Here is a 144,179-nt window from a genome sequence, read left to right as displayed (position 1 = left end):
GGAACGGAGTTGATCAGCTGGTGGCTCTGCTGAGGTTCAGCTCATCTGTATTTTGGGGTTTTTGGGAGTTTTTCTCATCATTCTATTGATAATACGTCACAGATTGCTTGTGAGGTTCAGATTAAGTAAGTTCACTGTGAGCAGGTGGAAACACTTAAGCTGCGAAAATAAATCTCTAATCTCTGGGACCTTGATTTCCAAATGAAATGCACAAAAAATGACTTCCATCAGAAAAGAGCAACAATCCAGCTCTCTTTCTTCTTAGCCCATGCAAGATCTCTGGCTTATGACTGACTCGATATTAGTAACGCTACAGTTGTAGCTTCTTTCCTGAACATGTCTGAGCGTGGTTGGTGCACTGACACCAGCCTCAGTTCCCTCATCCATTTGTTGAACCAACTTTTCCGCATTTCCAAAGTTTGAATAATCATTCAACTTTAAAAAAAAAGACTTGAAATGTTCACTAAATGTCGAATGAATATGGAGTACATTTAAATCACGAAGAAAAACGTATTTCTCGCGTGTTCTTTTTGATCAGCCGTGATACTTGCTGTTCATCATTGCTAGCCAAGGATCAGGCTGCTTAGGCTAACTCCACTTATAATGCTTAACAAATTTATTTATACCACCATCCAATATAAGCTTTATGCTTAAGGTTTAAGCTCCACTGATTTTCATACTGACTGTTTTACAAAAAAGGAGAAAATAATAAAATGTGTTATTGTTTTTGATTAAGATGCCAAATTACAGTTATTTATTTGTATTGCTGAGCAGAAAAATTAATTTTAGTGGTTAAATGTTATGCTTGATTAATTTCTGTGGAGTTGTGTCAGCTCAAATTTGGCTATAAAAACATTCATTCAAGTTCTCATTTGCCAAATAAATACTACTTTTAGTTTTAAACAAGGTTTTGATGGATTTCTAAAATATGTTGTGGACTAATAAATTTATTAAGCACTGTATATGACCTGCAGCTTCAGATGATGTGCCTGCATCAAATGCTGCCATCATGTCACCTTAGTATTTAAGTATGTATAAATAAATAAACACAAAAGGTAATTTCCTTGAACCTGTGATGGTTCATGCATGTCTATACATGTTGTGCGGGTGGAAGCCATAGGTAAATTTTTTTTAAATAAATAGTAATTAAATATTTAAGGTTCCTTTTGATGAAGATTTCTTTTTGATGAAGCATGCCTCTTGAATTCAAGTTTTATATGGTTACCGTCTTAGCACTTTAACGTAAAAGTATTGTTAGTGCTCCTTTGAGGAGGAGAATTCAATTAATCATTACCTCCAGGAGCTCACTTGGAAGAACGTTTTGTTTTTTTTAATTAGCAGAAACAATAGTGTGAAATGCAATAATTGATCAGTGGCTTTCTTCCTCCAAAAGACACGCTTTTTGGTCCCACAGGGAAGAGCAACCAGGTGCTTCAGAAAATTAATATTGGATTTCGAAGTGCAGCATGTACCTGTCAAAGCAACGATCTGACCGTGCACATCAGCCAAGCTGCAGTTTGGAGGAAACATGCACAGAAAAAGGGGGGAGATTAAAAACGTTGTGATTTTTAAATTTTTTTTTTTTTAAATCACACTTTTATATACTTTGACAACATAGTTGTTGTTCCCCAAATGCATTTTTCGCACCTTTTTTTTTATTGTTTCAAAAAGGTGACAAAATATCGATCCTAATAATAGATCAAGTGCTAGCCGGCTCAACAAGCTGCTACACTGCCCACAAACACCAACACATACACAGACTCACACCTCCACAGTCTCTTTTGCTTCCTGTTCCTCTCACAGGCTGTCACCCTCACAAGTTTTGGTGCAGAGAGAGGAGGTGACATGGACAAGCGAACACACACACACACACACACACACACACACACACACACACACACACACACACACACACACACACACACAAAATTCATTTCTCACCACTCTTTTGCAGTTATCCCACACGACCACCTCCTCTTCTTCGCTCCTTTCTGTCTCTCGCCCTCTCTGTTACACACAAGGTTCAGTTGTGGGTTATCTGCCACTGGCCCTGCTCATTAAATTTCATGGCGAATATCCAACATACATCCACTTTTGTCTTCATCATTTCTTTAGGGTTTTGCATCATGTAAAAAACATTATGTGCAAATAAATCTGCATTCATTCCCAGCTCTTTCCAAACACAAAATGATGAAGACTTTCTGCCAGTGAGGCGGTAATAGCACCCAATTTCTGCCTTTTTGTTAATTTCGTGACATCTCTACTGGCAAATATGAGCACAGAGGACATTCGAGAGGACTGAAGGTACCAATTAGAGTCATTTTGGCATGAATACCACCTTTACTCCTCTCACTGTTCCAACCCAGTATCAGCACACAGACATACAGTCTTTAGTTTGCAAAGGCGCTTCCACATACTTTAAGTGATTAAGTCCCTAATGGCAACAAGGCCAGACCGGTACAGTGGTATCTGGCATCCACAGCCGCTTGGATGCTGTGTGAGAACTATCACTTCCAGTGATTAAATCCCAGCACTCATCTTATCTGAAGGCAGCAGGGCAGGTAAAGTGCACTGCAGTGGCAACGGTTAATCTGAGGGAAGTGCTGCGCATTCTCAAAGAGCAACCCGGTTTATAAACACCACTTCCTGTGTGGGTGCCTTGTTGACTGAACCACACTTCACTTTGTTTCTCTCTACACTAAACTGGCTCTGTGGATTTCACAAGGCAAAACATGTTTAGTAAGTTGTAAAGGCTGTACGAGGACAAAGTGTTCACGTGGATGCCAGATACGGTTGGTTTCGTCCCAGTACGTGCAATTGCAATCTACAGCACTTGAGCACAATGTCACATAGCCAGATAGAAAAAAAACGCATCCCACGCAGTGCACTCAGCCAACACTCATCCTAATAAGATATTCACAGCTGTATCCTACAATTTACCATGGTTTATGGCAGCACACTAGTCCAGCTACTGGGGGTAGTGCACCTGCTGGTTTCAGGACAAACAACAATCAGCAGACTCAAAAATTAGAGGACATAGAAGACTGAAGCTTCTTATGGTGCATTCGCACATTCTTTGTGTAAATACATGCGTGTTGAAAAAACTACAAATGTTCGCCCCTGACAGCCAATGAGGACTACGAGTGATAGCTGGAATCACGTTACGCTAACCGTTGATTTCACTCACGTTTCTTCCTGTGCATTAGTTGAGAATGACCGAGCTAAAATCCTGTGTGACTTCCATATACAGACAGAAAAACTGGTGATAGCTAACCAACCAGATATAGCAGTGGTAGCCAAGTAAAGGAAGACGGCCAAGCTAGGCGAATGGCTTCAGCATCAACATCTAAGATCTCTGTCCAGAAGAGCCCAATCCTACGAACAGCAAAGATACTGCACAGGCCTCTGGTGAAGGACCCAAGCTTGAAGGATAAAGACCAGTTTATTCCAGAAGAAGAAGAAGATCCAAAAGTTTTTCACTGAAGCAGAAACATTTTAACCTTCACAATTAGAATAATATTGCATTTATGACACTTGGACTGATGTTAAATATGTTTTGTTTTTTTAAAACAGTGAACTTATTTGATCCGCTCCGATCTTCCTGTAATATTACACTTAGTGTTTTTTGTAATGCATGCTACATATGTGTCGTACTATGATTTAATCATGAGGTGGCCTGTTTTCTGGCTTAAACATCATAATTATCATAGATTGTTAGTATGACTCAAGTAAACACGTGAGAGGAAAAATGTCATTGGGAAATGGTGGAGCCACATTTATGAGTTATTCATAGTAAGAGTCATTTAAGTCTTAAGTCTTAGAGAGTGATGTATAAAACCTAAATGACAGAAAATGTTTAAATTAGGGGAATAATGAAAACACTATTTCAAAAGTCTTTTATGTACACTGCTCAAAAAAAGGCCCACTTTAATTAGAGTATAGCATCGAGTCAGGTAAACTTCCAGGACACTGATGAGTTCGGTTAAGCAGCAGAGGAGGTTGTTAACCAATTTCAGCTGATTTAGTGTTCATGAAATTAACCGGTGCACTAGAGAGGCAACGTGGAGGAAACTGACAGTTTCTCCATCCTCATCTTTTCTGTCAGTTTTTTCACTAGCTTTGCATTTGGCTAGGGTCAGTATCAATACTGGACACAGAGGTTGCACAGGTAGTCCAACTCCTGCAAGACGGCACACCAATACGTGCTATTGCCAGGATTGCTGTCCATCCAGCGCAGTCTTGAGAGCATGGAGCAGATTCCAGGAGACAGGCTGTTACTGTAGGAGAGCTCGATGGGGCGGTGCAAGGTCCTTAACTCATCAGCAGGGCAGGTATTTGTTCTTTTGTGCAAGAAGGAACAGGATAAGCACTGCTCGAGCTACAAAATGACCTCCAGCAAGCCACTGGTGTGAATGTCTCTGACCACACGATGAGACAAAGACTTCATAAGGGTGGCCTGAGGGCCTGACATCCTTCACTGTGCCTTGTGCTCACTGCCCAGCACTGTGAAGCCACACTGACATTTACCAGAAAGTACCAGAATTGGCGAGTTGTGCAATCGCCTTGTGATTGAAACCGATCGCTAAAATTACTTGAGGTCAGTCGCTAAATGTTAAAAAATTCAGTCTAATTGTTCCATTAAATTTGTTTTTGTTTGTTTATGTTACGGCCGCTGGCCTCAGGTGGCCCCGCCTTCCTCCATGGAAGCTACAGTGCTCCAGGACTCACGGATTGGCTGGCCCGGACATATGCCCGCCCCAACTTCATGCGGATCCGAGCCTGTCTGACTACGCACACCATTGGCTGCCGCAGGAGCCTGGAGTACGACGGACAAGTGACACAGCTGTCTGCAGTTATGACAAGTGACACAGCTGACTGCAGTTAACTGATAGTATAAAAGGCTGAGGAGTCTTCATTCGTCGAGGGACTTGTTGATTTGAACAGACTGTACAGAGAGTCCCTCCCTTTTGCCTCCTGCGAGACGTTTAGTAGAGCAGTGCTCTACTGGTGTTATTAATCGAGGTGTTTGTTTAAAGTTTCTCTGCTGCCTAGTGAGTTGTTTCACTAACGGATTTCAGTTGTGTTAATAAACCTTATGTTTGTCTTCCTATCTAACTCCTTGGTCTCTGGGCTCGTTTATGTTACGTCCGCTGCCGCCTAGCAGAGCCGGGCCGTAACAGTTTACAACACATTAGCTAGTCAAATAGTTCACTTCATATTTTTATTTTTTTTAAATCTCCAAGAACAAATGTAATCAATTAAAATATGAACTACTTCAATGCTTATGCACTGACAGAAACGCTGTCTATGAGTTTGCTCGTGTTAGAATCTGCGATCTCATTTAAGAACCAGCTGTATTGTTGTAAAGTGGAGCCTACTTATTTGTTTATTATGCTGATTTTATTAAATTAACTAAATCATGGAACCATCTGAGCCCAACTTGGCGGTGTAGAGGTACGCTCCTTATCAAATTTCCAATTTCATTGTACTACTGTATGTATGACTGTGCAATGACAAAAAAAAAAAGAGTTATCTTATCTTAAATAAGTATGTCTAAATGCTTTCTGGAATCTTAACACATGCATCTGTGATTTCCCAATCGTACCCCACATACGACAAGACGTTTTGCCACCTTGTCTCCTGAAATCAACAGTTACTGTCATCTATTAAGGTGTGTTGAACTCACAACATCCACAAACAGAAACAGCGAAGGAGTAAATTGATCTCAACGCCCAAAAAAGACAAAAGCCCAGAGAGCTGCTCTGTTTTCGATAAAGGATGACACACCCTTAAAGCTAAACCTTTAATCGCAGCAAAAGCACTACTAGTGACATGCTTTATGCTTTGTAATACCACACCTTTATTAACCTGTACCACAACATAGCTAATCAGGGAAACCTAGGCCTTTGAACTGCTGAAAACAACATACTGTAAGCTGCAGTGCTGGCAAGATGAAAGTCTCAGCAGCATGAATAATTAGGCCAGCAACACCCAGCTACTCTCTTTTCACAATTTAACACAAGTAGATAGGAGGTCATTGTAAAAGAGGCACAGGACAGTCTGCAGAACTGGAGAGGTGATGACGTCATGGCGACACAAACCAGGAATAGTTCATATCATTGAAGAGCAAGGCAGTGAAGAGCAGGTAAGAGAAGACCTAGATATCGCCGCCAGGCCCTGCAGCCATGTTTTTCAATGTCTGAACCACTTAGCGAATGAGAGAGACACAGAGAGAGAAAGGGCAGAGAGAGAGTGACACACCAGATATTTCATAGCCTAATGCAGCCTGGAAAGTGGCAGTTCTGTTGAAAAGCACACGAAGCCTCCAGGCAGCTTTCTGGACCTTGGTAATCTTCTTCAAATCGCATGCCTAATGCTCACTCACACCCAAACACCCATCTGAAATGTTCCCAAAAAAGAAAAAGAAAAAAAGGCTGACCGGCCGCCTGGATGGCTGGATGGCCGGATAATTGACTGGGTGAGTGAAATCAATGCTGTGAACTGGATGTGCTTTTCAGCTCCACTAACAGCACGCTGGTTCAGTAAGAGTTCAGCATGCCACAGTAAATGGTCTGGGGGGTTTGTGTGGCTCAGCTGGGAGGACACTGAATCACCGCTCTTCACATGAATCCGCTACAAAGGCTGCTCTGCTGGCGCATGTCACCGAAAAGGACTTTAGAGACGAAGAGGCGGAGTTCATGTTACACCGTCCATCATTTTGACTCAAATGAAACGTGAATAATCACTAACCATAAGGTTATTTTTCATTGTTATCATTCGCTGGAAGCAGCAGCCACTAACACACAGCTGTCACTGTGCCCGAACAGGCAAACTTATATAATGAAATTATACAATTAATTAAGACAGTACAATTAAAATATGAGTAAACCATTTACAAGCAATTACCTCAACAATAACAGTGCAAGTAGAAGTGCATTAAACTGTAGCTGCATAAGCCAGTAACACAGACAGAGACACACACACACAGCAAAAATGCACAATTAATAAAGTGCAAAATACAAAAACAACCAAAATCTCTGAATTTATGCACCAATAAAACCTAAAACATCAGTAAAATTTGTTTGGGCAAAACATGTGCAGCCTGAAGAAACTGCCTCCAGGTCATTTAAAAATCACCTTAAATGTATTCACCCAAACCAGCTTCTTAACTTTCAGTTGATTTTGCAGCTGATTCCAGGAGCTGCAAATGTGAATGCTCTTTTGCCAAATTTAGTGCAAACCTTCGGGCCAGACAGAAGGAACGAGTCGCAGGACCAGAGAAAATTATTTCCTACACTTAATAAGGGTATTCTGATAATGTCAAACGCATCCTTGTAAATAAATACATCGACTTCTCATTAACTGTTTTATTTAACTGAAGATTAAAAGCTGAAAAGCACACGATCTGAGAGAGGTATCTTAGTATGATTTTTTTCTAGAGCAATTTCTTTGCTTAAAAAGCTTTTCATCTGAATGGAAACTGTTGCATGTCAATGGCATACAATGAAGCTGTAGTTGGAAAAGAAAAAACATGCACAGCTAAAAAAAAATAATGCCCCTCCAGATTTCTGCTGCATTTAGGAATAACTTGTTTTTTACCTGATACATGGCTTCCTGTGAGTTCCACCTTCATGCGTCATTTTCTTCTCTGAGATAATGAAATGAATTAATATATTAAGGGGGATTTATAATGAATATTGTTTAATACATAGGGATATTAATAACTGTATGCCTATATGTGACAATGTGATTAGCCCACATATTAAGGAGGAATGAAAGTACATGCAGGTATATATGCACATATAGGAAGATATCACCATCTGTTGCTTTGGCTTGCTCTTAGCAGCACTTGAGATTTTTTTTTTTTTAAATCATTCAAATAAACCTAAAATAATAAATAATATAAAAAATATCCAAGTAACAGACAGTTTAAAAGATGGAGGTAAGCTTCAAAAATAGTGTTTTGGTTGATGCCATATTGGGGGTTTTTGGCATCGGAAGTAGCCTTATGAGCTAGAACTAGCTAGCCTGGTTTGCAAAACTCACAGGCACATATTGGCTAATTAGCAAGCTAATAAATTACTAGAACTTCACTCACCAAAGCTGAAGCACAGACTTCTTGAATAGTCTGTACCACATAGCAGGTCATGATATTAGCCATATAATCTAGATAACGGCTAGAAAGAGACTCTGATTGGAAAACATGTCAGTGAAAGTGGCCACACCCCTAACTCAATTATCCAAGTGGATGATTTTTATTTTTTTTAAAGAAAAAAGAAATCCCCACACTCACAGCTGCAATGAGAGAGGGGTAATAGCCATATAAGCTTAACGTGTTTTTGAACCAGGGTGTAAATATGCTGTAAAGTTGGCCATTTTAATATTTTAATATAGTGTAAGGGGTCTGACTCGCTTTTGGGTCCAACGTGAAGTGGCACCTAGGGGAGCTGCAGTTGGCTTAATTTTCCATCCCTTCACTTGGAACTCAGTGTCTCCTTGCTTTTAGGCAGCACCGATGACCACCAGTTATAGGAAAAGTCATACTAAATATAGCGATAATGAGGTGATGATCACTGCTGTGGGTGAGTGGGATGTGAAGCACTCAACCTGTGTTGACATGCATTTCCACATTTATGTATATATGATCTTTCCTTGTTGATGAAGCTTATAGTTAGTGTGAGAACAGGTGACCCTGAGCCCTCTCTTAGTTGTGCTTAAATAGCCTTAGGCTGCTGGAGAGTTTCCCATGCACTGAGCATCAGCCATTTTCACTTTCTATGTGTTTATACAGCACTACTGCATTTAACCATTAGTAATTATTAAACTCTGGAACTTTCTCCCACAGTGTGTCTTTTGTTCTGTCTCATTCCCCTCACCTCCACCTGGTCACAGCGGATGGCCACCCTAACAGAACCAGGCTTTCCTGAGCCTGGTTCTGTTAAAAGAGAGTTTTTTCCTTCCCGCCATTACACTGAAAAAAATAATCAGTGGTATAAACGTAAAAAAATTATTGTAATCGGTTGCACGAAATTAAGTTATGTTTGGTTAACCTTAGTTTTTTATGTTATACCTGCACACATTTTTCTGGTAACACAAACATGACTTTTTTATGTTGTTGTTATGTTTTTCATTCCGGTCAAATATTTATAGAAACCACTTGTTTATCAGACATGAACTTTTTGTGTTAATTGTATTGGACTACTATGTGTTATATTGACAAGATTATTTTATGGTAAGCTTATTTTATTTTATAACAAATTTCTAATATATAATATATAATATAATATAGTATATAATTGAGTGTTCAATAAATAAAACTAAATTAAGGCTGATCTTACTGTATGTACTGTACACTTTCTCTTCAATCAAAGAAATAAGCAAAACATTTTTGAACAATGACCTGTATTTTTGAAAATACTACACAGTTGTAACAATGGACTTTCAATTCAGGCTTCCAAAATATACATGAGTCATATTTGTACAATGCATCTCTTGAAAAACATTCCACAACATTCCTCAAAGTTATCTGCTGGAACCTGAATTCAACATTGTGGGGCCTTGTGACATCGCACTTATGTAAAAAATAGTTTTTTAAATGTAAGAGCCATAAGGTAATATGGCAACAGGGGTGTAATTATTAAAATGACACAAAGAAGAGACTTAAAATAACATTATAACCCACAGGCACACAACCAAGAGACCTAAACTGATTAGTATTGGCTTGCTTCTATCACTAAACATCACAATCACTAATACTAGACGATGCAATCTGTTTGTAGTGGTGCACCTTGGGAAAAAAATTGCAAACTGGTGAAATTGGTGCAAGGCACCATTTCCATTGAGAAAAATGGACATTCAAAGTTTGAATTTTTTTTTTAAAAGAGTCATGGCTTGAAAAGTGAAAACTGCAGTAATAAAGGCCCCAAGTTGAAAAGTGCCAGAAAAATAAGTTTCACTATGTCCTGCAACTTTACCAGTGCTGGCTTAAAAGAAAGGATGGTACATATTTGAAGAGGTAAACATGTTGTTCCCACATCATAACTGGAAAACTGTTCAATCGTACAGTCTGGTCCTGAAAACCTGGGCCTTCTTTGAAAGGCTGTTCCTTTTGAGCTCCATAACCAGTTTCTATAATACCTCGAAGGTATACTTTTCCAGTGGGTAGGTGAGGTTCAAAGTGTACATTAGTCCAAACAGCATTGCAGCTGCTAGGGTATAGTTATCCAAATCCTGCCAGACTCTCTGGCCTTCAAGGACTATCCCGATGTCCTCAGGGCTGCCATTGGCATCTCTTGACTTTATGATGTAAATTCCCATGGTTGTTTCCTTATTAGATCGTTGGATAATGGCTTCATCTGTGGCCTAGAAAATGCAGAATTCCAAAATTTAATTAAACAGAACACTGGTCAAAGAACATTATACCAAATCTTATTTTAATCTGTGTCACTATTCCAAAAAATGTTAACATTAACACATTAGGTGAACAAAAATGGATTCATTACAGCATGTGATTTGAGTCCTCAGAATGCTTAAAAAGGTAATGAAGTGAAATCTCCATGCAAAGAAGCAGAATACGGTCAGAGCACAGAGAGGTGTTCAACTATCAACTCCACACATAGAAAAATGCAGGTAAAAGAAAAAGAAAAAAAACGCACCCATGGTAAATTGTGAAAATCCCAGGTGATTTTCAACATACTCCTGGCATAGAGTGACAAGCAGCATTTTGTTAAAATTATTATTTTCCCTAAAGTGTATACACAAATTAATTTTTTTCTTACCTGGGCTGTGGGCTCCAGAATGTTCTGAAGTCTTCTTCCTATTTGTCCTCCTCGCCTTTTGAAGACCTTTATTAGTTTGTCAGATAGCACATCTATCTGCGAGAGTAATCTGGACTGCAGTGGCATGGTGGTAATGCGCTTAAACTCTGCATTTATCTAAAAAGACAAGTTGTCACATAAAAATGCTGTCAAAATCTCAAATCTCACAAGGTTACATCCACACAAAGTTATATTACTATTTATTAGCTATGGGTCCCATGTTGCTGAGCAGTTCCATAGTTGCCCTTACTTCCAAACCACCCAAAGCCTGTTTGCAACCACAGCAGTTGCCTCCTTCTGGCCATTTTGCAGTTCTGCCAAATGACCCAGAAACTACATCTATTATTGTCATATACACATCAAGGTCTTTCATTAATACTTAGTTAAATTAGTTAATTTGACCTTTCCAGAAAATTTACCTTACAGAATGTGAGATAACATATGCAAATCTTCACTAGTAAATAAAATAATGTTATTAAAACCTTAACAGTAACACCTCTACGTAACAGCGCTAGAGAATTGTTCTGAAGCAACACCAATCTGCCCTTCAGCAGGGATAAGCACCATATATCGATACAGAAAAAATAAATTTAACATATTTATATTGTCATTATTTTTTATCTCTTTAAGCCCTCCTCTCAGTCTCTCTATAAATCAGTTAAAATAATTTGTTGGGTTTTTGTGTGTCTTTAACATGTTATCAGTAGATTACATTCACTGCCCCAGAACATGAAATAAAGCCCCACGTCATGCACTTCCTCTCCTAATGAGTACTGCATAGGTGTCATGCCCTAAATAAACCGACTTTAGTGAAGACACCCCCCCCCCAACACACACAGAGCCCACCCCATGGCAAACTAGCTTATTTAACTGTATAACTAAAACATTTTAGGTACAACCAGTTAACTAAATGGACACGAGTTTGTTAGTCTGTATTCAATGAGAAAAAACAAGCGGATGTGACTGGGCACACAATGAAAAAAAGCTAATGCACATAATATTGTCCCGCAGCTTAAGCTAGCATTATCGTTAGTTAACTTAAGGAATGACTTGTTTTTTCCATTATGTTGCTCAACAGCAATTCATGAGAAAAACTTCCCCATATAATGGATGTTCTCTTCGTTTCCTCTCAAACATGTAGTTTTCAGTTTACCTTGACAAAGTAAAGCTCAGCACCAAACGTAAACGAAGCGAAGACAAAAAATGGCGGACCGCCACAGTGAATTTTCCCTCGCAAAACACACCCTGGGGGGTGGAGTTTCAACAGAAAACATAACTATTTTCTGTTATTTTGATATGACTGGTTTTAAAAGACTGAACATCCTTCTAAAACAAGTGAAAGGCGTGAGACTTAATTATGTTTAGACCAAAAATATAAATGATTCATGTTGGATATATTTACTGTATTTTTACTAATTTAACAACCTCATCATTGCATTAGTCGCTTTATGCTATAGCATTACGCTTACATTAGCTTGAAGCTCAAGGTCGTCATTTTATTTAATTTCTTTTTCTGGGCTTACAAACAGGACACACAACATTTAGATAACCGTTACACTGAATCTTGGGTCTGTGTTGAGTCTTCCAGCTGCTGACTACAGAAGCTAGATTGACCTTTCAGCATGTTTATAGCGGCTGTGGCTATGTGCTGGTAATGTTACCGTGTGTGAGCAGTCACATTGGCAGCAGACATGTTTCAACAAACTAGTCATATCCCGGCCCTACATTAGCTTGTTTAATGGTTAAGACACTGCAGGTACCACCACTTACTACAGACACCGATGCAAGTTTGTAATAGTCTGTTAATTTAGACTGAAAGAATATAGAAACAATATTAACTCACATTATATATGTTAATTACTAATTTGCTTATCGCATAATTTCGGTTACCATTAGCTAACTGGAGCCTAACATTGGCCTCTCATGGTTTTCGATAAACAGCCCACATACCTGTAAAATAACAACACCCCAGTAAAAGTCCACATATATAAAGGGTCTACACTCGTTCTCACTGGTGTGTTAGCTTTAAAATCTTATTTACCTTCAAGTGTAAAACTCCAGATGGTAGTAGATTTTCCAAAGCGAGAGACAAAAATGGCGGACAGTGCAGCCGATTTTTCCTTTCCAGGGGGCGGAGCTTGAGGATAAAACACGACTAACTTGTTTCTTTTCAACATGATTTGTTCTAAAAGAATCAATATTCTTAAAGAATATGTGAAAATTAAAAGACAAAAATATGTTTAGATGTGAAATTTAAATTAGTCATGCTGGATATATGAAGTAATTCTATGCAAATTCAACAACCACCCTATTGCATTTTTTTCAGTGTACCAAGTGCTTTCTCATTGGGTGCCGTTTGTTTATTGGGGTTTCTTTCTAATATTGTAGAGTTTTCAGCTTACAATATAAAACTCCTTGAGGCGACTATTGTTGTGAATTGATGCTGTATGAATAAAACTGAAATGACTTTAATATATTTATGCCTCTGTGTTCAAAAATTCCTACCCAACAAATAAAGATCCAAACAGTTGCATGTCTGGGTGCTGAGTGGGAACACCGGCTCAGTCATGTATAAAATATGACCATGTTGAGCACTGCAATGTTCTCCCTGCACTTGGCCTCCTCTTCACATGTCAGGGCCTTTCCTCTCCGTCACATGGGCTCACTCATCATCTGCAACTATCACCGAGCGGGCAGGCTTCCACTCTTGCGCCCAGGGTACCTCCAAGACAGGCGCAATGTTTAAATCAGTCCCCAGGAAAAACTGGATCTCTTCCACTGTTTAATTCCACAGACTTTGAGGCATGCAGTTGCTAGGCAACAGTAGAAATGTGTGCCCTTCTCTGATATCCATGTTGGTTTCATTTCTGCATATGCCAGCTTTGACTCAGATCTAAGTTAAGGAGATAATTGTCATTTATAAAAATACACCCCCAAAGCATTAGGCGAGATTTCGCAAACAAACCGCTTCAAATGAAACTGTGTGTAGTTTTGATTTTCCATGTTTTTATTTATTGTACAAAGGGAGAACGCTTACACTAAAGTGTTTGAGTTGTGGCTGAAAAAGGGAGTTTTAATGAGTTCTGACTCAGAATACTGAGTTATTCAAATATACTCAACAAACACACTCAGCTTCTTGGTATGCTAACATGCGAAGAGCAAACAAAGTTTCACTGTGTCACGGCATCTGGAACAGCGAGAAATATTTAGCTTCAGAAAAGAAACAGCATATTTTGGCATCTCTTTAAACTAGTACATAGACACATAAAAAAAAAAATCAATATTTTGTTGTGTAGCTTGTCCTTATCTTTACTGAACGAACCTTTGCTTGTAACAGACACACATCACAGAAAGCGTGTTTCAGTTCCGATGAAACAATCAGTGCACGTCTTTGTGTTTTTGTGACTGTGAAGCTAAAGAAAAACTGCATGGGATTGTGTGGCTTTTGTGTCTGCTGCTATAAAACCCTCTACTGAACATCTCCATCCCCGGGGTGTTATGTTTGTGCATGAGAGGCCATTAGAGGTGGAAACTGGAATTGAAATGACTGTGTGTGTCTGCTTTTCTTTGTTGTGTGCATTTTTCCATCTCTCTATACACTAGTATGGTATCCAATACAAAGTAAATATGGGGCTGGTATTGCTGATACTGATATTGACTCGGACGATCGAAACAAAGTATCGATCCCATCACACTACTATCAATGCTATCGATTTTTGGATCAATCTGCTCACCTCTACTACACACATGCTACACACAGACCTTCGGCACAAATGCTTGGTGGGACATAGTCAACTTGTTTTGATTAGCAGGCTTTTTTATTAGTTATGTCTTCAGTAATCCGACTTATCCAGGAATGTAGAAGTACTGATCTTCTTCCAGGTTGGACTCTTTAATGACATTTAGGCTTTTCTCTAATCCACACAGGCTCAAATATATACAAACGCTTATCATAACAAGTGCTGAAGGTCTACGGTGCATTAGTGATCACGACTGTTTAAGGGTTTTTTTCTTCCTTTTAGGTCTCCGTCCACTTCAAAAAGAATCAAAGAATGTCTCTCTGTTGTCTTTCCAAATATTTGATAAAGCTTCACACACACAGGTAGACCTTGGACCCTTGGAGAAATTCCTCGGCCAACAGAGGCGATTTCATTACATGAACAGGATTTGCTGTGTGTTTGTGCGTGTTCATTCTGCTTTGAGGGAGAGACTGCACCAAGCCGAGGAAATACAGTGCCTTCTCATCAGTGCTGCTTTGCTAATCTCACCATGTCTGCCTTTGCTATTTAAGTTTTCATGCGCTGTGTTTGAGACATCAGTGGTTTCAGATGGTTGTTTGCAGCCAGCTGCGCTCTGTACACTCTGCTCCCACTATCTCAGTGTTTCCTTCTCAAACAGATTTCATCTGTTTGGGCTCTTGCTCGCTTTGTGCTCTCTGTCAGCGAGACCCCAAGCAGAGAGCATCTTCTGCGTCTCCCTTTTTCTTTTTTCTTTCTGGTCCCCACAGGTAACAATGAAAATGTTTATGTACAATTATAAACTCGCAGGCCACTTTGTTAGGTACACTTTGCTAGTACTTGGTTGGACCTGCTTTTGCCTTCAGAACTGCCTTCATTCTTTGTGGCATAGACTCAAAATTACAAAGGAAATAAGCAGCCTAAAGAACAACTCCCACAGAGGGACAAAAAAAAAATCCTGAACATGAAACAGGAGAAGGAGAGTCTCTCTGTCAAGCTCACTGAAAACGGTCAGAAAGATGAGGCCTTCACAAACACATGCAGCTCTCTGGAGGACACCTTAAGGTACTAGGAGAGAGAAGGTGGAGCAAGACAAGAGAGTTTTGGAGGACGAAAACAGCTCAACAGCTCCTGGAAGTCAAGGAAGACACCAAAGTAGCCAAGGGAAGAAAAGAAAAAAGTAGAAAAGAAAGATCTGTATGGAGAGCATAAGGAGTCAAGGATAAATGCAAAGATAAAGAAAGTCGGGCAAAGAGAAGTGCAAAAAGCACTGGAAGAAGAGAAAAAGTGAATAGAAGAGGCAAATAAAGCAGCTGAAGCTGCACAGAAAGACACGGGAGTGAGAAAAAAAAGCATTAGAACAGACGAAAACAGAAATAGGAAAAACAAAAATGTCGGAGCGACCCAGGACCCTGAGCAGTTATGAATTATTTTGTTATATGTATAGGTGATACTGTGCTGCTGTTCTGTGTCCACATTTCTGTATAGGCAGGTATGTGTGTGTGTGTGTGTGTGTGTGTGTGTGTGTGTGTGTGTTTGGCTGTAGGATGGATGTCAAGCACCTGCAGGCCTGGTGGGTGTGTCCCTGCTAGGGGACTGGCCACACCCAAAGCTCCTGCCACACACATGCTGCTGGTCAGGGCTCGTCGGGGGAGCTACTTAGGAGAGTCTTGGAGCTCCCACCGGCGCGGGACCACTGTGTGAGACTCCACGTTAGTCATCCAGTTGAGCTTAGTGTGTGTGTATGCCCGCGGTTGTATGTGTCCTGACGGCTGCTTCTATTGTATCCCCAGGAGAAGTGTGGAGCGCCAGACAGCAGCCAGCACGAGGAGTGCTGAGACACGGACTTTTCATGGAGAGACACGACACGGGAGTCAGGGGAGAGCACGGGGATTTATTGTTGTTTTTTCCATACACTGTAAATAAATGCACTGTTTACATACAGAGCTCCACGCCTGGGTCCTCCTTCTCTACATCCAAACCGTGACGAAAAAAGAAACTGAAAGAGACAAAATTAGGATTCAACAGTCAGAACTGGAAACATTTTGGTAAAAAACAAAACAAACAAAAAACGATACTACTGAAAAAGAAAGAAGAAATAGACATGAAACTGCTGAGAATGAAAGAAGCAAAGAAACATCTGAAAAAAGAAAAAGAGGCAAAGAAACTGAAAGAGCAGATGAGAAGGAGAAGAACTGGAGTGGCATCTGGAGGTGCTTCTGGTGCAGCTCAACTTCCTCTTCCTCCTCCTTCACCTTACCTCTTTATATCCCCTCCACTCCCATTCTCTCTAGCTTAATTATCACCTTTTCATGTCCGTTCATTATCTTAATCAGTCTTCCACACCCTTTCCCTCTTTCACCCTCCTATGACCCTTTGGTAATTGGGATTTCTCTCTAACACTGTAGGGTCTTTTACCATCCCATTCCCTCTACCCATACTCTGCTACACCCTCTTTCAAAGAGCATTATAATAATTGCCCATCCATGCATCCACAGATGAACATAAACAGACCTCAGCTTGTAGGTGGATTTAAACCAAACACCTTTTAACTTTTAGGTGACAAAGCCAACCACTGCAACTCCACGTTGGCCTCTGTTAATAATAATAATAATCATCATTATTATAAATCATTCAAGAAAACCAAATCATATTCCTGCCTGGTTGCTGCATCTATGATTAAAGAACATTTTCTTTCACATGGTTATCAGACTCTTTTAGGATTCTTAGAATACCTCCACAACTCCAGTAAGTGTTGTTAAATGAGATATAAAAATGTTTTAGGAGACCCTGAACTTCCTTTTACTGTTAAAACATCAATAACAGTAACTGAAAATGGAAACCAAAAATGTTCCCAGTAAATATTCCCATTGCTCCATGTCTGCTACACTGGAAATTCTTTGCTTTGTTAGAGTCCAGGAAGAAGTCCATAAAGTCCATAAATCGTAATTATCCAACATCCCCAGATCTTTTTTCTTACAGTTAAGTGGAAGTTTGCACAGTGTTTGGTAAGTAATCAAATTCTCAGTGCTATATTAGAAACCGGGCTGTACTGAAAGAACATAAAACCATAAACATGAAGGGATGCATCACATGACAGAAACACCCATCAAGATAAAGACTTGTTTTTCAAAGCTTTAAAGTTTTATTTATTAATGGTTTCTATAAGAGAGATAATCAGGCAGATTCCTGTTATGGAGTCACAAAATAACTGAGTGACTTTATTGCCTGATCCAAGGTTAAACTTTCTGTAGACGAAACAGGAATTTAATCTTTAACAGTCACAATCGTCAAATGGGATGACGAGAAGCCACACGGGTAATTGCAGATGTTTGAAAATCTGACATATTCTTCTAAAATAATAATAGCTGTTATCTAATTGAAAATGTGGCATGAATTACTTTTTTCCAGTTGATCAGAAGGCCTTAATAACTTAATATGGGGATTCATCTATTAAAGCTGGTAAAACATCAACGAAATATCTTATAAAAGTATGCATGACTACCGTATGGCAAGTTGCAGAAGATTCGATTATTTTTCAGTCGTTCTAGAGCCTAATCTTTAGAGAAAAATTAGACTTGAATACAATTTATTGGGATGATAAAATAAAACAAAATGCTATTTGAGCAGTGACAGCTTCTGGAGCTATCAATTTCACAATATTTGTTTTTTTAAAATCAATGAAATAGAATTCTAAGAACCACACGAGTGTTTATACCCATAGTGGGTATAGCAGAGCAAGGGCTGTATGTTTAGGGCAAAATTCTGTCACACATACAAATGTTGGTGAGGCGATGTATGTTGAATGTGACACGTGAAAGAAACGCAACATTGCACTGGTGTCACTGGTGCTACCGTGTGAGAAAACCTTCCTTTAGCCAATTTCCTGAAGATCTATTAAGAATTACTCACAGTCAGTACAATGTCTCAGGCAATTTATCACAATTATTTTCTCTTTTATTTCATAATTTCATAGGAAGCCTCTTTTTCGGTCACTGCTTCCTTATGATGATGATCAGTCAGTAAGATGGAGAGTAAGGATCTTTGGTCGTACGTATGCTACCATGTGTGGCTTTGTTTCTGTCACATCAAATAAAATGTGTTTCGTTTGGCATGATAATAATTTTACATCCACTGAATGTTGCTACATTAGAATAAAGCAGCAGAAACTCATCTTTCAGACACTTTAACATCTTTAGCTCTAAAGATGAACAATTATTGGCCACAGGCAGTATCAGGCATCAGACCCAAAAATCACAGTCAATAATACAAGGACATCCAAAAAGTCTTCAAAATTAAAATAGGTTATGTCATAACATCTTATATAAAGTTTCACATGTATGGGAATAAAGGAGGTTTTGTCTGCCTTTTCATAGCCAAGTAAACTTGCTGGCCATGATGGTAACAGCTGAAAGGACTGATGGAGGGTGCGAGAGCTGTATGACCAGCAGAGTCAGACAGTGGTGCTTAAACTGTATCTGTTTTGTCTTGTGTATAACAGTGAGGCTATTATGCCAGGATTAAATACTGAAGGTCCAGACAGATTCAATGAGTGACTCGTAAACCAGGCTTGAAACTTCTTTACTGATATTAAGACTTCTGACCTTCCTCGGCAGAGTTTGAATCGTGGCTGTTGAGTTATCTTGTCATATGCTGTGGGAGTGTCTGGTTGGGCGTGGTCCAGGTTCCTGTCATTTGTCCCTGGGAGTGGAGTTGGCCAGCTCATCACCTGTTGTCAATCTCCGGGGCTCCACAGATTCTCCACCCATCGCACTCACCAGTAGTGCTGTTTTTGGTCTCCATCCTGTCCTCCCATCTGCTCGGAACCCGAGGATTATATACTCCACTTCTCCTCAGCCTGCCCTTCAGTCTGTATTCTCCATCTCTTCGAAATCTGGACCGGACTCTCCACTCTTGACCCTCTTTGGAATACACCCCTGGCAGCCTTTTCCCCGTTAAATGACTAGGGTCGCCAAGTAAGCCCAAGACTATTCACTGGCACTCCGTACCTTTGTCCCTTACTCGTTTGTTTCCCATTCAGTAACATTTCTCCCCTGTGTTTACAGAAGTTCCCGTTAGAAGTCTCCCCGTGCTCTACGCCGGTTTCTCCGCCCACGGATTTCCTTTAGTTTTCTGCGTATGGTTTTTGTTAAACCCAGTTCCGTTCACGTTTTGTTCTTTTCAATAAATTATACACAGTTCTAAGCAAATTGAGTCTGCTCTTGAGTCCACCGCATTCTCGTCCGTGACAGAACGAACTGGCCACTAATGGACTCAGCGGACCCAATTCGCGCCGCCATTAACAAACAGGGCGCGGTGTTAGGACGGCATGAACAGACTTTGACGTCCTTAATGGACCAGTGTAATGCTATCAGTGAAAAACAGGAGGAGTTACTTACCCGGTTGTCAGAAATCAGGGAGCCTAATCCACCCGTTTTTCCTAGTCAGCCGGGACCGTTGCCTGCACCCGCCGTTGCGCGTCCTGAATCGGCTTATCGGGGCATCTCTTCTCCTCCACCGGAGCCTTTTCATGGAGAGCTGGGGCTGTGTGGGGGGTTCCTGTTTCAGTGGTCGTTGTTCGTCAATCGCACGCCGCACGCGTTTCCTAATGAGGCTGCCAAGATTTCCCATTTTGTTGGGTTGCTTAGGGGTAAGGCGCTTGCGTGGGCTGAGGCGTTTTTGTTTTCTCATCCTATTGCCTCGTGTTCCTATGAGGACTTCCTCAAGGAATTCAAGGCTACGTTCGCTCACCCGATCTCTGAGGGTACTGCAGCTAAGAGGCTGTTGGGACTCCGCCAGGGAAAACGCAGCATTGCGGAATATGCGATCGAGTTCCGCACCGCTGCTGTTGAAGCGGGTTGGCCGGATGCTGCGCTGCGGGGTATTTTCCTAGCGTCCCTTTCCGAACAACTGAAGGATCAGCTGGCTGTGCACGACGAGCCGGCCACGTTTGAAGCGCTTGCCTCTCTTGCTCTCAGGATCGATAGTCGACTGAGGGAGAGAGACGCTGAGAGGCGGTCCAAACCCTCTCCGTCTCTGTTTCGACCCGCGGCCGTTTCGGCGTTACCCCCGTCGCTTCCGGTGACATCATCCGTCCGTTCTCGATCTCCTTCCCCTGAGCCTAAGCAGATTGGCTGCGCTCGGCTCACTCCTGAGGAGCGGGAGCGGCGTTTCTGAGCCGGAGAGTGCTTCTACTGCGGGGGAAGCGGCCATCGCATCGCTGTTTGCCCAGTCCGGCCAAAAGGCGTGGCCCGCCGGTAAGTCCGGGGTTACGGGTGGGCAGTGTTTTTAAGAGTGATAAACCCCGTTTTTTGCTTTCGGTTTCGTTGATGTCCGGTACTAAGGCTCATTCTCTCCGTGCTCTCGTTGACTCCGGGTCGGAGCAGAATTTGATAGATGCTGCGGTGGCTAAATCGTTCGATTTGCCCCTCATTCCGCTCGAGCCTCCGATCCCGGCCGCCGCTCTGAATAATGAGGTGTTCGCGATGATCACTCACCGGACCGCGCCTGTCAAGTTAGTCACGTCAGGTAATCATCAGGAAGACATAACTCTCTTTGCCACCTCTTCCCTTGACGTGCCAGTGATCCTTGGTTTTCCGTGGTTGCAGAAGCACAATCCGCACATTGACTGGGCAGGGAAGAAAGTAGCGAGTTGGAGTTTGTTTTGTCTCGCCAACTGTTTAAAGTCAGCTCTGCCCTCGGGGGCTTTTGTTTCTCCTCCAGTGGTTGTCTCCCCCCCTGACCTTTCCTCTGTCCCTCCTGAATATCATGATCTACAAGAAGTGTTCAGTAAAGACAGGGCTCTGTCGCTGCCTCCTCATCGGCCCTATGATTGTGCTATTGATCTCCTCCCCGGTGCCCCTCTGCCCTCCAGCCGTCTCTATAACCTGTCCCGTTCGGAGAGGGGGACTATGGAGACGTACGTCCGGGATTCGCTGGCGGCCGGTCTCATTCGTCCTTCTTCTTCACCGGTGGCCGCTGGTTTCTTTTTTGTTTCTAAAAAGGATGCGTCGCTCCGGCCGTGCATTGATTATAGGGGCCTTAATGCGATCACGATTAGGAACAGGTATCCCCTGCCTTTGATCAGTTCAGCTTTCGAACCCCTCCACGGGGCCACTGTCTTCTCTAAGTTGGACTTGAGGAATGCATACCACCTTGTCCGCATAAGGGAGGGTGACGAGTGGAAGACTGCTTTTAACACTCCTCTGGGGCATTTTGAATACCTGGTGATGCCGTTTGGCCTCACCAATGCCCCTGCAGTCTTCCAGGCACTGGTGAATGACGTGCTCCGGGATTTTTTGAATGTTTTTGTGTTTGTTTATCTGGACGACATTCTGATTTTTTCTCAGTCCCTTGAGGAACATCGGGTGCATGTCCGGAGTGTGCTGCAGCGACTGTTGGAGAACCGCCTTTATGTGAAGGCCGAGAAGTGTGACTTTCATGTCTCGTCTATCTCGTTTCTGGGCTACTTACTGGCGGAAGGGCAGGTGAAGACGGACCCTGTAAAAGTTAAGGCAGTGGTGGAGTGGCCCGTTCCTGGTTCGCGTAGACAGCTGCAGCAGTTCCTTGGCTTCGCAAATTTCTACAGGCGTTTTGTCAGGGACTACAGTCGGGTGGCTGCGCCTCTCACTCACCTTACTTCCTCCCGGGTCCCCTTCGTTTGGTCCCCCGAGGCTCACTCGGCCTTTGCCACACTCAAGCGACTTTTCACTTCGGCTCCTGTTTTAGTCCATCCTGACACGAGTAGGCAGTTTGTGGTGGAGGTGGGGGCTGTGCTGTCTCAGCGTTCTGGTCCTTGTGGCAAGCTCCAGCCCTGCGCCTATTTTTCTCGACGCCTTTCTCCTGCCGAACAGAACTATGACGTTGGGGATAGGGAGCTCCTGGCCATTAAGTTGGCTTTGGAGGAGTGGCGCCACTGGCTGGAGGGGTCGGAACATCCATTTATCATCTGGACAGATCACAAGAATCTGACTTATCTCAGAACGGCTAAAAGACTGAACTCCCGCCAGGCTTGGTGGTCCCTTTTCTTTGCTCGATTTAACTTTGATATTTCCTATCGCCCTGGTTCCAGGAATCTTAAACCCGATGCTCTGTCTCGCCAGTACTCCTCGGACTCGGACTCCCGGGACCCGGAGCTCATTCTCCCTTCCACCTGCAGGATTGGCTCCCTCACCTGGGATGTGGAGGAGGCTATACGCCAAGGACTACGGGACGACGTTGATCCGGGAACCGGCCCGCCCGGTCGGCGTTTTGTGCCCTCTGCCGCCCGGTCGGCTGTTATCCATTGGATCCATACAGCCCGGTTTACTTGCCATCCGGGAGTGAGTAGGACCACGGCTTTGTTGAAGAGGTATTTCTGGTGGCGTTCTATGGACAAGGATGTGAAGGCTTATGTAGCTGCCTGTTCCGTTTGTGCCCGTAACAAGACCTCTAATCGGCCCCCGTCTGGCTTACTCCGACCGCTGAGTACCCCGCATAGGCCTTGGTCTCATATCGCCTTGGATTTTGTTACCGGCCTCCCAGCCTCTTCGGGGAAGACGGTGGTTCTGTCCATAGTTGATCGGTTTTCCAAGGCGGCTCACTTCGTGGCCCTGGACAAGCTGCCGACGGCTGCAGAGACCACCCAGCTCCTTACAGACCATGTGTTCCGTCTTCATGGCATACCCTCGGAGATTGTGTCTGACAGGGGGCCTCAGTTTGTCTCCCGAGTGTGGAAGGCCTTCTGTACGGCCCTGGGTGCCAAGGTCAACTTGAGTTCTGGTTTCCATCCGCAGACCAATGGCCAGACTGAGCGTTTGAACCAGGAGTTGGAATCCGCTCTTCGCTGCGTCTCGTCACTGAACCCGGCGGCCTGGTCGTCTCAGTTGCCTTGGGTGGAGTATGCCCATAATTCTCTCACGTCTTCGGCGACGGGTTTGTCGCCCTTTGAGGCCTCGCTGGGATATCAGCCACCGTTGTTCCCAGAGGATGGGGCGGATTTGGCTGTTCCTTCGGTCCAGCATCACCTTCAACGCTGCCGGCGGGTGTGGCGGAGGGTCCGGCGGGCTCTCCTTGCAACTGTCGACCGGCAACGGGATTATGCGGATCGTCGCCGCTCTGTCGCTCCGGCGTATCGGCCTGGACAACGGGTGTGGCTTTGTGCTAAGGACATTCCCTTGCGGTCGCTTTCTCGAAAGTTGGCTCCCCGCTATGTTGGCCCCTATGAGATCACTGCTGTCGTCGGCCCCTCGGCGGTCCGTCTCAGGCTCCCGGCTTCCTGGCGTGTCCATCCGACGTTTCACGTCTCTCAGGTCAAGCCGGTCCGTAGCAGTCCTCTGTGTCCACCGCCTGTTCCCCCGCCTCCCGCCTGGCTCGTGGACGGTCATCCGGCCTATTCGGTCCGGCGGATCGTTGACGTGCGCCGCCGTGGTCGTGGTGTCCAGTACCTGGTGGACTGGGAGGGGTATGGGCCTGAGGAGCGTTCTTGGGTTCCCCGGTCGCTCGTTCTGGACCCGTCTCTGATCGCTGCGTTTCGTTCCTCCCCTCGCAGGGCCCAGTCTGGGGGGTCGCCGGGTGGCGGCCCTTGAGGGGGAGGTACTGTCATATGCTGTGGGAGTGTCTGGTTGGGCGTGGTCCAGGTTCCTGTCATTTGTCCCTGGGAGTGGAGTTGGCCAGCTCATCACCTGTTGTCAATCTCCGGGGCTCCACCTAGAGGGTTTTTAAGCCAGCACGGCCTGCCACTCCTCGCCAGTTCGTCCTGCTACCATCTGTGGTAAACTCGGCCTCCTCTGAGCTCTGACTCTGTATATCTGGACCTTGGGTTAATATGTTTTTGTTTCCTGTATTCTTCAGATTCTCCACCCATCGCACTCACCAGTAGTGCTGTTTTTGGTCTCCATCCTGTCCTCCCATCTGCTCGGAACCCGAGGATTATATACTCCACTTCTCCTCAGCCTGCCCTTCAGTCTGTATTCTCCATCTCTTCGAAATCTGGACCGGACTCTCCACTCTTGACCCTCTTTGGAATACACCCCTGGCAGCCTTTTCCCCGTTAAATGACTAGGGTCGCCAAGTAAGCCCAAGACTATTCACTGGCACTCCGTACCTTTGTCCCTTACTCGTTTGTTTCCCATTCAGTAACATTTCTCCCCTGTGTTTACAGAAGTTCCCGTTAGAAGTCTCCCCGTGCTCTACGCCGGTTTCTCCGCCCACGGATTTCCTTTAGTTTTCTGCGTATGGTTTTTGTTAAACCCAGTTCCGTTCACGTTTTGTTCTTTTCAATAAATTATACACAGTTCTAAGCAAATTGAGTCTGCTCTTGAGTCCACCGCATTCTCGTCCGTGACATATCTTGTATATTGAGTCAGAATATACAAGAAGAGAGAGAAAGAGGTACCTACCTCTGTTCCCAGATATTTGAAAGACTCCCCTGCTCTACCAGCTGTCCTTGGGGTTATGCATGTCGCAATTTGCCCCTACAACACTGCTCCTCTGTCTTGCCTATTACAAGCTTTAAGGTGTTTTCCATCAGTGACCTCATGTCACCAGGGCCATATCATCTGCACATTTTAAAAGAGTCATTGTCATTGAACAAATCATGCAATCACACTTCCAAACCCGTTAGAATAAATATAATTATTCTTCTCTGATTCTGACAAAGTGTGCTGAAGAGACAGAGAAATAATATTTCATCAAAGTACCAAAGGAGTACGATAATATCTGCCACAAAGAGACGGCACATGTGGTCTTTAATTAAATGCACAAAAAAAGATTTAAAATAATTTTTTTTTTTAGTTGCAGTAGTGTGACCAAAGTTCAAATGTTAGAAAAAGAAATTAATTTTAAGACATCTGTGGAAGGACTCATGTGATGAATGTGTATGAATGTGAGAGTGAATGAATAGTGGCATTGTAAAGCGCTTTGGGTGCCTTGAAAAGCGCTATATAAATCCAATCCATTATTATTATTATTATTATGAAACCAGAAACAGCGCTCACTCATATCGGTAACATTACTCTTCTTTAAAAAAGTCTGACATCACCGTGTTTGTTTTCCTTGTTCACCAGGAATTAGACCAGAAGGTCAACATCAGTTTAATCTGTGTGCTCAGTTTAGTAATAGGTTGGAGACATGGTCAGTCTAGGTTAGCTGTGGATGCAGTTTTCAATGCTGACTTTCTTCTTTTCTACTCAGTGCAAAGGCTGCAAAGTAAAAACATCAAGCCAGTCAGGCCCCTGTTGCTTCTCTACTTGCCTCTGCTGCTGCCACACTGCTGTAAAGCATTTCTTGCTTCATACCATAGAATTATTTATCTTATCTAGCTTTACAAAAACGTCGGCTTCCCTGTAACAATGGCAGAAAGGGCGGAATGAAAAACATTTTCTCAGGCTCTTTGCAGAAGGAGCCATACACATCATCACACATATAAAGCCTGTCAGCACACTTCTCTCTCTCCATCTGCGATTGTTCTCAATAACCCCTGTTGCCCAGATGAATGATGGCAGGTTACTGGATGAAAGCCAGCATCTACTCCACTCCAACTAAAAAGTCTCTCTCCAGCATTTCATTCAGTACTATTCAATATCAGGCATCGCTGCACAACCCAAAGAGTGATGTGTAAAAGAGGTGGGGAGGGTGAGATGAAAGAGCAGCGGGTTGCTCACGAATGATGAGCTCCGTTGGGTGTGACTGTGGCGATTTGGAGCGAGGTGTTTGTCGGTATGCTGTTTGAAACACAATAAAAAATGTGAAGGTTCAGAATTACCTTGTTTGATTATTTTTTTAAAAAGTAAGTTTTAAAAAATCTATAAGTAGAGGATTTGTACAAAGCAACTTCAAAGATCACTCTAAGAAATAACAATGACGTTGCAACCTTGTGATTTAATCTAAGAAACTTTGGGGAGGAACAAAAATATTTATTCTGTTGATAAAAACTATATTTATATATATATAATCCTTGATATTTACCACACAGTGCACACAGCACAACAAACCCACCAGGATTTTCTTCTCTCTCTGGTATCTTTTTATCTTGCTTAAAAAAAACAGACCCTCCCTGGCGGTATTTTTGTTTTTTTCCCTTTATCTTGATCTTCTTTTTGCCAGAGTGTCTCTCCGTCTCTCTCTGCTCCAGTGTGTTTGTTTGGAGAGTACAGCTCGCCCAGTACAACATGGAAGTACGTCAACGTTGCTGGCTCCTTCGTAGATAAGGGCAACAGGAAAAGACCTCTCATAGAGAGCAGAGACAGGAGGGGAGGAGGACGACAAAGGGCCAAAACCACTACGTTGGTGAGGAAGAAAATATAAATGGAGGGAATAGAGGAGGGATCAAGAGGTCATGCACAGTGCAATAGATCAATGACTTATTACATCATAAAGATTTTTTCTTATGTCTCCATTTACTGAATCCTGTCTTTATCATGTCTGGATGTTAAATTGTTGTAAAGTTTTATAATCTCATTAAGTCTCTTTATCAAGGAACTGCTGCTTTATAAAGATACGAGTGGATGCTGTCATGTCACGTGAGTGTTTTGTCTTCAGTTATTTCCCGTTGTGTTGTTGATTTAGGTTCTTCAATTAAGGCTTCAGATGGGTTCGTATTGGAATTCTGGGAATGTTATTGTATGCTGATGACATTATTTAACTTGCTCTAAACAAAAAAGGAACGCCGATTCTGAAGTCTCAAATTTTAATGTGGTACGTGGTTCACGTATGCACACTGGCCACTTTATTAGTTACAACTTGCTGGTACTGGTTTGGACCAACATTTGCCTATAGAACTTGATTCTTCATCGCATAGATTTAACAAACTTGCTCAGAAATTTTGGGCCATCTTGACATGACAGCATCACACAGTTCCTGCAGACCTTTTGGCTGTACATCTATGATGAAAATATCACCATTCAGTACCTTTCAGCATTGCTATATTGGACCAAGACCCGGTGACTATGGAGGCCCTTTGATTACAATACGATTTAAATGCAGATCAACTGATATTAAGGGGTGCAAAGGAATTATCCGCCACACCATTACACCACCCCCATCCTGCACAGTTGATAGAAGGCAGGAAGGATACATGCTGTCATGTTGTTTACACAAAATACTGAACCTACCACCCACGTTGAAACTCATCAGACCATGCAACATTTTTCAAACTTCTTTTGCTCAGTTTTGGTGAAACCATGCGAACCGTAGCCACAGTTTCCCGTTCTTAGCTGACAAAGTGGCGTCCGCTGTGGTCTTCAGCTGCTGTAGCCCATCTACTTCCAGGTTTGATGTGTTGCACATTCATGTCGTGCATTCTGCATACCTCGGTTGAAACAAGTTGTTATTTAAGTTACTGTTGACCTCCCCTCAGTTCAAAGTAGTCTGTCCATTCTTCTCTGACCTCTGGCATCAACATGACACTTTTACCCAGAGAGTGTGTTACTTCTCTTCAAGGTGATTGTGAATCGAGAGTATCAAAAACATGATCTCTGAGAAATGTTTTCACAATGTTAGCTCTCACTACTGTGAATGTTGCAAAAGAAAATCTATTTAAATCTGTTATAGTAAGGTGGAGACAGACAGGTCAAACTATAGAAGCAAGGACGTTTTTTGGCACTCCGAGGCCAATGCAAAGTAGACGGCAAATGTGTCAGTGTAGCACAAAAGAAACCAGATTTCCAACAAGTCTGTAATCAAGCATGCTTGAATAGACAAGCCTTTATCTGCAACACGTATTGTTATGGCATTGAGCGAGGAGATAAAAGCAGAAGGTGTAGCATTCATCCCGATACATTCAGTGTTTCCCTCCCTTTATACGTCTTTATCTCTTCTTCCTGCTTGATTCAGGACTAACGCTTTGATCTGGTTCTTCACATAACAAGGCCCCAGGGTGGACTAACACAGCAGACACAGAACAAATTTAAATATGTGCTTGCGTATACATTTGAGTACATATATCTATTCTTAAACTATGTGTACTTTCTGTGATAAACCTATCCAGTAGGTATAGTGTAACCACAAAGCCATCTGAAACCCTGCCCCATGACTTAAGCTATAATTTGATGGTACCACCATTTTCTATTGTTCATTCAAGCTACTGCTTATTCTGCCAACTTTATTTTAACCAAATAGAAGAGGAGTGTACAACTTGAAGAGAGGGAATCCCACCAACAACTAGTGATTTGGTTATACTACTGATCTCAGTTGTGTGTCCTAGTCCACAATAAAGTTTTTGACCGGTATATGTAAACCATCCAGGCACTTTTAGTATATCCCTGCATGTATATATTCCATTGTTAGTTGGACCTCACAAATACCTTATCTAAGCATGAAGTTGACCGATTTAAGATATAGCTTGTGGGATCATTTTAAGAAAACAGACAATCCCAAGCCGGTGATCTCAAACATACCTAATCATTTGAGACATGCCAGACCCAATCAGTCTAATGCAGGGGTGTCAAACTCCAGGCCTTGAGGGCTGGTGTCCTGCAGGTTTTAGATGTGTCCTTGATCCAACACAGCTGATTCAAATGGCTAAATGACCTCCTCAACATGTCTTGAAGTTCTCCAGAAGCCTGGTAATAAACTAATAATTTGATTCAGGTGTGTTGACCCAGGGTGATATTTAAAACCTGCAGGACACCGGCCCTCGAGGCCTGGAGTTCAACACCTCTGGTCTAATGTTAGCTACTTAGCATTGCTAGTTTTAAGCTCTGTTCGATCACTCTTCATTAATGACTAAACGTACCTGTTCATTATGCTCTCAAGCACTCTGGACCGTAACTGGGCCATCGCAACATTCAAGATTCAAAGCGTTTATTGTCATGTGTACCAAGAAAAAGCATATTTCTGTACAATGACATTCTTTCTCTGCTGTCCACACACAGATGCCGGTTAAAATGTACAATAGATAAAATACAAATAGCATGAATAAATAAATGGAGACAAAAATGAAAAATTGAAGTATTAAATAGATTTATGTGCAAAAGCGGTATGAGCTTAATATGCTGGTTGATATGTGAGATGACCTGATGTGCAAAAATTATTGTTACTGTTAAAATAGGTCAGCTGTTTAATAACATGGCGATCTTTTTTAGTTATTCCATTAAATTTTTGCTGCTCTGCTTGGGTTCATTGTCCTGTTGCATGACTCAGTTTCACCCAAATTTGAGGATGGCCTCACATTGGGCACTCTCAATGACTGCAGACTGCCCAAATCCTGTGCCTTCAAAACAAGCCCAGATCATCACCCTTCCACCAGCACGAGGTGTTTAGACTGATATGCAAACCCATGCCATGCTGCCATGTTCTTTTTAGAGAGAAGAGGCTTTCTCCTGCCAAACCTTCCAAAGCCATACTTGTTCTGTCTTTTTCTAGCTGTACTGTCATGAACTTTCACATTTAATATGCTAACTGAGGCCCGTGGAGACTGAGATGTGGTTTCTGGGGTTTTGCACAGTCTGACCTTGGAGTGATTTGCTTGGAAGTCCACTCCTAGGAAGATTGGCATCTGTCTTGAATACTTTCCTCTCCATGGTCTTCCTCACTGTAGGATGATGGGCTTCAAATTGTTTGGAAATGGCCTTATAACCCTTGCCAGATTGATGGGCAGCAACAATCGCTTCTCTAACGTCACTGCTGATGTCTTTCCTCCTTGGCACATGTGTCAACACACACCTGAATGCTCCAGACCAGCAAACTACTACAACTTGTGTTTTCATAGAAGGGCTCACACTTGCTGATGATCAATTGCAATTGATTAGCCGCACTTGGCAGCTACTTAACCTCTTAAGTCCTATGTGTGTACTTCATTTTTCATGTACTATTTCTATAACTAGAACTTCTGCTAAACAAGTGACAATACAATGTAGCATACTATGTGTTGTTGTTCATATGGGGTGTATTTAGCTAATTCTAAGACCTGGTAACAATCAGCTTATTTTTATTATGTTTCTATACAGAAAACATTCCTTAGAATTGAAAGACAAGAGGTGTGCTTTATTTTTACACTGAAAAAATAAAATAAAAAGTCAAGAGTGTGCAATTCTCCAGAAAGGATCACTATAATTTCTCTGCTGAAGCCACTTTATCATAATGTGCTGTTTAGTTACAGTATTTGTGTTTAAATACTGCCTAAAGGTCAGGTCAATTCTGGGTGTTGAGGTTATGGAAATATCATTATCTTGATTTAACACCCAAAACATCTGCAGGGGATTAAAGAGAAATTGCTTTTTAACCTTGATAAAAGTTCTTCTATTTCCTGAATCTAACCACATGCAGCCACCACAGCATCTGCAGTAAAAGTAATCTAATTTATGCAGATTAATATCGTCTGCAACCAGTTTCTCAGAAAGTCCAGTGTGTTGAATAAATGCTGCGATTCACTGTCATAATTCACACTTGATTCTTTAAAAGTATTCCAGGAAGTATTTAAGATACTTCATGTCTCTGTTTACGGTATAGCTGTAAACAGAGACTTTTTATACGTGAATTTTAGAGGCACACAAAAAAAGGAGATACTGAATGTGGGGGGAAGGAGACTGGACGGCTTGTTCTGGCCCAGCCAATATGTCTCTTGCAGAAGGCGGTGTGTTGGTGTGGAGGGATTCCCATTCCTCTGAAGTCTGGCACTCGGTATCTGGTTACTCCTGCAGGTCTGATGATTACCCTCCACTCAAATTCCACAGCCCTCATTTACTCCAATCCACACAGGAATCTTGCAAAGTCAGCTTTACACACAGAACAAAGACACACATAAACACAAGGACCAACAACCCCGACGGCTCTCCAGTCCAATTTTAAACCAACTTTTAACTCAAAACATTCAAATATAATTACTTTTATGACCCCTTCTCTCATCCCCGTTTCCCCTTCCAGTTGTCTCCGTCACAAATTCTCTCAAGAAATGCAACACACAACACAAGAACGCAACAGTCTGGATAATGACTTCGACTGTGGGTGAGGTTTGTGTTGCCACTGCAGTGCTAACCTGGTTGTAAAATGCCATAATACTGCAATCCACATGTAGCCGTTTGTCACCTCGCACCAAACTGTAAGCAGAGCAGCAGCAATGTGGCGGTTTAGCCCTCGACCTTGTCTGCTCCCCTCCTGCTGCAAGGAATGCGGTCGCAGACAGCCGACGAGACACCGACTCAGCTGCGCGTATACCCACAGTTCCGTGTTGCTGCCACAGGACTTGGTGTTCTTTCAGAGAGACCACTTGATTTAAGACATCAGTGTTTGTGTGTTAGTGTGTGAAAAGGTCACACACTCCCTGCAGGACGTGCCTTCACCTTTGTATTTGGCAGTCATCTTGTCGCCAAACACTGCTTCCTTCCTTTTGAAAATAAATTTCCCATTGCTTTATTAAAGTCAGGTCTCTGTCAGGTAGTGTGACATCACAGTGTTGGCCTGTGGGAGAAAGGTCCAAATGGAAAGAGGACAGTGCAATTCATAATCAAGAGGCAAGCTTAGGGAATGTCTCTGCTTGGTTAACGTAATTGAAAAAGGAAAGGAATACGATATTGTAGTGATCTCAAGCTTGTCCCACGGTGATATTGCGCAGATGAATTATTTCTCATAGGTTATGTTTCGAGTGTTCACTGGCATTTCTCTTGATTTATCTTGGTAATAATAAGCGCACAGCATTCAATACAAATGGGAGAGAAAGGGCATCAGAGAGAGGGATGTATGTGATGATTTAATGTTATGGCCATGTAGAGGGTATAATGTATAAAACAGGGGAATCTATGGAAGAATACAGAAATCCAAACAATCTTTATTTCGCAAAACCATCGCTAAAAGCAGACCTGCTGAGCATTTTGTACTCAAAAGGCAGATTCTGGGCGGAGTGTCACTTAGAAAGATATTAAGACGATGATTCACACAGCTGGGGAAAACAATTTAAATTGTGTTATCATTTTTGTTGTTTGCCAGTTTGATCTCTGGCAATTGCATGGCTTTTGCAGGTCTGCACTTTAAAGTCAATTTCATTTAGCGCTCTGCTCTGCCAGAAAGACGTTGCAGCTGCTTAAGTAAATGAAATCAGATACGGTGTGAGGCTTGCAATATTTGTGAAAAGCCAACAGACAGTTGAAGACGAGTCATCCTGTTTCTTTCGTCATTAAGCCTGTGATGCCTAAATCTGAAACGGCACCGGTTTTCACAGTATACCAGCTGGTTTTTGTTTTAGTTGTTCTCCATAATGTAGTACTTTGTGTTTAAGTTTTACAATGTATGCCCTAGAACACAAATCCCTATTTTTTGGTGCTTCTTTTCTCCATTTTCCAGTCATTAAAAGAATAGTTAGAACAGAAACATATTAATTAATTGAGAAAATAATATGTTAACTGCAAATCAAGGTAACAGCTAGCTACAGCCCTGTCTCAATGCAAATCTGGTGCTAATAACTTCCTAAAAATGATTGATTTTTATCTGCAATAACTGTGCAGTGATACAGAAAGAACATTTCTACTTGTGTGTGGTACAAATGTTTAACCTCCTAGGACCTGGCGTCCACATATGTGGACATCACATTTTGGGTTATTTAGACCAAAATACTCAATTTTGCTCTACAAGGGCCTGATATCCACTTACATTATACTGGTACTGTTCTATCAAAATTTTAAACGCATATCCTCATATGTGGCTCTTATTTTTCTTAAAAACAAAAATAAGGTAAAAAAATAAATAAATCTGGTAATTCTTTGTTTTTACATTCATCGGGCCCCAATCAGCCCAAATATCAAAGAGAAATTAAAAATGCATACTGTGGAAGAGTTCGGGTCTTAGGAAGTTAAAAATGAAAATGTGCTTACTGTTATCATTTTGAGGTATAACTCAGTTCCGTCTTTATTAGGTACACATGCTTGACTCCTTCTGACTCCGTCTGAGCTGGTCTGAATAGTTCAGAAACTGCCGATACTGGGATTTTCCCACAAAACCGTCTCTAGGGTTTACAGAGAATTGTATGAAAAAGAGGAACTATCTAGTAAGTGGCAGTTATCCTGGCGAAAATGTCTTGTTGATGTCAGACAGTTTCAAATGAAAGACAACAGCAACTCAGATAATCACTTATTATACCCAAGGTATGCAGAAGAGCATCTCTGAATGCACAACACAGTGGGCAACAGCAGAAGACCACATCAGGCGCCACTCCATTCAGCAAAGAACAGGAAACTGAGGCTATGATTCACACGACTCACCCAAACTGAACAACAGAAGGCGGTTTTGTCCGGTGGTCTTGATTTCTGCTGCAACATTCAGTTGTTTGGGTGAGAATTTGGGATAAACGATATCAAAGCACAGATCAACAGTTTTGGGCTGCTGGTTGTGGTGTAATGGATCTTTGCACACTTTAGGCCCCGTAATACCAACTGACTATCTTTTAAATGTCACATCCTACCCTGGTATTGTTGCTGACAACCTGTAAGAACAACCACAGTGTACAAATCTTCTTATGGCTATTTACAGCAGGATAATGGAGCATGTCACAAAGCTCAAAATTTGTTTCTTGAATGAAAATAAGTTCAGCTGTGAAGACAAATGAGGATCCAACTTGAGAACTTACGATGTTTAATAGTCTACATTGTGTACATTGTGCTTTTCTCTCAGCTACATTGGTGTGAGGTGAGGTGATTTCTGTGCTGTCCTTTGTCGTAACTGCGTTTTGCCATTTAAAAGACAGAGTTTCAAAACCTTCCCTCAGAAACCTTCAAGAGATCCTGCTTTTGTGTATTCCTGTGCTCTACATGCAGGCATATGTGACTGCACAGTCAAACAGAGGACGCAAGTAAGCACTGGTTTAGAAACTCACAAATTCCAATTACAGCCAGTTTGTCTGTAAGAACCAGATCAATGTTGGCTCAAAATTCATCACACTAAAGTGCTGTGCTCAAAACATTTTTCTAATTACAATCGGGGAGCTGTGTTCCTGCTAATGTCAGCTAATTTTAGTTACAGTAATAGCGAAGTCTTTTAATTTACTGCACTTCAGTGTTCACTGACCACCCAGAAAGATTTCATAGCGAGAGAGCATGCTATTTACATGTAACAGGGCTTCAGTGTGCATGTGTGTTTGCATGCCTTTCAGCCCATCTGTACTTGTGTTTGTTTTTTGTGTTTTCTTTAGTACGTGCAGGTCAGGAAAGACAAGAGGGCGGCCATACTGGGGTTAAAGCAGCATATGAAAGCCAGAACTGACTGTCATCTTCTTTAAACCCCCTATTGAACTCCCAGCATGTAAACATGGCTAAACTGTGCACGCCCCACCACCTCCGTCACCCCCAATCCCAAGCCCTGGGCCCCCCTTGGGGCACAGGCCGTCTTATCTCCCCACCAGGGAAGATAAGACTGGCACTGGGCTTTGTGCTTCTCCCCCACAAGCAGGCACATGTGCACAAATATATGACAGCATATACACACGAGCACAAACACAGGCAGAGGTGAGCAAATAGCATGCGACACACGCCAGGCAAATGCAAGGACAAAGCATGCAGGAACTATTCATCCATAAATACTGCACACCAGCATTTATACGGTGTCACATGACTCATATTCAAGAAATAATTGGCTTAACAATCCAGAGGATGTCTGCATATGATTGAGTGCTAGATTCTGATTTGAAAAATAATCCTTGACACAAAAAGGTCAGGGTATAGTCACACACCTGCAACAGAACAATGCAGCCACCCCTAACCCCACCTATGGAAGCGCCAACCAGGGGCGCATTATTTTCAGCGTGTTGGAAGTGCTCCTTTCAGATTGTCCTCCATGGTGACACAAATGCACCATGTAATTTCAGGGTTTTATTGATTTCTCTTCCTGAGGTCTTCTCCTAATCGCTACACCTTGACCTCAGCAGGAAATGTCATGAGGTCAAGGAAAGATGCAACAAAGAATGTATAAGGGAAAAGATAAATGTGGTGCTCGGTTTACTTTATAATGTAACAGTGGATTTTGTTGACTTGGCTCACATGAAACAGAACGACTGGCGATCCAGTGTAACTGCCAATTAATTAAAGCTTTGTGGCAAAAATGAACAGAATTTATATTAATCCTAAACACTAGCAAAATAGCAATAGTTAAACTGAGGGCACAACTAATGCAAACTGAACCATGATAAACAACGTTGATATAGGTATATATATATATATATATATATATATATATATATATATATATATATATATATATATATATATATATATATATATATATGTTAGGTAAGGTAATTGCTTCATAATAAACTAATTTTATTACAGCAGCATACAGTTCATAGTTCACTCGTGGGTTTTACAAGCCTGTAGATGAAGGTTTAAAACATATGAAGGGATTGTGGCAAGAAATAGAAACATTACCATGCAAGTGATTATCACCACCTGTCAGTTATGTTGATTTTCTTTAAATGGCAGTTGTGAAATACAGAGCGGTATTATCTCACCTCCTTTTACAAGGAGTATCCATTGCGTGTCCTACACTAAAGGAGGTTATAAAGGAAGCACTTGGTATTTTAATTTGAATTGGCCAGCTGTCATTATGAAGCTACTTCCAGGTCAGTTAGGAACCTTCTTAAGCAATAAACAACTATTGGACCTGCAACCCTGGTGAGTGAGGAGGCAGCTTCAATTAAAAAAAAACAAAAACTAATTTACAATTTACTTCAGCTTGCAACAACTATCGCCTTTGTGACAGAGCAGAACTTCAAGCTATAAATCACCCAGATCAATGGGATTCACTCAGCTGTTGAGAAGCAGGTAGACGAAGTAATACATGCACAAGGACAGAAAAAAACTGAAGGACAGGAGGCCCACATATAGCACATGTCACAAATATGGATACTGACTGAATTAGCTGCTAACCCAGTGGTTCAATAGCAATAGAAGAAAGACACTGCCAAAGGTGGCGAGAATCCAGAAGAATAGAGGTACTATTGGTTGAGATAGTGAAGTGACCCTGATAGAAAAATATTATAACTTGCCACCATGGCTGTAACCAAGGTCACCAATGTCTGAACTTTGTTTTTCTAATACAACACTGTATAAATTGTCCCAACACCACTTGTGACGCTCTGGATGGTTTTTACTTTACTCTATGGGAATTGGCCTGCAGTACGTGTGTTTAAGAGATTTGGTTGATGCATGACTATTGGTTTGTTTAGGTATGAGCAGTGAATCAGGGGCACAGCAGGGCCAGAGCCATTCAGTAAGTACCTTTTTTCCTTGTGACATTTTAATTTCATGTGAAAGAATTATTTTGTATTTTTAGATTTCGTTTTATTTCATTTTTTTATACTCACAGTTCACCATCACACAGGTGCTCCTGCAAAATAGGGAATCTCTGCAGGTGCTACACCTTTAAAATATGATGCATTAAGTGAAAAAATTCTGGATTTCACTCATTTCTAGAAATGAGTGAAGAGAAGAAAGACAGAAAGCCTTCTTTCTCTCCTTTTCTTTTCATCCTGCCAGCAAGCCTTAAATGCAAAATTCCCCCAGCAGAGTTTACAAGATGTTCAAAAAGCAGAATAAAGCACCAATAAAGCCATTTGGGGGGGGGGGGACGAGAGACTATGTTTTTTACTCACCTGCGGTGTTACGTTGTTACACAAAATACTGCATTAATTGTTGATTGTTGATACATTATGTTACTTAAGAGTACTCTCTGGACAAACTAATTTGTTACCCTAGTCATTACATTACTGTTGTTTTATTCAGAAGCTTTGTAAGTTAATTACTTGTTAACAATAAAAACCCACAGTCCATTCAGTCCCACACAGTGACACCAATGCCCATCCTAATGAACACACACACACACACACACACACACACACACACACACACACACACACAAGTTTCCTTTTAGTGTTTAAATATAAACACAAAGCTAAATTGAAAAACCAGTCCAAAGAAACTTCAGAGTTACTGCCACTGTAATTCTACTGTGCAAACATGTACGGATAGAAATGGAGGCTACGTTACTACAGGCTACCTGTGTTACCTATTGAAGTTCAGTGTCTGGCTCCTGGGCTGGGGTTGGCATACACTCAGGGTTCTTTGCTGTGTGTGCAGGCACTTGCAAAGCACAGACATTGTGCTAGGAGTATTGTTTCTGTCCTAATGCAGTTTGCACTTTAACACTAGGCTCTTGTTCTTTGGTGCAATGGAAATAAAAGCAAAGTCCATATCGACACTCCTCAAAAGTTATAGACCACTCTACCAACTTCCTCCTTCCTGAAATTAGCTCATTGTAGTGGAAGTGCACAGGAAGAAATAGACATGCTTGACTTTTTAAATTTTTATCATTATTATTATTATTTCTATCCACCCATCTGGCAGATATCTGAAGAACTTAAGTAACATAAGAAATGCCATAACTGCAATGGGATTACTGAACTCAGTATAATAATGTGGTACATTTCTGCATTACCAAAATATTTAATGGCAGTAACATGCCATTCCCAACGCTGCTTACCTGATGCTGATAGCCACTTCTTCTTGTGGCTGGAGCTTAAGTGGTCAGTATCCAGGTGATAGTCTTGTCCCATGGTGACTTTGGGGAACTTTGTTTACAGAAGTATCCAGCCATAGCAAACAGTTAGTCTAGCTAAAACATGATATTTGATGTTATTCATACCATTGGAAGTCTAAGGAGCTTAACCCTGGAAATTTGGCTAATGGCAAACTAGTAAGCTAACACAACGGGCGGTTTTTTAAAACGTTTGCTACACCACATTTTGATGTGCTAAAGGTAAATAAATTGGTACAAGGCGTGACCGGCTGTTTCTTAGTTCACTTCGGACTTACTTCAGCTAGCATTAACCACTGACAGTTTCACAGTAGCATAACTGTCATTTGACAGTCAAAAGGTATATTGTATATTAACGCCAAATTTTTATCAATAAATGCTACTCGTTTGCTCAACTGGGATTAGCTGCCATTTACTGCATCATACCACTAGGGGCACCGCTTCACCAATTCCACTAATTTATAATACAACACCTCATTCTCAAAAAGAGCTAGAAAAAAGTCTTTATTATTGTATTTATTTGGCTGAATATTCTTTCCTTAGAAGATGTTGAAGGCAGCGTTTTTGCTGTTTTTTCCTAAAACAGACTCATTTAAACATACTGAGTCAAATACTGTGGAACTAAAGCACTCGTGTTTTTCCTAGAAGCGATTCACACAAACAGCTTACTTTAGCTGTGTACGTGTACATGCTGACGAGAGATTCTGGAGAAAACTGCAATACTTTTAATGGAATTATTGAATCGGGGTCACCCTGTCTGGAGAAGTCATGGGTCATGGATATAAGGACACACAACCACACACAGCTCCGAGCCGCTTTAGCTGTATTAGCAGGGTTGGGGATTATTGTTTCGAAGGACACACACAACACACACACAGATAGCCATGAGATTTAAGGGTCCCATCATGTGGAAATAGATTTTGATTTAAGTGATTGTCTCTGTGTGAAGGTTTCTTTGTGGGTTTTGAAGGAGATACAAAGATATAAAGTTGTGTAGGTGTTGAGCACAGTCTTTAATAAGAAAGAATATAAATATGCATCCATCCTTGTGTTTCAGCCACAATCACTTGCTGATATATCTTTTTCAATGTGGCTTTATGTTTGTGATTCTTAGTCTTATGGTGTAGTATATCACTAGCAAAAAATTTGCATTTTTCAGTCTTTTTCTTTTTTAAAGGTTCAAATAGACAAGCAAAATGCAGCAATAAGAAACATATAAGCACATAAATTCCCCACTAATTATGCTGGACAAGATCTATTTGAAAGGTCTGATATTTCAGACACTTCTAAAGGGTTTCATCAAATAAGGAGGACATGAAGAAAAACATACAGACATCTTTCTGTCTCCACTGCAAAGTTGCTATCAGTAAATATGATTTTTGTCTCTGGTATTCTCTATGAAATGCCATGTGTTCTTTAGCAGAGTGCAGGATGGGGTGGTTAGAGGGGATTGGATGGCGTGGAAAGTGGGTCTTGTGAATGTAGGTCTTTGAAACAGTGTGTGTGTGGGTAAAGCAGGCTTACAGTAGTAATCCTCTTCACAGACACCCATCTGACTAGCAACAGGACGGGACCCAGACAGACACACACTCATGCCTCACGCATATACGTGTTTGTTAGAAGGAAATCTGTTTTGGTTTGCCCTGTTTTGAGAAATAGGCTGTTAATGTGCCAACATCTCCAAGTGCATGCTCGATACACCCCTCTGATATCTGGAGATGTCTAAGTGAAGTTGTAATCTTCCAGTAAAGTTTTAATTTCCTTAGGTGTGGCACCAAATTCTTCTGCGATTGTTTTAATGCTGCATTCTTTTTGTTTTTATCAGCCCTTTAAATAAAGTTGCGCCTCCAGGAAACCGGACCCTCTGTTGACTTTATTGGTTCCTGAAGTTTGTCATTAGGGCTTCCTGGCTGTGATGTCATCAGTTTCTTAATGACAGAGAGGAAGAGGGACATTCATCCCCCAAATAACGCAGGAAAAACAGACAATTTTAAAAGGCATAATGAGCCCGTTGGAGCACGGACAGTGAGCTATGGCTCTGTCACTGTCTGACTCATTTCGTCTGGGGAGGGAAATGCTTTTAAGATCCGTGGCACAACATCAAAGTCCCTCAGTAATATAAAGTTAAGCCACTGTTGACTTTGGGTGTAATGAAGACCGAATCAAATTAGATGGGTTTTAAAGAATTGACATGTGGATCCATTCAAATAATCTTATTTGAATTATGCACTGAAAGGAAACATGGATGAATGAATGAGACCACCACAACTCCAAAGTAAGACCGGACAAGAAATATTATTTGTATTTGTTTTTTTATTATTATTTTGGCATTTCTTTGTTTTGCATTTATATTAAGCAAAGTGCATCTTATTTTTTTTCTCATCAACACATTGCACAATACATAAATAATGATGCATATAAAACGTCTTCATATTTACAATTAATAATATATTTATATATAACATAAAATACATTTTTTTCGCTTCTTTAATTAAATCCTAGTCATTTATTAAACAAAAGTCCCGTCAGAATTTTAGACTTTCTTCTTCTTTTAAATCCTTTTTTTTTTCCCGTGGAGAGAAGGGAAAAAAAAAAAAAAACAAGGAACGTGGGTGTAGTCCGTTTGTGAGGGCTGTTGAAGAAGAGGGGGAAGGCTGCTGCTGCTGGTGCTATCGGGTGTTAAAGATGACTTCCAGCCAGCATGGGCAACTACTGATGAACTGTCTGGTGTAGCACTGTCCCCAGCCTTTCACAAAGCTTATCTGCACTGTGAAGCCTGTGCGAGGCTGCTGCGTGAACTCGTGATCGTTGGGCCTCTGCAAGCTGCCGGCCTTGTCATAGTCAAAAGCTTTAATGGAAAATCCAGGGAACACCTTGTGCACCAGTAGCGTGCGCGAGTCCGGGTTATCCAGTGTGGCCGACTTAATGAAGATGGGATAGCAGCTGCGGTTGTAGACCCACACCCCGTCCGGCTCGCGCGTCAGCTGGATACCATAGCCGATCTTGGCCCGCACCATCTGCACCAGCGGGGACTTGTTTTCGGAGCAGAGCTGGCCCAGGCAGAAGCCGTTCCCCTGAGGTAGATCATAGAAGATGTCCAGAGAGGGTTCCTGGACCGAGTAGAGGCGCCCGACACGAGTCTTCTCCTCCCAGTATGCCACCACGCACCAGTGGGCCCGCTCGCCAGACTCCTGCAATGCCAGGGAATCTGAAAGGAGAAAAGAGTCAAGAGAAGGAGAGGGTTAGATTCGAGAAAACACAATGACACTGAAACATTAGGCAATAAAATACTCGAAAGGAGAGGAGAGTAAAGAGACATAAAACCAGAAAAGAACAGTGTTTTATAAACATGCCAGCTAGTAAAAGTAGATCAAGAGGTGAAGAAAAAGTCAACTATGTCGAGGAAAAACACTCCCAAAACGTATTAAAACGTTACTACTTCAGAACAGTTTCTTCCTCATTCCTTGTTTGGGAAATGGGGAATTTGCTTTTGTCAAGAGCCAAAGCTAAACTGTCATCCTCGATTTCTGCCACACAGGAAAACCATGTTGGAATTCCTGGACTTCAGACAAGAAAAGCAACTCTGAGACACTGGCAGGCAAGCGTCCACACGCAGTACAATATTTATCTAGGCATTAAATGCTTATCTTCTGTCTGGCTCGCTGTATTTTTGTTGCGGCGTGGCCAACAATGTGCTGACGTCAACCGACTGTCCGATCGTCTCCCCGTCTCTCTCTCGATGGCAACGAGCTTCCCCCCACTGGAGGAAATGATAGGAAACCGTCTTCGAATTTATGCGTGACGGAGATTAACCTGAGCTAAAACCGTGTTTAGCTGACGAGCAAGGCGGGCTGTTAACTCTCAAAAACCTCCCAGTTGTCTGAATCGTTGACAAGCTAGGCCTCTGCAGTCTAAAGTTTCTCTTGAGCGTAAAAAAAAGTGTAGCGTTGGCCACGCTCCAGTTTCCAAACTCCCCCCCTCCACCACCCTTTAGAGTGCCTCCTGCGCCATGCCTCGCGCCCCCTCGCCACCCTCCCAACCCTTCATATCTCTATTCCACAGAAATCTGGCTCCCAGCTACTCCCAGAGAGAAGAGTGGGAGCCAGTCAGGCGCAAGGGAAATAGAGGGAGACAGAGAAGAGAGGGCGAGAGGAAAAGAAAGAGGGGGTGGGCAGGGGAGGGAAGGCTTTTCACATATTTTGACTGTTACTTTTGCAACTTTGCTTCCTCTTGTGGTTTTTTTAGGAGCCTCCTGCGCCTTTTGGGGGGGGGGGTCATCGTATAATCGCCTCAACTTCTATCTAATTGTTCGGCCATCTTTTATACTTTCCGTCTTCCTCACACACACACACACACACACACACACACACACACACACACACACACACACACACATTTACAAAATGAGACATGCAAAGGTTAAAAAACTGTTTGCAAAGGGAAACAGATATGAAAAAAATGGACAGAGCCCCTCTCAGTGGCAACCATCCTTCCCATTCAACTCCACAGCCACCCCCCCTCTTTCTTTAATCTGGCAGCGGCTGTGAATGTAACCGGTAATTTGGAAGGTCCCGTCTGAGAAAAACTGCAACATTAATGTGGCAGGATCTGTGCTGGCCCAAGCCGACTTACCCCAGCCTGTCATTAGCCTTCATTAGAGGAGAAAAAAAAAAAAAGGGGGAGACAAAGACAACACCGGGGGAAGAGACAGAAACAGGAGGAGAGAGAAGGGAGCACCAAAAAAAAAAGGAGCATGCCTTCCATAAAACAAGAGCGGCTGAGCTCTTTGAAGTTGGTCTGAGCCGAGCCTCGGGGAGTTTATCGTAAATCCATCCTCGTGGGGTGCTGGGGGAAACTAAGTACCTAGCTCTCTACCTCAGGCCAAACTGGAGGAAACGAAAGGTTCATCTTTGAGATAAGAGACAGAAAGTGTCATCTGTATCTCAGGCCGGTGTCACACAGTCTTGCACGTACAGGGGCTGATGGGCAAAGAGGACCGAGTGGACTGGACTTTCTTAACAGCTGACAGCGGGCCTGCTGGCAGAGCTCACCTGTGGGGCCCTTGTGTGTTTGTTATTGCTGAGAGAGACAGGGCCTGGCGTCAGAGGTCATTAGAGCGGCTGCCTGTCTGAGCCTGTCATTGCAGCCTGAAAACACCCTGCTATTCAGGACTACATTAACTGCTTTTCACCCCCACCCTCTCCTTCCCCCATCTCCCTAGTCATCCTCCCCTCTCAGAAGCTCGCTCAGACTGCAGGTAAGCGAGAACCGCAGAGGAGAAAAGAGATGAAAGGATAAAACGTACGCAAGGCAGACAAACGGAAAGGGAACTTATAATAGACAGGCCAGGTAGCAAAGCAGCACGGAAAGTAGGATTCAAATCCTTTTATAGCTTAAAGCTGCACCACTGTATTTTTAAAAGAACACTACAAGTGCCGTCGTGCTGGACAGTTAAGTTAAGGCCTGATCCAAGCTCTAATAAACAGTGCATGCCACTCATAATCCAGCTCAAATGGCCCTCGCAGGTAAACAAACACCAACTTTCACTGTTCACCAAAGCAGCAGAGCCGAAACCAGCCAAGATCCTTAGGGTGCCGCCTCAGGAAGAGTATGTTCGCAGGTTGTCCTGACAGCAGATGAGCTTACACCTCATACTGATGAACATTAAATGAACAGACACATACACATATATTAATAGAGGTGAAAGACACACTCTTTATCTGTGGGCCCCCATATCGATGCGCTTTGAGCGTGAGGTGAGACTCAATTTAAACTGATTTCAATTTTTAACACATTTTTTGCGAGGTGTCTGCCAGTCTGCCTCCTCGCGTTACCGTCTGACACTATTTCAGGTGCGTCTGGTGTAGGTGCGTGCGAAGCTGTGCTGTCAGAGCGCCTGTCCTAGCGTGTTTCCATCAGATACGGTCTCTGAAATGCTCCGAAGGCTGTCTTATTCTCTCGTCTGTGCATCCGTCTGCCCGTCCAAGTCTTAGCCCCGGCCTACCCCCACCTGCTCGTCTGCACCCTGTCCTTTCAGGCTACTCCATCACTGGAGATAAGCTGGCTAGCTAGCAACCCTCAGGCCATCTGTCACCCCAGCCCTTTATGTTCTGCCCCTGTCTGCTGCTCTGTCCCATGGGGTCCACATGTAACCCCCCACCCCTCTATCCCCAAATAGAAAAACAGTTTTCATGCTAGTTTACTAAGAAGAATGCCAAAATGATGCTGCAGGATGTATGGGCTAACGTGACTACTGGTTATGAGCAAATCAGCATATTTCTAGCTGTATTTTTTTTCTTCATTTTTGGTATTTAATGCACCATCAGCTTGGAGATAAGTCCGCTGCAGCATATGAGGAAATTATAAATACATGTTGTTAAATAAACATCCCATGCAGAGCAGCATTTTTAGCACATAATAGCAGATTTGGCAAATGGTCAGGGTGTTAGCTCCCCTGTGGCTTTTAATGGTCCCCAGGCTTAAAGAGCGGACGCCACGCTAGCTGAGACAATTGGACTGAGTTTGAAGGGAGGAGGGGTGGAGTGGGGGTGGCAGACTAGGTGCTTCTCTTACACAGTCTGCAAAGGTTAATCATTACCTCTGTCTGACTCCACACACACACACACACACACACACACACACACACACACACACACACACACACACACACACACACACACACACACAAAAAGTTGTTTCTATTCATAGAAGTCAGCACTGTCACAGAATTACACATTAACGCCATCATGGACACACACACAAAAAACCCTCCAACCTTCTGTTCTGAACTATACTTTCAACATCTGCAAATAGTGAGGAGGCTCCTGAGAACCGTCTCGCATCGATCCCTGAGAGCTATGTGTGTGTGTGTGTGTTTGTGCTTGTCTCAACTCAGACGTGTAATGACCCTGTCGTCATCACACACACACAGAGTGCAGCTGAAAACAGGAATGAGGAAGACATAAAGGATACAACACCACTGGGGTGGGGGAAAGGGCCCTTCACGGTGCCTTATTTTCCAAGTCAACACCCTCTCTCAAGCAGGGGGAAAGTCTATCCCAGAGGTCAAGGGTCAACCTTGAGGCATTCCTTTTGCTCTCTCTGCCATGACGTATATGCTCAACCCTGTGTGTTTGTGTGTGTGTGCGCCTGAAAGCCTGGCATTTCTCACTCTGTATTCACAAAGAAATGTAGTCTCATTGATTTTAGTGTAATCAACAGCAAACTTTCCGCCTTCTCACAACTACTACTGGCTGATCAGCTCACTTTTTTCACCGCAAAAATGAAATGAAACAGCTTTTATTTGTCACTAGCAGGTTGCCCTGCAGCGAGATGGAACCCCCCCCCCGACAGAAATGTCAGCTGTTCTGCGTGTTACCGTTGTCTCACATTAGCACAGACCACAGATTATAGACAGTATACAGTCTGGCTGGTGTTTCTCAAGTGCTGAAAGACAACGACCAAGTCTACACTTGTTTGTGATTGATTACTTGTTGTGCAGCAGAGCATGCAGCCATTAACAAAAAAAAAGCCATTAACTTGGGCTAAATTATGTTATTTATCAACTCAATTGCACTGTTTCTTCAAAGAATACAAACTCAAGCTAAAAACAAAGAACGCGAAAGAAGATGAGAAAATGAAAATCCTGCAAGTCACCTGCATTACCCACAATGCATCTTGACAGTTCTTGGTAAGTCCACACTGATGCTACGTCAAGTGATATAAGCCATTTATAGAAGTGTCATGGGGGGGGGGGGTGCAAATGTGCAAAAATGACTAATACGGCCATCTTCACCGTGCATCAAGCAGTGAAACTACTTTTACTGCTTTAAGTGTCCCATTGTGTCTGTCGAATGCCACCATTTGCAAATTGAGAGTGAAGAAGAAGAAATGATGCACCAAAAGGCAGAGTAGGAGAAAAAGAAAGAAAGAAAAGAAGACAACTGAAAGGCGGTGGGTTTAGTAGCAGACAGAGGAAGTGGTGCTTCAGAGTGGCAGGTTGGGTACGATGCAAAGTCTTACTCCCCGCCCCCTAGCTCAGGAAACATAAATAAGCCCCGATGGCAGGAAAACCACCAAGGGGAGTGGCACGGTTTCGCTATCACCAGATCTGACTCCTTGCAGAAACACAGATAGAGAGAATGAGTTGCAGACACGCCATCTCTAACATGAACCATCCAGCCACAACGGAGGGGGGAGAGAGATAAGGAGAAGAAATGTTGCATGTCCCCCCCCCCCCCAAATGTCTCCATCTATGGTATAATTTTCTCTTGAGTGGACGTTCCTGCCGTAATTACACGATCCGCATGTCTTGAAGTCGCTCAGGCGTGGTGTTCTCCGCGGCTTGTGACAAAACACAGGGCCATTTCGTAATGAAACGGGGCGGCCGGCGGCTTCCATCTGGATCCACATTATCACTAAATTGCAGCACAATACTTTTTTCCACTCAAGGACACCCTTGTTTCCGTGTTACACCTCCTCCCTGCTCCTGCTGAGTTATTATTCCAACACTTCATCAAGCTGACCCCAACACACACACACAGCCACTCCCTGCAGCCCAGATTTCCCAGGGTGACAGGACAAATAAACACCAGCTAGTTGGCTACAAGGTGCCAGGCAGACTGCAGTGATGTCATCGGCTCACTTTTTGCAAACGCACAGGTCGAGAGATTACCCGCAGGATCTGTATCTAAGGAGCCATTTATACACACAGACACAGACAGATGGACAGACAATAACCTGCATTGTTGTGGCACAGAAAAACCAAAAAACACACCGTGGGAACTAAACAGCTAGCAGAGCCAGTTGCATGTGATCAGAGGTTTTTGTTGCATTCTTACTCTGTTATTAATCGTCATACACCTCTACGCGTCTGCGAGCGAGCATGCATGTGCGTGCGCTTTTGTGTGTGTGGGTGAGGGTGGTTGTGCCAATGCTCAGGATAGAGATGTGGCTGCCGACGGGGTTTGGGCCTGTCACCAAGATGAAGAGAGGCAGAGCGAGAGGGAGAGACAAATACACACCCCTCCACTCTGAGTACACAAAAGACAAACCGACTACATGAATGAGCAGGCGGGAGGGTGGAGACGGCAGTACTTTGTGTCACACTAGAAATTTCACACACACACACACACACACACACACACACACACACACACACGCAGGTTTACAGGCATGTGTCTCCACTTATTTCCATTCCTGTTTTTATCCAGTTAAAGACGGCTTCTATCCCTTCCTTCCTCTTTCCACTTCGCACGCTCTGCCTCTCTCTTTCTTTCCCTCGCCTCCCTCCTTCATTCATATCTTCATACATTGAGGTAATGTCAAAATCCACTTCCACAGAGTGACTGCAAACCAAAACAATGTTCATCTTGTTCTGGGCTTCCCTCCAGCTTTGGCTCATGGCCAAATCTGCATGGGCCTCTTTTCAATCAACGGGCTCAGCAAAGGTAGGTAAATGTTTTCAACTGCAAGCGATGCTGCGAGAGGACAGGGAGCGTGTGAAGCTTCGCAAAAACTAGACACGCTTTCCTCTTCTTCCCCTTCTCTTTCCACCCCCCACCCCGCACCTCTCTATCCTCTGCTGTCTGTGTGCGCTGTTTTTTCGATTTGTGCAGCATAATGACACAGGGTGGGGAACAGAGGACAGCCAAAACCAAAATTAAGTCCCTTGCCAAGAGGCGGTTTGGCTGCCGCGCAAGGAGAGGAAGTGGGGAGTAATGAGAGATCCTGGCCCGGCACGGGGCGGCCCAGCTCTGCTCGGCTCAACTCGTTGGCTAACGCACAGCCTCCAAAATTACAGAGAAGAGAGCGAGGAGCCGGCCACCTCTCTCTCTGCCTCTCTCCCTCTCCACCCAAAGCCGCCATCTTCTTTCCCTCTCCATTCCTTCCTCTTACTGTTCAGGCAAAGGAGAAATTTAAAAGAAGAAGAAGATCTAACCAAAAAGGAATGAAGGTACAACCAAAACAGAAACCCTGTTACGGTCAGAAAAGTGCGAATTCGCTCTACCGTAATGGGTGCCGCACGCGTTTCTCTCATGGTTTAAGGAAAACAAATTTTCAGTTACTCTCTCTCTCTCTCCCTCCTTCGGTGCACTCCACTGTTTGTTTTCCGTCAAGATGAGGCCTCAGCTGCCTCCCTGTCCGCTCGCCTTTTCCTCAAAGACATGAGGTCATATCCTGCGCAGCCCTTTCCTCTCCCTGCTAACCCAAACAAGGCAGGAATGCTGAGGGAGACTGAGGGTGCTCTGTTTCTGAGCTGAGCTCCTAATTGCTGGAGGTTCTTTTGCAAAAAAAAAAAAAAAAAGTAAGATGCCGTCTTAGGTATTTAATACTTCATACCAAACATACAGGCCTTATCTCGCCCTCGGTTTGCACCAAAAATGGGCCGTTTCTCTGGGACCTTCAGCATGACAGCAGAACTAGTTTGATTTAATGAGCCAAGGTGCCAGGACTAAATTTAATCTCTGATGAAGGTTAAACTTCCAGCCGATTCACTGGATGACTAATTGACTGACTACAGGGCTGGCCGACTGTCTGTCGAGTGAGGTGACTGGTTGGTGGTATAAGAATACAACTGGACCTAAATTTAACCTGCACTGGGAGGAAGCGCCTGTGTGACAGTCGGCCATGCGCCAGGGCTCACACCAAGTCATTCTATCTGCCCGCCTGTGTGTATGTGTGAAAAACTGTATGTGTGTGCGTGTGTGCATGCGTACATGTCACCACAGCAAGACAGGATCCTGTTACACATAGGCACTCCGGGTCAGTCCCCAATGGCACCAACAGGCATGCCACCGACACACAAACAACACTATACATCCCAGAGAGTGGGAACATCAACAGTGGTGGCCGGTAACTTGACTTTAAAGAAGGCTTTAACAATAAAGTGCAGAAAGCCGACAGTTAATGTCTGATCCGGACTTCCATATCTTCAAATTCACAAGTCACGAATCCAAAAACTCACAACCAACAACATATTGCAAGCCACTTTAAACTTAACAAAATGAATGATTGGCAATGTGAATGCTACCTGATCTGCTCATAAACTCAACTGAATGCACTATATGGCTTTTAACGAGTTACTTAACACCCTACAGATTCATAACTCAGAGTCCAGCACCCTCTTAACCCTGGCCTGCTCTCCATTTCAAAATCTCTCTTTTTGATCTCTGTCTTCTGTTCTTGGTTCAATCCAAACCCCTGATCCAAGCCCTCACTCCCAGCTCAAACAGAGATCAGCACCCCGACACCCAGCTCCAGGCCTCCAGCCATCGACCCCTCCTCCTCTCCTTTTCCCTCCTCTCTACTCTGTTTCAAGCTGATGACGTGAGCCAGCGAGAGGAGCTTTGGAGCTGGTAGCCTGGCAGGCAGCCTAGTTTGCATTTGCGCTTGTCGCTGTCACAGCTCACTTAACTCCTTCCTGCCTGGATGGCTTTTCCTGCAGAGAAAGAGCCTCCTCTTTCCCGACTCTGATGTCCTTTGGTCAAGCTTGTGCTCTCGCCTCAGGTGCAGTTGCGCATTAGATCTACAGCTTGAGCCTTCTCCTACAGACAACGAACACTTAATTACTGCATTATAACGCCAAAGCAGAGAAGAAGTGGCACAGCTCTTGCTCACTCCCAAGTCTTTCCCACTCTCCTTCCCTGAGAGCCGCCCTCCTCTCCCTCTCTGTAAATATGTCTGGAGAAGAACATAAAAAGGGCAGAGTGAGTGAATTAGAAGGTCAGCAGCGGGCCTCTGGGAGAGCCATGTTTCTTTTGTCAGAGCCCCAGAGGGAGGGAGCAAAGAGGGAAGCAGGGAATGAAGGAAGGGAGGGAGTGAGAGGACGAATGGATTAGCCATTTTTTTTCTTGGCTTGCCAGGGAAATCATGAGGGCAGAGCACTGGAGCCACCCCGCCTGGCCTTTTCTAATGCTTTTTACTGAGGAGACACATTCACTGAAACGCTGCCATGTCACCCTCGCCAGGAAAGAAAACAGGGGTAGGAGGAGGGGTGGCATGTATACTTCACTGAGGGAGGGGAAAAAGAAAGGGAGGGGAGTACGGGGAGTACGAGGAGGCCTGTTAAGACTCCACTTCTTGGGTTTCACCGCTTGAACTGGGCCTAAAATGTGTCTTTAGTTAATGCACACTGGGCCTACTTTAGTGTCCATCTGATGGTCTGGCAGAGGAGGCGGAGGAGAGTAGAGACTGATTTTTAGGTTCTCTGTTCCTCTAACACACACACAGGCAGACAAGCAGGCTAACCCCACCACTAAACAAAGGAGGGGGCTGGAACGGGCAGCGAACACCAACTGACATAAAACAGGCTTTAAAGGCCCGGTAATGAGAACCATCTGAGGCCAAGGAAAGCAGAGAAAAGCACAGAGCAATCTCAAGGCAAGCGGCGAACAAACTCTTTCTCTCTCGCGAACACCCATCTTAGTCTGGAGCCTGCGGATGGGGGGCAACGGGCAGGGAAGGCGGCGCTGCCAGAGGGAGATTATGCGGGAAATGCCGAAGAAGCTCGAAATACATCCTGCCAGGGAGGTTGAAGAAAGAAAGACGCCTGTGTCTCACTCTTATCCCCACAGAGCCCGGAGGAGGATCTAACAAATACGTCCCCTGTACGCGCAAACACACCCAAACAAACACTCATGTCTGTCGAAGCCAGCTCTTTTTGCTCACATTTTTCCTCCCTCAATACCACACACACAGAACATATTCTTCTCCAAACAACGCTTGAGCGTGTTTGTCTTCCATAACAACACAACACGGAAAGGGGATGAGAGGGAACGGGGAAGGAAAAGGAGAAGAGTGGAGCGTTGTTCAAAGAGCCAGGAGGGAGGAATTTATGTGGATGTGGGAGAAATACGCCGCCCTCCTTCAACGGCTTTTTTTATTACAGAGGGGAAGCAGGGGCCCCCACAATCACCGCCTCCATCATCGCAAGTATGGAGGGAATACGTGTGGTTGTTGGGAAGAATCAATAGAAGAGGAAAAGGAAGACATAAGTGGAATGGATTGGGAGAAAAAGAGCAGAAAAATGGGTAATAGTAGGAATATTTACCTGAAAGCCCCACAGGGGCCGAGTAAGTCGTTCCTCCAGTTTCACTGGATGAAGGTCCAGAGTCTGGAGAATCTAATGGAGAAAGAGAAGAGTTTGAATCAGTGTGTGTGCATTTACATGGCAGTGAGAGGAGACAGCACAGCAGCAGCTGCGAGGCCGTCAATCACTCTGGTGAAATCAATGCCTAATGAAGATGCTGACGACGAAGCTCGCACCCTCACACATACGCACAGGAGACTTACAGCGGAGCGCTTCTCACACCCCTGATAATCCCCCATAATCCACTGCTTCAGGAGGAACGTTAGCCCGGCTTCCCCTGCACAGACGAGCTGCTGATCCGAAAAGAGGTGTATTCTTTCTGCTAACGACTGAGCGGAGGGTTCAATCTGGGCACGATAAACCCCGCTCAATAACCCAACATTACACGACCGCTCTGGGTCTGAGTAGACCGGGCTTGTGTAAAAGATCTGAATGTCAAACCGACATCGGAGTCTTCACGCCGAAAAGCAAACAGAGCTGTCAAAGATGCAAAAACAAGCCTCGAAATCATTTAGTGGGCTCAAAAAAGGCTCAAAAAAAGTTGCTTATTCTAAATGTTCTTCATGGTGAACCAGCAGATGCGCGCAATAGAGAGAAAACTAGACCCGCTCTCTCCTTCGCTTTGCATTTGAATGCTAAACTCCCACTAAGACTTGTAATGTAGACTAGTTTCAACACGACACCTGAATGGAGCTTCAACAAAACCACAGCATGTGCTGGGCGAGGGCTAGGACCAATGCAGACTGCTGCTGGTAGCTTGGGATTTATTAATGATATATTCCTTTTGCGTCAACAATGCTCACCACCACAGTATGGAGCGGTGGTCAGCGCCACTCTCACTGAAGTGTAAGGTCAGTGAAGTTTTCCCAACTCCAAAGCACCCGCTCTGACTGCTCAACAAGGCGCCAAAAGGCGTTATATTTATTTGCACCTACAGAAGTAATCCACGTATGGCAAGGAGTGCTATTGTGTTTCTGCTGAAAGCAGCTGACAGAGCCAACCAGAGCGGTTTCACTGCTCCCTTCCCACCCCGGCCCGTCCAAACGCAGCCCATGCTGCTGCGGTCACGGTAACGAGATGCACGGACGGGCATAACCCGAGCCTGCCTCGCTTTCACCGGCTGCCAATGGCCTTGCCCTGGTCTCCCGGGCAACAGTTCACAGCTGACCACAGGGCTGAGGTGGGGGGGCATCAGAGAGAAGGAACTAAACAGTGTGTGATTTATATTCCCCAGAGCTGAAACAAGGTAGCGTTTTATGTCTGGCCTACTTTCATATTGACCGCCACTGCTGGAGTGGGCAGGCACCATGACACGCATACACCCCCCCCCCCCCCCCCCCCAACCCACCCACCCACTTCCTGCTTGCTGGAATCATAAAACCATCATCATAAAATTCATGGCCCTTCCGCTCCGTGCAAATTATTTAGCAACGTCCAATCGCCCTCCATGCAGATTTCTCTGAATGTCATGAGGATTTACCACATCCTCAGATAAACCAAACACACAGAGAATTCTACAGAAAACTGTAATAACGTCCAGATACATGAACCAGCTGATGACTGACAGTTCCCTGAGGCGGTAGGGAAAAACCCCTGGCTTTTTTTTGTTTTTACTTTTTTGCATGATAAGCTTATTTGTCCCGTGTGCATACAAGTGTGTGTGTGCACTCTCCACCACGCTGCAGTGTTTTATTAATACTTCTTTCACCTACTCTGCCAATAAGGAGACGCGCAGACAGACACGGGTCGTCTCCAAGTAACCACAACCGCAGCTACGCGGGCTTAACGCAACCGAACGAGGAAAGAGAGCAGCAGGTACGCTCCGCAGAGGCGTGAAACTGACACATCTGCTTGCACGCACACACTTTCTGTGGGTTTTTCTTTTCTTTTTTTTTTTTTTTTTTTGGGGGGGGGATTTAATTCCCATTCAGGCTGGTATGAGTTGTATAATCATTTCCTTTGTGTGTATCCAGCCTTCTTTTCCTATTTACATTCTTGTTTCCTTTCATCAGGGTAAAGTCTCCAACTGAACTCGTACGGAGACGCCACTGCAACTCCACAGGGCAGACTTCACATCAGCTGAGTGTTAAGCACTGAGGACTGAGCTGCGGCTTTTTTGTTTTGTTTTGTTTTTTTCTTTCCAACACTTTAGATCAACCCTACTTATATTTAACTTTTTGAAAAACGCTCTTTAAGGACAACATCACTGCTAAAGAGGTGATGACAAAGACGGAGGGAAGGAGGAGGGGGGCTTTGAAGAACCGCAGCTGCAGCTGCAATGACTTCCTATTGTTTCCACTCACTCAAAGCCACTTTCTCCTCTTCTCCTGACTAACTGGCTGGCTGGTCGCCTAACTGGTCATTGTTTAACTCCTGCACTTGTAGACAGCAAGATGATGAGCAAATGAGCAAAAAAACAACACAAAACACAGAGGACGGGATGGGAAATTATGTAGATCTCACACTATTCTAGCTACAGTGTGAAGTTTAACACACTGAAAACTGACTTTGCCTTGTTTGACATAACTTGATGCCACTTTCCTGAACAGAGGAAGAGAATGACAGCAGAAGCCATGTGTGGAGCGAAGTGCACAATTAACATGGTTGCAACAGTTACGCTTTAGATGTGGAAGAAATTACAACAAAGCCTCTCTTCTGTTCTGCAAGACATCAAACCGGGAAATGGGGACAGTGACACCCCCAGCTATACACACACAGACACACACTAGAGACACACAAGCCCTCACCCTCATTCTGTTGATTAATTCAGCTGATAAAGACTGGCTGGCTCCAGAGACGCCGCTGTCTGTCTGTTTCTCCCTGCGCTGCGATTCACAAGAGATAGACGAACACACAAACAACCCCCCCCCCCTTTAGCCGCACACACACACACAGGAACACACAGGCTGCCCCCGGTGATGTGCCAGTCAGTCAGTCTATAGCTGGTGTCTCAACTTTGTACTGCCTTGCCCTGGCTGTCAGCCATGCTGGAAATGGCTAGCCAGTCAGCCAGACGTGCCACTCCACTACTATCATAAATCACAACATAACATGGAGCCATTTCCTACACACACACGCACTGGAGAGGCACATACAACACAAACATTCATAAATGCAACATAGCCTTTTAGATGGAAATGTTATGCAAAAACAAATGCGCTTCTGGCAATAACATGAATGCATATATTTATGCATGAATAGCAAGCTCACCTGGTGGTTTAAGATAGTCCATGGGATAGCGGGAATATGGTGGAGGAGGAGACTCTGTATGGAGAAAAAAAATGAGTACATGAGGAAAAAAAAGGGAAAACAAGGGAGAGATCGAAACTTTATGATAAGATTTGTCATTTTTCAGGGGGGAAAGATTTGTGTCTGTCAGCTCCGCCTGGAGAGGCAGGCTGAGAGGCCGGCTGGGCGGCTATTGCCTTTCATTGGCAGGCAGATAAACAGGGGGGGGGCCGCCTGGCGCCAGAAGGGCCACTATCAGCGTCTAGGACAAACTGAGATACGGGCCTCTTTTGGCCCGGGACGCCAAGCAAACGCGCGCACTCAATCGAGCGAGCGCGTGCACGCCCATACACACAGAGACCCTGGAAAAACTTCACCGTGGAAAGACTGGAAGACTGTAAAGCCCTGTGCACTTCGGAAATGCCATCTATGAAAGGTTTAAATAGCAGAAAGGCTTTGTTGTTGTTTGGAAAGCGCATATTTGAAGTGCCAAAAATAAAATAAAGCATGTTCTTTATGTTTGGATACGTTAGGATACATGTTACCGTTTTTACAACACGGCCAATCAATCAATTATTATTTTAGTCAAATGACATGCCAAACTCGGATTTAATGGCGCCACACTTCCGAAAAGATGGGAAGGTGTTGGGGGGGAGGGGGGGGGGGGGTCTCAGCACGCTAGTTTGACCTTATGGAAACTCAACACAACTGTGCCAACAGAGGTGATGTCATTTGAATTAGGCTAATTAGCTCTTTAGGTAATTCTGACATGATGTCACAGCATCTGAACTTGAACTTGCTCTGAAATAAGGCCAGAGAATTCAAAATACTTGCTGCCAATAAACAGATAAATAAACAAACGTGTCTATTTTCATAAAAATCCAACTCACCGAGTTCACAGAGCCTGCTCATGTGGTGGGGATTGCAGCAAACAAGCTCTGGGTTGATTTTCCCGTAGGATTCACAGCAAGACAGCCTCTTCAACTCCGAGGAATGCCTGAGGTCCGGCCACCTGAACACTTTGTAGAGCAGCATGGGGAGAGAGTAAGACTGTTGACCCACTTTGGCGTCCACTTTGCTGGACAGGAGCAAGCAGGGGCTGCGGGCACCCCCTTTGGACTCCACTGCCTGCAAAAGCACCTCCAATTGTTTCTCTTTGATCTTTTTCAGTATCGAGTGGGTCAACGCCTTCAATTCAGCCTCCGACCCTGCGTTGGACTTGGCCACCTTTGTCGTTTTGCCCATGCAGCAGCCCCCGGAGCCATGCGTCCCTCTATCCGCTTCCCCGTCGCCCTCCACGGGCGCACGGCTCCTCCAGAGTCGCCGGACGAGCCCCGATCGTTTGGTCCTAAACATGCGGGACGAAAAGAGGGTTTCCCGGCTAAAAAACGAGCATTGTGTCCGCAAATCATGAAGATTCCGGGATCCGAGTCCAGGCGGTGATAAGCAGCCTGAGAAAAGACGGTGGAAAAACTGTGGTCTGGACAAGCAGAGGAAATCTGTAGCATACGCCAGTCTCTTTCGCCGTCTTCTGCAAACCAGATCACCAAAAAAAGCAGACAGGGTTCACGGGACAGTTAACTTTTCCTCCGGGGATAAGTCACCATCACCTTCGGGAATTTAAGACTTGTGTCTGATGACGAAAACCTAGCAGAATGTGATCGTTAAAGCGAATGGGGGAGCAACCCTGCTGCGCGGAGCCTAAATGTGTTACAATTTTCACTTGGTGATGTGCAACCCAGAGCAGTGAGCTGACCCCTTAAAAATTCTCCAGGCAGCTTTTTCAGCAAATAAACACTGCCTTAGAAAAAAAGAACGAAAAAAGCTTTCTGCCAGTTCGCAGTAGCTTTAATGGAAATTACAGAACGTGGGGCCTAATTAAGCCTAAAATGTTATGGCAATTATCCCATGAAAACCGAAGCTCGCTGCCGTGTCTTCAAGAGCATTAATCCACAAAAATCCGTGATCCAAACTGCACAGAGTGCGGTTCTCCACCGGGCATGCGGAGGCTTTATTTATTTATTTGTTTGTTTATCCGCTATCGTCCAAATATGCCAATCGTCTGCAGAGGATGTGGTCTGCCCGGGTTGAGATGAGCCAGGGAGCAAAAATCCAGGTCTGAATCTCTCACCCAAGTTGAGTTGCGTTTCTAAAGCCCGGAGAGAGAGAGAACACTCGTCCAGCAGCCGAGCGTTTCGACCTGTTTCAACACACAGGCGAACCTTTTTCTTTTTTTTCTGAGCGTTAAAATAATCCCAAGCTCGTATCTCACGCGAAGTTTCCGTGGAAGAGAGAGCGAGCCGCCGACTGCGATCTCGAGGGGGAGTATGAGGCTGTCTGTAAATGAGGCGGATGGTTTGGGTGCCCTTGCTCCGTCTCCAGTCTCCAGTGCGCATTGACGCGCCCGGTCACGTGTGTGTCTAGACACCCTGTCGCTTAAAAGAAATGTGATTGTGTGTTGCGCAAACAACAGATCAAGCAGAGCCTGCGGCGCACTCACACACACACACACACACAAAACCTTTGAAAGGAGGAAAGTTTGGGGGCAAAAAGTTGCCAGAAGGGTAAAGTTGAGAAACTGTGACATGATATAAAGTCTTACAAGAAATTTCTCTCGTCACTGTTTAATGCTGAATAATTGACAGAGCGATAGTGACGTAAATTTGGCCCCTTAGTGTCATATAAACGTTTTTTTTTTTAAGTTTACTTGATGATTGTAAACTCAAATGTCCTTTTCGAGCTCCAACCACGTCTAATAGCTCTGTTATCTCAGCTTTACTAACACTGGCTTCATATTAAAGCAGCTCTGTTGCTGATGTGTGCGTGTGTGTCATTTAAGCTAGAAACACTCTGATTTCCACCTTTTTCTTCTGGTAATATAACATTTGTGCATTTGTCATCATGATTACTCAGGATGGTTTGGCTTGGGAGGGGGCTGCGTGGGATAGTCCCAAGGGCGACACTTCAACCACTCACCGGATATGTCGGGTCGTAGATGGAGCTGGTTCGGATTAGGGATTTTTTTTAACGTATAAAAAATGTGCCTGAAAGACTTAACACAAGGAGAGAGAGAGAGAGAGAGAGAGAGAGAGCGAGAGCGAGAGAGAGAGGCCAGTATGTCCCAAGTCAGACGGGAGCGCGCTGCTGCCGCCCTCTGGACGTTTGGTTTCCAGGTGGGACGAGCATCACCAGTTTTCTGCCTTTTAATCATCAACACGGCGGTTTCCACCCTCTTTTATTCATCCAGCGCTCCTGCCCATCACTTTCCCGACTTGCCTGACAACAGATGGGATGTGCCCACATGACTGCTGTCTTTATTATCGGCCGAATCCATATTTATTATGACAGGCGCAGCGGTTTGATTCTTACCGTTTCGATCTGTTTTGCCGTATTGTGTGTCGCTGAAGAGACAAAACACAAACAACGTCATTTAAGTGTGACAGCTTATTTATCTCTATACGCACATATACATGATCTGTTCTCTCAATAAACTCACTTTTTATTCAAATAAATAAATAAATGATTCGCACTTTGAACCCAAAGTGTCCGAGGCCTTCAGATAGGATCTCCTAGCATGTACCAAACCCTTTGCAATGTGCGCATGAATAATATGCATGTGTGTGTGTGTGTGTGTGTGTGTGTCACCTACATGGCTTAATGTGTTTACCTCCACAGAGACAAGTCCAGAGGAGGTGACAGGGGTGCTCCCGGGGGCAGATGGGAGGGGTGTCTGATAATGATGATTGCAGAGATGTGCGGGGCTGGGGGGGCAGAGGTGTGCATTGTGGTCGATGGATGGGGGTCGGGCTACCCGCATTGTCCCAGGATCACCCACTGGCGCCGAGCAGGAGGAGACTCAACAGCCCAAACAACACAGGGGACTGCGCCTCTTTTTTTGTTGTTAAAGAAGTCTGGAAGCAATCAGTCAGGGGAAAGGGTCTGTCAGAGGTATTGTGGAAGTCGCTGCAGACGCACGTTGTTCCCTCCCCTCTCCCCCTCTCTCCCTCTCCACTTCTCCCTGCCCTTCCTTTTGTGTGTGTTACTGACTATTCCCCAGACTCCAGGAAGTAGCCAATTTTATCTAACCAGTTTCCATTTCAGTCTGGATTCAGTCTGTCTGCAATAAGGTGCAGGACAAGGATTCATTAATATTTTTTCCCTCCCTGCGTGATAACGTTTTCATGTATTTTTAAACCACACCTGACATGACAATAACTGAAGTAAATACTGATGGTGTATTTACATGCTTGGTGGAGTCCTGTAATTTGGTGTTGCGAACACTATATTTGTGGAACCTACCCCCCCCACCCCCACCCAACTAGCAGGTCAAGGTCTTTTTTATTGGATTTTGACAGTATGACAGTACAGCCATTAAAACGACATGCACTCACTGGACTCTGTACATACTGATAGAACCACTTTGGACTCCTTTTTGCTTTCAGAACTGTTTTTATTCTTCGTACAACAGATTCAACAAGATGCTGGCAATATTCCTCTAGGAGTTTGGTTTATACTGATATGATAGCATCACACAGTTGCTGCAGACTTGTTGGCTGCACATCCACGATGTGAAACCACATCCCAAAGCTGCTCTATTGGATTGAGATTTGGTGTTTGTGGAGGCCATCTGAGTACAGTGAACTCGCTGACTTGTTCAACAAACCAGTGTAAGGTGATTTGTACAGTGACTCCATGTGAACTGTAGGCTCAGTTTCCTGTTCTTGGCCTACAGGAGTGGCAGCCGGTGTGGTCTTCTGCTGCTCTAACCCATCTGCTTCAAAATTCGAAGCTTTGTGATTCCAGAGATACTCTTCTGCATAACTTATGCATACTTCTGCTTATTTGAGTCACTGTTGCCTTCCTATGAGTTTAATTAGTTTGCCCATTATCCTGTTGCTCATTTGTTATTTTCTCTTGAAATTTCCAATGAAATTCCCAGTAGATCATCAGTTTCTGAAATACTCAGACCAGCCTGTCTGGCACCAACAACAATGCCACGTTCAAAGACACTGAAAACACATTTCTTCTCCATTCTGACTTTCTGTCACACTGTTCAAATGGTGCATGGCAAAGTTTTAAAAAATGAGGTCATATCCCTGATATTTTATCTCATCATTACAGCTCTAGCTTTTAGCGCAGCAGTCCCATCCACCTGGTGTTCAAACCCTTTGTTTGCAGGGGGCAGCCAATCAGGAGAAAGCTGGCTTAAAGAGAAAGGAATTAAAACTGCTCATTTCAGAACGTAGATGACCCAGGGGGCTGTACCAGCATCCAGTATAAAATGAATTATTATTCTGAACTGGGCAAAAGCTACTCCAGCAGAGTCCAAGAGCAAAAATGGAGCTGGAAGTGCTTTCTGGTTGACAACTGGAGTGTGGTGCTAATGTTCTCACATCCTAAGGCTACAGCAGGGTTAGTTTCATGCCCCCCCTTCACAGTCTTTGTGCTGAGCTAGCTTCTAGCTTTAGCCTTATGTATTCATAAGGCATATATACAGCAGTCTTGCTCATCTAAGTCTCAACAAAAAGTGAATAAATGTATTTCTAAAAGCTGCTGAGCTGTTGCTTTAACAGCCTCGTTAAGCTCAATCAAGTGACCCTGCAGAGGTGATTCAAATGAGGGCGTGCAGTCGGCTAAAACAGCATTACACAGCAAGAGGGATGATTAATATTCTAGACAGCAGCCCTAGCCTTCACTATAATTTATTGACACAGTGACTGGTTTCAGACGAGTGGGGGTCACACATATGCAATTAAACAGGCTTATTATGTGTGAATGAGAATGTTAAGAATAGGGTGAAGACTGCATGCAGGCAGGCAGCCAGTCGCTGGTGAGATAAGAATGATAGAAATAAGGCAACTTTAATTAAATAGATAAGAGAAAACTTAAAAAATTCACAACTTGCACATCCGATGTCACAACAGGAAGGATTGAAAACACCCACACTGGTAAATGACGCAGCCTCTTTAAAAAAAAAAAAAAAAAAAAATCATGCTGTGAAAAAGCATAAAAAAAGGAGGGAAAAAACTTATTCATCGTGTGTTGAGAAAAAATGTACCATTATCAGCATGTCCAGTGGGGTTTGCTCTATAATGAATGAGAGAAAGCTTCAGTCTTGTCCTCAGACATGCGGTATGACCCACATTTTATCCCAGAATGCTAATGTTAGCTACAGACCTACCAACCTGCCCCAGACTCCTTTTAGCCAACTGAATGTTCAATGAGTGAGTTACTCTCCTGCGGTAAAAATGTCAAACAGTCTAATGCAACAGCCTGCCGATAAATTTTACCTTCATAAAGGTTGTGATCTTCAGTTTTGGCTAAAATGATTAAAAGTATTACTTCTAGAGCAATCCAAATATTGCTAATATCGATACCAGCGCTGGTATCGGTATCGGATCGATACTAGCACAATAGGATCAATATTTTCTATCCTCAAAATTCAGTATGTAACCCACTGAATAGTGTTAAATAAATTCTTATCCTTTTGGAAATGAAAAAACTTAATCTTTTTGTGTCACCTGCCAGGTCTAGTAGATTTATAGCCTGTAGCACATTTAAACAACAGAAGTTGACAAAGAGCTTTAGGTACAGGCACATTTTTAATTCTTGATCCACAAAAAAATTCAGTTTGAAAATCTCAAAAATCATGAGACGCTGCTCTCCCCTACATAAGCTAACTTTATAGGTTAAAAGTATTGGTATCGGTATTGGTATTGGTAATTCTGGCCCTGTATTTACTTGGTATGGGATAAATACCAAAATTGGTGGTGTGCAGTATCGCACAGCACTAATTCACCTTGATGCATTGTTATATCAGTCTGTTAAGTTAATGTTGGGTAAAACCTGAGGACTGGCGTGAAAGTTCAGAACTTCATCTTTAGCTGAAAGTTGCTCAGTATGTAGCTCGTGCCCTGCAGCCAGTGGTCAGTCAACACAAAGAAACCCCTCAATTCAATATCAATAACTTTTAATCAATCCAGACTTTTAAGTTGGATCAAAGTGAGCCTGACACATTGAGATGCAACAATGTTATTTTACACCCAATTACACGTGCAAAGTGCACTGAATCTCAAAGAGTTATTATAGATGTTATATAAGATTCACGTTTTCATTTAGGAAGCATTTTCTCTTGTCCAACGGGCTTTGGTCTTTTCAGTATGAGATGAACTAATTTGTAAGGTGTTGTTTGATAAACCTCTCACAGAGAGCATATACTTTCAGATTTCTTTAGTCTGGTTTGGGTTAAGGGATTACATCTTTGTCATGTTAAAGCTGGAGGCCTCAGTGACCTAGTTCTCTTTAAAGGCCACTGGCATGAAACTATTTTGATGATCTCCATGCATTTAACTGTCCTACATGGAAGAGTGCCCTGGCTCAATTGTGATACTGATGCCAGTCAGTGTTTTTTGTCCCTTGAAGTAATTGCGTGATGTTTATGGACGAACTGTTTGTGGGGGATGAGTCTTTCACAGAAGCTACATGGTATCGCCCACTTATGCTTAATTCATAGCACCGCATTTGTGCCTGCTTGCAGAGGTATTTACCTACAATAGAAAGGGGCTTTCAACCAATGAAAATGTTCCCATGCAGAATCCCAACTGCACGTTGCTTGATGTGTATGATGCTGTGAGTTGGCTGAATGCAGACTGGCACACTAATGAGAAGAGAGCAACAGTGTGCCGCAAAGATGCAAGAGGAGACTGTGGCTGAAATGTGCCGGGCAAGCAGCAATGAAATCCAAGGCTAAACACACACACACACACACAGATATATATTTATCATTGAAGGTATGAAGCAGCAACCTTGGTAAATATTTTAATAACTTAGGTCAAAAAAAAAGAAATACAGCAAGATTAAAATTTCATGTCCTATTCAAGGGATCTGACACAGGACTGAGAGATGGATCTGCCCCGTCAGTTGAGCCATCTAATATTTGCTAAAGTCTCATCAGAAGTGGTCTCAGTAGGAGGCTGCCAGTCAAGGAGCCATTCTTAAGGAAGGGGGGGAAAAGGTAGAAAAGGCTGAGGTAGCCCAAACTACACAAGAACTGGACTGAAAATCAGTGCCAACAGGTCTGATGAAGTGATGAATCAGAGTTTGAAATTTTTGGGTCATGTCGTCATCAGTATGTATTAAGGTTGTCTCGAGAGAAGTATGCGTCTGCAGCCATCTGTAAAACACAGTGGAGGTACTATATCACAGTTTGGGGTTGCATTTCCGCTGGTGATGTTAGGATCTCATCAAAGCTGTATTATGACTTATCGACACATAAAAAGCACCATGAGATTTTGATACACCACGCAACACTGTCTGGAAAGTGTCTTGGGAACAGCGTTACTTACTTTATGACTTTGCATAAATAGACTGATGACTGGTGACTTGTACAAATTAAGCCATGTCATTTATAAGATGAAAAACAGAAAACACTTTCAGTGTAAGGTATGATTAAAGGAAAAAAACTAAGAGAAGTTTCTCAAGGCCAGCTGGTTAGGGCTTGTTGACTTCCTCCAAACCTTCCGTGCTCACAAAAACGAGGTTAACTGATGCAGACATCAAGATCATGATAATACGCCTGTCTCATCTTTATATCTCACTGATATTTTCCACTTATGGGCCGGCCCACAGATGCAATGCTTTAATTCCAACCAAGCTTTGGTGGTTTATTTTTACGTGTCAACGAGAGCGAAGAGTGAGCCAGCGACGTTATTGTGACAATGTATCTCACTGGTGTAAACTGTGGTTTGGTGATAACCGATGGTTCTAGAAGCACACTCCACTGGGTAGTCAACACGATCTCACCTAGACCTTGAGGAAAAGTACCAACATCTGGGGAGAAAAAAAAAAGATGCACACACACAAACAACAACAACAACAAAACTATACATCCCCAAATCCCTGGCTCCATCCATCTTCCTGCTGTCACCTGAAATGGGATCCGAGGGTAAGGTGACCCCTGCGCCATAAAGGAACAAGGGGAGCCATGTCACTTTGTAAAAAAACCTCCGCTCAACCATCTGGCACAGAGATAATAGAGCTGGAGGCAGGTGAGAGTCAGTGCAGAGGGAGAGGGCTTCAGTCTCCTTGAGCGTGCAGTTTCATTGTAACCTACCAATGAACCCGTCCTGAAAATGAGCCATTCTTTACATCGAATTGCATCCATTATATTGTCCCTGAGAACAAGAGAATTTCAGGCATGAAAACCAATACAATAGAGACGAAAGGCATGAAATTCTCTTGGGAAGTGGGAGCTCCAGCGACACAGTGGGTGCCATTGTGCCGTAAACTTTTGCACCCCCCCTCGCCTGACTCCCGACGTGGTTTTCCGCCTCTGTTTCTGCTGCTTTAGCAGCGATGATAAAAACAGGCGAAAATAAGACACACGGTAAAGTCTGCTCATAGCGTAACAGTCCAGTCTTCAGGATGATCTTTCTTTTGTGCCGCAAAGATGCAAGAGAAGACTGTGGCTGAAATGTGCCGGGCAAGCAGCAATGAAATCCAAGGCTAAACACACACACACACACAGATATATATTTATCATTGAAGGTATGAAGCAGCAACCTTGGTAAATATTTTAATAACTTAGGTCAATATAACTGAGAGAAAAGGCCAGCCACTGGGTATCAAGAGAAATCTAAGAGGTCTTAGAAAAAGAAATCTAAATCTTGCGCACACAGGCTTCACACATCTTTTTCTAATCCTTCTTTCTACAATGCTTAAAAGGTCACTCTGATATCAAAAGAAATTACACCTCCTCAGACTTCGTTTCCATCTTCAGTCTGACATTTTCTCCTATTCATCTGTTTTTTTTTGGGGGGGGGGGGGGGGGATTTGTCCCACCCGCCCCGAGTCAGTCACTGAAGATGTGTGTGTTCTGAAAAAGTAATTTTAATTTAACACTGAAGTGCAGAAATACCATTATAGTGGTTTCGCAGGTGTTATGAGAGCAGTGTTCGATCGGAATAGGGTGAAGCCGGCAATCGCACGCGTTCTGTTTGTGATGATATGACAATTCGCTGAATACAACCAGAGGCCAACCAATTAAGCGAAGCTCCCCGTTGCACACTTACTGATGCAGACCGACTCAGATTGTTTGATTGCAGACTGATTGGCTAATGTGTCATCAACGTTCATCAATTATTTGCAAACCTTCGCTAATCTGTCTGAGAGCGATTGGAATCAGCCCAAGTCAAACCAGGATTGTTTGGATGGTTGCTGTCATATTTTTATCCCAATGCAACTGAGCCATAAAGCATTGTGCAACTGGGCAAGGCCGGAGGACATTTCAATCCACTCGATAAAAATCAAGACAGGCTGCTCAGCTTGTGGTCGATAAACACTTTACATTTGTCAGGCTGACAGAGTCATAAACAAGGCTTTCAGTCCAAAGTTGCATAGCCTTAAAACAATTAAGACAAACGTGATAAACGTCACATGAATGCTGCAGTATTTCACTGCTAAATAACAGCGTGACACTCAGGCTGGTTTGATTTCATATTTTTATTTAAACTTCTATTTTCAAGGTAAACATTGCCACAAAAAGGACAGCTGTCATCATATTATATGCATTTATATATAAAGCCAGTTTTCCCGTCTGGGAATAATCAAAGTATAGTACCATTGCTTTTCTCTTTCGGTAATAGTAGTCATTTCAGCACTACTGCACTTTACATTTTGGGATGGTGAATATATATAAAAACAATATACATGAAAATAAATAACAATAAGTCCCTACTTAAACATGAAATAATGTAACCGGTTAAGGAGACAACGGTAATTATGCACAACAGGACAGGAGGTTTAATGGCCGTCCCCGGTTTAAGTATTTGCCTTGGGTTAGCATCAGGAAAAAAATGCTAATGACAAAAACAGGGTATGGAATAAATGAGCTGCAAGCAACAACGAAATCAGACGAATTAAAGAGTGATGCAGAGTGCTTATATCATCCGGGGACTGAAATTTAATTAAGCTGTACTTGAACGTGGGGGGTGGGGAGGGATATTAAACAGCCGGCAACACTGTAACTCCTGCATACTGATGATGACAACAGAGTTTTCTCTCTCTTCATTTCTTCAATTCAAAAGCGCAAATGTGTCAAAAGCTGTTGTACACTGAGAACAATGTACGCCAAAAGAAAAGAAAAACAGTTTATGAGATAATCGCGTGTAAAATCAACAATAATAGGACATTTGAAGATGAGTGGCAGGTGTTGAGTCACAGCAGGTTTTTAGTATTCAGTGCAGAAGTAAATGGATGTTCATCAGAGCAGTGTAACACGTGTCTGCATGTTTTAAGTGACCTATTGGGAGAACGAGGTTGTGCTGCATGAAAAAGAAACACCATCCTCTACAAGGTTGAGGCACTTTCAAAGCAGCGTGAACATACTATAAAGGGTAATGCATACACACCTACCCAGAACACACACACACACACACACACACACCCACACCCACACCCACGTGCCGTCAGTTCCTTTTTCTGTACTGAACGGAGATGGAGACGCGCAATCTGCTGCAACGTGTCCTTCAGCCGGAGTCCATGCTGAACAGCTCGATCCCGTGTGGGCTCCAGTGGAGGCCGACTCCAGAGTTGAAGACCAGCGACCACACGTAGGGGATGAAGAAGTCCTCTGGCTGGTCCTCCTCCACATACTTGAACTTGAGCTCTGGGAATTTCTATTCACAGAAAACACCGGGCGAGAGAAAAGTAGGATGAGCAAGTCATAAAAAAGAAAATGCTGATGCAGAAATGTTTCCGCACAGAGTCTTTTCAAAGAAGATATTTTAACTTATCAGATCGGTAGTTTTTACGCAGTATGAACTCGACGCTGAAACTGCAGTTCCTCCAGTGGTCAGTGGACGCTCACTTTACATTCTCATGTTAAAAGCTACTTTCAGCTGCTCTGTTTTTCATGAGGGGGGTTCTTATATAGTGCCTTTATACTCTATTGCAGCATTCAGATGCTTTATAATACATGTATGTAGTTTATAGTTTGTCACATTCACCCATGCATTCATGCAAATACTTGTTTCTACATCTAATCTAACATTCACAATCTGAAGAATGCATTGGGAGCAACTCAGACTTCAGTATCTTGTAAAAGGCTTCTTTGACATGCAGACTGGAGAAGCCAGGTCACCAAAATTCCAATTAGCAGATGACCTGCTCTACCTCTTAAACCACATGGCGCAACATTATCCCTATAAATTCCCAGTAAGTAAACATGTTCAGAGCCTGGTAAGAAATAAATGTTTTTGGAAATAGCTAGCTCTATTATTAGCACTAATTAAAAGTTAACTGTGTTGGTGAATGTAGCTTGCTAATTGATCTCACTCTTGTCCAAATATGGTCACTTTTGTCTCCAAAAAAACCGAAGACGCTGAGCTGAATTGCTTCATAAACCAACAGGTGGGGTCACGGTGGCTACATCTATCTTTTATATGCAGTTTATGCTTTAAAAAAAACAAGACCTGAAGCAGCGTATTAGAGCTGCGCTACAATAACGTGGTATTTGTTGTTTTTTTTCTTCTGTGGATTGCCAAACACAGCTCACTGAAATAAAGTCCTTTTTTTTGGAGCTGGCTGTTGAATGAATGAATTACTTTCACATGAAGCAGAAAAGCTGTGCTACTCAAATCACTGTTAGTACCGTGAAATATGAGGAAGACCTCTTTGAAACCTTGACACTTCGCAGCAGTTTGTGAAGTGGGAAGAAGTTTTGCAAGCGTTCCTGGTTTGGTCAGGAAAAGTCTTCTTTTTATTTTTCCTATAAAGAGGAAACATTATCTACACTTGGGGGAACTTCTCCACTTTGGGCTGACATGCTGTCTTTAGAAATAGCACAAAAATAAAATTCAATTGCAGCTCTGTTTAGTTTCATATCATCTATTTTTATATCATATCATCAGTGCACCCCAGGGCAGCTGTGGCTACAACGTAGCTTGCCATTGCCAGTGTGTGAATGTGTGTGTGAATGGGTGAATGACTGAATGTAGTGTAAAGCGCTTTGGGGTCCTTAGGGACTGAGTAAAGCGCTATATAAATGCAGGCCATTTACCATTTTTAATTGGTGCCCTTTTTAACCTCTCACCATAATAAAAAGTAAAACTGAACCTTTCAACCTTTCAATGAAAACGAATTTTAAGAATTTAAAAGTCACAAATTAACAGATCGATATCTGACAAATTGAATGTTTTGTGTAATCAGTTATCATCTTGAACACCAGCTTTTTCCAAACCTTCTGGAAGCCCACCAACCAGACCAGACCAGACCAGACCAGACCAAAGCATGCATGAGCCAGCCCACCTGACAGCAGGTAGGCAGCCGGGGAAGCACATCAATAATACATAATGGTACCTCATTATATCCTCCTGTCTGCACATGCATGTATGTGCACACACGCGGCCAGTAATCAGTCTGTGGTGAAAGACAGATGCTGTGAGCCTTTATTTGATGGTCTGAGTCCAGTCTTTTCAATCCTGATTGGCTCCATTCAAGGCCTCACTATCGGTATCACAATGACACAGACCGAGGGGCTGTGGGGTCACAGGCCATATGCCAGGTTACTGAGGCTAAACTGTACACACACACACCACTCCCATTGTTGATGGCCAGACACAATGCAGGAACTGTATTATCTGAGTGGCATGGGTGTGTAGGTGACTCCCTCGTAGCATAACGACTCATCCGGCGTTCACATGACCTTGTTGGTGACAGTTGCTCCACACATTCAGGCCTTTACTTGTAAGCTTAGAGGAAGAAATACAGCCTTTAATTTTTCATTTTGATTGAAAATAGTTTTCTTCAGCAGTGTCGTGTTTACAAGCATGAACAGACGGCAGCCGAGCAGATTAATACCCTGCAGCAACCACCGTGATATATGAAAACATATGAAGCACAACCAGTTGTGCTATTAGGCAATTAGGTTAATCAAAGCATAAACCAGCAGACACAGCTATGTCAACATAGGTTTGAAACAACACATGTTACAGCATCAGCATTAACCTATTCTTACTCGTAAAGCATTATGTGTACATGCGCAATCAATGTTAACACCTCTAAAACGAATCCTCTATATGAGCAAAATACGGCATAAGCGCCTTTTTTCATAGAAACCAGACACACATAAGACACTGAGGCTACTTTGGTAAACGCTTGCTTAAACACTCTGAATATAAGTAGTTCTCCATCATGAGCCCTGAACACAGCAGTCACAGTTTAAAGAAAAAGGTAAAGAAACTCAGAGCTAAAGCACAAGCACACAAATGGTATTTACTCTAGCATTACTATACGGATTTGCATGCTTTATATCTGTATAAATACAGATATGAGTGGCTTCACTTCAGTATTAAACCCATAATTTATCATTTTCATGGCCTCATTGAAAGAATCTAAATTATTATTCATGGGAAACGCAGAAACATCACCAATCATATTATAATTAGATCTTTACAAATCTCTGGCGTGCTTTTAGTATTGACACGCTAACATTATCACTACTTCAAAAATGGGTGCCACTGATGCAAAGGAATTCCTCTGTAATTATAGGAATAGCTCGGCATCCAATCTGTGTTTCTTGATATGGATGCGAGGATCAATACCAGACTCGTGCTTGTACTTTAAATCTAAAATTATAGTTAGCCATCTAGCTTAGATTAGAGTTTGTCCCAAGCTCAATAATAAACACTTACAGAGGAGAAGTTGCTGTTTTACAGTGATATCTCTGGTGGACAATCGCAATAACTCGACATGAATCTGGCACAAACAAAGCCCTAAATATGTCTTACTATAACACACAAATCTCCACCTGTGTGTTTGTTTGTTTCTTCGGCTGCCAACTCCTCCTACGCAATCAGGAGTTGAGCAACAAAACTTGGCACACAGGTACGTCTTAGGCCCCTGAAAGCACTTATCTATATCATATCAGACATGACATCCCATCTTGCCTAGTAACCACCTAGCAATAGGCTAGAATTACAGTTTTTAGCATGCAGGCATCTATAAAAAGCATCCTTACACTCCTATAGTTTAATTTCGACACCGTGGGAACTTAAAGTCCCGCACGCTCACATGACCAATTTCCCTAAATTTCACAAAGCCAGAAGAGGGAAAAATGACCCAGAATCCCAACGGCCGCCTTCTTCTTCTTACATCTATGTTCGAGAGCCCCACCAGGGTAATTGCCTTGCATATTGCAAGGCAATGGCAAGTGCCTCACAGCAAAAATGTTGCTTTCAGGCTTGAGTGAATTCTGGGGAAAAAATAACATAAAAATAAAATCAGAGCATCTCCAGACTGCCACATCCAGTAACTAATATTATCTCTGTCCCTTATTCTGTTCATACTGTCCCAGTACATATCTCCTCTGTCTCTCTGCTGACTTCCCCTCCCCTCCCCTTCTCTGTTTTGTTCTCAGTCTGACTGCTGGCTGGGGCCCACTTGGCCCGGGCTCATATCAGTTAGTTATGGGTCCTGGCGGGTCAGGCCCTCGCCCCTGAACACAGACTGGCTGGCTGGCCTCATATCTTTACTTAGGACGCTGTGTTCCCTTTCCTCCACTGTGCTTTCGCTGACAGCGCTCGGCGGCCAGACACAGAAGAATGCGGCGAGGGAGCAAATAAGAACTTGATACACACAAACACACACATTTACATGCAGGTACACGCACAAACACTGAAAAGTCAGGTTTCGAAACGCTTTACAAATCCTTGACAAAAGTCGTGGGTTTTATATTCACATTCTGCTTTTTAGAGCCGTCCTTTGGGAAAGTTTAGTTCGTTTCATGGGTGTGTGATGTATCTGGAAGAACACCTTTAGTAATGTTAACTTTAGCAAGCACACTAGTTTGCTAACATAGCTCATGAGACTAGCTTGCATTTTGATCGTCCAAATATAAACAGGTTACATTATATCAATATTTTATTATGATATAAACTTTATATACATTTTTAAAAAACGATCAGTGGTGAAATTTAACTCTCGTTTGTCTCAAATAGTACGTTTGAGTTAAAAGTCAAAGTACTTATTTCAATCTCACATCACTTTATGCCTCTGTGACTTTCTCACAGAAAAATATTAATATACTGCGATCACCACAACTGTCTGAAAGCTTTAGCTAGTAATATTTATGGGCAATGTCCCATAGTGACAGCTGAAAATAAACTAAAAGGATATGATTCTTTTGTATGTTTCAGATAAAATGAAGGGTAAACTGATGTAGTAAATATCCTTCTGCTGATTAAATTTTTCTTTTTGGCAACATCATAATTTTCTTGACAGGGAAAGATATCCGAGGTGACACCAGATAGACTCCTAAGTAGGGCTGGGTATCGTCACTGATTTCTAGAATCGATTCAATTCCGATTCACAAGGTCCCGAATCGATTCGATCCACGATTCGATTTAATTCGATTCGATTCGATTTGAATCTGGGAAATTTTGACAGTCAGAAATATTATAATTCAGATCAGTACATTTACATATTTTTGTATCTATTAAAAGGAAGCTGACACACGCAAGACTTTATCAAAGGTGTGAGCATCACAGCAGAGGCCTTTGTGTCAAAGTAGCTGAAGATAAAACACAGAAAAACATGAAGGTGATTTTTCCTGGCCTGGGATTTTATAAAAATAATCTGCAGTACATCAAAAATGAAAGAAAACCATTAATCAACACATGAACATTACCTCTGAAGTTACAGCGGTTTTATTAGAGACACGGCTAAGCGTTTTGCATTTTGCTTAATTTTAAAAAGTTTAAATTTGTTCAATATTGAACGGCAGAAATTAGGTTTACTTTTCGGAAGTAAGTAAAAGGGGAAAAAAAACGTCGGCCGACAGCGCTGTAAACAACGGTAGACTTGTGCGTAACAAGCAAGCGAATAATGCAGAAAAGAGAGAGAGAGAGAGAGAGAGCTGTGCATGAAGTGTGATTTTTATACTGAAAAGTCAGCAAAAGTCAGAGGGAATTCATGACGATGTTTATGTGAAGCGTAGTTTGGATCTTCTTTTGCTGCTGGTTCGGTCAATATTGTTTGGAGAGAGATAAAACTAACAGCCATATGATCAGCGCAAAAAGGGCGTAAACACACAGCGCGGACCCGCGGATCAGAATCAGCGAGCTGTCGGCTTTCAGCCCCGACCGTCAGCTGAGAAAGGCGACATCTCACTGATTCTGATCCGCGCTGTGTGTTTACGTCTTTGTGCAGAAGCCGTGTACCTGCTCTCATTTACTGTCTTAGCTGTTTGGTGGTTGTTGAAATTTTGTGAGGTTTCACCAGAGATTCTGGCATTTCGGGCAAAATAAATTAATATTAAAAAATCGATTCAGGATTTTAATGAATCGATTTTACGTTACCCAAGCCAGAATCGATTTTAATCGATAAATCGATTATAAAAACCCACCCCTACTCCTAAGTCTTACTCTAAATGCTCAAACTGTATAAGACAGTTATTACAGATGATCAAATATGGCAAAAAGCCAGAATCAATAATCAATCAATAAATAAACAATAGCTCAACCTACAGATCTTGATGATTTTTTTTCTACATTTGCTCAAATCATGTTCAAGTATTGAGATCTGACAGGAGAGAACTGGTATATTTAAGAAATCGTCAGGGTGACCTTTCTTTCGACAGTGTTGAGCTGTTTTCATACATGAATTTCGGACATTTTCGGTGAAACTGGGTCAGTAGATTTTCCACAGCTATCCAATCCACCTCAGACATGCGTGCATTACTGGAAATACTTTGCAGGCTTTAAGCGAAGGAGCCTCCTGGACAGGGTGAGAAGAAGCCGGGACGCATGACGGCGACTCACTAGCAGTGAATGCACTGGAAAAATATCTGTACCAGAGAGCTCGCAGACTAAAAGAGCAGCCAATCTCCGACCTAGAGAGCGGTGGATGTTTATCACACTGCGCTTCATTCGGTGAGCACTACAAAAGTTCAGGGCTGCAATGCATTTGTGAAAACTGCTTAATACTATTAACGCTTTGCAAAGTCCCGATTGCCCTAAGTTTGAGCTCTGAAGGCGGACTGTATTACACAAGTTAGGCATGGGCTTTCTGAATTTACTGCACACATCTGAAAGAGGATTTCTACATAGAAATGTATAGAAACTGTGTTGTCAGTGTGTGGGAAAGTAGTAATGGCTGCCATCAGGCCTCTTAAGCCCCAGGTACTGACTGACTAACAGCTGGTAACCCCCCTCCCCCTCCGTCTCTTCCTGAGAAGCCAGAGAGTCTGTAGGCTATCGCTGCTCAAAGAGGCAGATTTCAGCAGGAGAGGCTAAACAACACATTCCGCAGGCACTGCCTATAAGCACCACTCAGCCTCACACACCCTGAAACAACACACACACAAAGAATGAGAGGCAGGCAGCTGAGTGTTGAGGGTCATCCAAGGGGTACTTACCACCTTCAATCCTTTCTTTCAGTTAGCGCCTAATTTGCATGTCTACATTTTGCCCCGTTAAAAATCTGCATCCTCACTTATATGTTTCTATTTCAATAGATTAACTAGTGTCCATACTATCTTTATGTCAGTGGTTTACCTGACAAGTGTCTGCAGTTCCCAACCAACCAATTTTGAAGTTATTATATTGGCGATACGTACAGGCTGATACAGATTAACACTAAATGTGGATATTTTTTTTTTATTTAAAAAAAAATAATCTAAAAACGTAATTTTAAAGATCATTTTGCAACTAAAAATGTCCAAACATTTGCATGCAATAACAGTAAATTGTGTCTTAAGCATCAGTTATTTCAGTGGAGGACAGCTGGAGACCCGATGGGGTAGTAGTCAGTCCTGTTATGCCAAACACTTCTTGGAGGTCTGCTTGAAGACAGCTGTCTGGGTGCATGGCTAGCTGATACATTCGTCTGCACTCACCGCGTGCAAACCATCTGATGATAAAATTGATTTTGGTGGGATCCAAGCGGACACTAGCAGACCCACAGACATAGGAAGTATCATCTCCACCTAAGCCTCTGTTTTATGCTTGTTAACTCGCCTCCTGTCAACATAAATGGCTGAATTCTCACTGCGACTGCATAACTGAGCTGAAAAATAAATAACCACAAAAAAAGACGATATCTGAAAATAATGTCACCTTACTGATGATTTTATCAGTGTGCAAGAAGAACCATAGAATACAGTTTGGGAATGAAGTTTTATAGATATCCTTCCCCAGCTGCACTGCAACACCACAGTGGTGCTTTCAGCTTTCAGCAAGTGTTAACAAAATGTTCTGATTTTGGTTGTTAGTGTAGATATGGGTGCAACTTTAAGATTTAAAAATTGATGCACTCATTTACATGCAATGTTCACATGACCCGAGGGCAAGAAAAACTCCACAAAAAAAAAAAACCTCCACCAAAAAAAAAAACAAAAAAACAAAAAACTCCACAAAATTTTTTTTTTTTTTTAGAAAGAGCGAGGAACAATCGCTTTTCCCGAACATTTCATTCATGTCGGCGCTCTCCGTGGAGCCACAACTGATTGAGACACCGATACTGCTTCATCGGAGTAATTGCCGACGTATCGACGATTCCACACAACATTAATCTAACCTATAGATTTTTACATTGGGGGGAAGCTGAATGAGCTCATAGGATGACGGGAGGCGAGAGGTGGAGAGACAGCTGTTTGTTTGAGAGATGGTGCCATCAAATGGTAGGGACTTTTCCCGGAAGACACATTGCCCAGATATACTTTTCACTTCACATCACCCTGTGGAGCTGGAAAGCACTCTGATGTGGAGTCAGCGTGAGACTCAAAAACACTTTTGCACAAAAACGTAGACTGCCATTTAGTCAGATGGTCATCAGCAGACATACACAAATGCAGGAGATGACACACACACACACACACACACACACACACTCATGACCCACATTGACTTGTGCCACAGGTACAGCACTCTCGCTGAAGGACATGAGGGTTATCCACATGGCTCGGTGGGTAATTCTGTGAATTCATGGTCGCTACATTAGTGCTCTGATGAGCTCGCTGTGAGCACGGCAGAGAGAGAGAACATGGACTCATGGCCGCGTACCATCCCTCTTCCACAGACAAATGGCTTGCAGCCAACAGTCAAGTATATGGAACATGAAACACATGATAAAACATGCAATTAAGAGCTTCCGAGCTGCTGTGGAGACCGCTGGTTACATATTTCCTTACTGATTAATGGAGGAGCATTGGAAAGGGAAAGGGTTAGAGAACCCGCCAGGAGTGTTGGGTAACGAGGCATGGTGGCAGATTTATGTCTCCTTCGTCCCCTCCCCCCAATCTGATGTACCCATGACAAAGTGCCGTTAGCCGTCCCCCCATCCCATCTCCTTGAAATGTCATTACATGTTCACATGTAGCAGGTAAGCAGAAATGGAACGAAGATGGGCATTAATGCTAATGAGAACTGGGCTTTGGCCTTTTGTGTCCACTCCCAAAGGCCTCCTTCCATCATTCCATTGCCCGAGTCCATATCCCAATCCCAAACATCTCAATTGTTCAACTGGACTCTCTTCACATGCATAGAAATTTACCACTTCTTCTTCTTCTCTTTTTTAACCTTTTAGCAAAGCCCACATTTTATGACTCCTGCTTTCCACGCTCTTCCACTTTGTCTGTCGCCCCGCTGCCTGTGTGTCTGTGTGAGTGAATTACCTTCAGTCTGTCTTTTGGCAGTGCCTGGGCTCCTTTCATGATGACCTCCTGAACTCTCTCAACAGACAGGTCACTTCCAGCCTGCTCCAGACGCTGACTGAAGAAACCAATAACCTAAAGGTCAAACAGGAGGAAACAGCCAATCACAAACTTGCCATAGGGTCTTTTAGCTTGCCTTAAAGTGCTTTGAGGTGACTGTTGTTGTAATTTGGTGCTATAGAAATAAAATTTAATTGGACTGAATACAGTTGGAGTATTTAGGGGTAAACACAGAATTTAAATACAAATTACCACCAATACAGTGTCCTCAGTTTTTCATGTTTTGCCAGGAAAATGGGAAATAGGTGCAGTTATTTATTGAAATGTGCAAACATACATGGGAATATAGTATATAAGACAAAAGCACAGTTTGTATAATTCTTACAAGCTTGAAAATCAATATGTTGGTGCAAAAACTGTTATTTTATGTTTGTGAAACTACGCTATATCAGGCATTTTTTGTAGATTTAACTAAGGAAATGTGGGGGAATTGTGACAGGCTGCTAGTAACAGATTGTCTAAAGATATAATAAAAAAAAAGGTTCTTTGCCAAGTTGTCTTCAAGCGTAGACACAAAATTAAGATGTCTCTTTTGTTTGAATGGTCATTGTTAAGTGTCTTAACAAAACATATGTGATAAAGCAGGCAGTGTCCAAAGCAAAATCCACTTTTTATCCAATAAAATAGAAGAAAATATAACTCGCTGATGAAATTTAACTCTTGTTGATTATCTCCTCAAAAATAAATGGTTATTTTAAAATATTTCTCGTCAGGTTTTGTGTTAATGCAGTTATTGATATCTTTGTTCCATTTTGTTCTACTTGTAAGTATAAATCAGCTGGTAGCATTAGCAAAAAATAAATAAATAAAAAATCAATATTCACTCTTGTCTGTGTTTCCTAATACACACACGGGACCTTGTTCTCATTGAGCTTTAATGTCAAGTCCCAGCTCCATCACGACCCTCTCCAACTCTTCTAATCCCTGTTTGGAGCTGTCACATTAATATTTCAGCAGCCACACCCGATATGATGACACCGGGTGCAATATGAAGATCTAGGAACAAAATGGCATCATGCTACACGCGTAGGCCTGAGAGACCTCAGCTGTGTAAACAACAACACTGGTCAGTGTTCCAAAGGTGGTTTGAACATGACGTTAGAGGAATCTGTGCTGAACCTACAGTACGTCGACAGCTCGGTTTCATTTAAGGCAAAATATTGCCGCTTCCATAAACGGCCATTTAAACACGTGCATGGGCTGCCATGTTTCCTAGCAACAGTAACTCGCTTCTGTAAATGCTTCTTTATAAGGATACAGCACAGCACACACTATTCAGATAAACCAGCCACATTAAGGCACCTACCAAATATTATGTAGGACCAGAAAAAACAACTCGGATCTGCAGTATCAGCTACCGTGACATGAGCAGCAGATCCTTTAAGTCTTGTAAGTTGCAAGGTGGGGCCTACGTGGATCAGACTTGTTTTTCTAGCACATCCCAGATATGCTCAGTCAGATCGAGAACTGGGGAATTTGGAGACAGAGTTAGTACCTTGAAGTCTGTTGTTGTATTCTTTAAATCTTAAACAAGCACTGCGGTGGGGCAGGGGTGCGTTAGCCTGCTGAAATGGGTTACTGCCACCAGGGGATACTTTTGCTTACTTTTCTGAAAAGGTGTATGTAGTGTGCAACGTGTTAAAGTATGCAGTAGGTGTACATTCCACATGCCAGGGCTCAACCTCTTGCAGCGCATCATGGTCCAGATCATCACACACGCTTTCCATAATGCTCTTTTGGTGCCATTTCACCCCAGGTAAAGGTTGCCAATACATGCACGGGTCTCCTTAAAGCTTTTAACTGTAAACATAGATCTGCACGTCTGTGACTTTGCCTCAAACTGGAGCGGACATTGTGCGCAGATGCCCCGGGCACCTTCTCAGTTCAGAGTGCCACGTTAGCGCGACACTTCGAATAAACTGCAATCGTCCTTTCGATGGATGAGTCAGTCAGCTGACCTAAACCTAAGTTTCATTGATCGAGGGCTAAAAGGCAGAGAGACTTACAAACAAGCAGCAATATATGCTCTTCTAATAAATCACATTTTTGTTCATATTTTTTTTAAAGCAAAAAAAGATGCAGCCGTGGACCACCCAGCATTTGGCACATATCCACGTGTTCCAAACCTCAGGCTTCAAGCATTAAAATAATCATTGTATTTATGATAGTGTATGTTTATCAAATTACACTTAAGCCTGTTAGAAGACAGACAAAAAGTGGCTATAATTGGAAGAATGAGTAGATTTAATTTTGGACTGGACTGGCTTGACTGGTGCCATTACAATGAGATGTTTAAAGAGTTGCAGCTGATCATAAATCGAGATGATTTGCAAAGCTGGGTGAATTCTGCTTATTGTCAGCGGAAAAAAACTTAGAAAATGTCAAAAACTTTTCATTTTAAATATGTAGTTCACTGGAATTAAAAATTATTCAATGCTTTCTGGGTTTAACCTCAAAGAAGAAATCTAAGAAAGTATTTTTTGTGTTTCCACTGCTCTTCTAAGTTTTTCCCTGAAGAAATGTTTGGTGTTCCTTAATTACAAAAAAAAAAAGAACTATTACAAATTCCTTTTAAAGCTCTTTTTTGTCAGAGCAACATTAAAAAATGCTTCTACAGGCAGTTTTGTTTCTCAGTGTGGGCTGCTTTAAAGATTTCAAGCACACCAGAGTTCATGCACTATGTGTGTCTACATCTATCTAATACTAATCTCTTCATTAACTCAGAAGGCCTCCCCCATATGGGCTTATTTTAGAAGAGCAAAAAAGCCGCCTCGCATCCTGAATAGCCTCGGGGAAACTGACTTAACCGAGGGATTCTACCTAGGCATGCCTCCCTCATACTTATGGATAACTGTAAAAGCCTGTGGCAATGTATGCAGCAACCCCCATCCTCTGCACACACACACTCATACCCACCAAAGCTTCCTTTCCCTTCTCTACGTGACTGTGAATGACAGATTTCTCGCGTCCCTTCTTACTTATACACCACGCATACTCATTGAATGTTTGAGATGTAATGTGCAGATACTTGACACCAGTGGACTGATTAATTCAATCATACTACTTAAGTCTTTCATTCTTTATTGCCTGACTGCAATCTTCTGGCCCGGCTTTTTCAACATTTCTGAGCAGACAAAGAGGACACTGCAGAAAAAACTGTCAGGCTTCTCTTAATTCACTTGTGATGCTTTGTGCGATTCCTAGTTTAAAAAAACCAAACAACAACCCTCAAACAGGCTGACCGTGTCGAGGTTCTGCATGATGTCCTGGAAGGACGGGTGCGTCCTGAACTGCTCAAAGAGCTCCCTCTTGTAGAGCAGTGCGTACACCAGGTTAGGGTTGTGGTGTAGAGAGTTGCACAGGCAAGAGTTGATGATTTCCAGCATCATGCGGATGACTTCCTCAATCACACTCAGGTCCTGGGCCTGGAGGGAGAGGGAGGATGTAAAGGTTAATTGGTTTCCCACTAGACTGGTTCCACTTATTATATTGTTTTTAAATGATTGTTTTCTGATAGAACGATCAGCAGGGGGTAACAGACAGATGGCAGAAATGGCAGCAGGGATCAGAGGAAGGACAAAAAAGTAAAGCATGAATGTCAGCCAAGGTCTTAGCAAGTGACAGAAGGGTGATCTTTTAAACCAGATATCAGGTCGTGTTGGCCTGTGTTTCCTTGTGTGGCAAAGACGGCAACTCAGTGACACGTGACAGTCAAAGACTATAAGAAGGACGGACAAAAAGATAAAGAGTTTTAAAGCGCCTGACATGATGGTGTTGTTTTCAGCGTTGTTTCAAACTAAGTAGGCTTCTCAACACATAAACCCAAAAAGTTCATAAATAAGGATTTCCCGATGTGAACATCAACACAAGAGATTGTTGGAGAAATGAACTGAAATCCCAAAGCAGCATCAAAAACAAGTTTGACATTTTAGAAAAATATGCACAGTTGCCCTTTGGTGAAGACAAGATTGATAACATGTAATATCTATGAAGGTTCAGACGACCTCCTCCCAGCTAGGAAAAGGATCTTTCTTCTCTCACTGTGTGACTCCAACTAGCTGTGGCGGCCAAATGGTCGCTCGGAGATCGAGCATGTTGCACCCTCGACCTCCAGTCTCCAAACAATGCCGGTCGGATTCTCAGACAGATTGACAAAGGTTTGCAAAATGACTGTTATTTAATTTACTAACGGAGCCAATTCGCTAACGTGTTGCAATCAGTCTGAGTCGGTCTCCCACAATGAGTGTAACTAGTCTGGGACACGTCTTTTTATAATTGTGGACTTGATTTTACCGGTTGTCAGCAGGTTCCCGTCATATTCCTAAGTAAAAGCTAAACTCTCTTATTTTGTTGTTAAATTAGCATCGTGCAGCACATACGTCACCATTTGAGAAAGAACTCTTGTTTCAGATCTACCAGCTTCTGACTGGATTCTCAATGTAGGTTGTCAATTCTGTTTAATTTGCATTTCTGCGCATGTAAACAGCATTAACCAGTGCATTATCATAAACTGACAGCATGTAATTGTCAACTTGTCCACATATCATCCCCATTTCGTGACTGCATTTTATTGCAGTTTTATGGCAGCTGACTGCAAGTGGTTGCAGACCTGGTCCCCATCTTTGAAGCAACAGTTTCAAAGCCAATAAGATTCCAGGTTCTTTGACTTATAGTTGATTTAATTGTGGTTGTTCCCACTATTACTGTGACTGCAGCAATATGATGTTCAATTTTAGTAGCTCCTTTTGCTCAAGAGCGGTGAAACGCTACTTTTGTCCTTCCAAAGAAACAGTTCAACAAATAACCCCCTTTACAAAGGCAATCTGTTATTTTTACATTTTTGTTTTTGTGCAGATTAAACAAGAGACACAATCTGTGAGCTTGAGAGATGCGGGTGCAACAGAAATATTTTGTTGGCTTTGGAGACGGTCCAACTACCGCCTCCGTGTTTTCAGCCTTTATGATAATCTAGATAAGCTAGGAGAGCTAGCTGCTGACTAAAGCGTCACAGTGATCACATACGTATGACAGTGGTATTAATCTTAACATCCAACCATAAAAGTAAATAAAAAAAATTATATTTTATTATCCCTGCATTCAAAATGTTCATAATTAAGTGTACAAATGAAAAAGTCCTTAATTTTGTACTTAGCGCGAGTAGTGTGAAGCACTCGGCCACTCTTTTTACTTTCAATAGCTTCAGTTATTAATTAGATGAACAATCTTTTTAATAACTTGCAGTTAAAGCAGTCAGTAGGAGAATCCTTTCTACATAGTGAGAAAGGTTTTCAGTGTCGCTGATGTTTTTAAATGATGATAAAGATGTCTGCACCTGTCAACCTTTAAAGTTCGGTTTCATTTACCTTATCAGCGTGTTTATGCTACAGAAACCTTGGACCTTAATCTGCGTGGTGGTAACTCGTAAAACATGCGCCTACTTGTAGCCTTTAATGATATTGAAAATGGCTTTCATCATTAACGGAAGTCTATGCAGCTAGAGGAGTTTGGTTTCATCACACAACCTGCTTTTAATGGAAAAAGGCATGCTTTAAGAAATCTGGTTTATTGTTCTTTAGTTACTTCATTCACAACAATCCGTCTACAAGAGAGACAGACAGACGCCACCGTGATGAGATAACGTCTTTTTGGCGTGTTCAATGGTGGCGCACAACAAGAAAACAGTAGAGAGCGTGGGAAAATGAATAATCTACAGAGAGATAAAAACTTTGGTCAACAGAGTTCATGACTGATTTCCCATGGTGTGACAGCTGTGGGCAGAGCGTTACAAAATCTACCGTCTACGTTTGATGATATTGCAAGATAAGCTCCATAAATGAGAAACCAGAAAAATATAACTCAATAGCACCGTGACTCATCTCAATTAAACCAAGCACTACTAACCACGAGTATCAGTTTCTCTTCACTCCCAAAAAGACAAAAATATGGTCTCTGCTTAACAAATACTTAAATTTACTGCTTAAAAAGAAATTCTAAAAATCTGCTCAGCGACTTCTTTTTTTTTTAACATATACAGTATACAGCATCTATGTTAGGCCAAACAGAGTCAAAGAGCCGCCTGTGTAAGCAGCTCAGAAGAAGCAGCTAGAACAACAAAATGCAAACTAAGAGAATGCAGGAGTCAGGGACATCCAAAGCAGCTTAGCTTAATGCAATGGACTTCTAATGAAATCAGTCCATCGGTAGTCTGACCACAACTGTAACACGCGACGTAGATTATCTGACAGGTTTTAGTTCGGATCCTGGATCTTTAAAGATCCTTGCATGCCTCCAAGCAGATATGAATAAATATGTGTGCTCCATTTTGAACATTCTTCATTTTGCAGTGTTGTCTGAATATATAAAAAGTATTATAATTACTATTACTATATGTAAGAATAACATGACATAAAATTTCAATGAAAAGATCTCCCAGTGCCTAGTAAAAACTACCCAAACCAAGATATGTCTGCAAAAACCAGCAGATGGGTGAGAGGAGAAAGAGGTGTGCCTTATACCAAAGTGTTTATGAATTCAGTGTGTAATAATGCTCAGTAGTGTGCATTTATCACAAGATGTTTACTCAGCTAAAGTTTGCCCGTCTTGTTTTAGTTGTGCCACAGCAAAAATGTAATTAATGATATAATGCTGATAATATGACCTCAGTCCTTTATGTGGATGTAGAAACTATGACAGTGACAGTGAAACGCAGGCAGTTATCCTTACTATTCACAACTGTCAAAATGTCTCGTGTGAAATGCGTCATTTTAAGTGGTTTTCATACGTGAACTTTGGGCAATTTTGGGCGACCTGCATTAGGATATTTTCCACAGCTGTCCTTTCTCACATGTAGCACATACAGTAGCAGGAAATAGGCAGTTTCAGTCACGTTTGTACTATTAGGAAATGCTGCGTATTGTAGGTAAAGTATGCAGCATATCACCAAAACCCAACACCATCCAGCCTTTAAGAAGGAATCTGTTGGGTTAAAGCAGCACACGTTTGTGTTCTCACATGTACCTCTGTCGGCAATGGTGCATAAATATATGAATGCTATGACAAAAACATATTTAACGTCACTTTTCCAAACATTTAACTGACCAGTTCAGCCTGTCGGTCTGAAAACCTTTAATCATTGTCTTTGCTTTGCAGGAAGCCTCGCCTTAGACAGTTACTCATTAGAAACTTCCTCTGGGTTTGCACGCTGCCACATTTCAGCTTGAAGTAAAATTCCTGTAACGTTCATTAGAATAGGCAGCAGAGATGGCAAAGCTTTCTGATAAAGAAAAAGAAAAAAAAAGATTTATTTATATTTCACAAGGTCTCATTCTTGAGCCGGGCACAACGTGAGCTTTTATATTCGCCACAGCACACTTATGCTTAGTGATTCATTTGCATCACTGTTCTGCTGATGACCTGTTTTGACCAAGAATTTGCAATATCTGATTCGAAACAGCAACATGGTGAGACTCCTGCTGCGAGCTGATTGGCCACCGAGTCTACCTCCAATCTGGGCAAATCATCTGTAACAGAACTGCATGTGGTAGCATTTTATATTCCATCTTCGGTGCCCTGCTTTGAGAGAAGTTCTTATCTTATAAATAACTTTGCTTGCTGTGATGCTTTTTTTTTAATGCACATAATCAGTCCCTGAAAAAAAGCCGGGGGATTAAGATAACAGTAAATAGCTGTGTTCTTTTGTGCACTGAAAAAGGTTACTTTAGAAATATAATGGGTTACAGATTATTGGTTGCGCTGCTGAAAATGTAATTACTAGGGCAACCCTTTAAAATTAATTCAGAATGATGTATCTTATTATTTTTTGTTTACGGTGTGATTACTTTTCTACCAAATGTATTTTTTAAACCAGGCAAATCCAGCTGCTGCAGGTTACAGAGGTGTTACAAACAAGCTTCACAGTGAACGGCGATGCTGGAATCTGTGTCAGAAGTGTCGGAAATGCTGAAGTCCAGCACTGAAAGGCATTCTTGTCCAGTGATGTGGCCGACTATCACAGGTGGGGTCGCAGGCATGGAAACGGGTTGCTCAAAGCAATGTGCATCGATTTGACTGGAAGAGAACCAAGGAAAAAGAAGGCTCGGACGTGACCCAAAGGCTGCAGCAGGGGTAGCCTAGATTTGAGTCCACTCCAGACCACTTCCTGCATGTCATCCCCCCGCCACCCGCTCCTTCTCCCTGCTTTCCTGTCTGCGCTCTACACTTTGCTGTCAAATAAAGACTGTAAACCTTGTAAGCCATCCTATTCTCCAACAGCTTTGCTGACCTGTGTAGCTCTCTGACAGAAGCCACTCAAGCCCAGCAAAATGATGAAGAAGGATTGAACAGTTCTAGATTTATGATCTTTATCGAAAACAATGCATTCAGATTTTGTGAACACCATCAATGCAACTGGTAACGAAACTCTAGTTATTTCGACACACATCCAATAACATTGCTGCACTGATTTCCACAAGCATGATGGTTGAAGGTGTTGAGCTTTAACCGGCAGACGTGGAGAGGCAATAGGAAGGCAGGAGAGCCAGCTCTAATGAGGATTGATTGTGCGTCTGGAAGCAGAGGTGGCTCTCTGAGCTCGACTCCACTGCCTAGCTATACTTGCTCCACTCTTTTCCGCAGTGGCAGGCCATAATTAGACAGAAAGCAGGGACAGATAAGAGAGAAAACTGAGTAGGAGGATGTGGAGGCAGGAGGAGGAGGACAGCAACAAAAATGGTAGCATAGATGATAAGAGAGTATGGGGGGTAGGGGGGCTAGCTGATGGAGAAAACGGACGTGACGAAGAGGAGACAAAAGCAGGAGAGGGAGGCAGAGTAGGAGTGAAGGATGCCTGGTGTGTTTGTTCTCCAGCTCTGCACCAAGCTTAATGAGATTAGTCTGGCAGGGAAAAAATGCCACACTGGGGAATTCAGGTCACATGAAAATAGGCTAGCTAGACGTCTGCCTGGCCTTGTGTGTATGTTTGTCAAGTGGATGAGATTAAGAGGTCCACGGTCTGGTTGAAACCCAGACAGGATTTAAATATCTTGGCGGCGACTCCTCTTCCACTTCCCACTCTGTCCTTTTGCACTTTTTTTCTCTTCAAACTGCATCCTCAGCCAGAAAAAACAAACAAAAAACCCCCCAAAAAACACTTGACATGTGTTTGTTTGACAGCATATTCTTCCTACCTCTCCCTCCTCTTTTTGCCTTATTCTCTCTTAGTCATACATCGTTTTCCAACCTTGTGCCTTGTCGTTTGGTCACAGCCACTCATGCCGCTATTTCTCGTCTTCTCTCCACCCAGGAAAACATAGGTGAGTCATATCATTAGCCTCAATGATCCCGTCCTGTTTTACTTGCATCACCATTCACAGAAACCCTATTGGAAAGCAAAGCGTTTATATGCACCCTTCACCCTTCCCCAACTCTGTGCAATTCTGCTGTTAATTCTTAAACATACCGAGTGTAAATGTGTCGCATCTGCAGGCGTGGTGACCTCTGCTGTGTCTGACAACTGACAGTTTGTAGATGCAAGCAGTGACTAGAAAGCCAGAGCCCGTCCTTTCTATCATACCCACACATGTTTTTAAGCGAGCGTTTGTGAGTGCGGACAGGGTGTTTAGAGACATAGACATGAAAATCCCTGTAAAGTAGGAGCTGGCATCATTAAACCAATAGCTTAGTGATTCCCTGGCCGGCCCTGCTGCTCACTGTAGGCTGTTGCAGGGCAGACAAACCAGACATATTAAGAAAGAGCACTGATGAAGACAAGGGCATGAGGATACAAACAGAAAGAGTGAAAAGCCACACCTACAGGTTGAATAAAGCACAGTGGAGGAAAAGGATGAAGAGTTGGAAAAAAAGCCACGTGGACAGACAGAGAGGGTCAGACTGGCTGAGCAGCAGCAGCAGCCTGCCCTTGTCTTTTGGGAGCTTTTTTTTTTTTTTTTTTTTTTTTTTATTAAATAGGTCATTGTCTGACCCGCATTATGGTACCACAGCCATGTCATAATCACACCATTTTGAAGAGCATTGTGCTCAGGTCAGCTTCTCATTACCCCATAGCTTCACATACCCACAAAACATCCTTTGTTGGATGCACACAGAGAAAAAGAGAAAAAAGTGTGTGTGTGGCGACAAAGTTGGACCCTAAAGAAAAACAGCAGCATCAACACAATGTGATTATGCTGGATGCTCTCTGCATCACCGTCTCGTGTGTGATGGCAGGATCCCGTGTATTGGCGTCCATATACCTTATCCTGATTAAATAGGCACACTACTTTTCTGAGACTTGGCTAGCGCTAACAGCGGGGCGGCTTGGGTGGGGAATGAAGGCAGTACTGTGGGTCATGTGGGTCATGACGTGAGTGATAATGATAAAAAAAAGATGACGCCAACTGCTGCAACAGCACTCTGGGAGATAGGTAGGCAGTGCTAATTGATCTGCTACGAGCTGTGCTCTGTTTTGCTGTGCCTCGATCGCGAAAGGACCACGATGCAGCAGGGCTGCCCTAATTACCATTTGGAAGCAGCGGATCATTAGGACCCCAGAGCACCTGCTGCCTGCAGGGGTGGCAGTCCTACTGCCTGAGAATAGCAGCTGAAAGAGGCAGTGATAGATGACAAAAGAGAAGAGGATGGCACATATATGGAGAGACGGGCTAACAGAATAATAGTAAACTAATAACTGGGCCTAACACCGTTGTTACTGGGCAGGTGAGGGGGTGAGGGAGGGGTAACTCCTGAAAGATCAGAGACCAAATTGTGGAGTCAGTGTGTAAGCTAACTCTCACCTCTCAGCAGGAAAGCACCTTAATGAGAGGAATGCAAGGAAACAGATTTATGAGACAGAGAAGAGAAGATAATGAGCTACTTATTGCATGGCAGAGAGGTTAAGAGGTTACTTGTTACATGTGATTAGTTTATTCTATGTTCAATTTCACTAGAGGCTTAGCTACTCAGCCTGGAGCCTGAAGTTGAGTTCATTTGGAGCAGTTAAAGACCACCACTCTAAAAGATCTCATTTATCTTGGTCTCCTATAGGCAAACTCTTAATTGGAGTTCAGTTAAAAAAAAAATATGCTGGTGTCCTACGTTTATATTTCCTTAAACTATGACACAACCCAGCTCATGCTAAGATGATTTTAAGAAGTCCATCCGAGTAACAGATTTGGAACTTAAAGATTCGCATGAGGAAGTCCTCTCGAAAATGAGCAACATATATTTATTCTATCTTTCATAACTTTCCAGGAATGTACACTTGATTAATTGGCCTATAAAAGATCAGCAAATAGTACTGATAGTTTACTTAGTTGTTGTTAGATTGAAATAATCTGTTATAATCTGTTCTGGATTTATAGAAGAGTGCTCAGATCTTTGTTTGTATGTGTGACTTACACATATGGTGACAAACAACCTTGTGATGAACTGCTGAATTTTATTTTATTTTATTTTATTTGATAGTTTTCATTTATTTTTGCTACCTGGTTTTAATTGAGTAATTTTTGTAACTGTGAGACACTTGCTGCTGCCCATCTTGGCCAGGTCTCTCTTGTAAAATAGGTTTTTAATCTCAATGGTGATCTTCCTGGTTAAATTAAAAAAAAAAAAAAAGGCCTTTTCTTGTTTTAATCGAACTATAACACCTGTCTGAATAAAGCCTTATAAACAGCAGAATGCATTTCATAACATGGGGCGGTGGGGAGGTCTTTATCAGCAGGAAAAGCTGTAAAACCTATAAAAATACAGTTTAAAAAATATCAAGTTTTCCCGTCACATTAGCCAAAGTGATTAAGTGGTCTGGATTGGAGTCGTCACTGAGCTGGGATTCTGAATTGAAAGTAAGAAACAATCATCTATGTTTAACCCGTCTCATCTGGTCAACTTTAAGCTCGAGTGTGCTGTGTGGTTTAAGGTTGCTAGGATGTGAAGAGGTCTCACTTTCTCAGTCTTCTCCCTGGTGCAACAATTTATAACGTGAGAGTCCTCTGTGACCTCATCATCTTATTACCAGTTTATAAATAATCCTTTGGGGTCAACCTTTGCTGATAGCAGCATGCCTGAACTAGTGTAATAAATGGTTCATGAATTGTCTTTTTTGTGTGCAACAATACTGTGCAAAAGTCTTGAACCACCCTTTCATTTCTTTATGTTTTGCTGGGGAAAAGAGAAATAAGTACAGTGATTTTTTCAAACATGTACACACACATGGAAATACAGTTTAAAAGAAAAAAACTGAGTTTGTGCAATTCTAACAAGCTTAAAAGTCAGTATAAATAAGCTCCTATGACCGTCTTTAATCTTCAACACAGCCTGAACTCTTTTAGACAAGCTTTCTTCTAATTTGTAGACACTTCCTGTTTTACCTCCTCCACACATACTAAAAATGATTTGAAGCAAAAAGCTGAAATTTGGATGAATGATGCTGCAGATTTTCAGTTTTCAGAGCTGAACTATTGCTCATTAACACTTTAAAAATGATGACAGCCCGGCTACAATATAAAGAAATGAGGGGTGACGTTTGAACAGTATTGTATATAAGCTTGTAACTTTTATTGTGTGTTAATTCAATTTTAATATTAATGTTTATGAATACTAATTGACTAAAGTAACACCCTAAAATATGAAACTACACATTTTCATCCCTTTGTTTACATTCGGGCTACAAATCTTTTTCCATCTACACGTGAACTATGTTTGAATCATCAAACAACCTACAACACACTTAACGCAGTAGAACATCGTAAACAAGCGAATAAAAAAAGAAAATGTGCAGTGAGGCCACTTCAAATAAACTAAACAATAACTGTCAGCACAAACATTAATGCTGCTTGACTGATTACAACTACTCACTCACATAAACATCGCAGACTGTATAATAGCTCGCTTCAGAAGCACAATTTCTAGTTAACAGCTTGCATCACTGAATGATTCTGGACTTTGCACAAAAAAAAATCATTTTGTAGCTTCCTAAGAAATCCGCACATTCCTGAAAGCCCTGATAATAAACAGAAGGCATAATGTTTATTATCTGTTGATATATCCCCGGGCGCTGCTTTCCTCTTAAACAAGAGGAATGGTGCTACAAAGCTAATGCATGTGTCTACTCCAGCTATTAAAAAGAGATCACAGAATGTGACTCAACCAGGACACATAAACACATAGACAGGGTGGTCCACCATGCTCCTGGCAGTGTCTGTGCGCATGTAAGTGTGTGTGTGTGTGTGTGTGTGTGTGTGTGTGTGTGTGTGTGTGTGTGTGTGTGTGTGCTTGTAGTCTTTTCCCAGAAATGTACAACAGTAAACAGACTAAGAGGCAGAGAAGTAACATTACCATTACTGGCTGGGAGCATAAACAGTGACAAACAATGCAACACATACTTCCATCTTTTTATGTTTGTTTGCATGTACAACCGCAAACTGCATGTCCTCGGCATATCTCAGTGGATGAGACAGGAAAATAAGAATAAAAATGCAGACTCAGAGGTAACCATAGGATCCCACGAGAGATGCCCTTCTTGGTCTGGGAGCCTCTGGATGTTCCCCCCGGGGGTGGGGGTGGGGGCTCAAGGGCCCCAACCCCTCGCTCTGTCTTCCCTGATACTAACCAGACGCAGCCGCGCAAACACATTCAGGGACAGGGGGCATGTTCTGTGTGTGTATATACCAGAGAGAGAGAGACAGCAACCAAGAGGCAGACATCTACAGGGAGAAGGGGGGTACAGAAGAGGAGACGGAGGGAAAGATGAGACATTAACACAGAAGCAGACTGCACCCAGCTTTAACTCTCAGCTTAGGGCAGTTTGACAACGTTTTCATATCCGCCTCTCGGTCTCTCCCTCGTAAAGAGAGCGATTATACGTCCAGGACGATCCCACATTAAACAAACATTAGTTCTCTCTCCACAGCCAGGCTCGGCCAAATTGCATTGTTTCCAGATGCCTGTCACAAAAACACGCTTTAACCCACCCCAGGGCCCTCTCCTCCCCTCGTCAGCTCTCTCCTCTCCTCTGTCTCTCCTTACAGCTACCTCAGCCTCCACACCTCCCCAAGTTAAGGCGAGGGTTTGTGAGTAACACCAGGGCAGGCTGCTTTCAATTACGCCGCCACATCCGCTACTACCGCAGGAGCAGATGAGAGCCGGCGATGGAGGAAACAAAGGAGCCGGCATAATGAGACAGCAGCCCTTCCTTCAGATGTCACATCTCTCAAAACCAATGACGGGCTTTAGCTGGCGTGTAAGGTCATGTTAAGTGGCCAGACATGGAAAATTAGGAAGGAATTTCAACTTAACATTAAAACTATTAAAAGAAAAAATGGCTATACTTTATACTTGTTCATATACAATTTAAGGCCTCAGAGCAGCTTTGTGTCAGTTTCATATATTATTTTCTGCATAAACCAATGTGAAGCCTAAACCTGGGCATAATGAGTATCTTAGGGATGCTTAGGTGTTGCTCTGACAAAAATCAGCTACTTACAGCGACTACTTTCTGAGATTTTATTAACAAGTTGCTAACAAGCAGCAAACTGCTGCTCATCGGGTCTACATTTTAAACTCCCCATCTATGCCAACCTCAAATCAAAGAGAATTAACAATAAAAAAAAAGCTCTAGCAGTGCAGAGCCTAAAGGTATGTTTACATTTCAGAGACCCCTCATTATTCTGTTTCTGCTCTATACGGCTGTACAACAGTGCTTTAAGCTAAATGCCACCTTCAGCATGTAAACAAGCTAAGCTGGCATGATGCAGACCATGTTAAACATTTTAGTTTAGCATACTAGCATTTACCGACAGGCACGAGAATAGACTGATGGGAATGTCCTTCCTTTTGCTTGGTAATAAAAGACCCAATAGCACACTCAATCCAACACTTTAAATCTTACTCACAAATGCCAACATTTTGGAGGGAAACAACAAGCCAAGGAGTCTGAAAATAAGAACATGGTAAGCCATACACTATTACTTGGCATATGTTTGTCAAAAGACAGCCCATGGAGCTTCCGTCTGATAAGTAGACAATACTCAGTGTGGCACATATCCAAAGTTACATGGCAATATGTGAAGAAATAAATAAACAGACGCTACTAAAGTTGCTTTAATTTCTGAAAACACATTGTCAAACATCTGCTTTTCAATTTCACCTGTGCTACTTGAAGGTGAAAGAGAGATGTAAGACAACAGCAGGCTGGAAAGCCCTTCTTTCCAACAAATCTCCTCCACTGCTCAAAAACACCTATGACTAAGATATTCACCACTCAAAACAAGGGGAAGGCTAATTGTGTAGTTTTGTTCGAGCTTGTGCTCAAGACAAAATTTCACTCGACTTATGTCTCACCTCGAGTGTGTATATATATGTGTGTGTGTCCAAATATACAACATGTTCCCTTTCGTTACAGCACACTGTGTGGACACGGAGACGTGGATAGTAGACATGGGAACCAATGCCACAGCCAGTTAGTATAGTCTAAGCTCAAGGATAACGACAATATCAGAAAAGCTGACCAGTTCTGTCTTTAAAGTCTATGACCCAGAGAATGTGTCAGACACTTCAAGGAAAACACTCATTCAAAATTCCCATGAAATAATTGAGCTGAAAATCTGCCATGTACCCTTGAGCACTAAAGTGAGTCTCTATCAAAAGAGTGCTGTTGTGTAGATGACCTTATTTTTTGACCTCGTACTCCCATGCATGAGCATGTCTTTGACTTTTTTGAATTTTTCGCTTCTATTATATTAACTTTAAGGCCATTTTCTCATATAACCGCTGTACTCACAATTTTTTTCTTTTTTTAAGAAAATGCAATCGTGGCAAACCGATCTCTTTATTTCTCCATTTGATTTTCAGTCATATAAAATGCCCACTTATGCATGTTTGTAAATAAAAAAAGAGCATTACAATAGACCCTGAAGGAAGGAGGCATCCAAACAAGGGTGGATAATTATGCTTTATACATGTGTGTTACATACTGTAGATGTCTGCTTGTAAAGGGGCCTCATCAGACAGTCACTACACGGTTGAAGAAGCACTCACATACGCTCATGTTTCCTCAACACCTTAGGGTATTTATGGGGACCTTGTCCAAACTCGCACTAACACACACACACACACACACACACACACACACAAATGTGTTTGCATACGCACGCTTATCTAGGACCAAGCAAATCTAATGAGACAGCCAGACCAAAAGGCAGACAAACATACCCGAGGGCAGCAGCGTCTACGTGCAAATACAGACGACATATGTTTGTCAATAGCCAACAAAATGCTCTCGTCAGGTGTGACTGTCATATCAACATATTTAAAAAGACAAATTTGCTGTCAGTCAATACCGTATTTAATTTTTTTAAACTGTCTGTTTTGTTGTTTTTCTGTCAAAAGAATAATGTGCAAAATAACTAGCTAGCTAGTTACTGCCTTTCTTTTCGCTTTGTTCCACAGAAACTGTAAAGTTGCTTTATGGTGCTGGATTATGCCAAATCATTCTTTATTTTTAACCAGTCGTGTCTACGTTGTTTTATAAATGTTCAACGCCTCAAAAACATCAGGTGGAATTAGACAAAAAAAATAAAAATAAAATCTGGAACACAGAAATACATCAAATAAAACCAACTCAAGTGTAGAAGTAGCCAATGCTCTTGTTTGTATTCATTTAAAACGTAATTATTAAAACTCAAAGGCTATGATAATGCTCATTTTTCACCATTATTGAATGTTAAGATCAAACGGTCAGTGGAGTCATTTTGATGATTAATCGGACTGATCAGAACATAACAGTCCAACATTTGTTAACACTTATTTGCTTTCTTGCCAAGATTTAAATGAGAAAATGAGGACCACTCATCTCTGCAGGCTAAAACAGCCAGCGTACAGTTAGCTTGGGCAATAACCAAGAAATAATTAACATATTATTATTGTGTTCCTTTAATGCGCGGAACAACCATAGAGTAAAAGAAATGCCATCCTTTGGTTTTATGGGCATCAGGAGTAATTTATGGATGTTTAGCGCATCCATGCTAAGCCCTCAGTCTAAGGAGAATATTCACCACTGCAGTAAAAGCTCTCTGCCTGGTTCCTGGTTCCACGTTTCAATAAATTCAAGTTTTACTTTGAAGATGAACAGTCCCCATTTTGTGTCACACTTTTCACAGTTTCACTACCACTTAGCAAGCAGTCGCCAAGCATTTGCAGACACGTTGACATGTTCTTTACTGCTGCAGCACTGCATAACTCTTTACAACCAGTTTCACTTAGCAACTTCCACCGGCATCCCCTCACCAACCAGTTAAGGACTACACACAGTTACATAGCAACCGGTGATTGCCTATTTTCTAAATTTCTTTAAAAAATAGATAACTTGCGTCCTTTGGAAAGACTTATTTATCATTGACTTGAAAAAAACAAAATAAAAATCAGCTGTTTTTTAAAACTAAAGGATGCAAATATGCTGCTTTAAACGCAAACCGATCAACTCAGCTAAACTGCCACGGATGCCCACATCTAATTACTATTCACAGTCCAAGCAGAGACATAATTTGGCAAATATGATTAAACTTAGTGCAGACTGGGACCGACTGTTTGTGTTTGTAAGTTTTACTCACATAGTCTGGCAACGCTGCGCTCTCTCCTTGTCTGCCTCTCAGAGACTGTGTTGCCTGCTCCAAAACCTTGTTGTGCTTTTTGGAAAGCAAAGCAAACAAACTGCAGGGGAGACACAGAGACACGGAAAAGGAATGAATGTGCCTGTGACAGATGAATAACAAAACAACTCAAGTGGCATTTTATACTTAACAATGACCTTTCATTACCTCTGCTAAGAACAGAAACTTCTATTCAGAACAGTTTATTAATTTAAAAGCAGACCTGCTTGATTTGTAAATGAAGTCTTTTAAAATGAATGAATATTATTTCATATTTCATCACACAGGGAACTACCAGGAGATTCATTTAACCACAACTCATGTTTTCTTTTCTAAATGCGACATTTTATTTGTGTACATCTCTACATGGAAATGGTCGTCCCCCTTTTAGCCTGACATGTCTGCCTCTTATTTTATGCGTTTGTCTAAACCGCTGCTGTTATGGGACCGCATGATGGCACGACACAGACAAACATCAGTCTGCTTGACTGCACCTGGGGTGTAGTAACAGTTTGGGTCAATGCATGCACAGACCCACAGAGAGTAACCATTACTGCTCTGCTCATGCAACAGTAAACTCATTCATAGCTGAAAAGAGACAATATTCTAAAATGCATTTTTTAAGAGGCATCCTGCTGATTATCAGTGTTATTAAAAGTATTAGTTTTGGTTGTGAATTGGAGATGGACCCTCTGTCTCTCATACTGGGCCTCCCCAGCCGGCGATTAATATCCAAGAATAATAGGAGATTGTACTGTGTTCTCACCTATGCGGCAAGGAAGAATATACTACTCCAATGGATTTATGAAAAAGTACCAACTATTAAAGGTTGGCAAAGAGTAGTGTTGGATTTAGTGCCACTGGAATATCTTACATGTATACTGCATTCAAAAACAGATCAATTCTTTAAGGTGTGGGAACCATACTTGAACTATGTGGAACCTGATGTTTCTAATATTATGTTACAAGGATTCTCTTGAGTGTTTAAACTGTAATGGAACTGAGCTGTTTTTTTGTTTTTGTTTTTTGGTTTTTTTGTGTTTAGTTATCAGTTTGTTGTTTGTTTTATGTGTGTTTGTCTGTTTGTTTATTTTTTTGGTTTTGAATTGTACACTGTATTATGTTATGTAATTATGTACTATTTGTGAAAATAAAAAGTAAAAAAATAAAAAAATAAAAAAATAAAAAAGTATTAGTGACCTTATCTTGTAATTACAACTTTGTAATCTCCTCTGTGGGTGCTCAGGGGTGCTAAATCTTTAATTTGTGTGTTAATCAAGAAGATTTTAAAAAAAATCTGAATAAATTAAAATCAATGACATCAACAAGCTAAAGAGGCACAAACAGAGCTCTGATAAGCCCTTGGAGCTACAACTACCCACCTGTCAGCACAGCACAGCACAGCGCAGCGCACACATGCACACTCACACTCTAAATCCCCTAGCACTCATTATCCGGGATAATTGGTGAAATAGAGCTATGTGAGCAGCTACACGGAGGTCTACTTATCATCTTCAGACCTAAAGTCAAAGCCTCTATTAGCCACAACTACTCAAGGACCTCTTGTACTATCTACGCTCGTTTCCCACCACATTTTAAACGAGAGACCACCGAGTGAGCTCCACCTGGGACGGTGCCCACAATAACACACTGTCACAAGCTGGCCTGTCTCATCAGTGACACAAAAGATTTCAACAGTACTGGCATGATCCCCAAATCAGTTATGAGGCCGAAGTAATGACAGACACACTAAAGACCTAAAGACGTCCTGTTCCCAGCACTGCAGAGGTTTCGTTATGGACACACACTGTGCTCGATTGTGATTAAACATTTGTATATATGACACAGCGTTCATTTTAAATACCCATCTGGAGGCTTGGATTCTTTTCTAAATCTAAAATTGAAATGTAGGAACGCTCATTTATAGTTTCACCATTTTATTTTAGGGCTTTATTAAAATCAGCTCATATGGTTTCAAAATAAACACAGTAAACATTTTCCTCATGCCTTTATGGTCTCAGTCACTTGTTTATTTCATACAACATGATGCTCATTTGGTATACAGTGGTGCCTTGTTTATCACGATAGTTACGTTCCAAAAATAACCCGCGATAGATGAAATCCACAAAGTAGCCAACTTTATTTTTTACAGTTATTATAGATGTTTTATGGCCGTAAAATCCCTCACTACACACTTTATACACTTTTCTCCGACAGGCTCGAACACACTTTTCCACACGTTTAAACCTTCATAGAAAAATAAGTCCAGTATCATAGAATGAAAGCAAAGGCACCCGCGGTTGCCTTTGACGGTGCAAAATGTTTTCGGCTAGCAATGGAAGACTTATGTAAATTTGACAAGCTGAACGCATTCTGTACTGTACAGAAGACTCGGCACGAGATTGACTGACAATGGTCTACAGCCAACCAGAAGGCAGAACACAATGCGCTGTAAAATTCTGTTACATTCTGGCACACACCTTGTTGCATAACAATCCACAAACCTTTCACAGCAGAGATAAAAGTAAAACCTTTCCCCAAATTTAAAATATGAATAAAATGAGCGTGGATCGCTTTTAAAATGACAACAAATTTAGCTGTACTGGTTTATTTAGACACAATTCCAGCTTCTTATTTGTGAATATTAAATCTCATGTATACATTTTTTTAATAAACGAAACAATGAATTGATTAATATTATAAAACAACTGGCAGATTGAAGATGATCATTACCTGCAGCATTACAGTGACCTAAATTGCATTTGTTGAGTCTGCCGACACACGAGCAGGGATAGAGGAACAATTTGGCAGAAAGGAAATATTGATGGAGAGCAGGGAAAACGTTAAATTAGTAAGGAAAGATGTGTGGGGGTTGTGGTTAGGGCAAATCAACCCACTGCCGCCTTAAAATAAACAGCACCAGCCGCGATTCTCTCAGAGAGTCAATTATGGAGCAGAGTTCAGCGCTGCCACTCTGACATTAGGAAATTCCTGGCAGGAAATTCCCTTTATCTAGCAGCCAGCCAGTTTAGCCCAGCCCGAGCCATCGCAGTCATCACCATTATCATTATCATCAGACATGGAGTCGGTTCTTCTACATCACTTCTGGACAGACACGTAGAAATACAGAGACGCTGTTCCTCTCTGACTCAAAACACCAAAGTCACAGATATGGATAGAGACACAGGCAGGGAGATAAGACGATCTTTGAGTGTGCGTGAGTCTGTGCACGTCTTAAGGGAAGGAAACATTCCCTTCCTGTTGTCTGCAGTTAACAGACAAGAATGACTTGATATCTGTATCTGTGTGTGTGGTTTGGACCCCATCCTCTTCTTCTGTCTCCACATGGGCCAAACACTTTCCCCTTAATTTCCCCCTTCTTACATAACGATGTCATTTGCACAATCTTACCACTCACTAAATAATCTATTTTTTTTAGCCTCTTTTGCTGCAACTACTGTCAAGTTACTATAATGACAAATATTATGTGCTGCCTCAACATGAATCTGCAAAAAAAATCTACTGAGTGTTGTGCGAACGTGCTTTTTTTCTGCTTTTCAATCATCTCATACAAGTATTCTACAGACATCTCATCATCTGTCATGCCCCACTTGCTTTATTATTTGTACACCTTAGTTAATTGCTTACCTTATGATCCGCTGGGCAGCGTACTGGTGGAGACATCGAAACTGTGCTGACATGTTGGCGAGTGCAGCGAGACAGTTGGTGTGCAGGTATTTATCCTGGAGAAGACGCACACACAAGCAAGCAGACAATACTGGCATAAAGATCAAACTGAAAATTGCTTTTAACTCAAACACTCCAATCATGCCAAATGCCATGTGTGTTAAAATACATAATAAGTACTGTGAAAAAGTCTAAACCCACCCCGACTGCTTCATGTTTTGCCAGGAAAATGGGAAATAAGTGCAGCGATTTACTGCAATATGTGCAAGAATACATGGAAAAACATTATGTAAAACATTTGTATTTAGCTTGTAAGTCAATATTTGTTATTCTTATTAACCTTATCCTGAACCCCCTCAGGCAAGTTTTCTTGTAATTTTGTTAACTAGTCTTCATTTGTAGCTCTTCAGGCTTCTTGAAGGTTTGCCCTTCAGCTTTGGCTTTTTCACAGCCAAAGCTGTTCTTTGGGTGTTAGCTACCTTTTGGTATGTCAGGCATGATTTTACTGAATTGGCAGCGTGTGTGTTTCAGTAAAATGTATCTATAATATCTGTCTTATAAAGTCTTATTAGGGCAAAATATATTTCACAATATTAACAAATGATTAAACTTCTTATAGAAAACGACTGCCTGTTTTTTTTAAATTTAATATGAAGCAGCATTTGGGATGACATACCAATACTAGAAAACTATTGCCCACTACATCATCTGAGCTGGGAATGCACTGAACATCAGGTCTGTGTTAGGACTGAATTTGCAATGACAGACAGTAAGAAAAAATGATGCAATACATATTTCAGTAAACCACAGCCTAATTTTGGGTAAAGACATTATGATCTCTGATTCCTTGTATCCCCCCCAGCACTGGGGAATTAGATGAAAAGTTAGTGTAAGGTCAGCTATTGAAACTGCACCAAATAATCATTTCAGGGACTGAGAATAATGTGCTAAGCTCTGAATGCACAACTATGTAAAATGTGACATCAAGAGAAAGGGAAAGTACATTTAGACTGAGAAACATTTTGCATGACAATTTTCACAAAGGGAAACAATCTGAAATACAAAGTATACGGTATAACACCTCATTAATGTCACATCCTTGTGCTCTTTCTCTCATTTGCTTCGATGAACAGGGGTCTCATTTAAAAAAAAAAAAATTGAATTTTTTTTTTTTTCAAAAAAAAAAAAAAAAGTCTTTTGCACAGGACTGTAACATATGCCTCTTTCACAAATGTACAAACGTCTTCATCACCGTGTGTTAATTTTACCCTTGTCCGGGTCATGTTGAACTGGATGGTGCGAATCACCACCAGGATGAGCAAACTGCCGAGAGAAATCTCTGTTAGCGATCTCTCTGTGTACCATGTGACGTTCTTTAATATCTGTGAGATGGAGAGGGACAGAAGTTAGACGAACCAGGTGAAAAACGTCAGGAATCATTGACTATTACCACCAAGAGAGACGGTTAACAGCTGAGACGTAAAGTGCGTCTACCTACCACCTCATGGATGGACCGGTTGAAAGCATCGTCCTCTGTCAGGATGAGGAGAATGATAAGGGCCATGTAGACGTGATGAGAATTTCTTTCCTCTACGTGGTAAAGGATCTCGAGTATGGGCAACACCTGAGACAAACAGCGGGAAAAGAAAAGGAGTCAAACATGTATTCGGGGTTGACATCTGCAGGGCTTCTGACTTTGTGTGGATTTCTCATGCCATGGCTGTATAAGAAGGACATGTTCAAGACTACGGCGGCACTAAGTCATTTTACTTTTGAGCTGGCCAACAGATGAGGTGTGAGCCACAGCTCTGAAAAACAACTCTAGTGACACTTCTTATTCTTCATGGATCATCTAACCAGAGACAAACCACACATACAAAACTGGGCAAAAATCCAAACAGTCTTGGAAAAGAAGCCATTAAACAGCTCAAAATTACCATAAAACATAATGTATACACATTCCAAAAAGGGGTTATTCACATTATTCTATTTAACCCAATTTACTAATAGTGCCAGAGGCGAACAAGTTAGCAGTTAGTAATAAACATACGCAGTAGCACTGTTAGCTCATTACACTGTCACGCAGCATTGCTTCATTGTTGAGCAAAGAGCCTAGCCTCAATAGTAGCCTCCCTACTTCTGAACGAGTTTCAAAATGTGACTGAAGATTAAATTTATGAGGATTTCCAAACAAGTCTTGGAAACAACCTCATAGAGTTCTTCTGTTGTGGTTTGTTCCTCGTCTTAGCTAACAAGGCAAAAAAAAAGTTATACTACTCCATGTTAAATCATTTGTAAATTGATCTGAGATGCCAAAGATTGATTTCCAGTCACTAAATATCTTTGAATTTATTATCTTATAAGGAACAGCTGGCACGGTCCCACGCAGAAAATCAACAGCAATCCCCGCACTAATCTCGCCTGTTCACCGAGCCACGGCATCGGTCCTGAATGACGAAACTTCACGGCCGTACTGAATGTGTGTGTGGAAGGACTGCATGATGTGTTTTATTAAGCAAGTGTGTTATTTGTTTCCAAAATGTCAGATTCAGATTCACTTCAATTCGACCCACCAGATTGTCCATGTCAGTTCTCGACAGCACGTACGTCCTCATGTTGGTGTTCTGGTGAAGCAGGGTGTACAGCAGTAACGTGGCCTGGTCGGAGCGCTGCTGCTCACACAGAGCAGTGTACAGACTGTTGAAATTGATCTGGAAAGTGTGAGGTTGCTCTACAGGCAGCGATGATGTGTCTGCATGGACAATGGTAAATATTATCAGGATTAGTATTCACTGCCTTCTTTCACATAACTCAAACAAACAACTGTCCCAAATATGTTTTGGAACATCATAAACATTATGTGACACAGCGCAGAAAAAGAGGCAGACCGAAAACAGTAAAAACCAAAATTCTGTTTGTAAGTATGTGCAGTTATATATTTATATAAAAACTATTAAGAGGAGGCGGCTAGTCTGTGATATTACTTTCACTCTGACCTAAATGTACACCTCTTGTACTGAAGTTTGTGTCCCAGTGGCAGGTGGGTAACACATTGGACTTAACACTTTGCCAATTGTCAGCAATTTACAACAACTAACCTGCGTTAGTAGTAAAATTTTTAATGAAATACATCCCTTTAGAGTGAAGGTTTAAGATTTTTAAGGATTTGAAGTGGGCCGTAGCACTCTTGACTTTGGGAATGTAAGCAATACAGAGAAAAGCATTTAGGAAAAAAACAAAACAACCAAAATAATGCACTCCAATATCACTCTGTTCTGATTCAGTTTACATATTGAAAAAGAGCAGTGGGAAGAAAAGCACACCTTTTTAATGCCACCCCTTCACCGTAAGTTACCAGTTAATATTTATCCAGCTTTCGTACTGATATGAATCTCAATAACAACATGACAATAACACAGAACATATACAGCTACTACGTAAAATACACATTTTTATCATGTTATCTTGTTTTTTACAACTCCATAAATCCATCTTTAGCTCGGAGGGATAACTCCATGGAGACTGTGGCTGATGTTTCTTAGAAACCTAATGGAGGTCTTAAATAAGAAGTTTAATCATTTACGAACGCACTACAACTGACGGAGTATCTATGTGCGTCACTACTAAACCACGATAATTCAAAGAACAGACACAGTTTGACTTCTTCAAATCAGAGATTCGTAGAAAATAAAAAGATAAATAATGAAATCTGTTTTTTTCTTGATATGTTCGTCTAATCTGATTTTCGCATGCTGTGTTACACACGCCTTGTTTATCTAGTACATATTACCTTGTGTGTTTCTGAAACAAGTAATAGCCTGGCGGTAGGGGTTGGGCCATTCAGGCCCATCTGTCAGATTGGCTAATACCAGCAGTAACAGAAGACTCTGATTGGACAAAGGTAAAGGGTCATGTTCCTGGTCTATCCCAGCTCTGCTGCCAGCTCCACCCAATGTGAAGACACTCCACAGACCGCCTGCAAAGAGCAAGACACAATCTTTTTCACCAAGGGTTTTTTCTCTTTTATTAAGTTTTATTTAAAACTGTAAGAAAAGAAATGTGGAATTTAGAGACACAATTAGAGGTACAAGAAAGCTTATGTACAGATAGACAGATAAATACGTTGTTGTTTTTGCTCATAATGCATAAAAACCAATAAAAAAAAAAAAACCAAAAACAGACACACAAAAAAACAACCAACCATACTGTCATATGAGAAAGCATGGATATACTTCCTATAAATGGCAACAAAGAGTATCTGGATTAGTTGTAACTCGCCGAGTGGTTTTATATATTAAATATGAATTTCTATAAATTGAAGCTGGTTCATAAAAAAAAAGAAAAAAGGCAAAAAAAAAAAAGGCAAACACAAGTGAAGTGAGCTCAGAGTAAAGGTCAAGCATCTTTAGCTTGAACACAGAAGATGACTGAACTCATCACAACAGCATAAAAAAGTATTTTCTTTCATACACAGTTGAGTTAATAAAGACCTTCAGTACATTAGACAACATAGAATAACTGCAAAAAATGGTGTGAAACAATGGAAAAGGTTGCTTCAGACAAGAGAGAGGTCGATGAAAAGATACAACTCAATTCACGGAACATCTGAAGTAGGATCAAAGAGTACTCGCACAGAGGGGGTGAGACACGGCAGAAGCACTCATAAGCTTACAGAAAACCAAGCTTAAACGTACAAAAGAACATGCTCAGGGAGTTGCATTCACACCAGTCTATAGCATAAACTCTATGTGGAGAAAGCTAGGGGAAGATCTGTAACAGAGAATTTAAACGGCCCTCCAAGAGCACTGAACCAAATCCCACAGAGCGCCCTCGATTAGCCCCGAAAAAAGAGACATTAGCTGGTCGACGCTTTGTATAGATGAACAAACGCTTTGCTGAATGACAGAAACTAGTCAATCCAAACCCCAGATGCTTCGTTATCTTTTTAAGTTGATGTGGAAGTTTATTGGCAAACATTACTGGTGTTTTGGTAAGATTATCTGCTTTTGGTGTCTGTCACCTGAACATTGAGCTGCTTTGCATACTATATTGCCATTCAGTATGTGTCTGCTGTTCAGTGATGATCAGATTAGAGTACAGCGGGTTCCTACAGCTTCCTGTGGAGTCTAAAAGAAAACGTGTGTGTACCACGACTTGTATTTGAAATGAAAGTCACTGTGAAACTACGTAAACATGAGAAATTAAAAGCAACTTCATTCATTGTAAGAACATGAATCATATTTGAGGATCGACTGGACTGAAAACTTTAGTCCTCTGTTTCTACAGAAAATTGAAGTAAGATTCAGTTGGAAGAGCAGTTAGCTTGTACATGGAAATCTTATCAAAGAAATCATTTGACAATTGAGTCCTTTTCAGCCTTAAAAACAGATTTACACTTCAGTGGGGAAAAAAGAAAAGTATTCACAGCCAGACTGATGTAATCAAGGCCAAATAGGCACAATGGAGTCACGCACAATGGTTTGCAGCACCTGAAATTTGAAACAACACAGACGGCGCCACAGCACAAACGGAAAGTGGAACTACTGGGTTAGGGTTTTTTTGTCCCCCCCTCTTTCTTGTTGGGTGATGAGAGAGAGATGAGAGAATTTCTTGTAGAGCAAGCGAAGTGCTGGTGTTTTCAAGCATCAAGAGAAAGCTCAAGAAACATGAACAGCAAGGTACACAGATGACAGTCTCTGGCTCCTCCACGTCTAGCCAAACAGAATGCGTGAACCAAGTGTTAGAGTGCAGTTGTGAGCCCACAATGATCCAACTAGTGAGCTCAAGAACAAGCCAAGCAGATCTGTTGCCATCTAGAGCCGAAGGCTGGAAGAGCGTAACAAACGTCTGGCTGAAGTTACACATGGAGCCATGTTAATTAGCTGCCCTGAGCCCTGATATGACGCCTGTTTAAGCCGGCATCCCATCATATTATAAAAAAAATAACTGAAGAAAATTAAAGAGGCATTCTCATGTATCCTGTTTGGACTGATGGGAAACAAAAGCGTCCAAGACAAAAAGAACGTTTCTGACTGAAGAAGCCTGAAACTAATTTGTCTTAAATGACTTTGCATTCTGAAAAAGGAGCTTTTCAAACACGTTTCCCCCCCCTTATTTTTCTCCTTATGTTTACATGTTGGTTCACTAATGACTAGCCAAGAGCTACTCCAACGTTTGTGTTTAGGAATGTGAACCCAATTCCATAGAGGAGGGGACGAAGCTTGTTTATATGTGGGTGAAAGAACATCAGCAAAGTGCTTTGACAACAACAAGAAAAAAAAAATAACCCCGAGAGATGAATTACATAATTTGCACTGGTCACTCTGTCTCTCCCTTACACACAAACACGCACACACACGCACATGATAAGCTTTCCTTTCTGCTGGCCAGAAAGAGACGCGAGTGTGAGAGAAAACAAGATCAAGCGAGAGAAGGCCAAGCTGTGACGGAGCCCCGTACATCTCTTCACTGGCACCACAGTGACTAGCCCAGCAGTTTCAGAGAGACCGGTCTGGCAGCGACATTTCCTGCACTATATCTGACGCACACACACACACACACACACACACACACACACACACACACACACACACAGCTCTATTTTACCTTAGTGGGTGCTGTTTGTTAGCCATCTGGCCTGGTTCCCTCTGCCTGTCTGCCTGCCCACCACATAAACCCAATAATGCTACCCTGCTTAGGCTGCTCAGGACCTGGCCAGCTGCCCAGTGGAAAAAGAGGAGGAGGAGGAGGACACCAGGAGGAGGAAGGGGAAAGTGAGGAAAAGAGAAGGTCACACACTCTCTCACAGAGGCTACTACGCTGAAATGAGAATCTGGGCTTTAGGACTTGGGGGGTGCTGAAAGGTGCTACATGCAAACCATGCCCCCAGAAAACCTTACTTTACTTGCAGGATGAGCATGTTACCAAAACAACCTCTTCATTATCTGCACTTCTCCTCACAATGTGCACCCACAGTCTATAGAAACTCAAAGCCAGACCACACTGCAAGTTTCTGCAACAGAACATGCGGTGCTGTTGCTTTACTTGGCCTTAGTCTTGCATAATGACTACTGCCATCAGACACGCGAATACTGGCGCACAGAGTATTTAAATCAAAACATTAGGTGGGCTGAAAACCCTCTAAGTCCAGATCACCTAGATGAATTGATATTGACCTCGACTCTCACTTTATTTCTTCTGATGCAGTTCATAATGCAGGTTGTAGTAATGGAGTGAACATAGTTATATTTAAAAATTTCAGTCCTAATTAAGCTGGCTTGTACTCCTTAACATCTGACGACTGTCATTTTTCAGCTGCAGTAATTCCAGCAATAGAAGCAGGCTTATTAAAAAAAACAAAAAAAACATACAAGAGTTCAAATCTCTATGAAACGAGTGAAATTTTTGCTTTTCTAATTCAGGAGCAACGTGAACATGTAAACACCTCAGTGGAGACACTAGAGAAGGGAGCTGGAGTTGGAAAGGATTCCACATAGTTACGGCTAAAAACACAGCGCAGACAGACACTGGTCAACAGAGACAGACACAGTGTGCTACTTACTTATTTACTTGCATAACAGTGAATGAAATATGACTTCAGGGCCAAGCACGCAGATACACTGATACAAACACATGCACGCACACACACATGCGCGCATGTGGATATGTCAAACCTCTGATGATTATCTTAAAAAAATGCATGTGGGGAAACATGTTGTGCAGACGATAAATAAACACACTTCTTCACAAAAAATATGCTCAAAGCGCATTTATCCAAATGCAATCCAAAACCATGGTAACATAAACATATCTGACATATGAGAACATTCCACAGATTTTGTAACCGTCATAATGATAATACAAAGTTCTGCCACAACAAATCCTCCACTCCTAATAGCAAAATGAGAGCAGTCTCCAGTCCAAGCTAGAAATGTATCATTTTCTGTTAAGTGCGCTATGCCAATAATGTCACATACACGTACACATAGCGTGTCTGTGTGGCTGCTGCTAACTCAATATTAATCATGTAGACTGCAGATAACAAACTGCAGAATCAGAAAGCTGTTTGTGTCATTACATATTTAACAAAAACAAAGCCAAAAATGCAGAAGACGGAATGTGGAAGTAGAAGTACACTCCATGATTCAGTAGCTTGTAGAGGCACCTTTAGCAACAATAACTTGTATGATAAAGTGTATGACTTTATCAGTCTCGTACATGAATGTGGGGGGTTTCGAGACACTCTTCTTTACAGTGCTACTTCAGTTCAGTTGAGGTCTGCGGGCATTCATTTTTGCACAGCTATCTTAAGGTCTCACCACAGCACTTCAATCAGGTTGAAGTCTGGACTTTGACTGGGCCACTGAAACATGTTTACTGTCTTCTTTTTCAGCCATTCTGCTGTAGCTTTGCTGCTGTGCTATATTGTTGCATGACCCAATTTGGGCCAAGCTTCAAAGATAGCTTCACATTTGAATCTAGAATAGTTTGGTACGCAGAGGAGTTTATGGTTGACTCAATGCCTGCAAGGTACAAAACAAGCCCAAATCATCACGCCCCCACCACCGTGCCTTACAGTTGGTGTGAGGTGTTTGTGTTGATATGCTGGATGTTTGACCAAACATGGTGCTGTGCATTATAGCCAAACATTTCCATTTTGATTTGTCTGTCCAGGGGAATTTGTTACAGAAGTCTTGTGGTTTGTTCAGATGCAACTTTGCAAACCTAAGCTCTGCTGATATGACTGTTCTTATGACAGTCCTGAAGTCTTCTTCTAGTTGGACTGTTATGAACTTGCTAAGTCCTGAAGAGTCTGAGATGTAGTTGTTTTTTTGTTTTTTTTTAAAATATTTCTCTGCCCTTGCACAGTCTGACCTCAGGGTACATTTGCTGGGACATCCACTCTTAGGAAGTTTGGCAACTGTCTTAACAGTTTTCCACTTGTGAAAAATCCAGTTATTCTGAAATAGTTTTATAACCCTTCCCTGATTGAAGGGCAAAGACAATTGCTTCTCTTAGATCATTGCTGAATTCATTCCTCCTTGGTCCAGATGAGCAAGCGGATAGATCTCTTCCTTTTATAGAGGTGGTCACACTTGCAGCTGATCAGTTAAACAAGTGCCTTTGATTATCAGCACCTGGAGGCTAATTACCAATTGAATTCCTATGGAAGCAGAGGGAGGGGAGTGAAGAGGAGGGGAGGAAAAGCTCCTGAGTTGCCAGTCTGGGTGATAATCCCCCCTGCAGACGCTTGCTCAGACTGAGACAGCAGAGTGTGTGACAGACATCCTACCCCTTAGACATTAAAATGCCAAAGAAACTCAAGAACTGCTTTGCTTTGCCAAGGTCAGTGTCTGGTTCTTGGAAAAAATCTGTCCACGATTCAAGTGTTTAGGCATGGCAAGTATAAAAAAAACAAAACAGGTAGTGTCATAACGCGTTACTGTAATCTGATTACTTTTTTTCAAGTAACGAGTAAAGTAAGGGATTACTATTGCAAAAACGGTAATTAGATTACCGTTACTTTCCCGTAGGAACGCTGCGTTACTGCGTTACTAAAACCGTGATTTTTTGCGAGAATGTCTCATGACAGTGACAGTGACGTAAGTTAGTGACAACAGCTGTGTGCAGATCAACAATGGATCACATATCGATTGTGGGAGAGAGTATGAGTGTGCAGCGTTTAAAGCGTGGAAGTACTGACCTTACTTTGAGTTTGATTCCATAAAATGTGACAAAAACATTAGCGTCCATCATGCGTGGGAAGAAAACTTATTTTTACAGCGGAAAAAAACCCTAAACTTCCAAGCAAGCACGGAGTGCAAAATGACGTAATGGGAAATTCACAGAGAAACTCGCGGATTCTTCCACTGACCGCGGCACACCTGCACCAGGGTAAACCTCCGCCTACCACAGTCCTGCTTTACAGGTGAAAATAGAGCAACAGGACAGCTGAGTCTTTGACTTTATTTATTTTCTGCTGTGTTTTACTTGCATCTATTTGAAAGAGTGAGTGTAAACACAAAAAATATTTTATTTTATGTGCTGGAATGTGTAGAAAATAGGTTTAAATCTTAAACTAATTTATTCAAGTCAGAGAATGTTGCATATAATTAAATTTTTGCTTGATGCATAAAGTTAAAAGATTAAAACTGATAAAACAAGTTAAAAAAAAGAGATTTTTCCATTTGATTACATGTTGTATGATGGATTATGCAAAAAAAGTAGAATTGGGCTGAAAGATCTATCGCTTTATCACCTCTTCAGGTTGTAAATCGTGTTTTTAAAAAGTAACTAACTAACTAAGTAATTAATTACTTTTGAAAATAAGTAATCAGTAAAGTAACGGATTACTTTTTTGGGGAAGTAATCAGTAATTAGTTACTGATTACTTTTTTTCAAGTAACTTGACCAACACTGGTCATAACTAGTCCAGACCAAACTGTGTGTGTGTTTAGGGGTTACATCTCTAAATGAACTCCTCACACATTCTTTCCTTTCTTTAAGAAATAAAACAACTGTGAATAGCATACCCACTGTGTGGAAAAACTGCACAGAAACAGTTTGTGCGTTTGCTGATATTTGTTGAGCTATTAGAAATATTGCCTTCCACTTCAAAAATGTTTCTCCACATTTGTAGTGCTAGCTATTTGCTGAAATACCATTACCACAATTTACACACATCTGCGCCAAAAACGCCATTTTGGATCGTTCGCAGTCACTTTAACCCCCTGAGTGATCTCTTCCTTTACAATAACCCTCAGTGATGGATACATCAATAAGATTGTGTTATTGTTTCCTTTATTAGGTTCCAACTGGTTTATTGTTGGAAACGCACTCATTCACAGGAAACAATAACTCTCCTCAAATGTCTTAAACCTAAAGTAATGAGCACGTTTCAAAAATGCAAGGAGTAGAAAGTACAGATGTAACAAATAAAAGTAAAATGTGGTCAGAAAGCTAAACGCTCCAGTAAAGCGCAGATAGACGAAGATTCTACTCAAGTACAGGAACAAAGCATGTGTATCCTTCTCACCCATGAAATCTTTCTGTGACATCCTTTAGTACACGGCCACATTAATACAGATGAATAATACTGCTCTTTGCCTCAGCTGTATTTTGTCCTCTGTGCTACTTAGTTCAGTAGACTGAGATGATAAAATGAAATTGGCTCAACATAAATGCCATCATTCAACTCAGAGCACTATTTTGCATAAATATAGCTTTGCATGGCTCAACAGTTGTAGTCTAGTTTAATATCATCAGTTATTTTCGACTGATGACTTTATATAATCGTTTTCGCAAGCTGAGCAATCCCAACCACGAGGGGCAAACTGCCCTTCAGTTGTGAAACTGGTCTAATTCTCCTAACTAGCCAAACGTTTGCTAGTATAACGAAGTTCAAGAAAGTCATCTGATAGTTACTGTTTTCAGAATAACACCCACTTGTATATTCTGTCAGTGCCAAATGCCTCCATGCATACGAGACACAGAGACAGAGAAAGAAAACAAGTGTTGTTTCTGAGCTCTGAGCATAAGAGGGCTTGTGTCTTTGTTGGTCTGCGTGTGTGTGTATAAGGGAGGCGGCTGCAGACAGACAGGCTCTAGAGGATTACAGAACAGGACAGGGCACCATAACTCATCGAGCTGATCACTGGCCACAGACAGACAGGCTGGCTTGAATGGTGATGGCTCACTGATAGGAATCTGCCACCAACAACCGACAAAGACCGTTTATCCGTGGGGGAAACCCGGCCCTGTTCTCACACTGAAACAGGCACACACAGTGCACATTACCAGCTAAAAATGCACACAACAAAAATCCACTAATTTTTTTGTCATTCATTTCAGCAGCGTTGCTCTCACTTTTATTTCTCAGATGCGTCGGGTCAGTTTATATTTTATAAAATCCCCCACACCCCAACATAACTGTAATGTATAAATCTTACGGCGTGTGGATGTGTTAATCCAACAGTTTGATTTTGATGTGTTGCTAGTGGCAACATCACTAGAACAAAAGACAAAAATGGGTGAGGAACACAAGGAGTCGTTATGGAGACAGAAAAGTAGGCACCCAGTTAAATTCACACAGGAAAACCCCAACCAGCCAGTGAATTCAATTTGGCATGTTATTGAGAAATTATTATATTTGAATTTTTTTGCAGTGTGTGTATGTGTGAGAAACAATATGAGACGGGGAAAAATATGAGTCTTTGGATGTGACTAGACACATCGCTGCTTCATTTTAGGCAACAATTTGGAAGGAAAAAACAGGTGACTGCATCTGAAAAGCTCACCACAGTCCCCTAATGCAATAATACAGTAATCTAAGGGCGTTTTCACACCTGCAGTGTGTCCGTTTAAATCAAAGTAATTAGTTTTCCCCTCTTGGTGGGGTTCATTTGTGTAGGTGTGAACACAGTAGAGCTAAAAAACCTCTCATAGCCTCGTATCCTTTGTATTCTCAGTGTGGGAAGGTACCATAGATGTGCAAAGGTCTGTGCAGGCTAGCAACTAGCCGTGAACTGAACATAAATTCTCTGAGTTCTCCAATAGTCCAGAACACAGCACCCCACCACAGATACATGCGGCCAGTGAGCAGACTGAACATTGTCACGTAGTTTTCAGTGACACATTTTGATTCATCTGAAAACAAATCAGACCACGGGGAAAAGCTACAAGTAAACAAACTAAAGGTGTGAAAATGACCAAAGTTCCAAAGTTTTACAGAAATGTACAAAGTAAACTGTTTAAATATTCACACTTTGACTACGAATTAAAAATAAAGATATTTCAATAAAAACATAAACACACAAAAAGTGGGATCTGCCTTCTTATCTGGGTAGCAATCTGATTAGTAAATACAATAATAATTAAGCTTTCCCTTTTTTTATCGTGTGTTGATGAGTGTGCTCGTACTTGCCACCCCTGACGCCAGACCATAAAGCAAGCCGCCCTCAGCTTTTGGTTCGAAAATGTGGGTTGAAGGAGGAGGACACTTCTCTTGCCTTATGAAGTTGTAGAGCAGGGTCTTCACCAGTCGACTGGTTAAACACATGCTGTGGAAAAGGGATGATAACGGTTTTAAAAAGACAAAACTGGACATTCGGACTCAATGTGAGACATAAATGCACATTTATACCTCAGCGCATATGAAAAGTCAAAGGAAATTGGGCTTGTTATTTTATTTGACTTTATCCTCCCTTTTTTCTTGCATCACAAAGAGTATGGAGTAGTAGCTGCATTCGTACTGGGTTCATCATTTGTCTCTATATTCACTGCTTAGATTAGGCCTTAAAAGTAAAGCACACATAAAGAATAAAGCCCTACAGTTGTGGTCTTAGCTTTATTTCAATTCTTTAAAATTAGATCATGTGTGAATAATTGAAGGGCTGAACAATAAAGGTTTTGAATAATATAAGGAGGCACGGAGACAATCACTCTCATCTTTAGCACTTTAGTTTTCTTTATTAGATATATAATAAGTGAAGCCTTCCGCAAAAGTTCTGAGAATAAAAGCACTGGGGTTATTTGGTCATGTTTAAAAGTGTTCCTTACCTGCTAAAGACAAGAAATGCTAATTTTAGAAACAGAATAGGAACAGATTGTGAGGATTTTCTCCAGAGAGAGAGGAAAAAAAATCAGCTCTTTTGCAAAGTCAGCCTTAGCACCTTCCTAGTCGCTGATCACGCCATATTCTTCACAGTGCAGCAGAAAGCAAAACGCACATATGTGCATGCAGGTGCGTGTCTACAGCCACGTCTAACAACCCGCTCTCCATTTACACGTGTCTATGTTGGGCATCAATCTTAGTCAGTTTTCCCTTCTTTACACGTAAGCTGTAATTTCTTGTGGATCTAATATCACTGTTTGTGCTTTACTTTCTGGAAACACTAAATCTTATTAGATGGCCTTCAAAGCTGTTTTGTCACTTGAAAACCTTTCATCACTTCAATCCACTGAGCCAAAGTGCTCGCTTTGGTTGTGTTAGTCTAAACTGCAACTATTGGACTCAAACAAAATGCATCAAAATACAGCAGTTATCTAAATTTAATAACATTCAAGAAAACCATTTCCATGTACAGGCTTGCATTAACATTTATTATAATAAACAGGCTAATGTTTCGCTCTCACACTGCTGTGGCTGTGATTGGCTAAATTAGTTTTGTTTTCTTCTTTTGGTATCAGTTAAATGGGACAAGGACAACCAACAGGTTAATTTTATGTGAGTAGATTATTTGACTGAAAAACAAAAATATTATGGGGCTGTATTTATAAAAAATACAAAAAACCCTATTATATTTATTTACAGGTTCAGACATTTTAGCTCCCCTCCCAAAAAATGCAATCTATTGATCAGCTGATTTGGCATAAACATTAGTTATGGACTGCAACTTATAGTATGGCACAGCAGCCTGAGGGCTCTTGGCTAACACCTTGTGAATCCTGCAGAAGTCAAGCCGTTAACCACCGCATAAATATTTCAATGCAACTATTTTTCCCCTGTCACAATTACATGTATTATAACCATTTATTCCTCTGCCCAAACAGGATCTTCAAGCTTCAATGATACAATACAATAAGTTCCCCATAGCTCTGGACAGTGACAAGCATCAATGCTAGTGGAACGATATTAGCCATGCTGCATGCAAACACCCTGTTGTTCTGTGGAATTATCATCAAAAACAAAAATAAATCACTGAGTCTCGTTTTCTCAGATGTGCCTGAAGACTTGTGCAGGTCTGCAGCCAACAACAGAACATTTGGTGTTTTTGCTCATTGCTTAGACGTTTTAGAGTCAGACAAGCCACTCTAGCAAGTGAACAAAAATGGCAGACTGTGAAGCAGCAGCTCATTGTTTATTTTAAGGTTTGCCAAACTGGCTGCTTTGTAGGCGTTCTGCACATGCACTGCGCAGTCATGTAGATACACTCAGTGACTATTTTAATAGATATACCTATTCAGCTGCTTATTAATTAAAAATATTCAATTTAATTTGCATATAGCCACAAATCACAGTCACCGCAAGGGATGTTTTATAATGAGGTAACGACTCTACAATATTAGAGAGAAAAAAAAACAAAAAACAGATGCAAGCACTAGGTGACAGTGGGAAGGAAAAACTCTTTTCACAGGAAGAAACCCCTGGCAGAACCAAGCTCAGGGAGGGGCAGTCATCTGCTGCCACTGGCTGGAGGTGAAGGGAGGAAGACAGACATATATACTATGTCCTGAAACCAGCCAATGATGTGACAGTAACTAATTTAGGCATGTTTAAATCAACCTGCTATCTCAAGGGTTTACAGAAGATGGTATAAAAAGAGAGCAAATATGCAGTTGGCAGCAGTTCACAGGGTCAAAAGGCCTTAAGGCAGGGTGTCCAACTCCAGGCCTCAAAGGCCGGTGCCTGCAGGTTTTATCACACTGGAACAACACACCTGAATCAAATAATGAGTTCATTACCAGCCTCTGGAGAACTTCAAGACATGTTGAGGAGGTCATTTAGCCTTTTAAATCAGCTGTCTCAAACCTGCAGGTAACCGGCCCTTGGGGCTTGGAGTTGGACACCCCTACCTTAAGGGGAATGGTCAAATTGCTTTAAGAAGGCAACAGTAACTCAAATTGCAACATTTTGTGGAAGAGCATCTCTGAACATGCAACCTGCTGAACCTTGAAGCAGGTGGGGCAGCAGAAGAGCACACCGGGGGTCACTCCTGTCAGGTTATGTTGCATGGACTTCGCAAAATTGTTGGATAACAGAAGAAAAACTTTGCAGCATTCAGATGGTAGGGTCAGAATTTGGTATAAACACCATGAAAGGATGGATCCATCCTGCCTTGCATCATCAGTTCAAGGTACTGATGGTGCAATGCTGTTGGGGAGATTTTCTAGAGACACTGCGACTACCTGAGGATTGTTGCTGACCATGTCCATCCTTTTATGACCACAGGGTACCCAGATTTAATTTGTGCCACTAAGAATTCAAGCAGGTCAAGCAAGCCAAAAGGGGGACCAGTTTGATATAACTAATAAAGTGGCTTGTGAGCACATAATCACATACAAAACACTTCCATTTCTACCTTTTCTGTTAATATGGGCACTTCAAGTTAAGTGTAGTCTTCAGTGGAGTGTGAGCGAGTGTGTTTCCTCACCATCGTCCCTTCATGATGTGCTGGTATATAATTCCATCTCTGAGGATGTCTTTGTAGAAGAGCTGATAGGAGAAGAATACCAGCAGCACGGTCACTGCCTCAAACAGGATGCTATAGGTGATGTCACTAAAGAAAACAATGTAACACAAAGAGTTCATGTAAATAAACAAACTCAATTTTATAGCTAAACATCTGCATAAAATAATATCTATAAGCATTTCATGCATGCTTTCAAACAGAATAGATTGATATGCTCTCTTGGCTGCATTGATGTCAACATCTCTTCATAAAAGGATGACAGAGCACTGCAGTTAGCTGAAGGTGGCAGCACTACATATCATGCCTTGATGGTTCTTTTCAGACCTGTTTTATGACTAAAAACATCTTTTTTGTAAACAGTTTATCCATTTATATCAAAAAATCCAGACTCTACAGTACATTTCCTACCTTGCTAAAATGCCAATTCTTAGCACACTACAGGTCACGGAGTTATAAAATGATGCTCATATGTACGCGCCCTTAGTTCAGTTTTCAGCCTTCTTCCTATTAATCAGTGACGAAAAATGATTTTTTTAGTTTGTCTGTTAGATTTCAGCCAATAAACTCCATTGTTTATTGGCTGAAAACGGACAAAACTTTTAACTTGGAAACTATGATTTTACTAGTGTGGCATATATTGTCAACATATAGAAATAGCTGTATCAAGATTATCATGTCACATTTGACCTCTGATCTCTCCTTCACTATCAATAGATTGATCTGAAGGTGATAATAATGCTACATAGAGCCATCTAAAACTATGTTTCTTATTGCCATTGTTTGTATCGATAACCTATAACTATCACATTACATTGTACCTCTGACCTTTTCATCAGGGTCGAATAAGGTCAACTTTTCATTTGAAGCTTTATCTTTAAAATTGTCTGTTTGTATTGGCAACATTTGGGAAATGATACTGGTATATGGGGATTGTAAATATCACATTACAGTTTGCATCCAAATATCACGTCACATTTGACCTCTGATCAAACGTTTACATTTCACATCTGCCTTTATTTTACGTTGACCCCAAGATTTGCTGTATCTTTAAAGAAAGTATTGGCAAAAGAAAGAAAATGAGCTGCTTAGTTAGTTAGAAACACAGGGTGGGCCATTTATATGGATACATCGTAATAACATGTGAATGGTTGGTGATATTAAAGTCCTGTTTGTGGCGCATTAGTATATGTGAGGGGGCAAACTCCTCAAGATGGGTGGAGACCATGGTGGCCATTTAGAAGTCGGCCATCTTGGATACAACTTTTGGTTTTTCAATAGGAAGAGGACCATGTGACACATCGAACTTATTGGTAATGTCACAAGAAAAACAATGGTGTGCTTGGTTTCAGCGTAACTTTATTCTTTCATGAGTTATTTACAAGTTTCTCTTTGTTCACAGCCATTGACATGTCGAAGAGGTAAACACGTGAGGAGCGGATCGAAATCGTGTTGATATCTGGTGAACGCACGTCACATGGCCCTCTTCCTATTGAAAAAACAAAAGTTGTATCCAAGATGGCCGACTTCTAAATGGCCACCATGGTCACCACCCATCTTGAGGAGTTTGCCCCCTCACATATACTAATGTGCCACAAACAGGACTTTAATATCACCAACCACTCCCATGTTATTATGGTGTATCCATATAAATGGCCCACCCTGTATACTACAGTGTATATACTGTAGTGTAATATTATACAAGAAGCTCAGGTTGTTCCTGTTCAGCCATTTAAAAATCAGAACCTACAATCCGTGACCTACTCTTACATAATATTTCTGTAATTAATTTAAGTAAACATTTGTCATACTACTAATATCCAATTCAGGGCTGAGGGGAGCTGGAGCCTATGTCACCCGGACAGATCAGCTCTCACAGTTTGCATAGAAACAGTGCATTGTGCATGATAAAGGCCCAGTCATGTCAAAACATTGTCTTTTGAATCCAGTACATACTTAGAAGCTCTGTGTGAAGTCTGCACATGCACACTGCACTCTTTAAGCCAGTTTTATGGGCTACTTAAATTTCTGTTTTGAAATTAATTCCATTACTGCGTGCTGTTTTTTAGCTTTGCAAAGTACTTTGTCACCAATCAGCTACTGTTTTAGTTGGATACCTGTGAATGGAAAAATAACCACTCTCGTACTCGTGAGACAAAGCCACAAAAAAGGCACAGGAGTCTGCTTGGGACTTGGGGGAAGCTAACTAAAAGAATGGTGGGTTTCCCATCCAAGCCAGGAGCACGTAGAGGGGAAATGGGCTAACAGCCACAAAGTGGTGAAGGGAAGAAAAACAGAGAGCGATTTTAAGCTTGGAACAATGAATAATGTTGGAATGTTGAATGCATTTACACAGGAGCCACAGTTTGATGTTTGGAGACAAGAGAAGAAAAGGAGAGCGAAAGGTGAAGAGGTGCAGAGAAAATAGAGGCAGACGGTGAGAGAAGGTATCCGGAACGACGCACAGAACAAGTGGAAGATGCTGTGACAAGAAGACGTCAATCATGATTCGACAAATTTATTTTGAAAAGCTCGAGGAGATTGCTTTTCTAAACATATTGCGTGTACTTTTTAAAAAATCATTCACTTATTGATAAGTAAACACAGAGGATGTTTGTGTTCACACCGCCCAGTGGGACTAAAGCCTGATACAATTTTTCAAACATTATGTTCCCTCCACTCCCACTCCCTGGAAATGCTCCTAAACTTTCATTCCAAGCTTTTTCTCTTCCCCCAAACAACCAACACTTTCGCTCTTTCGGATCGCCGTGTTGCCAACATCAGAGTTCCAGCATGTCAGTATGCCGTGTTCCTTAATGGATTTCATCTTCTCTTGGTTAGTGACTCAAGACAAGAATAAGCAAGCGCAGCACGCAAACAGAACAACACATACAAACTGCTTTTCATTAGCTCCTAAGTCACTAACATGCTACTCATATTAACAGGGGGAAACAAGTGATCACGGACTATTACAAGTCCAATCACTCAGGCAATGTTTTCAAACATTTAGGCTGTAAGCATCTTTCTCACCGTTTCAGAATAGCTCTGACATGCCCGACCTTTTTAGAGTGTTTAATTCACCTTTTTCCTCACGCAAAAGACGGGAGAGACTTACAGCAGCGGCACTTCAACGATCAGGTGAACAAGGTTGGACAGCAGCTCCTCAAGAAGGTCTTCACTTCCTGTTTCTCCACAAGGGATTGATAAAGTAAATATATGAAAAACACTGAATATAAGACAGTATCAGGTTAGTTGTCGCAACTCTGCTCGACTAATCTGCCACTAATCCAATCCTTAGTTCCCACAGGTCGCTCTGTGTTTTCATGTCCATTAAACAGAGGAAATAACACAGTACTATTTAATAAGGATATCACACAGAATCCATTTCATACTTTCGTCATGATTATAATTGCAAAAGATGAACAAATGATGACAAACCGGTAGAACAACAAAGTCTAAAACTGTTTAATGTTAAATCATATTTTCCAGCAGTTTAGCACGATAATTCCTAATGACATAATTAATTATATTAGTGTGTCCTGAACTCACATAAGCAGCAAGAAACTGATGGAAGGATAAACCATTTTGCAAAGACCAATTAATTCAACTTCATTCAATTTAAGAGACATTCAGAATTGGCTTAAGTATGAAAGGAAGTCTCGTACATTTGACAGTTATTATATGAGACATCTAAAACTAGGCCATAACCTCTGTTACTCACTTCCAAGAACTCACTTGGAAACCAAAAACGTAAAGAATGCTGAAGATTTCCTAACAGATAACGTGACGTTTTGCGTAAGGTGCACTCAAGTGCAAAAAACTCAAGAAATTTTCAACATTGCTACTGATTCTAAGAGAGCACCTTTTTTTTTTTTAGCAAAATCTTTTCAAGCTGACTCTTTTGTGTAGTCTGTGGCCCTGCCTGTGAAAAAGATACTGGAGCTCACCTCCGCAGGATCCTGGTGCCCTCTCCTGGTAGGAGAACTGCTGGTGCAGCTCAGCTTCACTCATCTCCCTGATGAAGACCTTGAGCAGACAGCGAATCATGAACAGTGCATTGTGGGCCTGCCAGATAAAAAGCTGGCTGTGGAAGAGAAAAACAAAACCAAGACATCTCATGGGCATGCTTCTGGGTGGTTAAAAGATGGATTTGCATTTCATTTAACAAAAAATTACTAGTGGCAGCTTTTCAGCTAAAAATCAGGGCTCTCAGATGACTGAGAGTGAGCCAATAGCAAGTCTTTGCACAGCCTATGGGTGTAACAATAAAAGTATGTATGGCTGAATATTATGCTCATCTGCTAATAGTAAAAGTGATAAATAAGCTCTAAATTGGCATAAAAACTTTGCGAACTCGTAATCTAAGCGTTTCTTGATTAACTCTAACTCCAGCAATGTCGATGAAGCTCAGTCTTTGACACAGTTTTGTCTTTTATACAGCTTTAAACACACTGAACATTTTAAAAGTGTTTCATGTGTATGAGGGCTTTTATTTTTGAAAACTAATCTTTCGCTTCCTGCTTTCCTCAGGTGCCTTGTAGAGCTTGTAGTGGCTTCTGTAAGAACAGACCTGGCACTACTTTAACATCTGTGGAGCGCAGTGACACTTCTGGGCTGATTCTGAAACATCTGGTAAAAATCCATTGATTGTATCCAAACTTAAATGCAAAGTAGCTCTGACTGAAGTATTATCACTGTGACACGACCACAAAGAAGCTGGGGGTGAAGAATTTTTGCATTATGCTCAAAACTAGGCCATAACTTCTCTGATATGCCATTTACAGCTGACATTAAAATGACATGTTTACCTGGATAGTTATCTACACACAATGTGCAAAGGCATCTGAAGGCAGCCAGATCACACCGTTATCAAACCCTAGAAATATGTAAATGCAATCCTTACAGCATGAGCAGATCCTTAAGTGGGGAAAAAACAGTCTGCCCAACATCTGGAAAGCTCTGCTAGTAGGGGAAAACCTCTTTTTTGACAAAGGAAAATTAACTAGAGGAACTTTAGCTGCTTTGTCTCCCTTCATCTGTGATGTGGCACATTTAAGAGGGATTCTATGCCCAACCTAAGGCTCTGGGTTTTGAGAAAGAAGTGTAACTTAACAGGAAGCAACATACTTAATCCCCTTTTTAAAACCTTTTTAAAAGGAATAAACTAAACATATTTTGCATTTAATTATTCCGTTACATGTACCTAGTAACTCCCCAAAACTGCATAAGTTTGAGAAACAAACACGAAAGAAACCACCCACTGCAAGCCAAGTTTCACAACCACTAAAGACCAATACTGAGGTGTATGTCAGTCTCTGCAATTAACTATTTGCACACACCAATTATGTCACACCAAGAAAATGTGGATTTGTGGGACAGACCTGCTATGAAATGTGAGAAAAAGAGAAGAGGAGCAATAACTCCAACTTCTAATGCTGCTCAGCACAGAAGGAAGAGTTCCCACCCAAAACATTTGGTGACTTGGGCAGAGTCGGTCTCTGTGGAAATGGAGCTTTGGCTGTGAGCGCTGATTATTGCCACATACGTATGTTGATAGTTATACCTCTGCAGTTTTTCTCATGGGAAAGTGCAACTACTTCAGCGTTCCTCTCTCTCTCTCTCAAACAATAAGTGGCCTGCACTGAATCCATCACTGACAGTCAGTACTTCCCCTCTGAGGTTCTCATACTCACTCTTGGCATTCTGTAGAGATTTTCAGCTCTTTGGTTCTTCCCAGGAAAATTCTCACCAGAGCGCCAAAGTTCCCCGTTCTCGGATTGTTTTCAACTTGGGGGGGGGGGGGGGGACAAAACTTTATTATTAAAAGCTTTACATAAACTACAGAAACCTCAAAATATGATAATTTAGCATTCAGTAACTTAAATGTTATGATTAAAATTCAAACTCTTGAGAAGTCAGTTTTCTTTGGGACTACTCAGACATATTCTTCCATAAACACGTATTATGTGAAATTATTTATGTAGTAGCTAACATACTGAGGATCTTGGCCAGGGGTATGACAGCTTCTTCCAGTAACTTAGAGTCTCCACTGTGAAACAAAAAAAACAAACAGAAGAGAACAAGTCAGGTTAAAATGGACAGAAGGAGCTGACTGCTTGAGTAACCTTCCCTCTGCTGGAAACTCAAGGTACTACACAACAATAAGATGCAAGTCAACAGGGACAAAAAGAACAAAGTTAAACAAATGTCTGAATAATACATACAACATGCAAAGATACAGAGCATGACTCAGTTATAAATCATGGTTTAGTTAAAGGCACTGGTCGCTCATCTTCTTGTTCTTTTGGATGCTCCCATTGGGGGTCACCAGAGTGGATCATCCTGCTTCCATCTGACCTAAACCAAACACCCTCCTCTGCATGTCCTTCTCCACATCCATGAACCTCCTCTGTGATCTTCCTCTTTTCCTCCTGCCTGGCAGCTCTATATTCAGCATCCTTTGCCAAAGATGTCCACTCTCTGTCCTCTGCACATGTCCAAACCTACAAAACTTAACTTCCCTCCCTGATTTTGTTTACAAAATGCTCAACCTGCGCTGTCCCTCTGTTATACTCATCTCCAACCCTGTCCATCCAGGTCACTACCAATGAAAACCTCCATGCACTGCTACAGCTTTACATTCTCACAGTAGCTCGGTGCTTGGAGAGAAATCCTCCTAGCGCGAATAAACGTACCTGTTTGGAGGCAGAACCTACAGAGAACGGGGCTCTAATGTGATTGGTCACTTTGATGGACACTTCAGGTTACTGTGTTAAACTGAGTTACGATGTAGAACCGAAAGAAACACTGTATTTGTTTACAATATGAAAAATAAGAACGCTTTCCCGATCTTACATAGCTTCTATCATTTAAAAAAAAAAAAAATCATCATAACGAGAGGCACACATAATTTCTAAGAAGAAGATCAAATTGTTTTATAAAATGTGAACAAATATAAAATAGTTTATTGTTGCTACCAGTTGTACACATCTGGCTACAGGGCTCCACTGTAATAGTTCATCCAGATAATATTTCAGGTTCTTTGAACAGACAGTCTGTGGGGTGGATAGGAGAGTAAGATGTGACAGGCTGTTGTTGGTAGGTAGCTCATTTGTCTGAACTAGTGTCTAACAAACAGTTCAGGTCGTTGCTATGATGCTGTGGAAATCTAAAGGCTCTTATAACTATATTACACAGCATACTTGTAACCGCTATGTGCAAGGTGTCTAATTTTTTTATGCATTGTGGTTATCTCTGTGCCGCTAACCACATGATTAACTTTAGTCATGTCTGTTGTATCCCAAAAGGTTGATTCTGTTCATCTGGATGTTGCGTTTTCAGTGGGAGAAACGTTCCGTCACTCATCCAAGTGACTTCTTCAGTCTCAGCTGACTGCAGGTTTCCCCAATCTTATAAACAGTACATTTGCATAATGCCTGAAACCAGCACCAATGAATGAACAATGGGCTGGGAGGTGAGTTCCTTGATCATTAGTAGGCAAATTCTCATGACCATTGATCAACAACTACTGATCAAAGCACTGATCAAATGTTTCTCCCACTAAAAACGCTACGTCCAGATGAACAGAATCAACTTTTTGGGATTTACTTACCTGGATGATTGAGCATCTGCTTTCTGTTGTCACAATGTTCTAGAAATCATTTTAAGTTTTGTTTGGTAAGTTTATATATTTGTTTGTTTAAATCCTAAAGTTCATAAAGAGACTAGCAAAAACAATATTAAAGAGCCATTTCTCCTCTGTACTTAAACACTGTAGAATTCCAGGCCATGTTTGAAGCACTCCCATCTAGTCACGTATGTGCAGTTACACCTGTTTGCTGCAGACAGAACAACCTTTTGTTGACAGGTTTAAATGTTTGTATTTTGGCCAAACTTACAATTGCCAGATTCTGATGCAAAATTCCTTTCCTGATCATTGTATGACATTTTTGTTTTTAATTTTTTAAATCATAGACGATATGTAATACTGTACAACAGATTAATGGGACAGCAGTGCAGAGGCTTCAGAACTTGCCTTAGAATTCTCTGGTTTAAAATATTTCTTTAACATTACCGGGACAGTTGTCTGTATTTTCACTGCTGCACAGCAAACAGTGACTGTTGATGATTAATTTGACAACTTTATTTGTTTACAATTTGAAAAACAAAGTTTAAAACATTGTTCCGTCACTCAGTGTAACCCAGTAAACTGAAGAGTCCATCAAAGTGACCAGTCACAGGACCCCAGGACCCCCATCCTCCTTTCGGCTCTGCCTTCAGACAGTGAAAGTATAGTAAGTAGCAGAGAGTTACTCACGAGACTGTAAAACTGTAGCAGCATGTAGCAGCACGTTCAAAGCAGACACTCTTGTGTGCACGATGGCTTTTTTGGTGTGCGCAGCTGCTGAGTTTAACGTGCAGGCGCTTCCATTTCACTCAGATAAACAGTTGTCAATACAGGTGAAGAACAGAAGAAGAGGCAGAGTTTTCTCAGATTATTAGTAATTAAATCATTAGTGGTTTATCTTCCTAATACTTTGAGAAATCTGTCTGTTCTTCTGCTGTATTGACAACCATTCCTGTGAGCAGCTTTAGAGTTGGTGGGAACCTGATTAAGTGTGGTGCCAGACTTGACCATCTTTTACATTAACAATACCCCATACTATTACTCTTAAATGTAACCATGACAACAGCAAACACTTATCCTGACCTACACCTAATTTTACTTTACACCATTTCCTGTTTCTGTGCTATTTTAGCTAGCTGCTGGCTTCAACTACTTATTTATCATGGCACAAAGACAGTGACACTGGCCATCATTCAACTTTCAGAACAAGAGGAAATTGTGCAAAAAGATGTGTGTCCACAAACAATCAGTTTGAAGGTCTCTTGTTTGATCACGTCTCACCATGTGACTTTTTGCGTTTTAAATAATTAAAGATTTATTTCTTTTTGTTTAAAGGCCAAGTGCCTTACACAACTACAGGGTTATAAGCCTTTGAACAAATAACAGAAGTAGAGCCATTAGGGACAGCCAAACCCACTGTTGCAATACTGGAGAAGAATGACACGCATAAAACGCTGCATGAAAGTGCTACATATGTAACCAAGCCATTAGAAAAAGCAACAATGTTCCACTTTCTGAACCTGCAAGTGCTCAATGGGTTCACATGACTTTCATCATTAAAGGGTGAACATGAGGTTTCTTAAAATGTCATACAACAAAATTTGTTAAGAAATCTCTGTGTGTCCTTCTGTAGCAGACACAGCACTCCAAGAGCACTAGTTATTATAAATTACCATTCAGTAGTTTGATTCAATATAGCAGCAACCTGATATTTTAGCTATTTGTGTTTATCTTATTGAGCAGCAATTAGAGTGTAAGGGCAAATACACACAGGAAGAAACTAACACCAGAAATTTCAATGTTCAAACGGACGACTTGAAGTGATGATTACTCATGACCGACCCCCACTGACAGCAGCAAACTGCTGTATACTTGGACAGGGCTCAACTTTTTGCCTTAATACAGACAACACTATTTCTCAGTCTTATTTTAGACAAACACTAAGTATGAATGCAAAATGTTACATGTGCCTTTTGTTTCTGTTACTTGGTAGATACTGTAGCTATATTTATTTTATGAATGGAAAACATCACAACATTAGTAGATTAATATGTAACATCAGTCAATCAGTCATGGTCCACCTGAAAGCGAGAACAAGGTGCCTTTCCTCCTCAGTGCTGTTTACAAAGGAACTAAACGTTAACGGTTAACTGGTCTGATCACAGCCAAGCAGATCAGCAGCCCTGTTAGATCATTGCTCAGGTGATCTCTGCAAACCTCTGGTTTACAGTTTAATCTTAAATCTCGGGTGTAAATCTTAAAAGGACTTTCTAACTAGAAGGCTTTGTTCCCTTGTGGTGGAGGGAACAAACCATTATTAAAAACATCAGGGTATCTAAGGGCTGCAACCCAGGAAAATTCACTTATGTCAATATGAATTTTTCCTCCACTCTGTTTGCCTTCCTGACTTACTGCTTGTTTTGTTGGTTTTGATATGTGAAGGTTTCATCTGAGTGATTTAAAGCGTCACATTGTGTATAAAAGTTATAAAGTACAGTAAAGTGGTGTTTAGATGTCATAGCCTCAATTATTTGACTTAGCTAATAAATGACTAATTAAGTAATTGAAACGAGCAGAGTGATGCCAAGTAAAAGTTATGTGGACACCCGATTGTGTTGCGAGGTGGGGCAATTGTTTATTGGGCTGGCTATGGAACATCCTAGATATGTCTGATGGGACTAATGTGCTAGTAGGGTAGGATGTCATCGGGGATTGTAGTTGCCATGGATGGGTGTAATTGGTTTGCAACAATGTTAATGTGAGTGGTCTTTTTAAAGTAACATAAATGCTTGGAGACAAAGCAGAACACTGCAATGACTGTTTGCGGTTTTAATGTGATGGCTGACAGGTGTATTGAATTTCAGGTGTGTGCCTTAACACAGTGTTCCTTTTTACCTGCTGGTGGGACTGATGAAGGTGAAGGAGATGAGCTGGTTCCAGAAAGGGTCATTCTCCGATATGGACTCTGTGCCCACCAGGGCCTTGAGGCTGGGATTATCGGACAGGTCACTGACCTGACTGGTGTTGGCTCCCATCTTTGCTGGCTGTGCTCAGCCAGACTCGCTGCTCTTCACTGCTCTTCACTGCTTTTTCACCAGGCATATGCCAAAACCTGGGACAAAGAAAATGCTTTAATCTTTGGAGGCACAAACAATAAACAACTGGGCTTCAAATTAACTACAGAGTTAGCAAGTTCATTAAGGTTAATGTGAGAATGAATGAGCTTCTGCTTACATTTATACATCTCCTACACTCAGATCTAAATAGGAATAGACAGAGGCCATCCTTGTCGCTTTGGGCTTTAAGAAACAAGGGCACCAGGGGTGCCAGGGATGACTGTGGTTCAATTGGATAGGTTCGATCCCTGGCTACTGCAGGTTGCATGGGGAAGACACTGAACCCAGAGTTGCATTCACTGGAGTGTAAATGTTTGATTAAAAGCACTTAGACATATAAAATGTGCTTGTATGAATATGTGTGAGTGTGTCTGTGTGTAAAGTTGTGATGACACGTGCTGTATAAAGTGCTCTCAGAGCTTAAGCGCAAGAGTGCTATATACGAGTGAGAGCCAGTCTATATACACTCCTGGTTCTTCATGTTCGTGCATTACAAAACCTGTAAAACAGATCTCACCAACTCAAACACAAACTCATCCTTGAAAGCCAAAGTTCACAGCATCACAGCAGGACGACACACACTGAACCAGGACATGGCTTTTGTTTTTTTTCTAACGACACACCTTAGACACACAGGTGTAGTCAGCATAAGTGAAGTGGAGTACAGTATTTACAATATTTGCAGTGCTAAACCATAAAGGACAATTTTTCTTTCTCCAGCAAGAGCTAAAATTACGTTTTCATATTCATTATATTATTTCAACATTTACTTTAAATGACACTATTTAAATATTTTTTTTTAAATCTACTTGCACGACGTTAGCTTGACCATACTGATTTCAAGCGCAGGAAATAGCCTGCAGCTTAGCAGTTTTCACAGTAAACAATATAAACTCAAAGTCCCACATAAGAATGAAACAGGCGCTAATAAATTTCTCATTGAGGAGTGCTTTGGTTTAGCCAGTGGTTAATAACGCATATACAGAGAGCAGCCAGCTGACCGCTCAGCTTACCTGTCATAAACGCTTCTCTCAGCTCTCCGCGGCTCTGCCGATTCCCAGGACCGTTCAGGGGCGACTACTGTCTTTTAAAGTGACCTGAAGTTTAGTCCAGTTGATTTATTAAGTACGAATGACAAAGGAAAGGGTCTGAAATTGTTTTGTAATTCAGACAGTTAAGTTTACTCTACATACTCCTTTCCTCCATGTTTTCCACGTAGCCACCCTGTGCGTAATGACGACATATGGGCGTTTACTACATCTTCTTCGTGTGTTCGTCTGGTTGGAAGCTATAGAACTGCTGCCCTCTATTTTTATAACTTCTCTATTTTACATTTTTTTAATAACTAGTGCATGCCCATGCTATCGCATTGTTTCGGCTGTTCGTAAACTAACAGCAAAATATATATTAATAACATAAGATTAAAAAAAAAATAATAGTGGCAGTACATGTTGTTTATATGTTTAAAAAAAAACAACTTTTATTTTAGGCTATTGCTAGGTGATTTTAAGCATATATATTTCGAATTATGGGGTGTCCTGAGGCATCTTGGAAAATTGGCAGCCCGGTCAGCATCATGGTGAACGTGTTTGAATAAGGGGAAGCCAAGTTACACAACAGAACATATGCAGACACAGTAACAAGTCAATAATAGCATTCACTTCACTGGCTTAAATGTGGCTGATCAGTGTAGGGTATATTCCAATACTATAAAGATATTAAATGTTATTAACTATATTTTTCCTTTTTGAGCAATGTGTGACAAAGACAAACGTTTCCCAGCTGCTTCTATGTCTGGAGTAATTCTTGCACTGTACATGCAACACTGTTACTACTGGCAGTACACATAAATGTCAGGTCTAAATTTTTAGTTTATACCTACTTATACTCTACTCCCTCTTCACCCACGACTGCAGACCTGCTGATGGTTCCAACACCATCATTAAGTTTGCAGATGACACCACGGTGATTGGCCTCATCAGTGACAACGATGAGGCCGCCTACAGGGAGGAGGTGGATCGTCTGGCTGAGTGGTGCGACAGAAACAACCTGCTGCTTAACACCGAGAAGACCAAGGAGCTCATCGTGGACTACAGGAGGAATGCTGACCCACATCCACCCATCCACATTAAGGGGACGGCTGTGGAGCGTGTGAGCAGCTTCAAGTTCCTGGGAGTCCACATCTCCGAGGATCTCACCTGGACGACCAACTGCTCCAAGCTGGTCAAGAAGGCTCACCAGCGCCTCTTCTTCTTGAGGACTCTGAGGAAGAACCACCTGTCCTCAGACACCCTGGTGAACTTCTATCGCTGCACCATCGAGAGCATCCTGACCAACTGTATAACAGTCTGGTACGGGAACTGCTCTGCCTCGGACCGGAAGGCGTTGCAGAGGGTCGTGAAAACTGCCCAGCGCATCGCCGGAGCACCACTTCCTGCCATAAAAGACATCTACAGGAAGCGGTGTCTGAAAAGGGCTGGGAAAATCATCAAAGACCCCAGTCACCCATCACATGGACTCTTCACCCTCCTGCCCTCTGGGAGGCGCTACAGGAGCCTCCGGACTAAGACCACCAGGTACCGGAACAGCTTCTTCCCCACAGCTGTCAGACTCCTGAACTCTGCCTCCTGACATCTGACCCACGTTAAACTCATGGACTGAACATATACACACACACACACACACACACACACACACACACACACACAATGGACAACTGTACCCTCAAACACAATAATAACATGGACTGAACCACCACTCACAACCACTAGCACTTTATATAGCCTCTGTAGAAACTATCTACACCCTCACTTATCTTAACTGCACTACTGTATAGCTCTGTGTAAATAATCATTCTGTACATTCGATAATCTTTAATCCTACAACTGTTTACAACTTGCATAGTTCCCATTTCTGTATAGCTGTATATCCCAGATTCTGTAAAGTTATTTATTTCATTTCATATTCTGTATAGTTTTTCATATTTATATCCTGTTCATATCCTGTACATAGCTTGTACTCACTACAGCCTGTACATACTTATAGTTATAGAATATTCACAACATACTTCATACCGTGTACATTATAACATACCATAATAGACCCATTTCTGTAATATACTCACATATCTATATTATTGCTAATATATATATTGTAATATATCTATATCACTAAAGCACTTCTGGATGGATGCAAACTGCATTTCGTTGCCCTGTACCTGTGCATGTGCAATGACAATAAAGTTGAATTCTATTCTAATTCTATTCTATTCTACTTTCGTGTCAAGTTGCTAACATTCTTTCATATTTATTTTAATTATTTCAAAGTTATATGAACAAAACAGCTTTCTTAACAACTCAAATATGAAGAGAACACATTATTCAAAATGAAGAAAAAGCAGCAGAAGCACTTAAGAGGTCTTGTTTATTTTATTCATTATTTATGCTTAAAGTTTAACTTACAAAATCTATGTCCTTCAATACAATAAACAGCTGTATCAATTAATGATTAACAGAAAATATATCAACAAGATGGATGACAAAAATAAAAACAAGCTCCAAATAACAATTGGAAGGTTATAAAATCCAATTAATTCTAAGGTGATTTATAAGTTAATTTATAGTTTCTCTAGAAGAATTAAATATTTACATTGTTTCTGAAGCATTGAATATATTTTGAGGCGTCAGTCTGTCTTCTTATCCGTTGCTATTGTAGATCCATTAGCAGTGGGCTCGCCGTTGCTTTCAGGCTGAAAAACATGAGTGAAATTTTTTTTTAAAACTTCAAATCAAATAACTATGAAACTTATACGTTAAAAATGACACAACACAGAGACCCTTTGAGTGGCTCCTATTAGTTTTACTATCATTTTTAGATATATTCGCTCTATATACCAGAGCTGGGAAATATTTCCATAATTATTTTTAAGTTTCTTAATGAAAACATCACAAAAATTTTCCATTTACTTACCTTGCAAGTCCCATTACTCTTTTCACTAACTTTTTGGTCATTAGCACTGGTCTCCTGCACTGCCTTTTTGCTCCAGAATATATTAATAATGGGTGAAATAAAAGGATAGAGATAAGGCTCCAGGAACCTCTTGTAGACCCACAAGAGGACAGGAATCACAATACAGGGAATGCACACCATAGCTGGTAAAAATGGAAAAACCTACAACAGAGAAAAAATATTGTGAGTTGTAAAAAAAAAAAAAAAATACATAGTAAGTTTATGGTTGGTTGTTGAGATATTGCTACAAGGTTCCTGTAGAATGATTTACTAACATTTCATGAATTTATTAACATTTATACAATAATTAAAAAACAAACAAACAAACAAAAACGACAAAAACAAAAACCCCACATCAAACAATCCAACATGCACTTTAAAACACGAAAATAAAGCAAAAAACATATTGGTTGAAATGACAGAAATGTGTACATAATTTGAAAAGTAACAGAATCTTGCTTTATAAATAGGTTACACAAATTTAAAAAAGAAATTTATGGCATATTTACAACAATTACTGCCTACGTTAATTTTAAACTCTTCTGGTCTATATACGTTAAAAATGACTGTACTGAGACGTTTATTATTTTGTTTGTTTTATATATTCTGGCAGCTTGGGTCTTCCACACCGAGCGACCTGTCAGCCATACTGACGTTTTCAAAGCTAACCTGAGCTACCTTAGTTAACGGTGGAAGGAAGCTTTCTTTCACACGACTACACAAATTACTCTGTTCGTGATTTCTGTTGTTGTGTGCTGTAAATTGTTTTTCGATCATTTTTTAACTTGACACAGTTGACACACTATTGGTTTCATGCTCTCTAAGCTCAAATAAAACAGTGAGCTAAAGCTAGCGTCATATCACACCCGGTAGCTTGTTATGAAAAACTGTCACCAAAGTTCAGACAGGAAAATAAAAAGATTTGAACTGTTACACGAGGAAAAAAGAATAAAGACTCTCACCTCTCCCAATCACAAAATGATGTTGTCACGCACTACCGATGGGCAGAGTATGTTTTATGGCGAAATATCTGGAATGTTGCTGACGTAAGACGTACTTTAATCCAACTTCCGTAGAAGAAGAGCGACAGGCGGAAGTTGTTCATCACCGGGCGCCTTTCTTCAAAAACAATCACAAGAACTGCTGCGTAACAGCTTTATAAGAGACACGAAGGTAGTTACAGTTTTTCTGGGGAGAATATTTTAAATACATTAATGTATAGGAGAATCTAGATAGTACAAATGTAAATTATATTACCGTTAATTCGTGTTTTACGTCGTTTTAAACTCCAAGCGAGCCACAGTAAAAAAAAAAAAGCTTACAAGCTTAGTACTTCAGTAAAAGCAAAGTGACAGTTCGGTGTGTGTGTGTGTGTGTGTTGTAGAATCGACACAAATCACTTTGGCGCATTTACATTCTGTCCGATTTAGAATATAAAAGATACGCCATTCAACAAAGTTTTACCTTCATGCGCATGTGATGTATGATTGGAGCGGCTAATTCGATGTGTTTACCTTTACAGGGACCTCACAGCGGGTATCTGTGCGCCTTTTTTCAGCGCTAAAATGCCTCTCTCCACTCAGTCGCAAGGCGATGACGAACAGTACGTTTTAGTGGCGAATTTGGACAATGCTCGCAATCTCTCCAACATCCTGAAAGCAATCACCTTCAAAGATCACGCCATCTTCACAGCTACAACCAACGGCCTTAAGGTCACAGTGGAGGACTCGAAATGTCTGCAGGCCAATGCCTTCATCCAGGTGTGTTTCTCTTGTATTTTGTCAGTGAACATACTTAAATGAGCAGGTATGTTTACTTTGTGTTTAATCCTATAATACTGATACCTTAGTGAAGTTGTACTCATGTCTCCCAGGCTGAGATCTTCCAAGAGTTCACCATAAGAGAAGATCTGGTGGCTTTTCAGATCAACCTCACTGTTCTCCTTGATTGCCTCAATATATTTGGTGGAACCACAACACCAGGTAAAATTCATAAAAATAAACGAATTTAAAAAAAAACCCCACCTGAGATGGGACTCAACATGCTTTTTATCTGTTTCTTGTGATGCTGCAGGTGTATCAACAGCCTTGCGGATGTGCTACAGGGGGTATGGGTACCCTCTGACGTTGTTCCTGGAGGAAGGTGGTGTAGTGACCGTGTGCAAGATTAACACGCAAGAACCAGAAGAACCGATTGACTTTGAGTTCTGCAGCACTAATGTCACGAACAAGGTTAATTTCACTTTTTCTGTTATTAAAACTGGAATATTAAATATACAAAAAAATCAGATGGGAAACAATAAACCAATGCAAACGAATCAGTTCAGAAATTACAGTTTCTCTGGTTTCCTTACTTTACAAATCCAACGGGCATAACACTATTTGCAGGTGTTAGAAAAACAGGAAACACAACTCAGTAACAACTGATGTATCCCTGGCTCTTTTGTAGGTGATCTTGCAGTCAGAGAGTTTGAAGGAAGCCTTCTCTGAACTGGATATGACTAGTGAAGTGCTACAGATTACCATGTCCCCCAGCCAACCATACTTCAGGTGTGCTGTCCTTACTGTACTTTTTCTACAGTGTCGTGCTGGTTTATGATTACGTTGCTGACCTTAAAAAAAAATCACTGTGTTTAAAATGACTGTAAAGTCCTTTACACACCAAGAGCATTGGGGGGGGGGGGACAGATGAAATTCAGAATTTAGTACACAACATATGTAAACACTGAAATGGTAGAAACAGAGACTCTAGGTTCAGAGCAACAGGGAGAATTTTGCGGTTTCATTCAGAAGTTGAAGCTGAATCACGACCGCTTATGTATGTACATCTTTCCAGATGTCATTAGGGTAGTTTGAATTCTTGTGGGCAGAGTTAGGATCACATCTGAGGGGGCAGAGAAGTCATTTTGTAGAACTGATTGTGTTTCTGTATTGAAATTGTGTTGTTTACTTTTGCTGCATCACCAGTTTTCAGTACCAGTGTGTGTTTTAAGCTACAAGTAGACTTTTGCTACCAAATGCAGTGGTTTGATTGGCAGATCTCTTTATTCTCGTTCTGAAAATTGAAAAATATCGGAGTCCGAAAAACATTTTCAACGCACAAAATCTTCAAATTAATTCTTTTTATAAGTCTGGTGTGTAAAGCTCTTAAAAGAAAAATCACTGACGATATCCACTGGGAAAAGTATTTGGGATTAGACATAATCCACTTCTGGGAAACTAAGTCTTCTTAACGGTAAAGTTGAGGCATGTTTTATGCTGGATTGTATCGATCTGATTGAAGCTAACACTAAATATAATGTATAGCTAAGCTAAAGGTAGGCACAGTGACTTTCTTCAAGGATTTGTTGTAACAAAATAGATCTTTTTCCTGTCATTCATTATCAGTGTGCTGAGGTAGTTTGCAGTCTAACTTTGCCCCCTCTGCATTATTTTTGAAAGTGCTGCTCTTTTTACCTTTCATTTATATTATTATTATTTGATTTGTTGATTTTCTAAGGTTGTCAACGTTTGGGAATGCTGGAAATGCTCATTATGATTACTCCAAAGACTCGGACATGATGGAGCTGTTTAAGTGCACCGAGACACAAACGAACAGGTTAGCACACGAACACATGCGCAGATTATTTAGACTGTAGAGAACACAAACTAGCCATAGGTGGACTGGGAGGACAGGAAGCACCAACACAGCGACTAAAACCAAATGTCATACACAGTAGAGAATGACATAGCAGAAAATGTGTGATCTTTATCTCGCTGTAAAGTCAGTCACGACTGTCTGTGACTGACTTTACTCTCATTTTCAGTCTTGACCCTTTTACATGCCTGTTCACGCATGGTTGCCAGGCAGGTAACTCTGATCATAATGTGAAAAAGTTGAAGATGTTGACATGAATAAATCCAAATATTAAAAAGTTATAACCAAATATACACATCTTTCCTTTGAGAGTCATAAAATTTGTATATCTGTTCAGTCACTGTGTCAAATATACCCTTGGACAACAAAGTTGATCAGATTCTCCAGCATCAGTCGGGTAATGCCAACAAACTAGACTGTAAATGATGACCTCCAGCAATGGTAGAAGTCATTTTTAATGAAACATAAGAAATGCTGGAATATATTTGTATTAAACTGTTGTTTAGCATTTTATTTTCTTTAAATCTAGTTTGTTTTATTTGATTGTAATTCTGAGCATTTTGTGGCTTATGTTTTGGGAAAATAATAATAACCAAAGGGCAGTGATAATATTTTTTATTATTAACAAACTAAGCTTTGAAAATATTGACACTCACTTGTGTGCACACACTAATAACTAGTGCCAGTGTCCTTAACCTAAGTATGAACTCGGATAGGTATACACTCACCTTGTAGGCGCTCTAGAAATTCCTGGAATTGGAAATACTTCACTCAAGTAGACTCCCATGGTTTGACCTTGTGTTGTATACTTGTGTGCAAACTGTAATTGCCAGCATGGCTCCTAACCAGAGGTCTGGCCACAGGACGTTGCAGCACCTGCATGCAGGTGTTTAGGATTATAATCATTTCCCCGGTGACTCTTCGTCCCCTTTACATCTCCTTAAAAGCAGACTTGTTATAACTTATGTAATAGAGCTTGTTAACTGGATACATTTGACTTGTAACTGAATAAAAAGCACAGAAAAATAATGACATTTACAACTGCAACTGGATATGCTGACACTAATGAGTCAGCACTCCTGGATCCAGTGTTAAGTGTTTTCTTGGTCTTTCTATCGTATCATGTTAAAAATCTCTGCAAGAGAAATAGTTTAGGCATAGTTTCAGCGTATCCCCGTGTAATGCTTTGTTTGTATTCTGTCTGCAAACAGATACAAGATGTCCCTCCTGAAGCCGTCCACCAAAGCCTTGGCTTTGTCCTGTAAAGTCTCCGTCAGGACAGACAACCGGGGCTTCCTCTCTCTGCAGTACCTGGTCAGGAACGACGACGGACAGATCTGCTTCGTAGAATATTACTGCTGTCCCGATGAGGAGGTGGAAGAGAACTGAGAACACCAGATTCAAATCTGACTTGTAATAAGCACCTTAACTACACACCGGAGTCCAGTTTGCCAGAGGAGGCAGGTATGGAGAAAATGCCGGACTTGTAATGGGCACAGTGGAGTAAACAGAAAATGAACTGATTCATCATTTGCCAGATTTGAGAGATGTTCTTATGCTCTCTATGATTACGCCACACGTCATAATCGTAGCTCGATGTGCTGCAGGAGTATACAGAGGCATGTTCGATGTGTGTTCAAGTACTCTATTGATTACTATGGTGACTCAGCTGTTTTCAGTCATAAGTCTCACAATTTGTGAATGTTACTCCTGAATTTGAGTCTACTTGTTAAATGCAGCTCTCTTTATATTTGCATATCAGAGCTCGTCTTTTGACATATGCTTCCAGATGGCTGACAGCCTGTAAAACAGGACACATTAGACCCAGCTCACTGATCTAAAACAACTAGACAGTGATCTAAAACAACACCTATTCTACCTATTTTGAATAGGTGTGATTTCTCTTAAGCTGTGGACACAATTCCTCCAAGTCTATGCTGACACTATTCCAAAAGCCTTTTATGGAGTATACATCACAGGATACAGAGATCAAGTTGGTATTTTATTTCTATGACATAGAAAAGAGTTTTTACTCCAACTCAATAAACATTACATCAAGAAAAACTTGTTTATTAGAAAAAGAAGAAAGGAGTTCATAAACTGGGGCAACAAAACATGATGCATATTTTCCCAAGGACTGTTTCTAATACTGTACTTGAGTCCTGACTGTGTGGTGACATTCCCATATTTTTACTGAATAATGGCAGCAGCATTCACTCAGCTTATTGCAGTCCATCCAGTTACCTGCGTGCCATCTGCATCCTTTGTCTTTTGAAAGCTTTTTGTTTTTTCTTCACCACTTTCGTCTCAGGCGCTTCCATCTGAATGTCAGCGGGCTTTTCCTCAGCCGGTGTCAGGAAGACATCCGCTGTAACGTCACTTTCCAGGTCCTCCTTCGCAGACGTCTTCTTTCCTTTCTGCATCTCCTTTACCATCTGCTTCTCTCGCACTTTGGCTGCCGCTGCCAGTCGCATCTCTCTCCGGTGCTGCAGGAGCATACAGAGAGATGTTCGATGTAAGAACATTAGTATATCAGGAACATTAATTGTAACTTCAGCTATCGTGCAATGGATTTTTACCATGTTAGGAGAACGGAAGTCTGGGTTTTCATAGAGCGTAGGCCCCCCAAAGCTCCCCTGAAAGATCTTCATGAGGTTAAGAACAAAGCGAGGCCCAATCTCCACTAGAGAGCCATCTTCCTCAATGATCTGAACACAGCCAGAGGAAAATAAGAAATATTTCATTCGGAATCTGCTCAAGCCAGGGATAAAATATCAAATGAAATTTAGAAAAGTATGGCAGAAGAGTACCTGGTAGTTTCGAAACCAAATCCTGTTGTCTGCAATGGTGAAGGTGAAAACATGGTCCACAAAAGGCTGACTCTTAGGATGGTAGCGTGGGGTGGAAAAGGTCTACAACAGAAAAAATGAATGAGTTCAGTCAGAAAATACAATTTGTTCAACTCTTCAAGAAAAAAATGTTTAAAAAAAAAAAAAATCACATCTGCTCCGTTCTTACAGTAAAAATATGATATGTAATCGGACTTTAGACTGAAAGTGTCAAAAACTGCAATCAGTTTACATTCACGCTGTCCTGGAAACGCACCTGGATGAAGAGCTCTTTCAGTAAAGCATAGTGAGGCTCCTTATCGAATTTCTGTTGAAGAAAATAAAGAGTAAAAATAAAAACTTCAGCTCTTGCTCAGGCGTTTTTTCTTAAATTCAACTTAAACACAAAAAAACTTTCACTATTCAGATCACAGGCCGAGAATTTTATATCAGAGCGAAGACATTGTGCAGAGTTTTGTGACGCTATTTGTAGGGATGGGAATTGAGAACCAGTTTATGTAGAAAACCGATTCCCAGATGTCCAATTCCTTGGAATTGTTATTCTGCCTTTCTATCGATCGCTCTTATTGGTTCCTGCACGGTTCACCTGTCCGAGGAGGAAAGTGGCGACGCAGTCTGGAGCGTGGATATGGACACTTACTTTTCTTGCACAAAAGACTGAGATAAATGGTTAAGTGGAAAACTGGACAGAAAAAACTGCATTATGCTGCTAACACAACTTCGGCACTTGTGTGGTCTGCTTTGTATTCTCCAAGAGAAAGATCTTAGTGTTCTCATTAGGGACTTGTGTTAGTGTGTGGGGTTGTAGCCTCAGGTTTATATTGTTAAATAGTGTGTTTCAGCTAAGTTATAGAGTAACATGAAAGTAATGTAACGAGTACTGTAAGGAATTATTTTTCCAGGGAGTAATTAAGTAACGTGTTCTGTGTAATATGTCTAACATGTTCTGTGTAACCTGCTCAAACATTTAACCCACAGCATGCAGTTAATTTGCATGAAGGTAATTTCTATATTGCTTCTTAGCAACTGTGGTGACTTTCAAAACGGACCCAATGACAATCGATAAGTAATCAAATCGATAAATGATATTGATCTTGGAATCACTAAATTCTTACCAATTCCCATCCCTATTTCCTTGACTACACTAAACCATAAATATCTGATGTGGTGTTGATGAGACTCATAGTGCAACAAATTCGGAATAAAGACATACTGATTATAAACTAACAGCAAGTCTAATTTATTACTCCCGGCTTTATGACCCAGTTCTACTCACAGGATCAAATGAGAGCAGCGGCCTGGATCCTTTGAGGCAGTTTCCTGTCAGTTTGAGTTCGGCCAGTGTGTGAACTGTCAAAGAGGAGGGGCAATGCAATTATTTTTCCCAAAGTATAACAAATGATTGCTGCATTTGAGGGCTTTAGTGGTGAAATAACTTACTGTTCTGGACTAGGAACTTTGCAGAAGGGCCATGGGGGCTGTTTGAAATCCTACAGAACAAGAACATGACTGAACTTAGTTCAGATTGGCTCTCCTATGAGTCTGATGTACATGAGATGTAATACCAATGAAATTCTCACCACATGTAGAGGTCCTGCTTCTTCTTGGCCTCAAAATAGAGGCACTTGTTGCAGTTTTTGATCTCACAAACCTGCCAAACAAATGACTTTATTCTCCTGGATGCTTTATATATGTTATGTAAGAGTAAACTAAGATGTTAAACAGCAAACGTACCTCGTTTATGACAAACAGCTTATCCTTTCTGTCCATTTTTGTGTCTAAGCACAAGATTTGTGGGTTAGTAAGGTAAGACAGATAACACAGGTGTTTGTGTGAAGCAATGCTGTAGGTCAGTGCTACATGACACTAACCTGCCTTTGCATGAGGCATCATGGTCCTCAGGTCCTGCATCAGGTGTCTGGTTCTGAAGTTGATCCCTCTGGAGGAGAAAATCAGAACTCTTTCCTTGTTGGTCCATTTGCCCTGTTAAAAACAGTTTAGCTCAGAACATTGAACTAAAACAAATACCAGTTTGCAATTTCAGTCTTAAAATGCAACAAAACAAAGAAACAGCGTTCTTCTACTACGGTTCAGAACAGATATGGGTCTGCCCGGGAGTTTTTCCCTGTCTGCGGAAGGCTGTTGGTCCATTGTTTACCTCAGCTGTCAATTCTAGGTAAGAGGGATCCACATTTATTCAATCTGGAAGAGACCGTCAAACTTTGTGGAAGTAGTACAGGTCAGTGACCTTTGACCTCCATACTGAGGTGAGTTATTGAGGATATGCTGAACCTTTCTGTTGGTAAAAGCTGCTGTTTTGATGCTTTGTGAATAAACCCTCCGATGTAAGCAAACTGCTTATTACAGCAAAACCTTTTTGGGACACTGAGTCTACTTTATAGCCAAGTGCTGTTGTTGTTTAGCCAGTGACTATGAGTAACAGCAACAACATCAGGAACAAATTAGCATGTTGTTTCCATGTACAAAAGCACTGGCTTGAGGTGAGGATAACGAGGATGACGTTTTCTTAAAATGCTGGTGAGCTTCTCTCTTTTCCTTTGCATTTTTGTTTCTTTGATGAAGGGGACCCCTTCTCCACAACCATAAAACACAAGCATAATCCTTCAAGTCTTGAGTCTGAAGACGAAGGCACGAATTTAAATTAGCCTCATAGTTCGAGTTCTAAGAGTTCTCTTCCTTTGGTGTTTTACACATGTAGCCAAGCTTCAGCCTCACATGTAAAATGCGAGTAGGTGGAAATGTCCTTCCCGGCCACTGTATTTAAATAAGCTGGGGGAACATGGCCGCCGCCAAAAAAAAATCACGAGCCATTTATGTATTTTTAATGGGTTAACGATGCGTTTATTAAAACGTATCAATTTGTTGAAAGGAACGTAATAACACACTATCATATTTTTGAGCACAACATTCTTTCTTTTTACTATTAATTAGCCTTAAATACCGACTGTACGTTTAAGAAGGCAGTTTGGTTCATATCTGTGTCGATATCAGATTGGGAATGTTAGGATATAACGAATTCCTCTATCTGATGCTACACACTGAGTAGGTTATAGATAAGTAAGTAAAGTAGCGCGTAGTTGGTAAACTGAAGTTGGCGCACCAGCTAAAATAGTTCAGTGGACAATAACACGCTATAACTCTGACCTGAGAGATCGGTGCTGGCACCGTGATCTCATGTTCCTTCTCTCTTCCCACTTCCTCTAGGCCTTTGCCTTCATCTGGTACCAGTTTTCCTTTTTTCGGCTTGAAATCAACGGAATCCTGGCCGGCACGTTTTCTCTTGAACGGCGACATGTTTGCACGCACACGGAAGTCTCCTAAAACTTATCCGAAGAAAAAAATATAACATAAAACAAAAGTTAGAGTGACCTCTAGTGTCCTGGAGATGGTACCCCAACGTCTTTTTTCCGATGGAGGCTCTAGAAGAAAGAAAGAAAGATCCCCTTTTTCAACCCTGGCATTGGAAAAAAATTATTCATTTATTCGTTCATTTATTATGTAACTCCTGCCTGCCATAGAGACAGGAGTGGCATGATGCCAATTCCTGCCTCCACCTGCCTGCCTAACCCATTCTATGGCTGTGTCCCAATTCAGGGTCTGCACGCTTGAAGTACGCGCACTACGCATACTACGTACGGTGCGTACTATAAGTACGAGAAGTGCGGAAGTGAGAGGCTTGTGAAATGGGACGGTATACGCTTCGTCGCGCTGTTCAGGTTGCCTAGCAACCATGATACTAACCGCGAGACACGTTACATACAGCATTGTTTGACAGAAATGAAGGAGAAAAATGTTTTGTTGGTCATTCATTTTTGTCATGACATCACTTTGATTAGTTGAGTATCTGAGGCTGAGACCACAGGACTGTAAAACATGATTGTTGGGCGTCATTTCTGTGCTGAACAGTCATGTAAGATTAGTTAGTAAATAACAATTAGTTAATGTTGTTCATGAGACTAAAATCATCTCACTGTGGTAATGTAAATATAATATGGCCTATATAATAGATTAGATTATTATGACACACACACACACACACACACACACACACACACACACACACACACAAACACACATATATATATATGCCAAAGCGCTCCCAGGCGGAGGATAGTCCTCCCCCAACTGCTATCAGGGCAGGAGACGTTCACACCTGTGCGTCCAAACGGCAAATGAATCGCGCATGAGCGAAGTCGCTGCTCCCGCACTGACTGTAACGCAGTCAATTCTTCTTTTACTGTTATGCTGTTTTGTGGATCACAAGGTTTAAAACTACTTATAAACACACACTCTCACACACAAAGTAACTCCACCAGAGTGCCAATTTCGGGTCACTTTTGCCGGTCCAGGCCCGGATAAAGGAGCAGGGTTGGAATTGTGACATTAAAAAACAATAATTGCTAAAAGAAATTTAATTTGTAGTTCCAAATAAATTCTAACTGCATTTAGGACGTTTTTACTCACTTTATGTCTCTTCCACGATGTTATTTCTCTCTCCAACAACGTAGGTTACAATTACATTAGCATGATCAATTATGCAAATTAGGTGATGGCGTCATTTGGCGACTTCTAGCGACTTTTAGGACAACCAATAGTGATTTTCCTTACTGAGGAGTTGGCAACACTGGCGTGCAGACCTTGAATTTGGACACAGCCTATTTGTTAAGTAGCTCCAGGATGAACCCTGGGTTCCCTGTACTAAAAAGGTCAATCAGTTACCGGGTTACATCGCCATGGTAACTCATTCTGAACCTTAAGTGATCGTCTGCCAAAAAGTTCTTTCTGGTATTCGCCAAAAAAGTGATGACTCGTATTTTAATTGCTGTAATTGACTTGTTGGCCTATAACATGTGAAGCATGTGCCAAATGTTTCCCTTATGATCGCTATTAGGTCATCTTGAGCCACAAACAACATTCTTGCTACAAGGTAGAAAATGAAATTAGTTTTTGGTAAGGTTAATTTTATATGACCATTAAAGAGTCTTGTTGACATTCAAAATGTCTTTGAGGGGGCTGTATCAGAAATGGCAACAAATTAGCATTATAGTTCTATAAAGATATTTCAGGTGCCCAAAAAGGACTTGATTGGTTATAATGTAGGTACAATAATAAGTCATGTTTTTAAATAGACTAGAATAGAAGAGAATAATCCTTTAATTGTCCCACAAGGGGAAATTTGGATGTAACAGCAGCAAGAAAGACACATATACAAACAAACAGTGCCCAAGACACAGAACAGAAACATACACAATTTTTACATATTTACATGAGAGGCAATGGTTACCAAAAACAGAGTACTGTACCGTTATTAAATTAAATAAAATTAAATAAAGATAAGAGGCAAACCCAGGTTATAGTGTGAATCGGTTGATAAAATAGTGCAAGTTACAGCACTGATGTAAACATCTGTGTTTGTTGGGAACGTTTTGATTGTACAGTCTGACAGCTGCAGGGAGGAAGGACCTGCGGAAACGCTCCTTCATGCATCTAGGATGCAGCAGTCTGTCTCTGACGGAGCTCTGCAGTTCAGCAACATTTACATGCATGGGGTGGGAGACTCTGTTCATCAGAGATGTTATTTTGGCCAGAGTCCTTCTGTCTGTTTAAGATAAGATAAGATAAGATAAGATAAGATAAGACTTTATTGATCCCACAACGGGGAAATTTTTGCATCACCTCAGCTCAGGTACAGATATCAGAAGGAAATACAAAAATACAAATAAGTACAATCAATGAAAAAAAGTAAGATAATGCACTATATACAGTGGTAGCATACACAGTATGTGATTATGGATATAATTGGAAATATGGAAGACATAAACTATATAGCTTGATATAGCTATTGTACCACTACTATTCCTATTTATAGACATGTACACACACACATGTACACACTAAATATACATATGTATACATATACAGACATATATACCTGCACATGTCCGTACACATGGAAGGTCCATTATGCATTACCAATACAAGCAAACATCTTACATGTAAAAAACACTTTCTGGCACAACACCAGATTAGAGATGAACAGGTATGAACTCTCCACCGACTGAACTCTTGATCAATGTCACAATTCCTAAATGATAAAGTTGTGATACTGATAAATTTGTTAACTCGCACAATTGGCATTTTTCCCAGCTTTTCTTCCTGCCTTGAAGTCAGCTACACTTTACCAATATGTAGCTCTTTTCCCGTCTTACTGTCCAAAACACTGAAAGCACTCACAAATTCATACAGCAATACACTTTATTTACTGTTATATTGTTTTTATGTTCCCATTTCCTGTGTTGTAAAGCACTTTGTGATTTTTATCTGTGAAAAGCGCTATATAAATAAATTTTACTTACTTACTAGCACTTTTAACACAAAACAGTACAGTTTTTTTTCTCTCATGTCGCCGATTTAGTAGCTGTGTTATTTTGATTCTCTGTTAATGTAATAATCAGTGTGATTGCCAAATCACCCCTTGCATGTGAACGTGCTCACACCTACAGTGGGGAAATGTGATCCCCTGCTGAAATTGTAAGTTTGCTCATTGCCAAAGAAATGAAGATTCTCTCATTTTTCTCATGTTTTGCTAGTTTCATTTTTAAATGAAAGAGGGATAATATCAATTTATAATCCAGAAAAAAGCATCTCTCCACCACCATGGGCAAAACCAAAGAGCTGCCAAAGGATGTAAGGGACAGATTGGAGGCCTGCACAAGGCTTGACTGAGCTCTAAACCATCAGCAAGAAGCTTAGAGAGAAAGGGAAAATTGTTGCAAATATTTGGAAATGGAAGAAATATAAAATAATCATTGGTCACCCTCGGTCTAGTACTCCATGAAAGATCTTCCCTCATAGGATGAAGATAATCATGAGGAAAGTAGTAGATCAGTCTAAAACTATACAGGAGGCTCTGAAGGCAGTTGGGACCACCATCACTAAGAAGACCTTTGATAACACACTATGCTGCAGTGCATTGACGTCTTGCAGCACCACCAAGGTCCCCGTGCTCGATAAGGCAAATGTTAAAGCCCATCTAGTTGCCAGTGAACATCTAAATGAAGCAGAGAAGACTTGGGAGAAAGTACTGTGGTCAAAAGAAACTAAAAATCATGCATGGCATCAACCCAACCCGAACACTATTCCCACAGTCAAGCATGGAGGTGAAAACGTCATGCTTTCGGACTCCTTTTCTGCTAAGTACAAGACAGCTTCACCACACCAAAGGTCCAATTTTCCTATTGAACATCTGTGGAAGGAGCTGAAGCTTCCAGTTGCCAAGTGGCAGCCAAGAAACCACAAGGATTTAGAGAGAAGGGCCAAAATCCCTCCTGATCTGGTTGCCAACCTGGTGACCAACTATAAGAAACGTCTTACCGCTTTACTAGCCAAAAAGTGTTTCTTCCTCACCAAATACTGTAAAAGTACAGGTACATACCTTTTATGTAATGTGTGTGTGTGTGTGTGTGTGTGTTTTATATTTTCTGGTTTTATCTTTTGTGTCTCTCCATTAAAACTACCGTGAAGATTAGAGACTGTTTCTTTAGAGACATTTCTTTGTAAACGAGCAAACTAATTCTGCAAGGGATTGAATAATCATTTCCCCCAGAACTTGCTCAGTTGACCAAGTGAGTTGGTAACCAGCTATGTGTGACCGCTTATCCTGATCACCAATGTTAGGGTACAGGATGCTGATAACGGCTGGTTATTTTTGAAATACAGTATGACAAGACGCTTATGTTGCTGCCACGGTTTCCAGGCTGCCTGCACCACACAAAGTCCTCATCTTCATCTCTGCTGTCACACAACATATATCCTAACCCTTGCAGCCATGCACCCATAGGTCTTTTTTCTTTCCTTTTATTATTCCCTTATTAATGTCATCATGAGCCCTGATGTCTTTTCTTTTCTGGGCACTGATGATGACAATACCCAGTGGGATGTTTTCCTATATGAAGAAGAATAGCATTCAAGTCATTGTTACCACTTCCTAATCTGCTTATAATTACCTGCTCCTTCCTGTTGGTGGAAACAATACTGCAGACACGCAAAGGGTTGCGTGTGGAGAAACATACACAAAAGGCATTAATCAGAACAAAGTAGATTAGGAAAAAAAAATAAAAATAAAAAGACCTCTGCAATTATTACTGCATTGTCCCAAACAGAGATTTATGTAACCATGGACTAAATCCAAAACCCGCTGACACAAGCCGCTGTTTTACTTGTTTTTGAACATTATATATAGGTTTTATTTTTCATCTTTGACCTCCATAAACACGAGATGAAGGCAGATTTAAAACATGTAAGGTCCTCTTTAATTTTTTATTGTAACATGACTCAAGTTTAGTTCTAAGTAGGTTTTCATGTGCTCACAATGACTAAGGTGGAGCACGGTGGGTGAGTGAATGATTGATTATAAAAGAATAAAACACAGAGGTGTGGCAGTTTGGGTGTCTTGTAAATTACCTTTGTTTTCAGCGAGGTACATACTAAATTTAGGTCTTTAGTAGTTATTTCAACAAGCATCAAGCTTTCTTGTTAGCACTAGAGGGCGCCATGAGCTCGTGAAGACAGGGATGTGGAGGAACGAGTAGTCAAAGATTGACTGTGACAGTAAAACACATGTATTTCTCTCGTATTAGCTTCCCTTTATTGCCTCTTTGTAAAATCCAGGAGATAATTTAACCCTGGAGAACCCATGGGGTCAAATTTGACCCCATCGTTTCCCTAGTAAACCAATGGGGTCGGATCTGACCCCATTGGTTCCTCAGGGTTAAGAAGTACAAGTGTTAAAAGTACAAAGGTGGGTAGACATCGCCTCTCTTTTCTTTTACTCTCCAGCAGTGGCGGCTCCTGAAAAAAAATCTCAGGGGGGGGCAATTTTTATGATATCGACTAAAATGACCCATTTAATGAGTACATCAAACAACACAATTTTAATTTAAATTTAAAATGAACAACCATATTCTGGCCATTTGTATAGATTTGTAAAAATGAACAACCATATTCTGGCCATTTGTATAGATTTGTAAAAATGAACATGAACAGATTTTTTTTTTTTTTTTGAATGAATGAAAAATAACTATTGAAAACAACAACTGTAAACTGATTGGGGGGGTGGGCTAAAGAGAGAAAGAGAGAGGGATGGAGAAAGAGAGTAAATATGGTTAAGGGTTCTTATTTGTACAAGAACTTTGCTCGTCTGTCTTTCTGAGTGGCAAATTTCTCGATGACCCTGGTGTTGAAATCAGGAAGTTCTTGTGTGAGTTTTTTCTCTATGGACAGCATAGCCAGAGCGTTGAGCCGATCCTGAGCCATATTGTTTCTCAGGAAAGTTTTTATCCTCTTTAAAGTAGAGAAACACCTCTCCGATTCTGATGTTGTCATTGGTGTGGTGATGAGGATGTTAAGAAGACTTACAGTTTCGGTGAATGTGTCTTGAAGGTTGTTTTCCATCAGAACCTGATAGAGCGCCAGCGCACCACTACAACTCTGAAACTCCTCGTTGTCGTAGATCAGGGACAGTTCTGTTTTAAGTCTGGCTTTGTCCAATGAGGGATAGGCTTCCACTGTGGTTTGTAGTGCTGCATCTGGAAAATTTTTGCTGTGTTGTTGGAACAAGTCTCCTTGCAACAGAGTGGCGCTGACAAGGTGCTTGGTGAAAGAAAACCTCTCCTTGGCATGGCTCATAATGGTGTCGCACACCTATCCAATAATATATAATTGGTAAGAGTTAGATTCAGTGGTAAGACTTTGGCACATGTCTCATGTTAATCATTATTCTGAAAAAAAAAAATCTGTCCATAACAAAACAAAACAGTCATGACCACTATATCAAATGACATCTGACAGCATCGTCATTAGATTTTATCTGATGATCCGATTTAAATCAGACCAAGCAGCTAGTGCTTACCTCCAGTGCCAAATGGTGTTGCCTGTCTTCCCCCAATGTTCTCCGTCTCTTTGTGGGTGGGTCTTGAACAGGTCCCCTGTACTCCTCATCCACAACCAGATTAGGAAGTGCCTCCCTGATCCAATACATAAGTTTCATTAATGGCTTCTGAAAACTGAATAGGGATATATTAACCAAACACAAACCAAACAAAGGTTGTGTTCTAATTACCGGGAATTACCGGATTTAATTAATAACCGGACCTGGTTTAATGGCTGGGGGAAAACCAGTGCAAGTAAATAAAGGCCCTGGCCATAATTTCAGGAAATAGCCTATGGTATAGGCTACATCAAATCATTACTGGGAATATACTTCATCAAATATACTTAAT

At 41.5% G+C, this 144,179-nt stretch overlaps 5 protein-coding genes and 1 long non-coding RNA gene across 10 annotated transcripts in view; 1 reads left to right on the top strand and 5 right to left on the bottom strand.

Moving 5' to 3' along the window:
• Window positions 1-9,009: 9,009 nt before the first annotated feature.
• On the bottom strand, window positions 9,010-13,142 carry LOC309709456. Its single transcript, XR_014277521.1, has 3 exons — window positions 12,859-13,142; window positions 10,779-10,934; window positions 9,010-10,362 (listed from the first exon to the last, which is right to left on the bottom strand). It is a non-coding gene; the product is annotated as an uncharacterized lncRNA (long non-coding RNA).
• A 27,197-nt stretch (window positions 13,143-40,339) lies between these two features.
• Window positions 40,340-56,824, bottom strand: smad7 (SMAD family member 7). The gene is made up of 4 exons (XM_082542725.1): window positions 55,253-56,824; window positions 54,345-54,398; window positions 51,096-51,167; window positions 40,340-41,252 (listed from the first exon to the last, which is right to left on the bottom strand). The coding sequence occupies exons 1-4, from the start codon at window positions 55,716-55,718 to the stop codon at window positions 40,714-40,716; spliced, it is 1,131 nt and encodes a 376-aa protein (XP_082398851.1). The 5' UTR covers window positions 55,719-56,824; the 3' UTR covers window positions 40,340-40,713.
• An 8,023-nt stretch (window positions 56,825-64,847) lies between these two features.
• Window positions 64,848-128,948, bottom strand: dym (dymeclin). Of its 4 annotated transcripts, none has more exons than XM_082541555.1 (17): window positions 128,908-128,948; window positions 123,165-123,381; window positions 118,639-118,691; window positions 118,336-118,429; window positions 116,590-116,726; window positions 115,758-115,830; window positions 112,607-112,732; window positions 109,374-109,513; window positions 100,246-100,431; window positions 99,029-99,207; window positions 97,954-98,079; window positions 97,724-97,837; window positions 96,417-96,511; window positions 92,730-92,829; window positions 78,372-78,554; window positions 75,031-75,144; window positions 64,848-66,037 (listed from the first exon to the last, which is right to left on the bottom strand). In XM_082541555.1, the coding sequence occupies exons 2-17, from the start codon at window positions 123,302-123,304 to the stop codon at window positions 65,888-65,890; spliced, it is 2,010 nt and encodes a 669-aa protein (XP_082397681.1). In that variant the 5' UTR covers window positions 123,305-123,381; window positions 128,908-128,948; the 3' UTR covers window positions 64,848-65,887. The 4 variants fall into 4 exon arrangements, with proteins under 4 accessions (XP_082397681.1, XP_082397680.1, XP_082397682.1 ...); XM_082541554.1 differs by lacking the exon at window positions 128,908-128,948 and adding an exon at window positions 124,399-124,629; XM_082541556.1 differs by lacking the exon at window positions 128,908-128,948 and adding an exon at window positions 124,399-124,628 and having other exon boundaries at window positions 115,758-115,824.
• On the top strand, window positions 128,359-132,911 carry rad1 (RAD1 homolog (S. pombe)). Its single transcript, XM_082541560.1, has 7 exons — window positions 128,359-128,566; window positions 128,916-129,153; window positions 129,267-129,375; window positions 129,467-129,624; window positions 129,842-129,942; window positions 130,892-130,990; window positions 132,241-132,911. Exons 2-7 carry the CDS (start codon window positions 128,959-128,961, stop codon window positions 132,416-132,418), a joined length of 840 nt encoding a protein of 279 aa, XP_082397686.1. The 5' UTR covers window positions 128,359-128,566; window positions 128,916-128,958; the 3' UTR covers window positions 132,419-132,911.
• A 107-nt stretch (window positions 132,912-133,018) lies between these two features.
• bxdc2 (brix domain containing 2) lies at window positions 133,019-137,489 on the bottom strand. Its single transcript, XM_082541559.1, has 10 exons — window positions 137,044-137,489; window positions 135,750-135,861; window positions 135,613-135,656; window positions 135,459-135,529; window positions 135,319-135,368; window positions 135,155-135,228; window positions 134,135-134,185; window positions 133,840-133,941; window positions 133,609-133,737; window positions 133,019-133,515 (listed from the first exon to the last, which is right to left on the bottom strand). The coding sequence occupies exons 1-10, from the start codon at window positions 137,191-137,193 to the stop codon at window positions 133,270-133,272; spliced, it is 1,029 nt and encodes a 342-aa protein (XP_082397685.1). The 5' UTR covers window positions 137,194-137,489; the 3' UTR covers window positions 133,019-133,269.
• Window positions 137,490-142,772: 5,283 nt separating this feature from the next.
• The window catches only part of LOC309710162 (uncharacterized protein), a 2,011-nt gene continuing 604 nt past the window's right edge, over window positions 142,773-144,179 (bottom strand). Inside the window, exons 2-3 of one of the 2 annotated variants that reach the window (XM_082539411.1) lie at window positions 143,810-143,963; window positions 142,773-143,601 (exon numbers count right to left, since the gene is read on the bottom strand). In XM_082539411.1, the coding sequence (XP_082395537.1) occupies window positions 143,074-143,601; window positions 143,810-143,963 (682 nt within the window). In that variant the 3' untranslated portion in view covers window positions 142,773-143,073. The remainder of the gene's footprint in view (window positions 143,602-143,809; window positions 143,964-144,179) is intronic. The other variant, XM_082539412.1, reaches the window with a different exon arrangement.

Source organism: Aulonocara stuartgranti (genome assembly GCF_965226115.1).
Source record: "Aulonocara stuartgranti genome assembly, chromosome: 7".
In the NCBI taxonomy this organism is placed as follows: Eukaryota; Metazoa; Chordata; class Actinopteri; order Cichliformes; family Cichlidae; genus Aulonocara; species Aulonocara stuartgranti.
This window is presented reverse-complemented; position numbering and strand designations above follow the sequence as displayed.

Excerpts from the sequence above, each read along its gene's own strand:
- smad7 (XM_082542725.1), bottom strand. The coding sequence starts at position 55,718 with ATGTTTAGGACCAAACGATCGGGGCTCGTCCGGCGACTCTGGAGGAGC. Across the intron at positions 51,168-54,344 it reads GGACTATCTTAAACCACCAG|ATTCTCCAGACTCTGGACCT; the intron begins GTGAGCTTGCTA and ends TTTCTCCATTAG. Across the intron at positions 41,253-51,095 it reads GGCCCCTGTGGGGCTTTCAG|ATTCCCTGGCATTGCAGGAG; the intron begins GTAAATATTCCT and ends TTCTCCTTTCAG.
- rad1 (XM_082541560.1), top strand. The coding sequence starts at position 128,959 with ATGCCTCTCTCCACTCAGTCGCAAGGCGATGACGAACAGTACGTTTTA. Across the intron at positions 129,943-130,891 it reads CCCAGCCAACCATACTTCAG|GTTGTCAACGTTTGGGAATG; the intron begins GTGTGCTGTCCT and ends TGATTTTCTAAG. Across the intron at positions 130,991-132,240 it reads ACCGAGACACAAACGAACAG|ATACAAGATGTCCCTCCTGA; the intron begins GTTAGCACACGA and ends GTCTGCAAACAG.
- dym (XM_082541555.1), bottom strand. The coding sequence starts at position 123,304 with ATGGGAGCCAACACCAGTCAGGTCAGTGACCTGTCCGATAATCCCAGC. Across the intron at positions 116,727-118,335 it reads ATCTCTACAGAATGCCAAGA|CCAGCTTTTTATCTGGCAGG; the intron begins GTGAGTATGAGA and ends TCTCTTCCACAG. Across the intron at positions 78,555-92,729 it reads GCGCAGCGTTGCCAGACTAT|GCCCAGGACCTGAGTGTGAT; the intron begins GTGAGTAAAACT and ends CTCTCCCTCCAG.
- bxdc2 (XM_082541559.1), bottom strand. The coding sequence starts at position 137,193 with ATGTCGCCGTTCAAGAGAAAACGTGCCGGCCAGGATTCCGTTGATTTC. Across the intron at positions 133,942-134,134 it reads TGAAAGAGCTCTTCATCCAG|ACCTTTTCCACCCCACGCTA; the intron begins GTGCGTTTCCAG and ends TTTCTGTTGTAG. Across the intron at positions 133,516-133,608 it reads ACTTCCGTTCTCCTAACATG|CACCGGAGAGAGATGCGACT; the intron begins GTAAAAATCCAT and ends ATGCTCCTGCAG.